Source organism: Camelina sativa, chromosome 18 (genome assembly GCF_030686135.1).
Source record: "Camelina sativa cultivar CO46 ecotype springtype chromosome 18, ASM3068613v1".
In the NCBI taxonomy this organism is placed as follows: Eukaryota; Viridiplantae; Streptophyta; class Magnoliopsida; order Brassicales; family Brassicaceae; genus Camelina; species Camelina sativa.
In genome coordinates, this window is record NC_141897.1 from 12,181,877 (window position 1) to 12,306,430 (window position 124,554).

Sequence of the window (124,554 nt, forward strand, 5' to 3'; positions counted from 1 at the left end):
TTTCTCATCAGCAAGTTGGATCAAAGAGTCAAAGAGAGAAAAGATCAAGGAAACTCTTAATGGGTCAATTCAAGAGCTTATGGCCAAATAGAGCATGGGAAAAACTATTGGGTATGATACCTATCAATTCCACCCCACTTTGAGCCTAATTCATGTCCAAGAAAGCCCAAAATAATCACTTTGTTTTGTGGTCAAAGAGAGATGACGAAAATGGAGTTCAACTCACCTTGGGAAGGACACCTTGGGAAGACAAACTTCAAAGGGTTGAATCTTCATTCAACTATCTATTTTGATTGTGTTTTAGTTTCAAGAATAATACTTGGCTTTGTGACCAAGTTTTCTATCTCTATATAAACTCATGTAATCTCATTTGAGAATAATCAACCAATTTTCCTTTTCATTTTAGAGTCTATCTCTTTGTTCTTTGTCTAGAACATTTCTTTGTTTCTTGGTGTGTAATATCCAAGCAACAACCTCCTTTTGCTGGATTAGTGTGTCATATCTAGCAGTGATTGGAGTTGGGAATTTCAGCAGCCTTCCGCAACTGCTGTGCGACCCTTCAATCCAGCAAATCTCCCTTGTTGCACCTTGCACATTGGCAAGTTTCTATCCTTTTTAGTCCGGCTGAGTGATCCTCGAATTTTGGGCATATCAAGTGGTATCAGAGCCACTCAACCGGTATTTGTCTTTTCATCTTCTCATCTATCCATCTTTTCATATTTTTCTTTTTTCTTCTATCTTTTCATCTTCTATATTTTTCTTTCTTTCATCTATTCATCTTATTTCAAAAAAAAAAAAAAGAGAGAAAACAAAGAACAGAAACAGGAAAAAAAAGATAAAAAAAACACAAAAAGAGGAAAAAAAAGAAAAAAAAGCAAAAAAAAAGAAAAAGAAAAAAAAATGTATAATGATCGTCGAGAACGTGAGATCATCGAAGACGGAGGGCTTGGGATTCCAAATCTACAATTTCAAGCACTTATGAGAGAGACGCAACAGTTGTTGAGGGTTAAGATGAATGTCCTCTACGAGAGGTTGGATGTAGTTGAAGCAGAGGCACAACAGAGACAACCACAAATGTTGCATCATAGAAGAGAAATAGATCAACCTAGAGTAGCAAGGTCTGACGATTATTACAATAGTCAATCATCAAGAGGGAGCCACATGAAACCAAGAAGTGCTAGAGAAGCAAGAGGAAGAGTGGATGTTAACATGGGTATTTTGAAGTTGAAGATTCCTACCTTTCGAGGCAAGAACGACCCAGATTCATATCTAGAGTGGGAGAAAAAGATTGAGTCAATTTTTAGTTGTCAAAACTATTGCGAGATGAAGAAGGTACGTGTTGCAGCCACTGGATTTTGTGATTATGCTATTACGTGGTGGGATCAGTTGGTGGTAAGCAGGAGGAGAAATGGAGAACACCCCATTGAAACTTGGGCAGAAATGAAGAATATTTTGAGGAAACGATTTGTTCCCCACCATCACCATCGTGGTTCAACTCATATTTTGAAGACTTCTAGACCAACTGATGGAGCGTCTACTGTCACACCAAGTTACCCACAAGAAAGGACGTCTTTTGTTTCTAAGGAAGAGGAAGTTGCTTTTGTTTTCTTACCATCACCAAAGGAGCATAAGGAGTTGCTAGTTCAGGATAATCTGTTAGAAAGAACAAAATCACCGAGTGAGCAAACAGAAACCAAAGAACCAGCATATAAAGAGATCAACAAAGATCATAGTGAGGAAGTTGCGAATGAAGGCATTATCATCAACAACCCTGGTAGTATGAATGATTCAGCTAATGCACCAACAAAGAGAGAAAAGTCAACGGTACACTTCTGGTCAAGTAAGATGAAGGGAGTTGTGGATTTTGAAGGAATAAAGAAAGGTCTCACAGAAAGGGCTGCACTTCTGCCTCATGGTCAAAAATATGGAGTCATATATTCCCTCAAAGAAAAACCACCAGAATCACTTCAACACTCTCCAACCTATGGCCTTACAGTTTCGAGGACGAAACTTTTTCAAGAGGAGGGGTATGATATGATCATGAGACCATCCAAGAAGATCCTTGAGCCTTGTTCAACACGAACAAATTTGAAGATCAATTCTTCCAGCCAAACAACCATTTGCAATACATTCCATTAGTCAAAGGAGGTTAATCTAGTTGTTCACTTGAAGAGTTTTAGGTCCAACTGGTTTAAGAGCTTCCAGAATTATGTATGGCAACCAGGTGTTGTTTCTACTAAGCCTAAGGTGAAGAAATCGTACAGCCCATGTTGTTTCTCATCAGCAAGTTGGATCAAAGAGTCAAAGAGAGAAAAGATCAAGGAAACTCTTAATGGGTCAATTCAAGAGCTTATGGTCAAAGAGAGCATTGGAAAAACTATTGGGTATGATACCTATCAATTCCACCCCACTTTGAGCCTAATTCATGTCCAAGAAAGCCCAGAATAATCACTTTGTTTTGTGGTCAAAGAGGGATGACGAAAATGGAGTTCAACTCACCTTGGGAAGGACACCTTGGGAAGACAAACTTCAAAGGGTTGAATCTTCATTCAACTATCTATTTTTATTGTGTTTTAGTTTCAAGAATAATACTTGGCTTTGTGACCAAGTTTTCTATCTCTATATAAACTCATGTAATCTCATTTGAGAATAATCAACCAATTTTCCTTTTCATTTTAGAGTCTATCTCTTTGTTCTTTGTCTAGAACATTTCTTTGTTTCTTGGTGTGTAATATCCAAGCAACAACCTCCTTTTGCTGGACTAGTGTGTCATATCTAGCAGTGATTGGAGTTGGGAATATCAGCAGCCTTCCGCAACTGCTGTGCGACCCCTCAATCCATCAAATCTCCCTTGTTGCACCTTGCACCTTGGCAAATTTCTATCCTTTTTAGTCCGGCTGAGTGATCCTCGAATTTTAGGCGTATCACCAAGTCAAAACCAGGATCATACATAAGTCTCACAAAGACTCAATAACTACGAATATCATCAAACATACAAAGGAATCAACCACACAACACATAAACACGAAAATCAGAGAATCTCAAGCTTAAATAAAACATGGTCATGCACTAACCTTTGCAACAAGAAGATTCTGACCAACAAACGACGAGAAGTAGCCCTGGGCATTCGGGTACCCGTTCGGGTTTGGGTCGGGTATTTCGGATTTTTGGGTATTTCGGTAAAAGGGTTCTAGACCTATTCGGGTATTTTTAGTATTCGGTCGGGTTTGGGTAAACACCCATCGGGTTTGGGTCGGGTTCGGGTACCCGATTTCAATCCGAAATTAAGTAAACCAAACTCAATTTCATTCAATAATCAGGAATTAGTGGTTTGATGAAAGTTGTACATATAATATATAAATACTAGAGGTTTTATAATTAATCAAAGATATTAAAGTGGCAAAATAGTTAGAATGCACCCTTTAAATGCTTTAGGTCATGGGTTCAAATCTCACTAATGACTATTTTTGCACTTAATTTATACATGTTTGGGTTAACTCGGGTACCCGTTCGGATATCGGATAATACCCGATCGGGTTCGGGTACCCGATTTCAATAAATCTTAGACCCATTCGGGTATTTTAAAATTTCGGATCGGGTTCGGGTCGGGTTTTCATGTTCGGGTATTTTGCCCAGGCCTAACGAGAAGACACTCCTAGCAAGATTCTATCACGATCCTAGCCTCAGATCTTCACTCCACAGGAAGAATCTCTCAAGAACATACACCAAAATCTCGAAAACTCTCAAGAACAACTATTATCCTTTTCTAAACTCTCTGGGAACGACAATAGAGGCTAAAACTCTCAAATTCATCAATTGTTCCATTTTTAAACTGGACCTTAAGGTTTTCCTAAGTAAACCGCATTAAACCGATGACTTAAACTGAAATCGGCCAAACCACATATGCTTGTGTCAATCGGCACACATCCTTTAACCATCCGATTTTGTTCGCGGATTTTACATCCTTTAACCATCGGCTAGCTCTCTGGTAGAGAAAGGCTTATTAAATGAGTTGTCTCTGGGAATTCTATTTCAGTATGGAATAACCCAGCTCAGTTCCCGAGAACAGCCTTAAATCATGGATCTTCTCAAAATCCTTCACTACCTCTCTGGTAAATAAAGGCTTAATAAATGAGTTGTCTCTGGAAATTCCATTTCAGTATGGAATAACCCCTGGATACCAGCTCAATTCCCGAGAACAGCCTTAAATCATGGATCTTCTCAAGATCCTTCGTTACAAGTTAATATTTTGGTAGATGAGCTGACAAATTCATGGAACGTTGCTCTGCTTAATTATACCTTTGATCCCGAAGATGTTGTTTTTATTTCTGCCTTACCTTTGGGAGATCCTTCCAAACCAGACGCTTTGGGGTAGCATTTTACTATGTCAGGTAAATACACGGTTAAGTCGCTTTGGGCTGGCATTGTAACATCCGCGAACCAAAATGTGCATCTTGGGGGTGTGTGTCAATCGACACTAGGGGTGTTGATCGACACCAGCAATTTCTAGTTCGACCAGATTATTTTAATTCGTGATTTTGGGTATGTTTGATTTAATTGGGTTGCCCAAACCACGGATATAAGCGAAGAAGCAACCCAAGTCGAGAGTTTTTGGTGTATTGGTGGCCGCTTAAAAAAGAAACAAAGAGAAAAGAGAGAAGAATGAGTTGAAAGGTTTTTGGCTTGTTCTTGGTGAGATCTGTTGCTGTGGAAGGGTGTGATGTGCTGGGAACGAAGGAGAAGCTTCTTAAGGTGTTAATTCCATCGTTTTTGAGCCAAATATTCCTGAAAAAGAGGTGAGTGCTTGACCATGGCAGATCTAAGCCTGAGATCTCTTTTGTTTGGCTTGATCTATGTTGTTTGTGGTGTTTTTCTTGTTTGGGTTGGTTTTGTTATGGTTTCTATAGGTTCCTGAAGCTTTTGGGAGAGTTTGGGACAGAATGGAAACGAATAGAATCGAAGATTTGATGATCGGCTTCAAGCAGAATGTGTTTGCGGAGTCGGTGTTGATCGATACCAGGTGGGTCTTTCCCAGATTCCTTCACTCCCTGGTTTTTTTCCGATGTCTTCTTTATATGCTAATATGAATCACTTCTTTTGGAGATTACCAACTGTATTTTATGGCTTATCTTTCCCTTGGATTATATGGTATATTTGGAAAGCCCAACGGAAAGATTTTTGAAAATACTAATATTAATGCTCTCGAGGTGCTCCGCATGGCGGAGGCTAAGGCGAAAGCTTGGCAATTAGCCCAGTTAGAAGCTTCATCGAATCCTCCTGGATCTGTGGAAGTTGATCTTCTGCAAAGGGTAAGCTTGTAAATTTACGCTGGAATCTCTCCCCTCTACACGCTGAAGTTAAAGCTTGCGTCTGGGCTATGCGGTGTATGATTGGCATCGACAATCATGATGTAGCTTTCCTTACTGACTGTTCGGATTTGGTGGAGATGGTGTCTTCACCTTCAGAGTGGCCAGCCTTTTCTGTCTACCTTGAGGATATTGTAATCGACAGAGAGGAGTTTTCAACCTTCTCACTTTCTCTTATTCCACGTAGTGCAAATGCAAAAAATGGATTTATCGGCACGACGTGTTCGTACCATACCGCATTATGTTTGTAAACAATGTTCCCTCAAATTGGGTCTTTTGAGCTAATCTATTAAAGTTGTTGACATATATAAAAAAAACAGTAACATAATAATTAAATTCATTAACAATCCTAGATTATTTTGTTTTAGTTGCATTACAAAAAACTTTTTCTTACTTTCTAAAATTATGTATCTAAGAATCCCACATTTATTAATATTTTAAATGACTTTTTACAAACACAACCTAATAACACTAAAGGGGTATTCAAACTAGTATATTTAGTGATTTGTAAAAAAATCTACAATGGGACGTATTCAGTCCAACATTTTAAGTGATTCATATAAAATTAAGAAATCATATTATTCAATCATAGATTTTAAAAAGTTTTTTGAAATTCAATGTTATTGAACTAGTGATTTGAAAATCTAGTTTAAGATCCAGTTTTTATTATATTAGGGATTCTGGAAAATTATAGAAGATTTTTTAAAATAAAAATACATAAATCAAAATCTCATGATTTTAGTGAGATTTGAAAGAATTTTATAATAAATCATATAAAAACTCAAATAATTTCACATACTAAGTTCATTACACCCCACCTCCCAAATCCTATGTTATTCAATCAAGGATTTTGTAATCATGTGTTACAAACCTAATGATTTTAAAACCTATCTTAAAATCTACTGTTACTGAAAGCAGTATGTGGATTTGTATTTTAATGATTTTGAAGAATTTGAAATAGTTTTCTTAATTAAAAATACAGAAATCCAAATCACTTAGTTTTAGGTGGAGTTTTCAAGGATGTTACAATAAATCATATCAATTTGCATATATCATCAAAATCATATAGAAACTTAAATCAAATTTTTTGTTTCCAACCAATGGGCCACAACAGGCAGACCCATTAGCCAAATCCCTATAGAGCGGGACTCGATCCCTGGTGTGATGATGTCTTCTACATTGGACATATCATTGGCCACTGCACTAAAGTCATTTCACAAACTTAACTCACTTAACGGTCCAATTATTTAATAAAAACATATATTAGTAGAAAATTAAAGAGTGTGTGGTAGATTAGAAACTAATATTTGGATCATCAACATATACAAAACATGGACAAAATGGCCTCTTTGGGTAATAAATACTGGTATTAGTGTAAAATTAAGGAGTGTGTGGTAGATTAGAAACTAAATTCGGTTTGATGGTATATATGAGCTTTTCTCAATAAATAATATATTATCTAAAGAAAATTACTCAAATAATTATTCTTACAAAAGGAAAAACAACTTATAAATAATATATTATCTAAAGAAAACTACTCAAATAATTATTACTCCATCTGTTTCATAATATAAGATGTGTTAAAGCAGTTATTTTGTTTCATAATAAATGATGTTTTCAACTTTCTATGTAATTTTTAGATTACTTGAATACTTTTTATTATGCAGTCTTATTTATGATTGGTTGAACTTTTTAAAAGTATATATTTCTTAATCTACGTATTTTTACTTAAAACATCCTATGTTTTAAAATGGATGGAGATTACGAAATATACTAATTTTTAGCTCACTAAATAATAAACGTAACTAGGTAAAAACTCATACTATGTGTAGAATAAATTAATCTAAATAAAATTATAATGAGTAAAGTTATAGTTATAAAACCAATATCCGTTTGTGTCAAACATAACATGTAACTAAAGTATTTTTATTCAAATATTTGTTTTTGAATGTGGTAGAAAAAATATTGATAAAATGTTTCTAAAGACTAGTAAATTTTGAAAATACAATTAATGCACAGAACAACGTGGATAGATGAAAACAATAGTCTAAGCCTAAAATAGTGTCATTTTAGCTTTAGATACAATTATGAAAGAATTACTCAGATATACTACAAAAGTTGGTTTATTACTGATATCTAAAAATTTACTAAAAATATCTCATATGTTTAGGGCTTTGGGTATAATTACAATTTACCTCTTGGGTTTTTTTTTCGGTTTTTGATTAAAAATAATTAAATAATACACATCATTAAATTAAAATACACATCATCTTCCATAATCCCCGTCACTAGATTGTTTTTTTTCCGGAATCGACAGTTTTTTTTCTTGTTTATTTCAAAAAAGAGGGATACTCAAAGGGTTACTATTCACAACCCAAGAAAAAAAACTCTCTTTCTCGTCGCCGAACCCCAGTTCCGCTGGTGATACTCTGTCTTTCTCTACTCTCTTGCCGTCCTCGCTTGATACCCTCTCTCGCTCTCTCTCTTTCTCTCTCTTTGTCATCGCTGTCTTGTTCGTTTCCGTCTAAGCTGCCCTCGTTTTAGAGTTTCGGTATGTGACGGCTGAGTTATAGTATTTACGGAAAAAAAGATCTCGTCAATTCATATGACTGCTGAGTTATAATGGTTTGTGGCTGATTTATCACAAGAACAATAGTGGAAGGAACGACGTTTCGTATTTCCGGAGAAGATGACATGGAATGCTGACATGGATGATGTGTCTGATGTGGCAAGTCATCCACCAAACAAACATGTAAATCAGCCTAATTAAATCAGCCATCAAAAAAATTATAACTCAGCCGCAACATGAATACTATTACAAAATTAAAAAAACAAAAAAATGGCTGCAAAATTCAGCCGCTTAATGTCATAACTCAGCCATATCGTTTAACAAGTCAGCCATAACTGAATGATATTCTAGTAATTAATCTTTTGCTAGTAAGCGAGCCGTAAAATGGTCGAGTTGTTCGATAAGTCAGCTTATGACGGCTAAATTATAGTGTTTAACCATAACTCTAATGATATCTCATAAGTCAGCCGTTGTTCATAACTCAGCCAGCTGGAAAATGTTATTTCAGCCGTGTCTTAGTGATAACTCAGCCAAAATTTTGACAACCCAATCATCGGGTGTAACTCAGCCAGATTTCTTTAAGTCAGTCGTAACGTTTAGCTGAGTTATGCTCTAAGTCAGTCGTCCGCTCTTACTCAAATGTTTTTTCCATAAATCAGCTGCAACATACTGTAACTCAGCCGTCATTACCTCTGTAACACGATATAACTGAATTATTTAATACACGTCAGCGATTTCTGACGTGACGTCTGATGTGGAAATTGTTTTTTTTGTAATTACGTTTTTTTCTTTAACATAAAACAACAACACGCTAGATATTTTGAAAATATCTAAAATATCCTATTAATAAAATTTTTTATCTATTCTGATAATATTATCTAATTTGGAATACATATAAATACATCTTTCTATAATTATCATAAAAATAAAAAAGGCTACCCATTTATGTTTGTTTAGACTTTAGACTAAAACGTTTAGTTATCAAACTTAAATGGACCAGCCTTTTTATACTCGTTTATTATACATGTTGTTAGATGAGTCCATATCAAAATCTTATTTTGTAGGTCAAAACAGTATATCTTTCCCAATTCGACGACTTTGACTTCGAAAACATACTTTTTTTCTTTCATCTCCACTTTCTTGTAAATTACAGAATTCGACTTCACGTAAATTACTTTTGGCGTGAACTTAGGTTAATAATCCCTCTCTAATGCATTCTACATAGCAAGAGAAGATTCAGTCTTCATCACCTTGTGAAGAACTTAACCCACCGTCATGCTTAGCAAATTCTTGTTTGTCTTTCTCGTGCTTTGTAGGATCTTTATTTTTTAGATAACTTTAGATTTGTGGGTATGTAATAGTTCTTATCATCTACCATTAAAACTGAATCTAATCCCACAATCTCTAGTTGACACAATATCTTATATTTTCTAGATATCAAAATCACTCTTTGCATCAAATTCCTCCAATTTAATACGACTTTCAACCTTATGCACGAGATCATATGATATTTGATCTCCTCAATAATGCTAACAAGGTGTTTTTTGTCCATCTTAAATATGACGTAAACTTGCTTTTGTTTTCTATAGACAATCAATCATAAATTACACCATACTCAAACGTGGATTAATATAGTGTTGCCAATCAAGGAACTGGTTCACAGATCGCAGGTCAGATCACGTATTACAGATGATGAGCGTAAGAGGAGATTTTAAGCTTACATCCACATAAGAAATCAAGCAGGAAACTATTCAAAACGTTATAAAAACTTGTCGAGTGAATCTGCTTTATTATTGGATTTTTACAACATTTTTGAAGCCCACCAACATTATCTACAACAAAAGAAATTTCAAAAAAAAAAAACGAACGTCAAAATTTGAGACTATTTTTGGCAGTAAATAAGAACCAAAATACTCACACCCCAGAATCTTTAGAACCTGTCACGTTTAATGTAAAGTTACACACGTATGGAATTCAGCCAAGCCTAATTGATAATATATTCCTAAAGAAATAGTCAAGTTCCAAATTTATTATTGTCAAAATATTCAAAAGTAATTTATTATTGTCAAAATGTTCAAAAGTAATTTCATGAGTATTTTTTTAATCTGGTTTTGTAAATTAATATTTCATGAAATAAGAAAATGAGAGGAAGAGATTTTATCGGCGCTATTCATGCGAATAGATTCTGATACCAAATTTGGATTGTGTCGTGTCCTTTTTTATCCGAGAGGATCAACATCTCTCCCTCTCACACTCATCTACAAAAAGTTAAAAACATCACGCCATTTTACGAATTCAAACGTCAATGTTCTGTCGTTTTTTCTTGAGTTTAGGAGATGCCTAATTTCTCAGTTAACGTTCCCCAACTCTCATCCCTTTACAGGACACCAAAAGTGAAACGAGTAGCCACGACGAGAATGAATCTATGTGCCGATCAAGTGTTCGACAAAATGCTTCTGTGGAGAGATATGACAACGAAGATGAAGTTTCCTTCTTTTCCTGCTGCGGAATTGTCTGATTTCAGGAGAAGTAACAAGAGGAGATCTAGTAGAAGGATGGTTAGTTGCAGAGCCGCCGGAGCTGACGGTGGACGCGTGGCTGTTGGTGACGACGTTTTCTCGGTTACTACTTCGTCCAAGTATGAAGTTGACTACCTGGGTCAGAGCACTAAGGGAGATTTGAACCTCAAACTTGACCCACTTCAGTCCTTTGGTATACAATCTTCCATCATCTTTTGCTAGTTTTCAAAAATTCAATTTGGGTTTTTAGTGAAAAGTTTGAATAAAGATTTGGTCTTTAGTTAAGGGAACTTGATTTTGGTTGGTGTTTGTTGATTGAGATGAATAAGAGTTAAAAAGGTCGAACCTTTGTTGTGTCTGTCACGTTGTACGAGTAGAAAGCTTACATTTTTCTGTTATGCAGTCTCATGATTAGAAAATGTAACTGTGATGTATCCATGTAGGAGATGGGCAAGCTACATTGGAAGGTCCAATTGAGGAGGTAGCGAGAACAGAGGCTCAAGCCGCTGAAAACCTGATTAGAGAGTTGGGTATCCAAGTTCGTTATCTAATCCTTATAATGTTGTGTTGTACTTTTTTTTACTGTATTTGGAGTTTGAGGAGCACTGTTGTTTTTAAAGACATAAATGTACCGAGTTCTTTGTGTCTGCTTTCTGGTGTCTCAAAATTTTAATGTTTGATATTGTAGGGTCCTTTCTCTGCGCAACACTCTCCTCGTGGTATATTTTGTAGTCGTACCTTGAATCTACGGTCCATTAGTGCAATTGGATATGATATGGATTATACTTTGATGCACTACAATGTCATGGTGAGTTCTTTTTTAATTGTTCATAAGTAGGAAAGATGTATTTAGAAAAGAAACTCGTAACTGACGCCAGTGTATGGTCTTGTTTAGGCTTGGGAAGGAAAAGCTTATGACTATTGCATGGAGAATCTAAAGAGCATGGGTTTCCCTGTTGATGGACTTGCTTTTGATCCGGAATTGGTGATGTGTTTATTCTTGTGATAGTTGAAAGGTTCTACATTGTAGTATTCTCTCTGTACTGAGACCAAAATATGTCTTCCCTTATTATAGGTTATCAGGGGTCTCATGATTGACAAAGAGAAAGGTAATTTGGTCAAGGCCGATAGATTTGGGTATGTGAAGAGAGCCATGCACGGTACAAAGATGTTATCAAATAAAGCTGTCAGGTATATTTGGCTTTTTAACACCGTTGGTAACGTGAAATATAAAAAAAGACAGTTTCAGAGTCCTTGTTCTTTATTTGAAGGAAGTCTCATTCTCTTATTGTCTTTGTTTGTATGAAAGTGAGATCTATGGAAGGGAGTTAGTTGACCTGCGGAACCAGAGTCGATGGGAGTTTCTCAATACATTTTTTTCTGTTTCAGAGGCTCTGGCTTATGCACAGGTACGTTCTTTTCTTACAAATAATGGTTGCTGAATAACTCCCACTTAATTGTGACATGATTTACTTTCTTGATTCATAGTGCATATTCATATTCGTTTCTCAATGCTTCTTCACCGCCAAGAATGTCGCTTGTAAAACTTTCCTCACGGGTTTCTGCTGAGTAATTATAATTCAAACTATTTCAGATGGTGGATAGATTGGATGATGGATGTATTTCGGCAGATCTTGGCACGCTTGACTATAAAGGACTTTACAAGGTTTTGTGTTTCATAGCACCTAAATTTCATTAAACTGAAAGGTTTGCGTATTCTTTATCTCTAATTAATGTTTTCAGGCTGTTGCAAAAGCTCTTTTCAGAGCACATGTTGAAGGACAACTCAAGGTTGATTAGTTTGTCCATCCTTGAATCATTTTCTTAAAAATCAGTTTTCTCAGGCCCATTGTGAATGACAGTTTCTTTGCAGAGTGAGATCATGTCCAAGCCAGAACTATTTGTAGAGCCAGACCCAGAATTACCTTTAGCTCTTTTAGATCAAAAGGAGGTAATGTTTCAGTTTTCACACAAGATATATAATCATGATGGTTTTAGTTGTTAATATCGTCCTGTTCGCTCATAGGCTGGTAAAAAGCTCTTGCTTATCACAAACTCGGATTATCACTACACAGACAAAATGATGAAGCACTCATTTAACAAATTCCTTCCCAATGACATGGACTGGCGAGATCTTTTTGACATGGTGAGCAAACACAAATTTGTTTTCGCATTTAGAATTGTAAAGCAGTTGTTTTTCCAGAGACTAGTTTGCATTAGAATTTCCTACTTTTACATTCATGTTTCTACGTAGGTTATAGTTTCTGCTAGGAAGCCAGAGTTCTTCCAGATGTCACACCCTCTGTACGAGGTTGTGACTGGAGAGGGTTTGATGCGTCCATGCTTCAAGGCTGAAACAGGTTATTTCTCATTGTTTCTACTGAATGTAAGTAGATAATTTTGCTGTGGAAAAATTCTTAACTTTTTTCTCTCACTTCTTATCTCCCCTAGGAGGTTTGTACTCGGGAGGAAGTGCTCAAATGATAGAGAGTTCACTAAACGTTCATGGAGATGAGATTTTGTATGTTGGTGACCACATCTACACTGATGTCAGTGTATCCAAAGTCCATCTCAGGTGGCGAACTGCACTGATTTGCCGTGAACTGGAAGAAGAGGTTTGGATAATTGCTATGAACTACAATCAATAGATGACAGAGGTTGGAGGGCTTTCGCCTTTCATTCGTTAAAGTATTAGAAAAGAAAATAAAAGATTTGGTCTTGTTTCTTTACAGTATAAGGCTCTAATTGGCAGTCGTGGTCACCGAGAAGAGCTAATAGAGCTTATAAATCAAAAAGAGGTTGTTGGAGATCTATTTAACCAGCTCCGGCTTGCTCTTCAAAGACGAAGCAAAGGCCGTCCTGCTCAGGTTTGTTTATATATATCCTTACAAGATTCAGATTTCATGGTTTATATCTTGTGTTAGATACAGTGGGTAGTATGTTCAGCTATAAGATTAGAGTTTCGTGATGGAAGGTTCTCATGAAGTTGTCCCTTTATCTTTTCATCCTAGACACTCGCTGCTACCAACTTGGATGATCAAGAACTGACAGAGACCATGCAGAAGCTTCTTATTGTAATGCAAAGACTTGATGACAAGATTGGTCTAATGCTGGAATCAGACGGCGAGCTCTTCAACAAAAGGTAGAAAAACAAATCGTAGTTAGGTGAGTCGGGGAAACGTAGAAAAGGATCTGTCTGACCTATATTTCTTGGGCTGTTTTCCAGGTGGGGCTTCCTCTCACGCGCGGGTTTGTGGGATAAAAGCCACTTGATGAGACAAATCGAAAAGTATTTATTCCTCTTCTTTGCATTTCTGAGCAACTTGTAAGCTCAAACCAAGCACGCATTTTACATTCACTTACACTTCCCTCAAAAATGATTTCAGGTATGCTGATATATACACATCAAGAGTCTCCAACTTCCTCAACTACACACCTTTCATGTATTTCCGCTCACAAGAGCAGGTAAGGGGTTAAATCAGATTTATCATTATAGGTACAAACGAAGGTAGATGCTAATTAAACTCACTTATTTTGTTTCTCTCCTCTGCAGTCACTGGCTCACGATTCTCCGCTTCAGGATGCGGGTATGGAAAACTAGCGATTGTGCCCAAACTTGAGGCAACTCAGTTGTGTGTTGTAATATTTTCGGATGAAAAACTGTGGATAGAAATGTAACAATAGGCAATTCTTAAGCTCAAAGTGATGTATAAAATTTGTATTTCTAATATCTGAATTAAAGTTGAAGCTGGCCTTGGTTGGTACGTTGCTGTTGTTTTTCTTAATGTCTTATCTTGTACGTGTTTTTCAGTCTGACATTAGAAGCAGTTTGTGCAAATGACTATTTTTATATAAACGTTATGACCATGATTATGATGACCGTTATTTCCACCACGAGGTATCAGTTGAGTGACAATGGCCGATTCATCGTCATCACCTCTTAGGAGCTTTCAGGGTTTTGTTACATTCCCTGGTTAAATTGAGCGAACGCCACACTAAGTTATGAACATAATAATTTGAAAAGAAGTATTAGTTCCGAACAGGAATGTGACAAACTTTTTGGTACAGCAATTTGTTCATAAGAAAACAACAATTCCCCTATATTTGTTCGTCCATCTTTGACAACACCACAACATATGTTTAAATAACAAACATATAATGATATAAAGAACAATAGCATATGTATGTCTGTTTAATTTTGCTATGCGCATTAATTTGCGGCTAAAGCAGCTGTCGCGGAGACCAAAGGAGATGGATTGTAAAGGTCCGAGAAAGGGCGCTTCTGAACCCCGAAGATAAGGGTTAGTGGTTAGAGAAAAAAGAGTGTTTTTGTTTTTTTAGTCTGGTTAGATAGATTTAATTTTAGCTGTTTTTGAGATATGCTTGCTTAAAATATTATTGTTATTGCTCTCTTTTTAGGTGGTGTCCTCTCAAATCGATGGGAATGGTCGCAAGAACTTAGATGACATGATTTTTGACTATCTAAAGTAACCTGCTTGCACGTGAGTTTGAGTTTGCTTCACCTTGCACTACTTCGAATCAAAACTCAGTTAGCTTGCATGTAACTTTGAGTCTGCTGCGCACATTGCACCACCTAAAGTCGGTCTGATAATTGTTACTTGTTCATTGCAGTGCAAGACAATAGGGGATACACATTGATGAAATTGCTCAGCAATTGAAGATCCCAAAGAACAAGCTAGAGTATTCTCTTTTCTCCTTTCTCCTTATAACCTCTATGTCTCTTTACTGTCAAAGTTGTTGAGTTCATGAGTTTGCTTTGTTTTCTTTCTGGTGTATGTATAGGGGCGTTATCCAATCACTGAAAGGAGATGGTCTAATATAGTACTCGACAATCGATGAGTATCACTTCAAACACGTCAAGCTCTGATCTTATCTAAAAGTCATCTAGAGTTTGGTTAATCCGTAGATATAGAGTCATTAGTATTGTCTGGTGATTTGAGAGATGTTTTCAATATCTAGGACCTAGGATCACGTCTAGTTCAATTCTGAAACTCTGGTATTGTTGGATTGTTTCTTTGTTTCCTTCAAACATCATCTTTAAACTTTCTTCCTTCTCTACCAAACTTTGCAAAGTAAGAAATGCAGATGCAAATCTAGTTACTCCAGGCCTAACAATGTCTTTTCTCTTAGTAAATTTTCTCATCATGGACAAGGTCTGGTGATGAGCGTATATAAAAATGGTAAATGCCTTCGCCATTTTAATTGTTTCTTCAAACACAGGAAGTTTAGAAATGCCTTCCACCATGAGATTAATTGTATGCGTTGCACAAGAGGTCCAAAATATGGTGGGTCTCACCTCTTTTAACAACTTTGCAGCAGCCATGTTGTTAGTGGCATTGTCTGTTACTACTTGAACTACATGATCTCCACCTAATTTTTCGATGCACTCATTGACATACGCAAATATATATTCACCTGTATGGGAATCATCAGAGCAATCTTTAGAGGAGAGAAACATGGCACCTTCTTTGCAGTTGATACACAAATTCATGATTGATCTTCTTTTTCTGTCTGACCAAGAATCTGTCATAATGGAACAGCCGTTCACTTTCCACTCATCTTCTTGTTCTTTCATCAAACCTTTCACTCGATCAACCTCTTCCTTTAACAAAGGCTCCCTCAACTGATATTGACTAGGTGGAGTAACACCTGGTCCAAATTGTCCATCAGCCTCAAGCATTCTCTTAAAATCATCATTTGCAATAGCATTAAAAGGAATGCCATGAGAATACACCCATCTAGCAACATATTGATGCACCACATGTAATCTATCCTTTGCAATAACATTCTTGATATGCTGTTGTTGTTGTGTCAATATTGGACCTTTAGGAGTTTCAGGATTGATGCTTGAAGTAAATCTATCTATAGGACCAAGCATGCGAGCACTTTTGTTTGCTCCCATCCCTTCTACCTCAATAACTTCTTCATCCCCCTCTTGGTTTTCATCAATATTTACCGTCTTTCTAGTTTCCAGATCTGCCATTCGAACTCTTTTCTTCTTATTTTTTGCTTCTAGAATTGCTAACTTGCACTTTTCCTGGTATTCTTTTTTAGATTTTGGGCAAGGTGCAACATTCCCTTGTATTCTAGCAACATGTTGCTTCAGTCTATGTATTCCTCCAGAAAACTCCTTTCCACATAATTTGCATTTCATTTTGTCCAAATTTTTGGGATTTACCAACATTCCAAACTCCCAGCCAACATCATTTGATTTTCTCTGCAAATTTGTAGTCTCAGGAACTGTAGTAGAATCTGATGTTGATGACGAAGCCATTATCTATTTTGGAAAGAAACAAAACAATTAAACAAAAGAGTCACAACAACAAACTTGACAATTAAATATTCATACAGAATTATTATTACTAAACTACTAAACTAGTAAACTTAAGTGTCACGGTTCACGATCAACAGGAAGCACGTTCACATCATATTCCATCACCATAAGCACACTAAAATTCGACAATTTGATGACTAAATAATTAATTTTTAAAATATAATTAGAATCACAACTTGAACTTACACGAGAATTGTTTTTGGAGCACTAAGTATTGGAGATTGAGAAGCAGTTAGGATCGCTTTACGAGAACTTCAAAATCAAAGAAGATGAACAGTAGCTTCTATATTTGTGCGGCTTTTTTTCTCCATCTAGGTTAGCTCAAAACAACGCAGCTTAAATATTTCACTAAAAACCTTAAAACGGTGTCGTTAAATAAAGGGACTCTAAGCGGACTAAACCGATTTACCCCGCCTAATCGCCGTTCCACCCGCCATACTAAACCACCCGCCTAATACAACCGTTTACAGTGAAATCGGGACGGGTATGTGCCGCCTAGCGTTTAAGCGCCGCCTAGGCGGCCGCCCAGGGCGATTTCTCGAACATTGCATGTTGCAAACAAAAACATTATCAATATCATTACATATAAAAAAAAACACAAATTAGTAAAAATCATTAAGACCACAAAATAATACATTGAAACCCTAATTAGATTCGTTCATCAACTAGTTTGCGACAGAGAGGGCATGAGCAATCTTGCTGATTATGTCGATCTCTCCACTTATTGAAACAATATTCATGATAACAATGCGAGTAGTGAGGCATCTGGCAGTAAACCTCGGTTCTAGACAGATCCAGATCATCCAAACAGATGGCACAAGTACTCTCCAAATTTGTTGCCGACGGAGCAGAGTAACAAGGCACAACGTTGTACACCTTCTGTGTCAGTTTGATAGTACCTGTCATGAATAAAGGTTGTGGTGCCAAGTTAGAACTTTGGCTTCTTTGTCGTAGGGCTTGGACTACAATCTCATCAGCTATGTATTCGGACAAGAGATTATCGTGGAGTTGGCTATGGAGGGTTCGATAGACGTCCTTAGGCTCGAAGGTTGGGAGATTCAGAATGAATTCTGAGTCTGGACCTGGTGGAGAATCCCGGTAAGATCCGACACTCTTGATGCTATGATGATCGTCGTTCTTCTCTATGTTAAACTCCTCGAAGTACCCTCTCTCTACAGTGATTTTCACCGTGCTTAATAACCCTAACGACGGATCTTGAGACGTAGCTGATACATTAACCTCGAGTCTGATTGATTCGGTATCCATTGTCGGAGTGAAATCAGAAAAAAAAAAAAAAAAGGAAACTTAGGACAGAGTGAAAAGATGAGTCGTAAAAGATTAGATGAGATTGTCCTTATTTATAGAAGCAAAACTCTGTTTATATAATTTATTCGGACTCCTAACGCGTTTATGTAATTTCCTTTTTTCTTTTTTTCCATTTTTCTTTTTTTTCTTTAAAATATTTTTGATTAACGTTCATTTATTATTTAAGGGAAATTAGCATATATAACCCAAAAGAAATCTTTAATTAATTGGCTAACTATTCTAACTATAACTCTCTCATATTCTGTATATTTTCTATAATAATAACAATTCTATCCCTAGTACATAATTAACAGTTGTTAACACATTTTACCTCTCACCCTCTATTCACGGGCACCCTCATTTCTATTATATATGTACACATAATTTTCTCCTTTCTCTTCTTTTTTCTTTCTTTATCATTTGACCAGTGCCGTGCCAAGATCCGTAAAAGCCTAAGGCAAAAATTTAAAATGAAACTTCATATATTTTATTTTTATGAGAGATTTTTTTTTAGTTATAAAAAGAAAAAAATATTATTAATTTAAAAAAAAACTTTAAAGAGTAAGATATTAGATATTATAGCTTATGTAAGGAAAAAAAGAAACAAAATTTATATGAATGTTGAATTTTGTTTCCAAAAGTTTCCTAAAGTACTACATAAAAAATGCCCAATCTAGTTTACAAATAAAAAATATGGCATGTTTTTGATTATTTTTTTTGTGTGGTCTAAGGCAAATGCCTTTTTTGCAAAACATAAGTCACGGCTCTGCATTTGACTTTCTTATTCTATTTCTATCTATCTGTTTATACTTTGCAATAAAATTTATTCATTTTTGGATTTCACACTCTCACTCTAAAAATAATTTTTTAATTTCTCTAATCTTTTATTTTTTAAAACGAATAATTTTAACTCACTATATAACTAAGTAATAAAACTATTTGTAATATACAGAACACACCAACATTCTATTCCATGTTTTTTTTAATATCATTCTCAATTTTTGAGTTATATTTATATTGCATAATTACAAAAATTTAAATTATAATTAGAAATATGTAAACAATTTATATGTTATTGTTTTTTAGCGTTTAATTTGGTTGTTGGGTTGACAATATTATACCCTAAAGTTTGATTCAATGTGTGGGTTCTGTTTGTTGTATCTTTTAGGGTATAGTGTTTTTATTAGGAAAATATTCAACTCGACAAATTACGTTTCATTTGTTGTATCTTTCTTACTAAATGACTTGTTTCATACTTTTCATTTCATTTTATACTATTCCATCTATGTGTTCCAAAACATACTTTTTATTTCATTTCTTATTTGGCTGTACGTTTAACTTGACCGTTTGGGTTCCTTATGTTGTATCCTTTAGGGTAGTATAGATTTTTTTTATTGTATTCTTATATAAGAAAAATTGTTTGATTTGTGTTTAATTTTAGTATTTAGATTTCTTATATAGTATATCCTAAGATATACTACAAATTATTACTACTACCAACATCTCCAACATAACAATCCTCGATTTTTAGTCATCACTACCATAATTTTAACCGCAAATTTTAATCATTATATTGCATTCCGTACTATTTTATTTTATTCTATACTATTTCATTTATATTTTATGTAGACATAATTTTTACTTTTAATAAGTTTATCTCAGTTTCCCAAAAGTCAAATTATGTTCTATGTAGAGAAAAGAGATACATTATTTTAGAAAATTTATAAAATCTGAATTAATTGCTGTAAACATAAAACAAAAATACAAATCAAAAGGGGTAAAGAGAAAAATATCATAAAAAAATTATATCATTGTCTCTCTCCTCAGTCCACACTCTGACGATCCCATGCTTTTTTCCTTATTTCTGAATATAAAAAATATAAATTGAAAAAAACTATTTTTTCTTACCCATCACTACTACACCAACGCGTGAATGACATTTAAGTGTATTATGGTAATTTCAGTATGACCTTTGGCTAGTCACCCAATTTCATCAATTAGTTGGCTATATTCTTTATTGTTTTTGCTATTTTGGCTAGTACACAAATTAGCCCTTTATTTAATGTTGTATTTCCTCTTTTGCTGGTTGCTAAAACCAAATCAGATTTCCTATTGTTTTCCGGCTTCGTATGTGGTTTATAACTTAATTATTCAACCAAACAAATGGAAAACAGAGTATCTTTCTTAACAGTGTAATTAATTTTTGCTATAATAATAGATGAAAATGAAAAGAAAACAAAAATTACAATGTTCTTAATTAGTTCATTTGGAACAAAGAGTCAAAGTCAAAACCTCTAAAAAAACCTCATAATCGAAATGCTTATGTAAGTTGTGATGATGGATTGTGAGCTCTTGGCTCTCTTTGTATAAACGTTTAAGAGTTAAGACCACCTTTTCTAATTAATTAGAAATAGGATTTGAATTTTATTTTCCCTTTTGGAAATTGTCTTTCTTGTTCCTAACGAAATTAAGAGGGAAATACAAAACATCGATCTCACTTTCTCTGGCATCTTCTATCTTTCGAATTATTCTCATGGCTCAGCATTGACCCAGCTGATGCTAAAACCCGGTTCATAACACCGGTTCCTTGACTCTCGAAATACACAGTGTTTTCATTATTAAGTTGTCAACTAATTAAAAGGTAACGAGATCATCAGTAATTTGACAATGAGAGAAAGACTACGACAAAGGTGAAATCTAAATCATAAGTGAAACCCTAATTAGACTTCCAACACACGATTAACTAAAATCATTACAACCACACAAACACAAAGAAAACCAAATAAATTATCAAAGTCGAATCAAAAAGCCTTTCTCAGTTTCAAGACTCATGTATGTAGGTGATAAGGGTTAAAGGAAAATTTTCAAAAGATTCAGAACTCATATAATAAGGTCTCAATTGTTACAACATCATCGAGCTACCACTCTTACTTAATTCTGTTATGATACTTAATTTCTTTAAACTTTTATTATTACTAGTGAAGCCTTAAACATTACATGAACAGAACAAATGGCTTAAAACGTCTGACACAAGGTTAGATAGAAATGTACCTACGTAAGAGAGATTATAAAAATCCATCAGAAGATTGTCAATCTGTTATTATTGTACTGCAGAGCTGAGTACGACCCAAAATATGATCTTTTGAAGTAATGGTCTCAACACTTGAGTTTAGCATTCTTTCCCAACGTTTTTGATTATTACATCCCGTTCCTCTACTAATTCATCATTCATCATTCATCAACTCCTAACCTACTAATCCTATATGGACCGAAGATTTATGCGGTAGTATTATATAAGAAATGAAAAAGTATATATGAGAGCAAAAAGTATAACTAAAAGGAAGGGAAGATGTGCATTTGGGTCAAGATGTGGTGGAAATTATCAGAGGGTTTATCAACAGGATGGGTATGAACACCTTGGTAAGTGGTAACCACCACTCCTTCGTCTCCTAATAACCTCTGTACTTGCTTCTTCACTCTACAGCCTTCTTGTGTGCACTTATAATAACTCCTATACATATATAAGTCTATATATTAGCTATGACCAAGATGCATAAAAGCCTATTATTAGGTACGTACAGTACCTGGGAAATATATTGTTCTTGACAGCTTTTTGGCCGTACTTCCTCCACCTGTATCCATCATCGAGAATATCAACCTGGCTTCTTGTCTGAAAGGAAAACCTGGATTCTCTCTCTTTCTTCATCTTACTCTTGGGTTTCTCTGCTTCATTAGTGTTGATGTTCTGGTGTGACGATGATGATGATGCTGTCGGCTGAGCTCCACACTGTGTGGAGTTGTCAACCTTGGTCACCGATGATGAACATGGAAAGAACATTTGATACCTATCCTCCATTTCTTACTTCCCTATGCGTTTATGGTGGGAACTTGAAAAAACTCCAAAAAGTACACACACATGCCCTGTGTGGGTATATATGTGTCTGTCAGTCTGTGTGAAAGGCAAGAGAGGTGAAGAAAGAGAGAGGGAGAGAGACGTAGACGGCAACGAAGATGCCAGAGAAAGTGAGATCGATGGAAAATGGCTACATTAGCGGATCCATCAGAGAAAAGAGTTTGGTGGGAATTACTTTTAAAAAGGTGTGGCGGCCTCATCATTCTGATTAGGACTTCTAATTCACTCTGTTATTATTTTTAAATGTATATGCAACTCCTTTGGACTTCCAAACTTTTGGTTCAATGGATCTAACTTTCAAACTATTATTGGTCAAAAATAAAATAGCTTCTAGATCTCAGAGAGTAACGTTCTTTTATTATTTGCTAAACAATTTAAATTGAGGCTTGCATGGGTTTAGCAAGGTGGGATGTTTTTTAATCTCTTATATCCAAATCACGTGTATCAGAAGTTCACCTACCAAAGTTGATTGGATACAAGTATCTAGTATTGAACGAAACAATGGGCTCGAATGATGTTGAGGTTATTGACTAATTTGGCTATTTGCTTCTTCTAGGCAATGATTTTGACAAAAAAGTATTAAAATAAAAATCATTGCCTAGACAAATTATTCATCCCTCCAAAGTCATACAAACTTTATCCCAAAGTCACTTTTCCAGGAAACACACACAATTAACATGGAATTACAATAGTAGATACTGATCAAACAAAGATGGTATTGTATTAGATACTGATCAAAATGAGATCACATATAGGATTTGAGACGGGGTCGCGTAAGAGACTGTGCTCCATCGACCAAAACAGTGGTGCCAGTGATGAAGCGTGAGCCGTCACTGATCAAGTAGATAACAGTGGAGTAGAGGTCCGTACTGGGGTTAAGCCACTGGCCTAGCGGTGCAGCATCCTTGACCATCTTGATCGCTCGATCTCTTCCAACAGAAGCTGGATATTCATCGTCCAGATGCAGCCCTCTAGAGATCATGTTGACCCGTATCTTGTGCTTCCCTAGACTAATGGCTGACGCCTGTAAAACCCCAATTCATCAACAACTAACATTAGAATTTTCAAAAAAAACATTGAAATATTAGTTGACGTAACTTAAGAAGGATGTAGTATATACCCGAACGAGTTGATGAATAGCAGCAGAGGTAGTAGTGTAGGCATCAGCTCCAGGGTAAAGACCTCTCTGTCCGCTAGCGATAGTGGCCATGAAAACAATAGAGCCTCCAGAACCATGGTCTTTCATCCTTGAGGCTACAGCCTTCAGTAGAAACCAAGACGCGGTGAGATTGATCTTTGTGGTTTTCTTGAACTCATCTTGAGACACTTGAAGAATGTCTTGTATCTTCCCTTGGTAGGTATAAGAGTTGACAAAAGCATCGAAATTCCCGGAGCAAGCCCATGCCTTTTGGACAGCGGCATCGAAAACTTGTTCAGAATCAGATTCCATGTCGAGTCCAATCAGCTCGACAGGGAATGATCCTCGAATGGAATCTTTAATCTTGTCTACAATGCTCCTTAGAGAAGCCACGTTTCCCAACATAACCAACCTAACCCATCACAAAGAATGAGTTATAAAACTAAACACACCAGTTCAACTAACTTAAGAAGAAAAAAAAAACAAAATTGGAGAAGTCTACTCACTTGCAACCGTGTTTGGCTAGATGGAAAGAGATGTTTCTGGAAACCTCGTCGCCGTTGGATGTCATCAACACTCTCTTCGCCGGAGTTTCCATTTTCAATACTCAGATGAAAAAGGCAGCAGCAGATGGGTAAGAAGATGGCAGATTCTCTCAATTCAATTCAATTTCAATTTTTTTTTACAACCAATTCTTCTGAAAATGCCTAATGATGAGGATACGAAATGCCTAATCACATGATCCACGTTTTCACTTACCGGAACTGTGTTACTTAAAACGACAAGACCAATGCCCACAGCCCAGCTCCGGATATGCCTAATCACACGATTCCACTCCACACGTTTTTTTCACTTATTAAAATGACAATAATGTTTCTCCATATATCAGTATCCTTATCATATACTAGAAACGAAATTTCAAAAAATCTGTTATTAATTTAGTTCCTCCCGATTTGTACTTATTTTTAGACGAAATTTTATTCCTCGCAAATATTGCAAGGGATTTGCAACATTGACCAAACTTGCAAGAAAATTTTTGTCAAGGAAGTCAGCTCCTCGCAAATTCTCTAAAAAAGTTGTTTCTTCCACAAAAAAATTTGAGAAGTATTATTTCGAGTAAGTCTTTACATAATAGTCTTCTGTCCGAAGAAATGATTCATCGAAATAATGAGTCATCATTGATACCAACACATCTTAGATCGCCAAATATTCATTCAGAATATGTAACATATCGAGAAATGATTGTGTGTACCGTGCTAGCAAGAAAAAATACAAAAGTTTATGTAGTGGTTTGTAAGGTGGATAAAAAAATATATCTAATTAAAGCGTATGAAAATAACGAACCAACCGTCAATTAAGGGTGGGCTCACTGACGGAGAGAAGACATGGGTCTATTAAAAGATGTGGTACTAGATTAAAATATAGTCTAGCCATTCAGAGTTAGCAAAAGCAATAAAGATGATGAAACAAAACTTCGAATGTATAATCCCATGACACGATTACCAAGCCCTTAGGTGAGATAACTTAAGTCCAAGTTCTACGTTCCAATTAATAAAGTTAAGTTCAAATTATCCAAGTTTCAAAGTGACTGAGACTTTCTTATTTATTAAGTATTCTCATGGTTATTCTAAACTTCAGTTCAATTGTTGAACATGGTAAAAATAAATTGTAGGAAAAAAAACAAAAGACATTTTTTTTTTTTTTGTTATCAGAGAAAACAAAGAAATCAAATGACAAAAACAAGAAAATTAGAAGAAACTAATTACAAAAGAACCAAATTATGATATATAAAGTACAAATCAGCTGAAAGAACCACTACAGTTGACAGAACCACAAAGACAAATCTTGTTGCCTGTGTAAATATTCTCATCTTCTCCAATACGCTTTACATAAGAAACTCCATAGTCATATGTTAACTCTGTCATTGAAGGAATATGCTTCATCGCAAAGAGCCCAATGTGAACGTATGTATCATATTCAATAGGCTGCCAAAAAAACATTAGGCTTACAGTTGTGATTCATGAATCAAGCAACATTTCTTTTTTCCTTGGCGCTTATCAAGACTTGCGTCGTAAGATTGAAAACCTCGGGGACACTTTCCCATACATCCTCACACACAAGCTCAGGTTTGTAGTTCCACTTAAACCTCATATAAAATCAAGCTGAGTCGAACAACAAATTATCGTTTTCTTGTACTTCATCTTTTGTCTTCCTCACACCAGTAAACTCGCAGATAAAAGTCCCGGCTCGGATTGGATCCCAAGAACGTAAACCCCAAGCACAATTTGTCGTCTTGAACACTTCCATGTGTAACTTCAAACCGTTTTGAACCAATCGGTTTTTACAGTCGTTGGGGCATGAACAAGATTCACTGCACTCATAAATCAATGGTTTACGACAAACCAAAATGGAGTTATGGTACGGTAAGTCGCCACTGTTTCCTTGCATGCACATGCAAATTTGATGAAAGCATGGCTGATCTTGACAATTCTGGCATCCAAGTTCTTGGGGATCGATGTTTAAATCAAGCATCATTCTTGAGTGATCCTGAGATGTGATGTATTCAAATTCTTCAGGAATTGTTTTGTCATCTTCATTACATCGTTAACCAGCAGCACTCGTAAATCCTTTTTTCCAAAAGAAAGATCTTGAAGTATAAAACTCTGCCTCGGGTCGTGCGTCCTTAATTCTTCAGCTAATTTCCAGTCTGCATAACCAGAATTAGGTTGGTTTGGTTTCCTCACCATTTTAAACTTGAACTCTTTACGCCCGCTTTTTCCTATCACATAATACGTCTCAGAAACTTGATAAAGTCCATCGTAAATGTATACCTTTCTAGTGTCATCATTGGGGTCGCCTCTACCTCATTGGCAAAATCTCCGTCTTACCGCATCAAACCGCTTCAAAACCAACTTAACTATCTCCTGGTTTCCAGTTTCCCTTTCTGCTTCGGTTATCCTTGAATCAAAGTTTTGGAGAGAGAGAACCTTTATGTTTTTGGCTTCTCCACCGGGGTCCTCAAGTTTGTGGAACCCTTTGGTCGACCACGTCCTTGTTTTTTTGGAGCAGTACTTGGACCAATACCATAGGTGTAGTTGTTGAATTCATCATATGGTCTAACGGTTCGTAGTGGTGTGACATCTAGAGGAGGAAGGCCGAAGGTTGATGGTGATGGGTTTTTCGGGATGTTGATGAGGTTATCCATTGCAAATCCTATCAGTATACAAAAGTAAGAAGTCATAGATTAGTCAAAATGCGAGAGGTTTACAAAAATATGGTTGTGGATAACATTTATACAAACAAAAAGACCTTCGTTCCTTTTCTTATAATGATAAACAAAAAAAAAAAGAATGAATGAAACATTTTTTTTGTGCAACACTAATAAGTGAAAGAGTCCACTCACTATTGGTCCTCCGTAAAACTGAGATTTAAGGGAACCCTAAAATAATAATCAACTATGTAGCACTCGATGATGCGCTTAAGTATTTTTTTTAATCACTCAAAGGCAACAAGGGTAAAATGTATTTGGAGACTCGATTCCGAGACTTGAAATTATTCTTATCAAGCAACAAAAAAATGAATGACTTGAGCTGTGTAAAAGGAGATGTTTAAAACTATTGTATGACGATATTCAAACCACATATTATAAGTCAATTGCATAACACTATGTTCAGATCTGAATTTTATAGTGATAGCATCCCCTGGATTAAGAAGAACTCTTTAATCAAATTGGATCCTTCACAAACAATGGGACAGAGAAAACATATATCGTGTAGAAATATCATACTCTTTAATCAAATATCATATAAATATAATTTCATTTTGACATCAACAAGAACAAAAAAAAATAGAAAATTATCTTACTCTGACCTTTCCTCTCAACAAATCAATTAAATAAAATAAAACATAAAATAATCATAGCTTGAATATAAAATTAAAGTAATATATATATATATATATATATATATATATATATAATCTTCAACAAAAATTGTATATAAAACAGTTAAATAGTGACACTGCAGATCAAATCAGCATAACATACCTTTACAATCTAAGAAATGAGATAGATAGTTTACAAAAAACAAGTAGCAGGGTAGAGATAAGAGGAGACAAACGGAAAGGAGAAATTTACGAATGAAAAATGGTTGAAGTAGTTCTTTGGATATGTGAAATTGTGGTGAATAGAGAGATAATCCTCTATTTATAATCATATAACGATATGGATTAATAACCGTGTAGACATAAAGATTTAGTCATTAAAAAGTCATAGATTTGTTTCTATTCAATGTATTCAAGACTATCAATTAATCTTTTGACTATTTTTTGAAAACCATAATTAACATAAATGTGAAATATTATTATTTTCTATTTTACATAATATTTTCTACATACGTATGGTTTATTCAACTATTTTGAAGAAAAAAAAAGTTGAATGAGTTGAATCATACGTGTTTACATGTTTGGTCATTTTAATTTGAATATGACTTCAGAAGAGATTTTCATTTAAATATGAAATATTATCTTATAAATACCTTTAAATTACCATTAAGACAAAAAAAAATATTTCAAACACACAATTTTAAAAATATATCACGTTATACTTAAACGTTATACTTTTTTAAAAATTCAAATCTGATAAAAATCATGAATTTATTAAAACAACCTTTCCCGATTTTTTTTAATAATAATAATAAAAATAATAAGTCTCATATCCACTAGCAACTTAATAACAAACATCGAATATTCAAACAATTCTATTAACCAATAAAAATCCAATGACATAATCCAATAACCAATGTCACATATCTCAGACCAAGGACTTAACCCAAAAAACCGTATAGCATGTCACTGTTGAGGCTCTGGTCGTCCTGTGCTTTGTCGAACCATCTCTGGCAAATTTGGACTTCTTTCTTCTCCTCGTTGAGCAAAGAAAGAAACTTCCAAGATCAGTAATTTGAAGATCTCTGCCTAACTCCAATGCTAAGACCTTGCTCCAGGACACAGCTTAATTTAGTCTCATGAATCTCATTTGTCACCCATATCTCAGTCTTGGACCAAGACTCTTGGTGAACAATGAAAGCTTCTCATGTCTCGACAGATGGGATCGCTTACATGGAGATCCACGCCAAACGAACGAACCTCGTAGTCTTACGCGGTTAACATGTGAGGGATAAACTCCTTCGCGGCTTTATCCAAATGCTTCCTCGCGAATCTCCGATCATCTTCGAACAATCGATTCCAGGCTGTTGCAAGTAGTTCGTAGCCGATTCAGAGATGTCGCAGGGTATCTCCTCTACCAAATCCTTTGGAAGCTCCGGCATCGGCGTCGTTGGATTCCGAGTATCGTCACTTAGGGTTTTTTGATTTCACCCTCCGCTCCGATCGTCGTACCGTCGTCATAATCTCTCTTTCCCTTTGGGTTTCGTTTCTAATTCAATCGTCGCCAGTAAAACAACTAAACCGGATATAACCGCTACTCTATGACTTGGGATTTTGATTTTAGTGGTTTGCCTCCAATTGAAGATGGTCAAGAGAAACGAACAATTGACACACGAACGAAGAAATTTCAATTACTATTTCGTACCTGAATAAACCAAACCTAACCAAGCCAAATTCCAAATTTTTTTTGTTTACTTATAGACTTACTCTGATGTCTAAGTATATTTGCAACACATTATACTCATGTTATGATGTGATTTGAAGATCTAAAGAGTTCGCCCTAGCCCCCTTTTTCTCTCTGGCACAACCACTGAGATTTGCTCTCTCGGCGGCACCGAACCCGATCGGCCTCCTCTTTCTTTGTAGTCTACTCGCTTTCAATTTCAGTCCTCCCAGAGATATACTGAGATTCCAGATCTCATCTCCCCTTTTGCATCAGTTTCAACCATCCCTTCCGCCTCCGCATCTGGCTACTCCCCTCGGTGAATCCTTTACATCGAGTTCTCACCGCTTTGGTATTGATCGAGAGATCCTCCAGTGTCCCCCTAGGCTCGGTCTCCATCTATCTCACCACCCCCTTAAGCCGTCAATTATCACATCTTACTGCTCCTTGGATCCAAATCCTCTCACCAAGTACTTTGCTTGGCTGTAGCTGGACGAAAGCTCTGTATTGACGCCGGCACCGGTGAACCACTTGACGAAGAAACCCCCCTCCTTGGTGGCCTCTGCTTCTCTCTTGGTGATCCTCTGTCCCAGGTATATTCTCAATCTTATATTCAAACCCTGGAAGATAGTTTACTTAGGTTAAACTATGGCACATCCCTGAACTGGTACCTAATCCGACCCCATTTCGTGAAAGATATATTCCGATCAATCCTGTTAGTTTTGATGGTTTCTGTTTGGTCAAGTCGAGTTCATCTCGTTAGCAGAATACCTGACCTCTCTAGGTTGATTGAAACCCATTTGTGTCGAGACCAGTGTTTACCCGGGATTGGTCGAAACTCTACTATGTCCCACCCTAAGCAAACCTTGGTTAGTTTATTGGTTTCATTAGTCCGAAGACAGCTTTTGAACTTTATACCACCACTGTTACTAGAATGGCTCAAGAGTCCTTTGAAAACCTTGCTAATCGGTTACCCTATGGATGATCCCGCTGTTGGAGTTTGTTTGGTGAAGCTTGGTACTATGATCCCAACTCTATGGAGTGGGGTTACCGATGTTTCACCAACTCTCTACCTATACCTCACCAAATTCCAAAGATCTTTAAACCGCAACTCAACTACTTTATGAAGTCCTTGCCTAATTTCTTGAAGACTAGTGGCATTATGACCCTCTCTCCAAGGAGGAGTGGTTACCACAACCTCTCCAAGTCCCGCTCTATCAACCTTGGACCATCAACTACATCTGTAGTAACCGGTTATCAGAGCATCAGCTCCCCTGCTCGACGCTTTGGCAACACAGCTTTGCTATTCTCATTTCCGCCAAGTCTTCGAAGTTTCAAGACAGTGGCTTCCTACTCCTTTGACTTGTTCATGGAGTCTGCATCGGTTTGTCTTGATCTCACAGGTTCCATGCTGCTTTCTAGCATATGGCTCATAGCTCTCAAGCTCTTCACATCGAATGCTCCCATCTATCCTTGTACTTGTATTGCTTTATGCTTTGTTTTAGCTTACCCTCTGTTGTGCTCTAAACAATCCTGGCCTTGTATGTTATTTTCTATCTAATGGAATGATAACACCTCTTTGATCAAAAAAAAAAAAAAAATGATGTGATTTGAAATGTGTGCTCAATGCAAATACAATAAACAAAAAAAATATGACTTGTTCAATAATTACAATATTATAATTACTACTTAAAATATTTCACAAAATTATAATGCAAATACAACAAACAAACAAAATAAAATTATAGTATACATCAAACAAATTAAAATTATATATATACAATTAGTTCGCCATATCCAAAATGAAACTCTAATAATATGGACTAAATCAATTTTACACTAATAACTATACTATACCAACAAAGTTATGATTATATACTAATAAACATCAAATATTAGTTTACCAATAGTTGTGATGACTTCTATTTTTTTTTTTTTTTTTTAAATTTTATTGCTACTATGTAGTAGACAATTTTTTGTTTGAACTAAACTTCAATTCCTCTATATTTTTTGATTGACATGACAAAAGGTATTTGGAGATGATTGCACTGTAATATATAGTTCTTCAAATAACTAAATTTATTTTAAGAGATGATAAAGCAAGCATTTATCAACAACTGGAGAACAAAATTTTATGCATATGTTCACTTGTAAATTTATCAAATTAATCCAAAACTAGTTTGATTAAAACACCAAAAACATCACTTCGTTATTACAATATTTAAAAACTTAAAAAAAAAAGTTATCTTTTTAGAATTCAAATCCAACATCCCATCTCATAGAAGTCTTGCATTGGTTCAATCACTTTGATGGAACCATCCAAGAATCCAACCGCTAACAGCTTTGGTTCTTCAGTGCGATCACCTATGGAATTAACCACACACAATGTTAATTAGCCCAAAATAATACAATGGTCACAAAGTCTTTTATGTTGAAGCTTGTTAAATGGTTTACCTATTGTGTGTATATGTTACAAAATTTGATTACCAAAAATAATTGACAATAAACTGACCATGTAATAAACAAAACAAACAATTCAATTTCAAGAGTATGTTAGAAGAGAAAAACAAAAAAAGGCCAAGAGAATCGACAAAAATACATTATAATGCTGTACAAGAAAAGTACATCATGAATTACTCTTACTCTTCAAGTAATTAACATAGAGTTGATAAGCTAGTATTAGGGTTTAATCTACTGATTAGTTTGTAGTGTTCAACATGTGTTTTTAGATTTTGCATACATGTTGTTTGATCAAATGTCTTACAAAGTTTGATTAAATGTTTATTTTGTTTGAGACAATATTTATTTTTAATATTACAATTATTAGGTAGAACGACAAACATCTTTTTAAAATTTGACAGGTATATTTTGTATGTACAGATAAACAAATCGAGTGGTAGCAACAAGAAACAAATAATATGTATAATACACTACGTAATTAAATTTAGTTTTTTAAGAGTTATATATAATTTGAGAATATAATTAAACAAATAGTCATATAAAAGAATTGAATGTTCAGTTCAAACCCAAAAATTGTCTACAACATATTAGCAGTTGTTATAAACCATTTTATGGATGGACTCCATAACCAGACCCATACACGGCCCGTTCATAGCCCGTGTCCGTCCAAGGCCATAAGGCCCATCGGCCACATCCTTTTATCTAGGTAGGTTTAGTATTCCTAATGTAATTGGGCTTTTCCCTTGACTATATATATTTAACCTCGAGTTTGATTGATGAATAAGAACAAGAGAATTACATCTTTCGATTCTCTAATTTACAACACGTTATCAGCATGATCGTTTCTAAAGATCCAGCTGAGTAAAACCCTAAAACCCTAACTGCCGCCGTTCATCTTTCTTCCCCCATCAAAACCCTAAACCGCCTCCGCCTCCTTCCCTTGTTCGTGGTTACTATCGACGATCAGTTCTTGCTCGAGATACATCCGAGTTCATAGTTTGTTCCTGTCCGGGGTGAGTTCTGTTCGGTTTCTGATCGAGACTTGTTCGGTTCCTGCTCGTTTTCGTGACCGAGTTCTGTTTGATTCCTGTCCGAGGTTCGTGATCGAGAGAGAGAGGTACAACCGAGGTCTTTTAGCTCCCGGTTCATAACCAGTCAGACCCCAATCGGTGAAAGGTAAATAAGATCTGGAACCCTCTTAGAACCATAATCGAACTTGATCTAATTAAATCTATTGGAACCTTAAAAATCTACAAGCAAACAAACCAACTAACAAAAGCTTAAGATCCCTAAACTACAAAACTTTAAAATAGGATTATGTGGTGTTTAGGGTTGCTTAGATTGATTGTGAATTGAACCTATTGATCACGATTAAAATTCGGTTGGTTGTTATTGCTTGATTGTTTCATATGTTGCATGCATCTTTAAGATTAAACTTGAATCTTGTATAGATAGAAATTTGAATTGCTTATAACACAAATTGTTCTTGTAAAATTTCGGCTGCATGAACCATAAACTCGAACACATAGACTTGTTCTAAGTTGTTAAAATTATTAGGATAACTTCCAAATAAAATTTAGTAATTATCCTTAAACTTAAAAATATTTCCTAAAAAAAAAAAATCCTAATTAGAAAAGGAAATTTCAACCTAAGAAAAGGAAAACTTAAGAAAAGAAAATTCTATCTAATAAAAAGGAAATTGTTGCATGCTAGTTTCTATCTAGTTTTGTTTGTTTTCCATGCATACCAAAACCGAAAATTATGAGTAAAGGCAAGGCATGGTTCGGTCTTAAATACCGCATGGCCTACTGCTTGTTTCAGTCTCAAATACCGCATGACCTATTGATTGATTGCATGGCTCAGTCTCAAACACCGCATGCTAATGTTCGGTTGTCTATTTTATGCAGATGGCAAGACTAAACAACTTAGACTATGCTGCATTGAATGCTTCTGGAGACAACTATCTGCAATGGGCATTAGACACTAAAATCATGCTAAAGTCAAAGGACTTGTTTGAATGCATTGAGGAAGATTTTAACTGTACTGACAAGCAAAAGTACAAGGCCATTATGCATATGCGCCATCACCTTGCTGAGAGTCTCAAGAATCAGCACCTTACAATAGAGAATCCTCTTGACCTTTGGACAGAGCTTAAACGCAGATACGGACACCAACAAACGGTGCTCCTACCAAAGGCTCAATTCGATTGGAAAAACCTAAGGATCCAGGACTACAAATCCGTGGATGAGTATAACTCAGAGCTTTTTAGTATTGTCTCACTCCTTAGGTTGTGTGGTACTGAGGTGACAGAGAAAGAGTTGCTAGAGAAGACATTGTCTACTTTTAGCACTTACAACATACTACTTCAACAACAGTACCGTGAAAAAGGTTTTAAAACCTATGGGGCCCTAATCTCATGTTTGCTACTAGCTGAGCAGAACAATGAGCTGTTGTTGATGAATAGTGCTATGAGACCTCCTGGTAAAGCCCGATTACCAGAAGCACACAAGGTAGATGTGGCAAAGCAAAATTCTAATGAGCCTAAAGAGTCCAAGGAGACCAACTATGTCCACAGAGAAAGACACTATGGTCGTGGCCATGGTGGTAGAGGACGTGGTGGTCGTGGAAAATTCCAGGCTAGCCGCTTTGACGGTAATGGCCGTGGAGGCCGCGGATGTGGTGGTAGGGGCCGTGGGTCCTTTAAACCACAATCCAAGGCTAAATCTGTTTGTCACCGATGTGGTATATCCAACCATTGGGCCAAGAATTGCAGAACACCTAAGCATCTTATTGATGCATATCAAGAAGTCTTGAAAAAGAACCCATAAGCCAACTATGTGCATCTCGATGGTGAAGATGACTTCGACCATGAGAACGATGATTCACTAGCATATGAGACTTACGATTGCCTTAAAGATGATGACTAAATTTCGGTTTTATTTTGGTTTAATTTTATGAATTTATGGTAATGTATTGGATAATTATTTTGCTTTAAATTCAATGATTTTATTTCAATATGTATTTGCTTGTTTTGTTAAAAATTAAAACAAAATTATTGTCATTATAGAAATGGTCGAGGATATGAGTGTACTAGTGGTGGACAGTGGATCCAGCCACACAATATTGAAAGACAAAAGATATTTCATAAACCTCATAATGAAAAGTGTCAATGTTAGTACAATTGCGGGTATAGAAGGCTACGGCCAAGCTCATATATTATTACCTAATGGCACACATATTGAACTAAGTGATGCCTTGTAATCACCCAGCTCTAAGAGAATCTTATTGAGCTTTAAAGACATTCGGTTGAATGGTTATCATATTGAAACAAAGGGTGAAGGTAGCAAAGAATTTCTATACATTACTGAAATTGTAAGTGGACATAAGAAGGTCCTAGAGACTATACCTGCACTAGCCACTGGTTTATACCATGCTAAGATTAACATGATAGAAGCTAACTTGGCAAAGCACAAAATGTTCAATGAACAGTTCACTCTATGGCATGACAGGCTTGGCCATCCGGGTACGAACATGATGCGTAAACTGATTAATAGTTCAAATGGGCACAACCTTAAAGAGAGAAAAGTTATCCCTAAAAATCTCACGTGTGTAGCATGTGCACAAGGGAAACTTATTATACGACCATCACCAGCCAAAGTCAATAAAGAGACTTTAAACTTTCTGGAAAGGATACAAAGTGATATATGTGGACCAATACACCCACCCTGTGGGACGTTTAGATATTTTATGGTTATGGTCGATCCATCAACCAGATGGTCACACGTTTGCTTGTTATCCACAAGGAACCTAGCATTTGCTAGGATGTTAGCTCAAATTATAAGACTATGAGCACATTTTCCAGATTCTCCACTTAAGACTATACGAATAGACAATGCTGGTGAATTTACATCCCAAGCGTTTAATGATTACTGTATGTCCATGGGGGTGAGTGTGGAACATCCTGTGGCACATGTCCATACACAAAACGGATTAGCTGAATCCTTCATTAAACGAATACAATTAATTGCTTGACCATTGCTAATGAGATCGAAGCTTCCTGTGTCGGCTTGGGGACACGCAGTTTTACATGCAGCAGAACTTATACGCATCAGGCCATATAGTGAACACAAATATTCACCATCCCAATTATTTAACGGATCATGAGCCAGACATATCCCATCTCAAAACATTTGGTTGTGCCGTTTATGTACCTATTGCTCCACCACAGAGAACTAAGATGGGACCTCAAAGGAGGATGGGAATATATGTTGGATATGAGTCTCCCACCATTATAAAGTATCTTGAGCCAACCACAGGAGATTTATTTAAGGCCAGATACGCGGACTGTCAATTTACAGAATCTGAATTCCCTATGTTGGGTGGAGATACTAGCAAGCTGGTTAAAGAATTAACATGAAATCAAACATCCTTGAATTGGCAAGATCCTCGGACTCTAGCCTGTGATGCAGAGGTCCAGAAAATTTATACATTTGCAAAAGCTAGCTATACAATTGCCAGTTTCCTTTGCTGACCCAAAGAGAGTAACAAAATCGTACATACCAGCTTATAATGCACTAGTACGTATTGATGTTCAGAAGGAACACAATAATCAAGTTGCTACAGAGTCTAAGCCACGTTTGAAACGAGGTAGACCATTAGGTTCCAAAGATAAGAACCCTCGGAAGTCTAAAGGTGCAAAACAGACCGAGGTTAAGGGAATTACAGAAAATACAGACATAGCCGCGGCAAAGCCTAAGGTACCAAATGAGGTTTGGGACGCTGAACCTCAAGATCCTGAAGGTATTGATAATAATGAGATCTCAATAAATTATATCATGTCTGGAATTCAATAGAACCGTAAAGATGTCGACATCGATGAAATATTTGCATACAAGGTAGCACTTGAGATAAATGAGGATCATGAATCCACGTCTATATTAGTGTGCACTCAAAGTAAAGATTGGATAAAGTGGAAAGAAGCCATTGATGTGGAGTTAAACTCTTTAAAGAAGAGAAGTGTGTTTGGTCTGATCTTAAGGACAACACCTGAAATAAAGCCAGTTGGACATAAGTGGGTCTTTGTAAGAAAGAGAAATGAGAAGAATGAAATCGTGAGATATAAAGCACGGCTTGTAGCACAAGGATTCTCTCAAAGACCAGGAATAGACTATGAGGAGACATACTCCCCTGTGATGGATGCAACAACATTTAGGTACTTAATAAGTCTGGCTATAAGAGAAAAACTGGATTTGCGGTTAATGGATGTTGTAACCGCATACTTATATGGTCCACTGGATAATGAAATATATATGAGATTACCAGAGGGTTTTGAGCTCAAAGATAAGAGTGGTTCTCGAGAACAGTACTGCATTAGGCTGAACAAATCCCTTTATGGACTGAAACAGAGTGGTCGAATGTGGTATAACCGGTTAAGTGAATATTTAGCTAAAGAAGGCTATAAGAATGACCTAATCAGTCCATGTATATTTATAAAGAAGTTTGCAAACAAAGGGTTTGTAATTATAGCAGTTTATGTGGATGATTTAAACATCCTTGGGACCTCTGGGGAAATCGCCTAAACAGTCAAATATCTAAAGAAATAATTTGAAATGAAAGGCCTAGGCAAGACAAAATTCTGTTTGGGATTACAGCTTGAGTACATTGGTAATGGAATCCTTGTGCATCAAAAGGCATACACAGAAAAGGTACTCAAGAGGTTTAAAATGGACCAAGCTCACCCATTGACCAGCCCAATGGTTGTTAGAAGCTTAGAATTGGATAAAGATCCATTTGGTCCAAAGAAGGCCGATGAAGAAGTTCTCGGACCTGAAGTGCCATACCTCAGTGCTATAGGAGCGTTAATGTTCTTGGCTAGCCACACTAGACCGGACATATGTTTTGCCGTGAACCTCCTAGCAAGATTTAGTTCTTGTCCGACCAAAAGGCACTGGAATGGAATTAAGCGTTTACTTCGTTACCTACAAGGGACAACAGATTTGGGTTTATATTATACTAACCATAACAAAGAAGATTAAGTTGGTTTTGCTGATGCAGGTTACTTATCGGATCCGCACAACTCTAGGTCTCAAACCGGGTACGTGTTTACACATGATGGTACGGCGATCTCGTGGCGTTCTATGAAGCAAAGTATTGTGGCCACTTCGTCTAACCATGCGGAAATCCTAGAAATTCATGAAGTCGGACGAGAAAGTGTATGGTTGAGGTCGATGACTCAACACATCAGGGCGAATTGCGGTATGGTCGAGGACAAGGAACCAACCTTAATCTATGAAGACAATACCGCCTGCATCGCACAGCTCAAGGAAGATTACATCAAGGGAGATGGGACGAAGCACATCTTACCGAAGTTCTTCTTCACACATGAACTACAAAAGGCCGGAGAAGTTCGAGTGGTGCAAGTGCAATCATGCGATAACTCAGCCGATCTCTTCACTAAGGCATTACCGACAATAACGTTCAAGAATCTCATGCACCAGATTGGAAAGCGGAGGCTTAAGGACTTAGAGTGATGCTTGGAACAGGGGGAGCAATGCGTGTTGTACTCTTTTTCCTTCACCATGGTTTTGTCCCATTGGGTTTTCCTGGTAAGGTTTTAATCAGGCAGTACCCCCTAGCGTATTGCATCGATCCCTTAGCATCAGCATGGTTATGTCATCGAAGGGGAATTTTATAAACCACTTTATGGATGGACTCCATAACCAGGCCCATACACGGCCCGTTCATGGCCCGTGTCCTTCCAAGGCCATAAGGCCCATCGGCCACATCCTTTTATCTAGATCGGTTTAGTATTCCTAATGTAATTGGGCTTTGCCCTTGACTATATAGATGTAACCTCGAGTTTGATTAATGAATAAGAACAAGAGAATTACATCTTTCGATTCTCTAGTTTACAACAGCAGTAAAATTCAAAAAATTAGAAAAACATAGGTCACCACAACTATTAATAAATTAATATTTGATGTACTATGTATTAGTATACTTTGTTTGTATAATATGGTTATTAATGTAAATTGTGTATAATGGTGTAGTATGGTTATTAGTTTAATACAAAATTCAATAAAAGCAAGGCTTCTCATCTATTGATAATCGTAACTTTGTTGGTGTAGTATGGTTATTAGCGTAAATTTGATTTTGTCTATATTATTAGAGTTTCATATTTTGGATATAGTAAAACAATTGTATGTATATAGTTTTAAAGCACTTATTATTTCATATTCTTTTCGGAATAATAAGCGCTTATTATATAGTTTTAAATTAGTTAATCTACCAAACAAAATATATTTTGCATTTTTTTTAACAAATTTAGTTTTGTGGTGTACCGCGGGTGAATATCTAGTATCTACTATGAATGGATCATGATGGAACGTAGAAAAAAATTTGTTTCTGCTTCAACAAACAATGGCCGACAAGAGGCACATTAACTACCTACTGTTTTGTACAGCAATTGCTCAATATTTATCAAACGAAGCCAGATATGAGAAATAAATAGTATCTAACTCAACATTAAGTATTTCACGTCTGGCTGTTACATGAATTCAGTTAACAATTCCAGTTACAACCCATTGTATATGCATATGCAAAAGCTAAAATAAGTTATGGAGGTGAAGAAAGGCACTTGCTGAAAGATGCAAAATTTTGCCAAGTTTTGCCATTTCTGACTTTAAATCAGCATGGAGCTTCCTCTGTGATTCTTACGCGGTATTTTTTTCCAATCATGACCCAATAACATATCCTCTGGGATTCCAGAGATATGAACGCCCACAGAATATAAGCCAAAAACATCATTGATTCATTTTCATCCAATGTACCATCAGTACCAGATGTAGATTTACATGTTGACTGGAGTGCTATTACTTTTGGTGACTCTAAAGCCCCTGTAGGAAATAGAATCAGCAAAGTTGTTGCAACAAGCAAAGATCAAAGTAGCTTACCAGTGTCAACGCATAGTCTCCAAGAGTGTCTCCACAAGCAAAGATATGTGGGATGTGGCTTATGTGTGAACTTTATAAATGTTTTTAAGTTATTATATGAACTTTACTTGACACATAGTCTCCAAGAGTGCCTTAACGTTATATGATTAAGTTGTTTCTAGGGAATTATTCAAATTGGAATTTTTGGTATAAATCGGGATACAAATATAGCAACCACTTTACGATTTTCACTAAAAGAAAGTGAGTCCATTGTCACGTAATATTCCGTCACAATAATTATTTTTTCGTCACAATAAAAATATTGTTACGAATCTGTGACGATTGGTGAATGGTTACAATACGCTGGTCACAAATTTGTTTTAGTCACTAAAACGTCACAAAAGTTGCGACTAAATCATACTATCTATTTCGTCACCAAATGTAACGATTTGTAAACGTATCTAAAATGTCACAATTTTTTACTAAAATTATCGTCCCAAATACGTTTTATTTCATGACCGAAATCACGTATCAAGTTAGTCACTATTTATGACGCAGTTGTAGTCTCAAAACGTCACACTTAGTGACATGTTAAATGTCACTTTTCCGTCACGGTTACTAACTAAGAACATGTATCAAAACTGTCATTCATTATGACAAAACTTTAGTCTCAAACCGTCTCTGATGATTACAAAAAATCGTTGCTAATTAGTCAAAAATATAAACTAAAACTTCGTCTCAAAACCATCATATGTTGTGACCAGTATAACCGTTTTAAATAAGTCACTAATTATAACAAAATCGTAGTTTCATAATGTTACAAATGACGACTAAACATCTTCACCTAACTGTCACAAAGTGTTACATTTTGTTACTATTATTACGTTATAATTTTAACTCATGAACACCAGCTATTTTTGCCAAAATCGTTGCAATTATGACCTAAACCATCATCCCCTGTTTTTTTTTAAATTATTGTTACAATGATACATAATTTATATATTAATAATTAAAATAATATTTTAAAATAAAGACACCAATATCCAACAACGTGCTAATCCAAATCAAATTTATGAAAAATAAAATAACATCATATAAAATAGAAATAAAAACCATAGTATTATGAATAAACTAAATAAAGCCAAACCAAACTTAATTAAGTAGCAACTAGAAATAAAGCCAAACCAAACTCGATTACATAGAAATTCCAGGGGAACTTGTGGAAACATAGTTGTCCTCTAGTGTTTGGACACGTTTCTCGAGGAGTAAGTTTCCATCACGACTCTTTTTCAATTCATTTTCAAGTTCTTCAAGTCGATGGGTTAATGTACCCACTTCTTCTTCGGTAGGTTGTGGGACAGATAGATCACCCAAAGACATAGAAATTCCATTGTGCAGTGACCCAATTCCAAATACACGACCTTGTTTTGATATTCCAGCAATCTATTAAAAAAACACACATTTGTAAACAATGATATGTATTTTCAAACACAAAAAAGAGTAGTAAATTTATAACTCAACAAAACATATGTAGCTATGCATAATTTAATCTAGAACTCTTACCTTAACATAAATTTCGTTTTTCTCCTCTTGGGTTAAACCCTCACCATTTGAAGACTCTCTCTGTGACAAGAGTTCTTCCACATGTTCATCAAAATTTTCTGCAATGAGTCGTGCTTTTTCATCAAAATTTTCTGCAATGAGTCGTGCTTTTTCATCAACATATGTTCCATCAGATTTCTGGTGTGTTTTTTTCATTACAGCAATGAAAGAAGAGTCTTCGTTGTTGGCAACCTATAAGGGAAAAATAGTCAATGTGAGAAATAATATAAATCTTCAATTACAAATAGAGAAGTTTTGGTGGAAAAAATAGGAATAATAATAAACATAAACATTACCAAAGCATCTTGCACTTTGACATAACTGCGTGAACCTGCTCTGTGTCGATGGACACCTAAACCATCACGAGTAGATAGTCGCGAAGTACGAGCTTTCTCACTTTTACCTTTGGCTTTTGGTGTCCTCCAATAATCTGACATTACACTCCAATGTTCAGAGAGAATCCAATCAGGTTTTTCTCCATTGGGTTTTGCTGCATTGGACATTGCAAAGCTAACCATTCCTTTAAGACGAGTAGCAGCAACCTGATCAAAGTTGGCTTTAACAAGATGCTCGATTGAGGCATCCCACTCGAAGTATGTCTAGAATATAAATTATGTCAAAACATTAATTAAATAAATGATGAAAGTATTATTCAAATGTTTAATAACAAAAGCAAACTTTAAATGTTGTAAACCACGAATCTTTGAAAAAACCAGGCACTTTTGACCAGCTATACCATGGTAAAAAACAGAGCACCAAAAGATGTAAAAAAACAGAGCACTACCAAAAAGTCAAATGGGAATCACTCTACAATACAGATCTAATAATTTAATGGAAGAAGATGGCCACTAACCTTGCAAGAGTGATAGGTGAGAGCGAGAGAGAAGAAGCGGCTACAAAGAAAAATATAGAATTTTTAATTAGGGTTAAAATTTAGAGGTCACCTATATTTCTTTAAATACTAGTGAAGGTTTAAGGTATGATATATTTAAGAGGGAAATGTCCAAAAATTATTGAAATATTTGGGAAATTTTTAAGTGCTTGGGAAATTTTTAAGCGCTTGAATTCTAAGGGCAGCAAATCCAAATGAGGGAAAGAGCGAGCGACACAAATGAGGGGAAATATATATATATATATATATATATTTGATAAAATAGTAATAATAATAAGGTTGCAATGTTCATGAAAATTATATAAAGCCAATGACATAACAAAATTGTGATAAAATTAAATCCACTCTTCATCACTTAGCTCTGGATTAGAGTTTTCGTCTTCACCATCTGATTCAAAAGTCCGTTCTTCTTCTTCTATATCATCAAGATCTTCTACTTCTAAACCTAGATATATTAATGTCTCAACTTCCAATGGATCAACATCAACAACCAAATTACTGTTTTCAGATTGAATTGCAGTCAAATCCAAATTTTGATTGAGCCTCACTTTTCCCCTAGGTTGTATAACGATCGCTGCTTTCCATTGTTGATTTTTTTTCTGAGTCACCCGTGGATATGGTACATAACACACTTGATCTGCTTGTGCAGCCAATATAAAAGGATCATATTTTCCATAAGCCCTTGCAGCATTAACATCAATAATCCCTGACCTATTTACTCTTACACCTTTGCCAATGGTTGAATCATACCAATCACACTTGAAAACCACAATTTTAAGATGATCTGGCCCAGGATACTGAAGCTCTATAATCTCTCTCAATACTCCATAGAAATCATGTTCGTCATTTGAACCCGAAGATGATGTACCTTTTACACAAACTCCATAGTTAGCATTTTTCTTGTCTTTCCCATAGTCATATGTGTGAAATATATATCCACAGTGACTTTGAGCATCGGACCATGGGCAAGTGATCGTAACCACTTTGGGTATAAACTATCACTCCAATTTTTTTCCACCTGATTTAATCAATAAAAGAAAACGTTTATATAAAGCAAGTGAGTTATTGACTTTTAAATTGTATGATTCCTTACATGTTCTTTTAACCAACGCGCGAAAACTTTTTCTCTAAGCAAGGTAAGATCATCTCCACTTATGTTAGGATTAGCAACAACCATGGTTTCATCGAACAACCTACATAAAAAATTAATAATTATGAAACATAACACTATTTAATGTTTAGCCAATACTGGAAACATGACATGTCTTATGCGTACCTTTCGAATGATTTTAATAATATTTCATCACTGTTCAGGAGAATATATGTATGTGCAATATGGTAGTCTTTATCTTGTAACCAAAATTCTTTTGGTTTACCACCGGCCCTCCCATGTTGAGAAAAAATTTCTGGAATTTCAGCAGATGGGTGTGTACCTCCATCATCGCCATCAAAATGTCGAGCTCCTAATCGACTTTTTGTCTTAATGTGCGACTCAAAATAATAACTACCAAAGGTAGAAATTTCTTCATTGATGTATTGTTCGATAATGGAACCTTCTACTTTTGCTTTATTTTTAACTTTTTTCTTTAAATGACCCATATGTCTTTCAAATGGATACATCTATCTAAATTGCACAGGTCCTCCTAACCGAGCTTCATAGGGTAAATGAATTGGTAAATGCTCCATGACATCAAAAAAGGAGGGCGGAAAAATTTTCTCCAAATTACAAAGAACTATACAAATGTTCTGTTGTAATATTGCGATGTTATCTTTGTTCAAATTTCTTGCACAAAGATCCCGAAAAAATAAGCTGATACCTAGAAACAGAAAAATGCTTATTATATAATCACATAATACAGCACACCGATCGTAATATATTCAGTAAAGTATTAATGGTATTATCTAAAAAGTTTATACCAAACGAGAGTAATACAAAAAATGCTTCACATGTTATACCATTTATCCTTTATCTAACTACCAAACAAAAAATTTTAAAAATACATAGCACCGAAAGATGTAAAAAAAAAAATTAAAACAAAGCATCGTTTAAAAAACAGAGCACCTTTAAAAAAACAGAGCACGGTTATTAGCTACATTATACCATTTATCTAACTACCAAAAATTAAAGAAAAAAACAAAGCACCGTAATATATAAAAAAACAGATCACTACCAAGAATTCTGTAGTTTTGTAAAACAAAACAGATACGTCACTAAACATCCAAAGAATCACATCAAAAGCTCTAAATCACTTACTAGAAAATGCTTCATGTACCGATTTATTCAAAAGCTCCGCAAACGCAACTGGAATTAGTCGTTGCATCAAAACATGGCAATCATGACTTTTTATTCCTGTTAATTTTCCTCCACTAAGATCAACACAGTTAGATAAACTTGATGCATATCCATCATAGAATTTAACATCCTTTTCGAGCCATTGTAAAAATGCAGTTTTCACGTTTCCTTGGAGTCTGAAAATTGGAGTTGGTTCCTTTCCATCGGGTGTTAAGTGTAGCTGCTTTCGATTACAATACTCTTCTAAATCAAGTCGCGATTTCACATTATCTTTTGTCCTTCCCTGCACATTCAGTAAAGTATTAATGGTATTATCTAAAAAGTTCTTTTCGATGTGCATCACATCTAGATTGTGGCGTAGTTTAAGATCTTTCCAATAAGGTAACTCCTATAAAATACTCTGCTTATGCCAGTTGTGATTTTCACCATATCCTTGTAATTTTCCGTAGTTCCCTCCACACACAACTGTTTTGGGAAAACATTCAACTTCTTTCAAGAGCTCTTCACTTGTAAGCAGTTCAGGCGGAGTATCAGTTACAATCCTACCTTTCTTGAAATTTATTTTGTTCCATCGAAAGCTGTGATCTATTGGTAGAAAACAGCGATGACAATCAAACCAACTCGTTTTCCTGCCATTCTTTAGCTGAAATGCATTTGTCTTATCCAAACAATAAGGACATGCCAACCGACCATGAGTAGTCCACCCAGATAGCATAGCATAAGCAGGAAAGTCACTTATTTTCCACATAAGTACAGCTCGTAAGAGAAAGTTCTGCTTCGTATAAATATCATATGCATTCACGCCGTTATACCACAAATCTTTTAGCTCCTCTATTAGCGGTTGAAGAAAAATATCGAGACTTCTCTTAGGATGATTTGGACCAGGAACCAAAACTGTTAAAAACATTATTCTTGTTTCATACATACCTCTGGTGGCAGATTATACGGAGTCAAGATCACATGCCATAATGAATAGTTATGTCCTGACATGCCAAATGGACTAAAACCGTCTGTGCATAACCCAAGGTACACATTTCTTGGCTCGGATGCAAAGTCAGGGAATACTTCTTGAAAAACTCCCTAATCAAACTAGCCTCCGTTACTCTGTTTGTTTGATCTCTCTATACCACAAATCGATCTCTCTACTGCACAAATCGAGTTATTTTCCTCTCCATTTATGAATTGTTCCTTGTTCATGTCAATTATTTATTATTTGATTACAGTACTCTTGTAGATTTGTTCCTTGTTTCAGTCACTTATGAAACATGGTGTTTGGCAATTTAGAATTATACAATAGTTTGCGCAAATTTGTTTTTTTTCATTGTAGCTACAAAGCTTCCGATGGTGCTTTGTTTTTTTTTTAACATCTTACGGTGCTCTGTTTTTATATTTTATAATTAATTAAACATGCTTCTCGTTTTCTTCTCGTGAGTCTCTTAATAATTTGACTAACTAATAATTAATTAATGTTAATGTTTCCATACAGATTTCACCTCTGTTTTTACTGAAGGGTAACAAGATGACATAGGTACTCTATCTCACTATTGTAGATTTTGAGTTTTTGATTTGTTAAAACCATCTTTTATTGTTTAGTACTTCTATGCAGATTCCAGATGATAGTCTTGAACCACTTTCTGGTAAATACTTGTTCACTTATCCTCTTGTAGACCTTGTTTTCTTATTTTAATATATTTGGTACTAATTTATGTTGATCAATTTTTTTTTTTTTTTTAGAACCTCCTGATATACGTATATGGTTTCCAGACTATGTGTATGAATCGCCAATGTTGGATTCAAGTGATCCTTGTTTTGATTCTTTAATTCCTGAAAGAAGTGAATGTATAGAGGAAACATAAATGAAGACAGACACCACAAGATTTGAAAGTGCATACGATGTTTGTCCTACAACAATATTGCTAAATACTTTTGAACCAATTTTTATCTCTATCCAGCTGACATATTATTTTTCTTGTAGATTACAGAACTAGATCACCTTATAGTTGACGAGAGTGACATAGAGGAAGATAATACGTCAAGTATTTTTCGAAAACCTGCGAGGAAGCAAGATTATAGAATAAGAAAAGATAATCAGAATAGCACTACAACAACAACCATTGAATCAGAAGTGATTTCTTTGAAAAGACGAGTCAATTACCTAGAAGACGAAGTAAAAAAATTGCATGATCTTATTAACTCTTTGATATCAAAGGTACATTATGTTGACTATGTATTTTGTTTATATTTAGAAAATCATTAAGTGGTGGACAATAGACATGAGATTAACATTCTTTTATTTATATTCATGCTGTTTCAGGAATTAAAAAGGTGAACATGAGATAGATGGACATGAAGCAAGCCTAAGATGAATGCTTTTTTTTTTTCAACCCTAAGATGAATGTTTAACTATAAGTTAAAATAGTTATCTACTTTAAAAGAGTATAATTTTTTTTACTTATTAATCTATATTTTCCTTAATACAATACAATGAACATTCTCCATATTAAAAGGTCACAAATGTGTGACAAATAATTTTGTCTCAAATAAATGTCACTATTTGTGACTACATGATTGTAGTAAAACCGTCACACTTGTTACAATTAATAATATCGACACTGTTTAGTCGCTAATAGAGACAATTTTTTATGACGATTTATTTCGTACTAATATTGTGACAAAATAATTACGAATTTATGACTGAAAAGTTTTGTCACAATAAAGTATCTAAACGGTCACAAATTTGTGACAAAAAAATTTAGTCTCAAACTAACGTCACAATGACAGTTTTTTCTTGTAGTGTTTTATCCTTGCTTAAATCACATTTCCATAATTTTTGTTTTGTTTTGGTTACAAATTTTTTTAATATAAGGCAAAAATGGAATCCCTACTATTAAGCATAATAGTTAACATTATACTAGGTTATACCCCGTGGTACACCACAGGTCTATTATTTTGTTGATATGATAATGTAATAGTTTAGTGGTGCTTGTAGTCGATGGTGAATTGCATATATATATATATATATATATATATATATATATATATATACTGTTAACGGTTGTAGATAGGTTTTGTATAAACTCTTGATTCGCAAGTTGAGAATATATATTTTATGATTTGGTTATGATTTAGGAATGAATGATATGACATATTCTTATTTTGATTCTCAATTGATATTATTGGATTAATAGTGTACATTTAAAGCTAATAAGAACTTAGCAAATATGTAATCGTTTATTAAACGCAAATTAGATATTTCCTAAGATGTATTCATCTTGAATTAGTTGCTATATTATAGGGATGTGATTACATAATTTGTGTTATCAATTCTTTTTGTCAAACTCAGCCCTAAAAATTTGGCATGTAAATTAGATATTTCCTAACAATAATAGGCATTAATTGACATTAACTGGGTATAAATAAGTACGCTATGGATTAAAAACCGGTCCAAAATATTCGGTAATCTTAAGGAGAATCCGGATAATTGAATCAGTTATAATTTTAGTTAAAAGTCTGACCCGAAGTTGGCAAAAAGCCAAAAAGTGATGGCACCCTATTGTACTTTAAAAATGTATTTCGACATCTATATGTGGATATATTTGTTTGGTTATAAATATCCTAAGAAAAATTTCAAAATATATATCTGTTTATAAAAATTCAAATCACATCATATGCTGGAAAAAAATCTATAATTTTATTAACTTTATGTATTAAATAGTAATAAAAATAATTAAATATAAGATCAAATAAAAGTGCAAGGAGAATTATATTTTAGTCTAACATATTGATATAAATTAGGTAGATAGTTTTTAGGAAATTAATATTATCAAATAAAGAAATGATTGTGTTTGGTTGTAAGGATCGTAGAGAATTTAGTTGAGACTTGTTTGGATACAAGGATAAGAGAGGATGACACAAAAATAAAATATATTATTATATTACAATACATAGTGAAATTAATTTAATTTTGAAAATTTGTAGGGGATAATATTTATCAATTTTTGAATAATATTTACTAATTTTAGAATTTATAGGAGCATAAAAATAAATAGAATAGCAGTTGAAATATATATATATATATATATAAATATATATATATCTTATTATATAAAGCATGGTTTCAAAAGTTACTAACTCACCAGATCGTTACACATGTCAATTTCAAAAGTTACTAAATCATCAGATCGTGACAAGTGTCAATTTTACACAATTTCTAATTTTAAAAGAAAAAATCTTACTAACTCACTAGATCGTGACAAGTGTCAATTTCAAAGTTATTAACTCTTCAGATTGTGACAAGTGTCAATGTTACACAAATTTCCAATTTTTTTAAAAAAATCTTTGTAAAAAATCAAGAAATAAAAAAATTACTAATCATAAAATAAATTATAAATATAACTTTACGATAAAGATAAATATAGTTTCTAAAGAAAATCCTTCTACAATAATTATATTTATTCAAAACAATCCTATGTTATATTGAATTTTTGGCCTAATCCTAAAAAAAAAAAACTATTAATATATGTAGTCTCTCAAATATTTGTCATATAAAGAGAGAGGAAGAGGTTATTCCAATGTATCAAACTCAAATAGAATTTTTAAACATGAGCACTAGAGATCGAAACTGAAACTGTGAAAAGAATGAAAAGTCACCTAACAAAAGAAATATAACTATTACGAATAATTATCAGATTGTTATGATGGAGAAGACGCCTAGAGGTGAACCTCATATGCGGCTGAAACTAGCTACAATAGATGCATGAGTCAACAAACTAAATTAATGAGTAAGTATAAAACTCATATGTGGATGAAACTAGCTACACTAGAGGTCTGAGTCAACAAACTAAATCAATGAGTAAGTATAAAACTCATATTCAGCTTCACATACATATTTTTTTATCATTGACTAATATTATTTTACAAAATATAGGATCCCAGCTTACAACTATGCAACTAAGAAAAATTCAAACTCATTAAATTTAACCACATATATCTGGAAGGGAATCTGACAAAAAAGGATAATTGAAGATATTTTTGATGTCAATCCATCTACTAGAGGATGTATTGATAACAATAAAGATAATCATGCTCTAAAACAAAAATGAAGATGTCTCCGGAATAAAGCGTCAAACAAGCCCGGTAACAATTCTATTCTATATTATGAAATTCAATATTCTTTAATATAATAATTATACAGTTAAATAAAATTGCATAAAATAACATTTTTTTGTCAAACAAAATAACATTATCTTATAAAAGTGTTATTGTTCTTTATTCAGAAAACAATAAAGGAGAAGACAATGACTTATTGACATGTAATTATCTTGAGGCTTTGGTGTGGAAATCTAAAAGTCTTAAACAAAGTGGAAAAAAGTTGAAATTTTTGATTTGTTGTCAACAAGGACGAGTTGTGCTACAACCATCTCGACAACCTCCAACTTACTTAGATGACTTATTGTCACGGTCAACATCGTTCGGAACAATATATGAACATATAATTCAACGCTTGCTTTTACATCAATGGGTGGAAAAATTGATTACGATATCAATTCAGGAAATGGTCCCTTCACTTTTCGTATGCATGGTCAGAATTATCACAAAATTGGATCTCTACTACCAGACGAAGGAGCTCTACCACGTTTTGCGTAGCTATACGTATATGATATCGCTCATAAACTACAAAATTGTCTTAATGCACTTGCCAAAAGAAAAAACAATGAGTTGAATGAAAGTATTCTCAGCGGATTAATTGATTGACATGCTTGACGAATACAACGAGTTAGCTTAAGTGTTCAGAATTGCTAGAGATAGATACAAATCCGGAACAATTGAAGAATACTTAATCAGATTAGTAAAAAATAAAAAACATGGTAGACAATTTGACCTTCCACAAGGAGACGAGATAGCTGGACTTATTGTGGATGACATGTATTCCAAATTGTGTGAGAGATAAAATAGTGCATCCAAAAATGGACAAACCACAATAAATCAACTCTTTACATCCATGGTACATGTATCTACAATGTCCTTTATTGTTTCCATATATGGTGAACAAGGTTATAAGGAAAAACCTTTCAATATAGAGAAGGATATACTATGAAGAGGCCATATGTTACAATGTGCGAGTATTATGCATACCAAATACATTCAAGATTGACATCTCCAAGAACAATAATTCGTTCAGCCCGTCTTTTCCATCAATATGTAGTTGATGCATACACTGCTATTGAGCAAGAACGTAGAAACTTTTATCTGTATAATCAGAAAAAACTTAGAGCAGATCTTTACAATAATGTATGTGATCCAGTTGAACAAGGGGATGCAGATTCAAAAAAAATAGGCCAAAAAATAATTTATTATATTTGTTCACAGGCGGACCGCTATACATGGTAGATAAGTATTGAGACGCAATGGCAATATGTAGACGGTATGGAAATCCAAACCTTTTCATTACTAGAACAGCAAATCCAAAATGGGAAGAAGTGAACGAAGATATAAAATGAGATTGCAAATGACAGACCTGATATTAAATGTCATGTATTTAAAATGAAATTGGAAGAACTCCTGAAAGACATACAAGATGGAGTCTTTTACGGCCATATTACAGCAGGTACAAATATAATTTATTACCAGATATTATCTTTTGTTATATTTGATAAGGATGCGTAAAATTTCACCGGAAAACTGCAGAAATCGTAAGAGCTACAAATTTTATAGAAAATTGTTTTATTGTATGAATTAATATATATAGACTTGAAATTCAATTAACTGTTATTATGTTGTTCATATAGATAAAAAGGTAATTTGGGCGAAAAAGAATTAGAAGATGTTCCCATTCAATTGTTGGAAATACTTATTTGAGGAATGAATTTGATTTTTTTTTTATAAGTCTATGCATAAAGTTAGGTTTTTATACAGTTATTTTAATTTGGTTTTAACTCATCCTTAGGATATGTTTTATTTTTATTATACCAAATAAAATAAGTGATACAAAAGTTTGGATTTCATGAATGTTAGGTTAATAGTTATTTAAAGAATATATCCTAAGGATATATTATTTAATTTAAATAAAATTAATAATATAACGTATATGTAATTTAAAACCAAGCATACATAAACAATGCACACATCACTAAAATATAAGAATGGATGACCTCTAATAAACACATATATATATATATATATATATATATATATATATATATATATATATTCTATAATTATATATAATATACTGATTTAAAATAAACAAAACCCTTGCAACGCACGAGTCCATCTCTAGTATATATAGCAGTGACAGATTTATGTAATTTTATGTGTACAATAAATTGCGTACGGAGCTCTCTGACAACGACACGTCAATTTTTTTTCCAGAATGATTCTCTTTTAATATGTAGGGGATCTACAATTGTGTGTTTGAAATTTGTAATTTACATACTAAGAAATAAAAATATTAAATGAATAGAGTATAAACCGGATAATTTGTACCGCTTTTAAAAACATGGCTTTTCCTTGACCATGCACATTAATCCACATATATCTTCGGCAGTACGAAAAGCTTCTTGCAAGTAGAATGATACACCAAGCATAAGAAATTATTATAAAGCCAATTACCACATATTATTATAAAGCCAAATTATTAAATTTTTACAGTGTCATGCAAACACAGGTGACAAAAAATAAGCAAAAAAGAAAGAAAAAAGAACAGATGCAAACGCAGATGACGACTGACGAATACTCCGACGCGAAAACAAGCAACCATGATAATCGTTAATAAGTGTAGTAACATCGGTTTACACTTAGACGACGGCGTTTTCAGGTGGCTTGATACAAACAATTAGGGATAAGCTCATGGGCACTTAATTATTAACTACGAGGTTGTCAACTGCTGAAGATATTCAAGTTCATCCAATCAACATCTTGCCATTTCAATATTTATCATCTTTCATAAATTTTATCATCTAAGTAGTTCAATCTTTTACAAAAAAAGATAAATCTACAATTGTGTGTTTGAAATTTGTAAGTTAGACTAGATTTTAACCCGCGGTACACCGCGCGACAATTTTTTTTAAAATAATATTTTTTAATTATATTTATTTTGTTTTGTTTAATTAATTTTGTTTGGATTGTTAATTATTATAAAAATAATAAGGGAATTAAATACATAAATATGTAATTTATAAGCTATTGTCTCATTGAGTCACAATATTATTACCAATGATTCAATTGTTTTACAAAATTTTAGTTAAATTACCTGATTTAATATTTCTCATATTCTAATATTAGTAGTATTGGCCAAATAATTAAATGAGGATTTAACCTGTGTTTCAAGACCGAATTAATTATATTTTATATTTATACTAACGTTAATTCAAACCATCATGTATATATAGATATTCAGTTTCTAAATAAAATATATACTGAATTAAATGTATGTCCTCTTGCTAAAGTTAAATATTTGTGAATATTGGTTTTTCTAATTATTTTATAATTGGATTTTCGGTTTAGGAAATTTATTACTGTTAATATAATTATGAAGGTTGTAACTTTTTTTTTTTTGACAAATCTGTTGTATATCATTTAAATTTGAGAGATTCTAGCATCCATAAAAATAGTTTTCGAGAAACTTTAATGGGTAGAGTTGTTTTTGGAAAAATCATAATGTGTAGATGTTGTTAAGATTTTTTGGCAATAAATGTAACAAATGTTGGTCAATTTAAGAAAGTTTAGTATGTTTCTCTGCAATGTTATTTATGGAATTGTTTTAGGGGTTAATGTTGTAAAAATAAAAATTAAATAAGTAAAATCAAAAGGGCATAAACCAAAATGTACTTGAAAAATAATAATATAGATACTAAGAAATAAAAGTAATAAATGAATACAATATAAATTGGATAATTTGTAATGTCTCAACCGCTTTTGAAATCCATAAACTGTTTCAAGATATCACTTTTTATTTGTTGTAACAAGTTTTCCATTTAGAAAAATATATTATGAATCATATAGAAGAAAGAATATAATAATATATTCGTCTTGAGTAATTAAATCTTATAATCGCTATCGAATTAGATTTTTAATAATATAAGATATAAATATTTAACCTTGTGTTTTTTTTTTCCTGATAATATATCAGATACTTGATTAGTACTTGCGGTACACCGCAGTGAAAATTATTTATAACTAAAACATTTAAATTATAAATTATAATAGTTTTAAATTTTATGATTTAAAGTTTAAACCATATAATACCGCAATATAATTTGTTTTTTACATAATATTTATTTAATCAATTTAATTAGATATGTCCATTATCTGATACCGATAATGTTAACAAAATAATGAAATGATGTTTTACCCGTGTAACACCAAATTAATGATATTTCTAAATTTATATAAATATCGACAAACCCGTCCCGCTATATAACTCTGTCCCGAGATATTTTAATTTGCACTATATCATCTGAATTTTTTTTATTTATTGTTTTGTATTATGAATATTAGCTTGAGTTGCTATGTTATTTATTAAGTTTGTAACCATTTACATTTTATAAGATTGACGCTTTTAATAAAGTTTAAATATTTATAATACTTAGAATTCATAAAACGGTTGAGTATTTCTCATCTTTGAGGTTTCGTAAAATTTGAAATATATTATTAATATTTTAAAGGTCATTTAACTTTATTAAAAGTTGAAATATTTATAATATTTAAACTTTATAAATTTGAAACTTCATGAACGTTTAAATATTATTAATATTTTTAACATTTTATAAAGTTTAACTTTCTAAAAAAATAAAGATTTATAATAATTCTACTTTTTATAAAATATAAATATTTATAATATTTAACTTTTTAAAAATTATTAATAAAGAACTGAAATAAACCAAATAAAAGTTTTTTTAAAAAGTTTGAATGCCTCGTAAAATCAAGCTTTTGTATTATGAATCATTTTGGTGTCTTTTATAGTATGACTCTGAACTATTGCCCACTTTTTTTAGGCGGGTGGGATATTGTATCCGTAAATTGAGTAATATATGTCTGTTTTAAAAAATTTGTATTACATTATGCTGGAAAAATCACAATTTTTACTAAGTAAATGTATTATAGAATAATTCAACATAATATAGATTAATCTTACACGTATCGTTAGACGCTTTTCCTTTCCCAAGTCGAAACAGGAGTCAGGAGTGAAACCACGGACATAATTAATTAGGTCTTATAAATATATAGATTGGTATCGCACTCTATTATTGAACCATTACTACAATTGTTTCGCTTTCTTATTTGTCCCAAGTAGAAGAAAACTCAGAGATCGAAACAAAACCTAGATTTAAAGAGTGTTAATAACCATGGATAGGATGATGAGAGAACCTCTGCGAGTAGACGAGTCTTCAATGAAGCATGTCTGTGTTCTTGGCAGAGGAAGCTTTGGCTGTGTCTCTCTCCAACGCGATTCTAACTTCCGACTCTATGCAATGAAGTCATCTTCTTCGTTCAATCAAGTGAAGGATTTCCATAAAGAGGTTAGGATCATGCTTCGTTTGCGCAATCATCCACGCATCGTCCAAGCCTTAAGCTCTTTTGTTCACTTATCCGCCCCACCAGAAGAAGAAGGATGTCACATCTATATGGAGTATGCCTCCAAAGGCACTCTCTTCAATATGATCTCCCGGTTTCGTGGGAAGCCGATGCCTGAGAATATGATCCGACGCGCCGCTTTGATGATCCTACAAGGACTCCACGCTCTTCACTCAAACGGCTACGTTCACTGCGACCTCAAGCCAGCCAACGTCCTCGTCTTCCCTTCCACCACTGTTGGAGAGCCATGGGATCTTAAGCTTGCTGATTTCGGTTTCTCTAAAGAGCCTTGTACGGATTCTAGGTCGTTGTTTCATGGTACGGAGCAGTACATGCCGCCAGAATCTCTTGGACCCGACGGAGAGATGGGTTCGTCGACCGTTGATATATGGTCTCTAGGGTGTATGGTTATTGAGATGTTTGGAGGTTGTGCATTGAATATGGGAGACCGTTACATGTGGAGGCTTCCAATACTTGTATCTCCGGTGGCAGACGACTTCTTGATGCGGTGCTTGGCTTTGCAGCCGTCACGTAGGGCTACCGCAGCAGAGCTATTGAATCATCCGTTTCTTGCGCAACAATACAGTACTGTTCCAATATTGACAGAGATGCCTCCGTATCCCTTCTTAAGGTTTCCTCCCTCCATAATGGACAACGTGATGGAAGAATATGCTAGACTTGGATTGGTGATGTGAAGACCTCAAGATTTGATTAACGGTGGACAGATGATGAGGCCGGAAGAGAAAGGAGATTCATGTGACGGCGGCTATTTAATTACGGTTCGATAGTTTAATTTAGGTTCGGTTGAGTTTGGGCTTTTAACTGGTTTGCCCCATAAGTGTTAGTTTTCCTACTTGTTGTGAGTTTTTCTTTTCGTTTGGTGTGTCGCTACTCCTAAAGTTTGGGCAATAATAGGTTGGAGTCATTGTTATACAGTAATATCGTTCATCGTTTGAATATAAAAGGTTATATAGTTTTTAGGTAAATTTTACATAGTTACATTACATGACCGGTCCATATTTATATTTCATTATTAATTTTAAAAAAAAACACAAAACTTTAGCCAAACAAATAAAAAAAAATAAAACAAAACACAATTTTGGCTGATTAATGCTTTTTTTCTCTTCTGAAAATTTGAAAAAATACAAAAATTTTAAAGGAAAATCCTCTAAAACACCATTAAAATCTGCTCAGTAAAAAAATTTATCATAACCACCGTTTTGAAAAGAGAATATTGTCTCTCCTGCCATGAACAGTAAACAACTTATTACCAATTGCCACTTTCATTTTGGGCTTCTTCCGCCTGCCATAAGCTCACTAAATGAAGACATTTTTACCCTCCCTCTCATATATCTGAAAAATTAAATGAATTAAGAAAAAAACAAAAAATCTCTTTCTTCTTCGTAAAACGCAACCCGTTCGACTTCTCTTTTCAGAGAACAGTTTCCCTTCTTTCTTCTTCGTCTAATCTTGTTGCTGAAACTCAACATCAGTGTAATGATCAATTACTTCCTACAGTCAATTCGCCGGTCGAATCCTCCCCTTCTTCCGCCTCTTACCGCCAAAGTCGGCGATACAGAGAAACCTACTTCCGAACCCGACCCTTGGTATTAGAGATAACTTTTGGCTTGTTTTTTTTTATTTTTTTTGGAAAATCCATCTCGATCCATAAGGATATTGACGTCTCCTTACTCCCTCCTAGTTTATTCGCGACTAATCGCTATCCTGCTAGAGGTCGCATCAATTCATACTCAACGCCCGAGTATCTGCTGGACATTGTTGAAGTTTTTCAGGGAACTCCGGAGTTTCAATGGCTGAAAGCATCTCCCTTTGGACATCTGTTTCAACTACCGGTCCGCAAAAGCTCACTGTCTGGTAAACTTGTCCACCAGATTCTCTATCGTTCCCTTGTAACCCGCAAGCTACACGAAATGTGGTTTGTATTTGGCAGCCAACCTATTCGGTTTTCCCTCTGTGAGTTTGGTCTCCTAACAGGCCTGAAATGTACACCTTACCCTTCTGAGTTGGAGACGAGGAAGTTGCAAACACCAGACGAAGGTTGTCAGCCTTATTGGTATACTCTTGTTGGTCCAAAAGACTTTTACTCAATCCGTGACATTGTTTACATGCTTAAGCGGGATAAGTTGTTGCATAAAAAAGATAGAATGGACGGCCAACATAGGATACGGCTTGCACTCATTGTTATAGTAGAAGGTATACTGGTTTGCGACTCCTCAAAGATTAGAGCATCAAAGGAAGTAGCAGAGATGCTGAAGGACTTGCAGAGTTTTGTCAACTACCCATGGGGAAGGAAATCCTTTGAACGAACGATATAGATAGTTATGGTTGGCAAATTCAACCGCACTCCTGAAGTTTTACGCAAAAAGATGATGCGGTCCCATACTGCCACACATGGCTTCACCCTTGGTTTCCAGTTGTTGATACTAAATGCTATCCCCATGTTGGAGAGTTATCTTCGTGAAGCTGATGATGGGCTAAATTTTACGGACCACTCAGTTCAGCATCATACAAAGCTGAGGTCATTCCAAAATTCTAACATCCTCAAAACAGAAATGGCAGAAAATGTAAGTTCTTCTGTATGTTATCCAAACTGCGAGCTTTGTTAAATCTTGTCTTTATGTCATCTCATTTTTACTTTGTCTTAAACAGCTTGACGTCGAATGGATTATCCACTCTAACGACCCAATAGACATAATGGCAATTTCTTGGAATGACGAGGTTGAAGATCATCGAGTTGATTACATTTGCCAAAAACTCAATGACGGCCACGAGTTTAAGCTTCATGTCTGGCACGGAGGACTTGCGACTCTTCCACTTATGGGTATAGTACACGATGGACCTAACCAACCGGTGGAACTAGATTCCAAACCGGCAACTAAGTCTACCCTACCGAATACCACAAACAAAACAAAGGCAAACGTAAACCGAGTGCGTCTGTGGGAGAAGAAAATGTTCCTTTGGATTCTTACACTGCACAAGAACTTCTCCTTGAGGTTGACCGGAAAAACAATGAACACTTTGCCAAAATTCAGGAGATGTGGCCTGCCGAAAAAAGTCTTTTAAAGGTCGAGATTTATGATGATATACTCAACACTTTGAGGAGAAAATGTGTTTTCTATAGCTCACCACCTACCAAGGAGCCAAACTCGGTCGAAAACTTCAACAAGTCAAGATGGGATAATTATGGGGTGGACATCGAAAACATTGTAACTATCAAAAACAAGATTGAAGACTCAAAGGTTAGCAACTAGGGATCTACTAAATATATGTCTTTACCTGTTTTTACTCTCCATGTCTAACATGCTCTGCCATCGTAAATTAGGAGGGGAATGATGGACTAAATGAGGACGCTCATAGGACATATATTGTTGATCTGGGCAAGTCCTCTACGGATGAGGTTTGACATAATCACAAATGCATTATCTTTCTTATTTAACATATTAACACCCTACATCTAGTACAATTATTTATTCAGCAGGAGAAGGATGCATCAGCTGATGAGGAGGACAACGCAACGTAATCACTGCTTCCGGATCAACATGAAGACTCTCACTGGACACCTGATGATGAGCCTGAAAAGCCGGTATTGTCGAAGCAACCCAATGATACACATGAGCCACCACACATCGACATAGAGGATCAAGTAAACATCCGTAGGACAAATCATGCTGTTTAACACAACTTGTCCACTGTCATGCACTTATGTCCACCGATATTTTCAGGAGCATGATACAGTTGACTCAACGGGTGACCAAGAAACAAGCATGTCTGGTCGTGACCATTCTGACGATGAGAAAGAGATTGTGTGTGACCAGGAGAACATTACTGGAAGTGATACAAATGCAGATGGAGATGCAGATGGAGATGCAGATGGAGATGGAGATGGACATGGACATGGAGGTTCAGATGGAAATGGAGATGGACAGGCTTTAGAAGTATGTCCATCTGAAACAAATGCAACAGTTGTTGAGGTATTTTTTATGTGCAACCAATGGTTTTTGAAAATTATTCACATTCGTATGTCCTTCCTAATGGCATTCGTATCTTACAGGTACCCGCTAAAGCTACTAGGAAACGTCGTAACCCTATTGCCGGCCAATATCTAACTCCACTTCCGACGAAAAGAAGTAGGACAGTTCCTAGGCGTTATGGCCAGTGTTCTACTCCCCCGAGGGGACAACAAGCTTCAGAATCAAGCTTAGAAGACAATGAATTCCTTCCTCTAAAAGCCATCAAACCGTCAGTTCAGCGGAAGTTTCTGGCCCAGCTCAAAGCTTACGCCAAAAAGTATAGACCAAGTCACACTCATTTTCGTCTACATTTCCCCTATGTCTATATTAAACAAAACGATGGACATGATCATAAATTGATGGACATGATCATATTTTGCAGAGAGTACATCATCGATGGTATCAATGTCAAGCACAGTTTCTTCACTGAGTTATACACGCCAAAACACTGGGTTGATACCCCTGTAAGTTACTTCCGACCTTTCAAACCTGGTTCAGCCTAATCTGGAGGCGTTATGGGGATAAGTTTTGCGATTCAAGGATAGCTGTCCTTGACACCTGGTTCTCCAACATGTTAACCACTGAATTGGTGCGTTTCCATAATTGCAAACATAAGGATACCTTCTTCTGGAACAGCATTATTAAAAACTACGTTAAAGGGGTTGTCCATAACCGATCTACAAGACTGGCATGGTACACCGATGTTGATACAGTTTACGTTCCTATGAACTAGGGGAAACGCCACTGGGTCGCACTAGCTATTAACCTGAAAAAGGCCCACATCTTTGTCCTTGATCCGTTAATTATCAACAATGGTCCCAAGAAGCTCCCGCGCCTTATGAAGCCTTTCATGGATTTGCTCCCGATCATTGTCAAAACTTTTGTCAACCCAGAATCGACGGACGTCCCTCTGCCAAAGGTTTTTAGTATGGCGAGGTTGGAGAATGTTTACCAGATTGAAAGGACCGGCGACTGTGGCCCACTTACCGTCAAGTATATCGAGCTCCATGCCCAAGTAGTAATGTCGGATTCCCTTACAGAAGAACTGGTGGACCAAATTCGGATGTCCTATGCGGTAGATGTCTACCAGGAGTTTGTTGTCTCCTTATGAACCCCCATTTCTCTCTTCTGTTTCCTTTCCTTATGATAATATCGGTTACCTATTGTACTTTTAGTCTTTCCCTATCCTTTTCTTACTTATTTTAATGAGAACCCAGATTTTTATGTAAACAAGTGGGTGGAGCCCCAATGCAGGCGTGTTTCTTTATGTCTAAGTGGAAGTGATGCATACTTTACCCCTTCTCTATGATTTCTACAGTTGAGCCAAATCACTCACGTCTCTGTTGCGTGTTCATAGTCTAACATCTGACAGTTCCTTTGTATAAGGGTTTAAAGTGAAACTAAGAATATGTTGGCCAAGTTACCCTTATTAATTGTCATTAAAAGGGATTCATCTACCTTCTATACCGACATAGCCCATAAGTCCTCTATCACTTCTTTCCCCTCTTCTCTACTCAAAATTTTCAGAGAAAAAATGGGTCAGTATAGTTATTCTCAACCTTCATCTTCATCCGCCTCATCTAATCAATGTCAGTTTCAACCCTCGGCTTCTCCTTCATCTGCTTTGTCTATTAGGTCTCGACGTTATGGAGATCATACCTATGGCATACCTCAGAAGTGCATTTGTGGTAGTCATCTTAAAACGTCTACTAAAACCGAGGAACCAGGCTTTGGACGTATTGTCTATGAATGCAAGAGATGTGGTGTATGGATTTTTACTTGTTCAAATTTCATAGGCAACGATCTCTCTCTCTATATGTTGTCCATTACCACTTCCTAATCTATAAATTTTTTTTTTGCAAGACTGGTGGACATCACTACAACAAGTGGTGGGACAAAGCCATTATGGAGGAGATACACGACATTAAGTCGAGGTTTTCGGAGACAGATGACCGTATGCTGCGGTTCATTACTTACACAGACGAGGGTGAGAGATGTGATCCTCGCACTGTCATTTCTCGTGTCAAGACGAATTCGGAGCAGATCGACAACCTCCATGAAATGATCGCAGAGTTAAATGCTGGGTACACGGACTTCAGGGCTTTTGTTCAGCGATTCCCACCTCCTAGCACACACCCAAAACGCAACCGCGCAACATATGCTTATGTTTTGTGCACTCTAATTTCCTCCATTGTCCTACTCTTTCCATTTGGGTTTTGCATTAGGAAATTTGGAAACTGAGTCTCATCAGGCGAAAATGTCCATCCATGATGGACTGTTGGTCAAAGTTTAATGTTGTCTACTTCTCAAACAATGTCTACCCCTCTATCTTACTCGACAAATTGTATTCCGTTGCCGTTTTAGTCCACCTTTTTATCTATCATGTTTTTATGTCTATTTTTTTATGTCTACTTTCTATTGTCAACAAGTATGGTGGTAGACAACTTTATTATATACTTTATATTGTCAACAAGTATGGTGGTAGACAACTTTATTGTCAACAATAGACACTTTAATAAAGATAGAAAATAAACAAACAAATTGCGCATGTTCCTAAAAACAAATTCAAGATACATTACAATTAGGATATACATAATACGACCGACAGACATTTCTAATGATAGACATCATAGTAGACATTACAACTTGCAATCATCAAACCTTTAAACCTGTCTACCAAGGTTACTGATAGACATGATAATTACGATAGACATAGTAAACCGTTGTTTGTCTATCTCTAATTTATATTGTCAGAAAGTATTGTGGTAGACAATTTTATTGAGAAAGATAGACAATAATCAAACCAAGTGCCAATGTTCCTAAATGAAACATAGTCAATAGTCATTACAATTTCGATAGACATAATACGACCGACAGACATTGCTAATGATAGACATTACAAAAGACATTAGAACTCGGAATCATCAAACCGCTACACCTGTCTACCCATAGCCTCTTTCAGCCTACATACATGGAAGCCACATGAAAAATAGTTATGTAGCCTTTGTTGATAATCAACCATGTCTCAGTTTCAAAAAGAGAGTACCAATCCCAAACACATGCATGAGATGCCTCCTACAAAATACATTGCTACTTTGGAACCTTTCGTTCAAATCAACATTGAGCATGTTTTCCTGTTGTGTCCCACTCCAAAACATCTTCCACACTTGCTTGGTGTCTTCCTCTTTTTCCTCTAATTACATCAAAAGAAACATATTAGTACACTTCAAAGGTTAGCATGGAAATCATACTTTATGTTGTTCTCCTTGCGACGGTATTCTTTTCTTCTTCGGCCTCCCACTACCGCGTTTTGTTCGAGGTTGATTAACAGCCTCTTCAGTTACAGCCTCTGCAATATCGCTATCCCTTTCTTTTGGAACTAGCATAATGATTTGTGAATATTTTTTCCTCCATGGCTCAACAAAGTAGAACTCCCCAATTCGGGTGTAAATATCAATTTGCAGCACTCCTCTAGCAGCTAAAGCGTGACAGCAAGGCACCTTCAATACATCAAAGACCCGACAAGTGCAGGTTTTATTCTGCAAGTCCACCGTGAAAACAATACCTCGTCCATCGTTAACTTGGTAAATCCACTCGCTTGCTGATAGCACACGGTAGTCCACCGCGTGTTGTAGGTGATCTATAAGTATTTCTTCGATTTCCGGGGTGCATCGTGTTTTCGCTTTATTTGCCACTTTCCTCCTACAATAAAACCACCTCATCAACATTGCTCGTAAGAACTCTACCATGGACACGATCGGGTAATCAACAACAGTTTGCATTGCTGCATTCAGCGACTCAGATATGTTGCTACTCATTATATTGTAACGATCTCCGGAGAAGTGAGAAAGTGTCCAGTGTGGTAGTCCTATTTCTATAAGATACGAAGCACATGCAGGTTTACATTTCTCTATTTCTCTCCACCAATAACGGAAATCGCCAACTGTGTATGCCCTTACAGCTTTAGAAACCACTGCAGCCAAACCTTCGCAATGAAAGTTGTGCTTCACATTTCTAAATAAATGAACAGAACAGGCCCCATGCTGCGCCAAAGGATACACTCTACGCAGACCTGGATATATTGATGCATGCCTGTCTGAGACAAATACTAACTCTTGTTCATCTGGCACAAATTTCTTCAGATTTTCAAAGAACCACACCCATCCTCCTTCATTTTCCCCATCAACTACTCCAAATGCCAAGGGGAAATTTTGCATATTCCCATCTTGTCCACTCGCTGCAACCAAACAACATTTATACTTCCCTTCATTGTTGTGCCATCAATTACAATCACTTTCCTGAAATATTTATAACCAGCTATGCAAGCCCCAAAAGCAAAAAACAGGTACTTGAACAATGCGTTCCCTTTTTTGTCCACCATATTGTGCATTGCAGTCAACGTCCCTGGGTTCATTGACTTCAGAAGGTGCAAGTATGTAGACACAAACCTATAATTGTCTTCTTCATTTCCTCTGGCCTGCTCCATGGCAAGCTCTCTCGCATTCCAAGCCTTCGTATAAGAAATTGTCACGTGCATCTCAGACAAAACTATATTAGGGAGTTCGCATGCTCTTGGTCCTTTCTTGCCATTTGCGAATTTGGCCTTCAGCAGATCTGCCAAAATTTTTGCGGTCGCTTTCTCACCATATCTCGACCGTGCTCCGACATCGCAACTGTGCTTCAATGTCAGTGTCTTAATTTCCAAGTTTGTCGAATTGGCATGGGTTGTTGCATACACTCTCCATCCACAGTTCTTGTCTATGCAATTGGCTATAACTCTGCCTGTATCTGACTTACTTATCCGGAAACAAAACAGCCTTGTCATTGCATAAAGGGACAACATCTTATGCATCTCCTTTCGGTTTGCAAATATTCGGCCAACATAAAGTCCGTCGGTTGCCATTTTTAGATCCATATTCCTTTCTTCCTCGGGGGCCCCTCGCATATTGTCATGCACTGGAGGAGCATCATTCATTAGATGAGGATCGTCTTCACTTATTACTGCTCTGTTACTCCGGAAATAGTCCCGCTCCACGATCCCTTGGTCATTCACGCCCAACCCATCGTGCATCAGATGTCCTCATAAGGCACTGGTGGTGCATCAGATCTCACTGATGGGTTGTGTAGCACTATTTCCATCTCTGTAGTAGCACTTACATCATCCTGTGCGACGCCCTCATTTACATCAGATATCATCGATGGGTTGTGTGGCACTATTCCCATCGCCATCGCTTTAGTAGAACTCACATAATCCCGGGCGACGCCCTCATTCGGCAACTCACCATCTAACTCTATTCCTAGCCCAAAACCAATATGATCCATTGCCCTCATGCACCCTACTTTTGCAAGGATCCCATTCTGGTGGGTATTCTTTGTTAATCCGTTCTGTCCACTCGTCAAAATCATAGTCTGGAGAGTCTTCAAAACATGCCAAATCTTTGAAGCTCCCTGATGGACCACTTCCTTCAGGTATCGTGAATGAGGAGTTGGCGACTGCCCCTACTTTCCTCTTCCCATGTTTGTCAGCTACTATTGATTCCTTGCACACCATCTCCGCACGATGGCTTTCTTCAAAATTTCTCAGACATTCTAGCAACAATTCATCGGGGACTTCTCCGCTCGATGGACCTGCATTGTTAGCAACAGATGGGGCATTCAATCCATTTCTTTTACTATTATGTCCACAGTAAGTAGACTAGAAATGCTCTCCACCAGATGCCAGATCGTCTTCTCCATCTGGGTCGACCAACATCTCAGGAGTGTTTTTTTCTCCACCGGTAGACACACTGTTATGTCCTTTCTCGACGTCTGGTCCATCTGGGTCGACCAACATCCCACTCGTGTTTTTTTCTTCACCGGTAGACACTGTGTTATGTCCTTTCTCGACGTCTGGTCCATCTGGGTCGACCGACATCCCATTCATGTTTTTTTCATTCTCGGTGGACATAAAATGATGTCCTTTCACGATGGACGATAGTGTACTCTTCTTCAGTGAAACATACAAATACAGTCCACCACACTCTTCATTCTTCAGTTTAAACTGTTGAGACTCAACATCACTGTCTACTGAAACTGGGGGCATCTTACCTTGTGTAAAGACAATTGTGTCTCCTGGGTGCCAAAAGCTTAACTCCGTACTACTTTCCTCTTCTTTGACACCCAAAACCTCTCCAATCTTGGCCTTCAAAACCGCGAACGAAGTATCTTTGTCGATAGATAAAAATCTTTCCATTTGCCCATGACGGACAGAAAACTTCCACACCCCAATATCTGAACATGTCCATTCACACAGCAGGAGACACACTCTCCCGAACATCTGCATCATTAATGAAAATCATTGTTTAACGACAATGAATGCAGAAAAATTTGCAGATGCCCAGATTTAATACAAAACTATCCTTCTATCATAACCGACCATATTAAATAAAGAGATCCCTTAAATGAACATAAAGACATACTTCCCAAATTCCCACAACCAACTCCACTTTCTTCACCTAACCTTATCTTCTTCAAATTTGTTTAGGTTAGAGAAATTTTGTCCTAAACAAATCGCAGCATTAACTCCAATAAACACATTTTACCACACTTTTGTGTCGTAAATCTCTGTCCATCTAGCCATAAATGCATGTTCCATCATAATTAATTTCTTTTTTTTTTGAATTCTCCCGCCTGTTTTTCGTCCCTCAAACGAGAGGATATTTTCGTCATTTCAAAGCGAACAAGCCCCACTAAAATGGTGTTTTTGGGGACAAAAAAAAAACTGGCATTTGACACAAATACTCAAACCAAAATGGCATTCTTCATCAAATTCCCAAAAACCCTAATCCTAATTAATTAAATCTTTGATGTACAAAAACGCACCCGTTTTGTGTTTTGACCTTTTTATTTTCGTCTTTCTTCTTCGCTTCTGGATTTGTTCCTCGAAGCAAAAAAAAAAAAAAAAAAACTCAAATTTGCCTGAAACGAGAACTCAGTGCTGTGGTCTATCTCTTTCACCTTGGCCTTATCAAAAGGTACCCTTTTCTACAACCCAGCTTAGTTTTTAGTGTTCTTAGTAATAAATAATATTCAATTTTGGATCTTAGGGTTCCGTAATTTTCAGATTCCTTCTCGATACATCTTCTAGCCTTGCGTTAGCTGATGATTATAAATCCCAATTTGACAATTTCATATTCACTCAATTGTTTTAATTTCGTTTCTTCTGCTCAAATCAGATTCCTTTTTGCTGTAAATTTTAAGATTTTTGGTTATGGCGACGAAGAAAGTGATAGCTATATGTCAGTCAGGGGGAGAGTTTGTGACTAATAAAGATGGATCATTAGCTTATTCCGGTGGTGATGCTTATGCCATAGACATCGATCAAGACACTTCCATGAGTGATTTCAAATCCGAATTAGCTGAAAATTTCGGGTTTAGTTGGGAGACTATGACACTTAAGTACTTCCTCCCTGGAAACAAGAAAACCTTAATTACCATCTCTAAGGATAAAGATTTCAAACGCATGGTTAGCTTTTCCTCAGATGCAGCAAATGTCGAGATATTCGTTTTACCCGAAGAAGCTGATGCCAGGAATGACACCAACATGCCAGCTAGTCGGTGTGTGTTTCTTGTTTTCCATGTCTTGTTTCTCTAACATTGTTTTAAGTTTGGTAATGACTGATGTGTGAACACCATCTTGTTTTTGACAGATCAAGTAGAACGACTGCATCGGAAGCAGTGGTACCTGTAGCTTCCGCAGGAGATATTGTCGTTGGGGATGATGATATGATAACAGATGATTTTCAGATTGAAATAGGAATGATGCCTGAAGAAAGCAGTCCTTTGCCTGGAAATTTTGTTTTGACTGACGAGAAACAGCATATAAAAGCCGCGCAGCAGTGGGAAAACGCAATCACTGGTGTTGATCAAAGGTTCAACAGCTTTACTGAGTTCCGAGATGTGTTGCACAAGTACTCGATTGCTCATGGGTTCACTTACAAGTACAAGAAGAACGATAGTCATCGTGTTTCAGTCAAATGCAAAGCTCAAGGTTGTCCATGGCGTATCACTGCGTCGAGGCTTTCGACTACTCAGCTGATTTGCATCAAGAAAATGAATTCAAGACACACGTGTGAGAGAGCGGTTGTGAAAGCTGGGTACCGTGCAACAAGAGGTTGGATTGGAAGTATTATCAAGGAGAAGTTGAAAGCCTTTCCGGATTACAAACCAAAGGATATTGCAGAGGATATAAAAAGAGAGTATGGGATTCAACTGAATTACTCACAGGCATGGAGAGCTAAAGAGATTGCTAGAGAGCAGCTTCAGGGTTCTTATAAAGAGGCATATAGTCAACTTCCTTCTTTCTGCGAGAAGATCACGGAGACAAATCCTGGAAGTATCGCCACTTTCATGACAAAAGAAGATTCGAGCTTCCATCGTCTTTTCATATCGTTCTACGCATCAATATCTGGGTTTAGACAAGGTTGTCGCCCTCTCCTTTTCCTTGACAGCGCTGTCTTGAACTCTAAGTACCAAGGGGTTATGCTTGTTGCTACAGCTCCTGACGCCGAAGATGGAATATTTCCAGTGGCTTTTGCAGTTGTGGATTCTGAGACAGAAGAAAACTGGGTTTGGTTTTTGGAGAATCTCAAGTTGGCATTGGCCGAGCCCCGGACAATCACATTTGTCGCAGATTTCCAAAACGGTCAGAAGAATGCATTGCCGCTGGTATTTGAAAAAGGACAGCATCATGCCTACTGTCTGCGTCACCTCGCCGAGAAGTTAAATACGGACTTGCAGGCTCAGTTTTCTCATGAAGCAAGAAGGTTTATGCTCAATGATTTCTATGCTGCAGCTTATGCGACACAACCCGAGGCATATTACCGTTCTTTAGAGAATATAAAAAATATTTCACCTGATGCTTACACTTGGGTTATAGAAAGTGAACCATTCCATTGGGCAAATGCTTTGTTTGAAGGAGAGAGATATAACCACATGAACTCCACTTTTGGGCTAGATTTCTACAGCTGGGTTTCCGAAGCACATGAGTTGCCCATAACGCAAATGATAGACCAACTTAGAGCAAAGTTGATGCAATCGATATATACCCATCAGGTACAGTCTAGGGAATGGGTTACAACCCTAACACCAACCAACGAGGAGAAGCTACAAAAAGAAATAGAACTTGCAAGGTCACTTCAGGTTTCAGCGCCTCACAATAGCTTATTCGAGGTTCATGGTGAATCCCTCAACTTGGTTGATATCAATCAGTGTGATTGCGACTGTAAGGTATGGAGAATTACTGGTTTACCATGTAGCCACGCAGTTGCAGTGATTGAATGTATCGGGAAAAGCCCTTATGATTACTGCTCCAGATACTTTACCTCAGACAGTTACCGTTCAACGTATGCTGAGTCCATTAACCCTGTCCCTAACACCACAATGACGATGATGATGGTGGAGGAACCGCCCGTTGAGGGGGTTGTTTCAGTTACTCCACCGCCCACAAGACGAACACCACCAGGGAGGCCAAAGAGTAAGCAGGTGGAACCACTAGACATGATCAAGCGTCAGCTCCAGTGTAGCAACTGCAAGGGTTTAGGACACAACAAGAAGACCTGCAAAGCTGTATCTTAAGTGTAGAGATAAGAGTTTTTGTAGAGAGTGAAGACAGGGTTAGGACAAATTGTAGTAATAGTTATATTATATAACTTATATAGCTGATTTTGCCCAACTTTTTGGATTTAATTCTTGTTTGTTGAATTTTTGGAGTGTGATCTTTTAGGGATAAAGATCTCCGTCAGGTTGAGACCAAAGCGAATTCCTAAATGGCATCAAAATTGATGGGAGATTTCACAGCAATTGTGCAATACATTTTCTTGTATTTGATTCGATGGTCTTCCCAATCTTATAAAAAAAATTTGTATGCATATTTTAAGTCACATCTGAATTGGAAATCTGTATAAATCCACCACACTTGTTACAAAATTCCATAGTTGCCAACAACACTTAAGTTTATTTGTATAATTCCAAAAATGATCAATGGTCATATGATATACTTAATGCACCCGTGATTGGGGGCCTTTGCGCCTATAAATCTATAATGAATGCTAGAGACAGTAAGATATAAGTGTCACAGTAAACTCTCTACCAAGAAATTGATTCCAACCAGTCGGAGGTAAACTCGTAGGCCACAAAGGTAACAGCACCAGCAGGAGCAGCTTTCACAGTCGATGGCACAATGCCTTTGTACAGACCATGCCAGCCCTCTGATATCATTATCTGTCTAAGACCGTCTAACATGTTTCTGTATGCACGTCGCTCCACTCGGGCACCATATCTTGGATGTCTCTGTAGACCTTCAATCTGCAACAAAAAGAGTCTTTCAAAATCTTTTTGACATTTCTATCATCTCATGTTTGAAGGCAACTCCATTATCATTGCCATGGAGATCTACTGGGAAGTGCTAGAAGCTTTTATAATCTACTAAATATACACACAAATTTGAATTTTCTTTCTAAAGCTACAGTGACAGATCAAGTGGGATTTAACCAGCAAACAATAAGTAAACTCTCCAAGCAAATACCATAGTGCAGCAAATATGATATCCTAGTCTGAGATAAAGTCCATAAGGATAGACCAAAAACATGGAACCACGTGTACATGATAAGTCCTTGGGCTAGTTCAGTGTAGAAGCATTGTAATTACCCTAGCTGTTTGGGAGAATGAACTGAGGTTTTCACGATTTGTCTAGAGTTTAGTGGAGATTCTCTCGTTTATCAAGTCTCTATGATGTGAAAATAAAGAGTGTACTAGATTTGGATCCTATCAGATTATCTTTCCATAGAGTCCATTAGGTAAGATTAACTGACCTGGAAACGTTTTTTGACCACATCAAGAGGATGGCAGACAAGCTTGGCGCTAGTGCCAGCCCCAAGCCCACAAACAAACAGCTGGAAGCTGGAAAGGTTGGTGTCCATGTTGATCGGGTTTTTGGAGGACAAAATATATCGATTCCAGTCCTGTTAAAAAAATCAAATGACCTGATTGTCACCAGAAACAAAAAAAAAAAAAAAAGAGAGTTTTTATAAAAACATCACACATAAGAGATATATTGCTCTGCTCTTACCATCATCCAACGCTTAAACATATCATATGTGCCAAATTGCAGGCCAGCGTATGGCACAATCTCAACAAGAGTTGGTGTTAATCCATTATACAATCCTCTTATGCCTCGAGACTGAATAATATCGAAAAACGCAGACCTCATTGTTGGATATACCTGTAGACAGTCATCAATCAGTCATCTATATGTCACTTAAGCATGAATAAAGAAGAAAATCAAGAATCACCCAAGGGCAAGAGATTTAAGTTATTCTACAGGGTTTATCATGAGTCAAGTAATAAACCTTAGGCTCCCCTTGTGATGCCAATATTGTTCTTAGAAGATCAAAGGGATAAGATCCTAGTGTAGCAGCACATCCTGCTAGTGCTCCACTGACGAAGGATAGATAAGGGCTCAGATGTATATGATCCTCTGCATTGCAAACGAGTACAACCAGCTAATAAGTAAGATAACACATTGACATCTAAATGATAGGAGTCACTAACAAGAGCTTTTATAAGAAACACCCATTCAACATACACAATCTGCAGAATTAACCTAAGTGAATTCTATTTTCCAAACCACTAAGATAGCCTTTGGGGGGACTACCAAGTACCCTATCAAAAGAGATATGGATGTTACTCAGTAGACTGATTACCTGTTTTAGTAGAACCAGATGCAAAAGATTTCAACTTATGTAGTACTGTAAACTGAATTGAAGTATAAGGCATGACCATGAGCAAAGCTGGCACATTACCCCGCCAAAACCCCTAAGAAAACAAAGAATCAAACATCAGAACAGAGAACAAGACCTCAAAAAAAAAACTAATGCCACAGACCTTAAACTACAAATAGACTATAAAGCCTAAACAAACATAAGATGTGGGTTTCAGGAAATGGAAATGTTGAAGAGACTGACCCGAAACCCTTCTTCTCTAAAAATGTCTTTAGTTGCCTGTACCATTCCAGTATACTTTGATGCACCAGACAAGTTCCCCCGGACCATACCCCATGAAGTCGTCGGTTCTAGTTGAACCTGCCATCACATAGAGAAGCTTCACTCCACAGATTAAGCTAATAACTTCAAAACCGGTGAAGGAAAAATAGGAAAAAAAAAAAGGGAAACCTGGAATCTAATCTTAATGACATCAAGCGGAGAAGTAAAGGTACGAGAAACACCACCAGAGATAGCTCCGGCAGAAGCATCAATAAGGGCACGTTTAATCTGTCCAGGATCGTCCACCGTCGCCGTCGTAGGACTCATTTTTTTTCTAGGGTTTTTCTCGTCTCTATAAGCTTAAAAAATCATCAAATCAAAAAAGTTTCCAAAAACCCTCTCCTCTCATCAATTATAATAAACTTCAAACAAGAAAATAAGGAATGAGATTTGAAATCACGATAACAATTAAAGACAAAACCGAATTTGAGAATTTTTCAGAAATTTCTCTTACCAGATTAAGCGAGATACTAAAAGGCTCGACATTTATGATTTTTTCCGGGGAAAAAAAGCAAGAAAATTTGAGATGACCTTAAAACGTTTGCCGCGGATTAGAGAGAGCTGAGAACTGGGTGGTGATTCAAATTGATTTTGACTTGAAGCAAAAAAAAAAAAAAAAAAAAAAAAAGATTAAAAAAGCTGAGAGAGAGAGCTATCTCCGTCAACGTTCGTGTTCTCCGATATTTGTATTTGTACGCATACACAAAATTAAACTAAGGCGTCTTCTTTACCAAAAAGATTTGCCCTTTTTAGGACTCTTGTCGGTTCGGTTTAACGAAATATCAGTTCACTCACAACAAATGAATGTGAAATCCCCACCACTTTGGTCAACACGATTTTGTCATAAATGTGTTAAGATAACAAATTGTAGCATGTTTAGTGAAAAAGGCGATAGAAGTAGTAAACAAACTATCCCGAGTAGAAGAATGTTGCAGTGATTGTGTTTTTTATTGGTCATTTGACAATTCCTCATCCTATCTTATTATATAAGGTTGGGTTTTAAAAATTAACCATTAACAAAACTTTGATATTTGTAAGTTTATATCAACCCGAGATTTTGAGATTACAACAAAAAAACAAAATATTCTGTCTTAAACAATATTAATAATATAAAAAGATAATTATCAAACAATTACAAAAATTAAAAAAAAAAAATTATAAAGAGACTATACATATATATATATGTATATATTTCATAAATTCAAAATTATAATATTATTTACTTATTTTTAATTTTAAATTATTAATTTTATAAAGAAAAAATAAAAATAGGATTAAAGAAAAGAATAATTGACAAAAATAACACAATTTTAAATTTTTCCACATATTTTTAAATGTTCCAAAACTAGAACATGAAAAATAACACTAAAATTATTAATTAAATATTATAGAAAAATCTCCATCTTTATCTCTGAAATAATGAGATTTTTGAGATTTTATTTTCATCGGTGTTGGAGAAACTTCTAAGATTTTATTTTCACCGGCGTCGTCTTCTCCAACTAGCGAGCTCATGTCTCGATTCCTCCAGAACCAGGTCCCAATCACAGATTTCTCGCCAATCGTTTTTCATCTCTGATCTGTCGTCGTTGTCGTTGTGTTCTCGCCGCTCTGTTCGCAGCCGTGTTCTCATCACCGATATATCTTCCCCGATCTCACTTTGAGTTCCGATGACGTGTTTGGATAGATTTTTTCCAATGAATCATAGGACCGAGATGTTATCGATTTCAGATTTTTGAGGCGTTGGTGACGGAAAGACCTTGAACACCATCACATTCATTTCGGTGAGTGATCAAATGGAACTCCAACAGCAATGATGGAACACTTCTGCTTGTGCATTGTGGTGTGTATTTGACTTAGAGATTCAATCTTACGAGTCATATCTCTCTATACGTCTTCGATAGAGCGGTTATCAAAGCCCTTCAAGTGAGCGATTGATTTTGCTAGAATGAACCTTTTATGAAGAACTCAATTCAATGATTATGTTTCGAATTGTTTAGTTTGTTTGTTCTCTAATGATGGTTGATTTTTGAAACTGTGATTGTATTTGGAGATTTAGGTATAAGTGTGTATCATTGTAAAAATGCATTAACGTTCTTAGGTAGTTGGTTTGATCTTGTTGTGTTATTTTGTGTGTGTATATTGGTTCAGTTTATAACTTTTTCTTGATGGATAAATTGAATTTCTATAACTTTTTCAGGATAGCTCCAACGCTCTGTTTCGTCTTTGGAAAGTCTGTAGGCTTGAAGACAATAATGTAATCCTTTTAGCTTATTGTTATATACTATTTCTTATGTTCAAACCATTGAATTTGTTTGAAGTGCTCTAGACAATGATCTTTACTCTATTTATCCTTCTTGTTTAAGTTCTCTGTTTTTTTGGAATCCCTTATCCTGTTCTTATAGCTTGAAAAATCATCACCCAACATCCAACAGTCCTTGAAAATTCAGGAAGGATCGCACAAAATTCATGAAAGATTCTTTTAAGTTCAGGATGACTTTCATAAATTCATGAAAACTTTCATGTAACTTATTCACTGATTTCAATTTTAATCACAAGAAATAGGGTTGAAGGTTTCTCTAAGCTACATGATGTATCTACAGATGACACAAGATGCAAGTATGCTTTGGATATATGCAGATGACATATTGTGTTCTTTTATCCAATTTTACTCTATGTTGTTTAGAAATATATAATGCTTGAGAAACATTTTTAGTTTTTTTGGTACATGTATGATATATAACATTCTCATATATATATGTTAGTACTTTGTCTTAACTGTGACTGAACTTCATAAAAGACTATAGGAAATTCGGGAAGGATTGTATGATATTCGGGAAGTATTATATGAAATTCAAGAAGGATTACCTTGAACTTCAGGATGACTTTTATAAAAAAGTCTAGATTTCCAAACATCAGAATGTGCATAAAAATGAAATCATTATCCTTCACTAATGGAGTAATCTACTAATATTTGACACATTGATCCAAAATACACAATTATATATATATATATAGAAACACATAAATTTAAATTTATGAAGGATTCAATAATATTTAGGAATGATTTATTGAAATTCAGGATGGTATTTATAAAAATAATAGTTAAAAAAGATTACATATTTAAAGTGTTCTTGCTTAAATTCAGGATCGTTTAAAAATGTTGGGTTCTCGACCATGGAACATCTTGTTCATCATCAACTCTACGTTTCTTCTTTGGAACAACATACTCAACTTCCTTACACCGTTTCTTTCTTCTTTGCTGAAATCAATATGTAAACAAAAAATCCACTTTAGAATGAAACACATCAAAGATATCACACACTTCTCCAACACAACACAAGACATAAGATAATTCTACTTTGTAAAGAAACATTTTAAAGACATCACATGCATAACACTAAAATACTTCATAAAATCTGTTCAGGAAGGTCTTCCTAATATATATGGATCATGTCCTAAATTTTCGAAAATGCTTCCTGAATTTTAGACAAAGCTTAATTCCAATCATTATTTCTGTGAGAAACTCTATGATGATTAACATATGAATGAAATTTCAAATTAATAAGCAAACAGACCTCTAACAGTAACACTAGCAGTTACCATTCTCATAAAACCCATTCCAAATCTGTCTAGCTTAAATGGATGGGACAGTTCTAAGACTGAAACTTCTTCAAAAAATACTCAGACCAGTGCAAGAAGAACACATGTCACTGGTCCCTTGGACTCTGAGCATTCATGTAACAGTAGCAAAGCTTGGGACAAAAGTTATGTATCTATAAGACCATGTGAAGGACCTTATGCTAGAAGAGTATGACAATCATCAAATGATGACGTTTCAATAATGTACCAACAAAACCATCCATTCTCTAATCTCCTAAACAACATCGATAGTATATAAAGCCTCTATCTAATTCTCTACACAAACTCTCACCTACAAACAAACATATTAGAAACCCATATTCAGATTCCTATGATAAGTTTAAGCATTTCATATAAGAATCAAAATAAGCATAAACATAAGACTGGATAAATACAAACCTTATCTCAATTCTCAGGAACTTCAACTTCACCATCTTGAATATCTTGTTGAATATCCTTTGGATCTTTACCATCCACAGTAGACCCAATAGAAACACAAGGCCCCAAGATCTCTCTCACTAAACCACTCAATTCCTTATGAGTGGCCTTATGATCCTAACAATCTTAATCACATCACCAAACATTATGCTTAACCTTCTCCACCTTCTTCCTATCTCTCTCCAGCTCTTTTAACGCTGTCATGACCGGCGCCGCTGCCGACAAAACCATTGTGAACCTCGCATGACGAATCTGTACTCAATAGCGTTGCCGTTGACGGTTCAGCACCATTAGCCTCTCTCTAATTCGACCTCAAAGCACAATTTCGAGAGATATACTGAATTGACATTCTTAAAAAGTAGATATAACCAAAAATGCAGGGGACAAAGAGGAGCTTGTGAGAATTAGCAATGAGATTTGGGTAATCTCCATTGAAAACACAAAAATTGGGGTCATCTCCATTTTAGATCTTTCCTGAGAGGAAAGAGACGATGTGAACAAAAAAATTATCTCAATTTTTCCCTTTTAGATTTTCCTTAATTATTATGTTAATTCATAAATGCTAGTTTTGGAAAATTTGACAGTGTGTGCTAGATTTGGAAGAAAAACTTAGATTAGTGCTATTGAAGGGTATTTCTCTAAAGAAAATTTACAGTTAATTATTAATTCTAAATTTTGTAAAATACTCACTTCTATATAAACATATATTGTCTCATATTTTTCATCTAACAAGATAATTTTTTCAAAAATATTGCTTTCAACTTTGTTCTATTGGTAAAACGTTTTTAATGGAAAGCTAAATTTTTAACAAAAACATATGTGTCTTCCTTTTCTAATACTGTATTTTAAAATTTAATATAATATTTTTAGATTCTTTTATTTAATTTATCTTTTCACCTTTGAATTATTTGGGATTCATATATTATCGTGCTTATAATTTTATATTATTTCTTTATTTATGTCAAAAAAAAAAATTTCTAATTTTTCAACCTTGATTGGGTAGTCATAGACTCTTTTTTGTGCAAACATAATTTTTACCATTTATTCAATCCTAAAAGGGAGGAGTAGAAGCTCATCGACCTAATAGTTAGATAAAATAGGCTAATCAAACACAAGCTTACAACAAACATAGATAGATAGATTGGAAAAACATAAATTGTTGCTGATAGATCCATAGGAGTTCGGAGACCGTGACACCATGGTTTGCGTATAGTTTTAAAAGAATTGATTTGGTAACCTATATCACCAAAGTGCACTTATCTCTTCGATCAAGGGTTCTCAGAGAACTCCAGAGTTAAGTGTGCTTGAGCTGGAGTAATTTCAAGATAGGTGACCTTTCGAGAAGTGATTATCGGAACTGTGCTAGTGAGGACAAAAAACGGGAAAAGATCATATAGTGATTTGTAGGGTCGGTAAACAAGTATTTTAAGCCTTCTGGATGTAACAAACCGGCCACCAAATATGGGTTGGCCAGGAGTAGACGAGAGGCCCACTAAGGAAGGTGACCCATGAACTGGGAGTGGACATGGGGCTCACTAAGAAAGTTTGCAGTCAGAGCGTTCCAGAGACAAAGGCTACATCATGGTGTGTCAAAGATACTTCCATAAATACAATAGAAAAATTAACATTAGTTACTATCAAAATATTTTGTGACGTTAGAAAAAGGGTCTTTAGTTTCATTGGTTGTCGGAACAAGCCTTTTGAGATAGCTAAAAGACGTGAACATGTTGTCTCCACACATGAGGAAGGCAGAGCCGAGATTTTTTTTTATGGTGGAAGAGGTTGGACTCACGGTTATCTTCCCAAGGGAGGAAGGTATAGGAGGTTGGACACAAGGTTATTCCCCAAGGAAGGAAGGTAGGGCCAAAGTTCTCTCCATGGTAGAGGAGGTTGAACGCAAGATTCTCTCCATATGGGATGTGGTCGGAATCGAGGTTTTCTCCATGGTTGGTTATACACTATTGTGATGATACATTGATTAGTATACTATGTAATATATGTCTTTTTTGAGCCAATAATTTTAATAATTAAAAAAACTATGCAAAAAGTGAAAGTACGAAGACATAAAATAGTTGGCTTAATGTGTTCATACAGACATTTTCTAGGTGGTGGTAAAAAATATATTTATAACATACAATATATTTAGGTGTAAAAAATATGTTTTTAATGGTAATGGTAATATACATAAAAGATTTGTAAATGGATATAAATCAGTATATTATAGCAAAAATAAAACTTATAAATAACGTACAACAAATTTTAATATAATTTTATTAAATTTTATTTTATTTTACAAAAGTTTAAACCCGCACATCGGGCGGGTTCTTATCTAGTATATACGTAAAGTTAACTTTTCTCTCTTCTCCTTCTTCCACATCATCATCCACCTAAGCAATTTTATATATATATTTTTTTGCATTAAAAATTATTATTTTAAATATTCATTCATTGCATATTTATTACTTATAATTAGTAATTGTAAAAAATAAATAGAAAACGAAATAAGTAAATTAATTAAATTTTCAAATAGTAAAAACAAGACTATGAATTTGTTTTAGTAATAATGGGTTAATGATTTTTAGAATGGAAGTAAGATTTTAATGCATGGTGGAGTAAAAAAATAATTTATGTAATTGTATTTATAAAATTCTAAATATAAAATTAAAATTGAAGTAAAACATAAGTTTCTAAGAAACATATGCTACAAAAATTTATTATTAAATTTCAATTAAAGATTAATTACTCAACTCGACTTAAATGTTTTGATCAAAAATAAAGACATTGTCAGGATCACACTTTTTTAAGAAAACTATGAAAAAGACTCTTGAAAAAATAATCAATGGTCACAAAATATAGAAAAAATAATATGTAAGCTGTTACAAAAAAATGACATGTGATTTGTGTAGCGTATCTTACAAGGCATATTATCAACTAAAACTACAATTTTATAACATGACAAAAATGTAAACTATAAAACAAGCTTGAGATTTCATTAATTTTATCAAATGCTTTTAACCTTAAACAACATATTTAAAGTACATTATGTTCTTTTAGAAGACGAAACTGAAGTTGAATCACAAAATTAACACCTGAAAATAACATATGAGGTTTTAAAAAAATATGTAACTTGGATTAGTGAACATATATTTATTGTCGGGTTTAACTGTTTCAGCATCTAAGCATTCTTGACGTTGTTGAAAATTCTATTATAGCAGGTGATGCACTTGAACAACCCCGTGGTAGTGACATAGCATTAAAAAAATTCATGAAACTTTGTATATTTGTATTTGATGTGGGATATCAATATGATTAAATGATCTCGATAATTAGGTTAACGATCGACATTAGACGTTAGAGCTTTTCAAAATATGTTTTCATGGGATATGAATATGTAATGAACTCTTCTAGTTATAAAATGTTAGAAGATTGAGGACTCTTCCAGTGAAGTTCTTAAGTTATTTTATGTTACCATTTGATATATTGTTGATTTGCCAAGAAAACATTATTACGATAATAGACAATATATGTTATATATAGACTATTAAAATAATTATGGCGTTTATATAGATTTATCTTTTAAACTTCAAATGAATATATATATATATAATATAATTTTATTGATAAAATTTAAACAAAAATCCCGCACAAATACAGTAAAACCTCTATAAATTAAGTAAGTCGGAACCACAAAATTTTATTTATTTATAGAGGTTTTAATTTATCGATAAATTAAAAAAATATTAATTTATGAAGAAACTTTTTTTTATATAGTTTTAAATATTTTCTATTAAAAATAAGATATCTTTGTTATAATCCACAATCTAGGATGCTCCATAATTTCTAGATGTAAATTGAGAAAACAACACAAAATGTTTTTGATACAATGACAAAAATTATATATGAGCTCTAACAAGAATGAAAATTCAAGAATAGGCAAACAATAATAGAGTAATATTTCACTAAATTTTCTTAGATATATATATATATATATATATATATTTAGTTTATATCATTATTAATTTATACATAGGATCTCAAAAGAAGTATTATTTTATTATTTTATCAAATTGTGTCATTTGTTATTCCGGCCTATCTTGGGACCGGAAAAATTTATTAATTTATAACGAGTATTAATTTATAGAGATTTTACAGTATATATAACAGAGAAATATTATCTTCAATAATATATATGTTGTATTGTAAAATAAATTTAGTGTTTATATAGATTTATACTCAAAAATTTGATTGATGATATTTAAAATCAAAAATTTGAATTGTTAGAAAATATTTTAAATTAAAATGTCGCTTATGGCGTGGGTATAAAGACGATTGAGAAAAACATATTCTCAATGGGATTCACATCGAGAACCCAAAACACACTAAAAAACAAATTGGCAGCAATTACATATTCTTAATGGGATTGATCTAAAATTTTTAGTATATGGAAATTTTCACAGGTCGAGCTAGCGTATATGGAAATTGGCAACAAAAGTCACTGTCAAAGCATGCAGAATAAGATTCGTAGGAGGGATACAATCAGTGAGCTTCCAGATGAACTGCTGTTGAAGATATTGTCTTTGCTTCCTAGTAAACTTGCCATAGCCACAGGTGTCCTATCAAAACGGTGGGGATCTCTATGGAAGGAGACGAAGTCATGGAGGTATGATGCTGAAACCTCCCTTGGAGCTATTCGCAGATTTACGATTTTTCTGCACACAAGATCAAGGATAGGGAGCCTGCACCTCAGGCTTAACCGAAATTACCTGAAACCAGACGTCAAGGCTGTGGTTGACATCGCAGTTAAGCTCTCTTTGAGAGAGCTGAGAATCGAGATGGTTTACAATACCTTCGAGTTGCCTAAAAGCTTATATGTATCTTCAAAACTTGAAACCCTTATACTAGAGAAACTAGATCTCATGGGTGTTCCACTTAATGTTCGTTTGACCTGCCTCAAACGTCTCCACCTTTTATCGGTTGACTTCTCAAGTGACCAATCTGTCAAAGCTCTTCTAAGCATATGCCCAAAACTTGAAGATTTGGTAGTGAGACGAAGCTCCTATACTAGTATATAAAAATTAAGGGACTTTTCTAATGAATGGCACATCATCATCTCTTAATTAAATTTTTTTTTGTTTGTTTTTTTTTTGTTTTACAATTAAAGTTGTATATCACACTACAAGAAAACAAGGTCATAACTGACGGCACTTCTGACGGGCAACTATCTGTCGGTAATTACCGACGGTATACTGACCGATTTCTAACACCATAAAAGTTTGTCAGTTTTCCGTCGGAAATTTACCGACAAACATTATCCGTCAGTAATCTGTCAACATTTCCGACGGATTACTGACCAGATACTACCGTTAGTATTTTTCGTCAAAATTTCGTCGGTAAATATATCCGTTGTTGTTGTCGTGTGTATATTATTCAATTACCGACAGATTTCCAACAGGTATTAATTTACAGCCGTCGGAAATCCGTCCGTAAACTTATTATAGCCGTTTAAATAAATATCCATTGGATATTCGTCGGTAAATATATCCGTTAATGTAGCCGTTATATAGCCGTTGAAAATTTCAAAAATTACTGACGAATTACTGAAAGAGTACGGACGGATACAAAATTTACTTTCTCTATAAAAACGAACCACTCTTTCTCATACTCTTAACTCATTTTTTTAGAAAAAAAAATGTCTTCTTCTTCTTATTTTCGATCTTGGATGGACGGACCGATGCTCGATCCAGAATCAAATTTATTGAATGATGAGTATGCTCGTGGTGTAGGCGAGTTTATGGAGTTGGCATGTCAACAACGGATCGTTCTTCAAACCCGTAAGTTGAAATGTCCATGTTCGATTTGCCGGAATTCTCACAATATTAGGATTGATTTAGTATGGGATCATCTTTATTCGAATGGTTTTATGCCGGGTTACAAAATTTGGTTTCTCCATGGTGAAAGACCAGAGTATATTAGTTCTAGCGAACCATATATTGTTGATAGCGTAGAGGAACCTAGAACAGAAGTAGATTATGGTGTGGGTACTGTTGAGATGGTGAATGATGCATATAGGGAAAATATGCAATCGATGGGTCAAAATGTTGATAGGTTAGAGGAACCTAATGCAAAGGCATGCAAGTTTTTTTCTATGTTGGACGCAGCTAAGCAGCCGTTATATGAAGGTTGTAGGGAAGGTCATTCGGCTTTATCATCTGCAAGCAGATTGATGACCATAAAGACGGACTACAATTTGGCTGTGGAATGTGTGGATGCGATAACAGATTTTGTGAAAGACATTTTGCCTGAAGATAATCATTTTCCAGGTACATATTACGAGATTCAGAAATTGGTCGCCGGTCTTGGTTTGCCGTATCAAATGATAGATGTATGCGAAGATAATTGCATGATCTATTGGAGAGAAGACGAAGATAGGACAAGGTGTCGATTTTGTCAAAAACCAAGATATCAGGAAACAAGCGGTAGGGTTCCAGTTCCATATAAGCGGATGTGGTATTTACCGATCACAGAAAGGCTGAAGCGATTATATCAATCTGAGCGTACGGCTGGTCCAATGAGATGGCACGCAGAACATAAATCAAACGGAGAGATTACACATCCTTCAGATGCAGAAGCATGGAGGCATTTCCAATCAGTGTATCCAGATTTTGCGTATGAGCCAAGAAACGTGTACCTAGGATTATCTATAGATGGTTTCAACCCATTTGGAAATCATAGAAGGCAATATTCGCTGTGGCCAGTAATCATAACACCTTATAACTTACCACCATCTTTGTGCATGCGTCGAGAGTTTCTTTTCCTTTCGATTTTGGTTCCCGGTCCAGATCATCCGAAGAGATCTCTTGATGTGTTTCTGCAACCGTTGATATATGAGCTGTAAATGTTATGGGATCATGGTGTTACAGCATATGACGTTTCAACCAAGCAGAATTTCCAGATGCGTGCAGCACTTATGTGGACGATTAGTGACTTTCCAGCTTATGGGATGCTATCTGGATGGTCAACTCATGGAAGGTTAGCGTGTCCGTACTATCAAGATAACACAGATGCGTTCCAGTTGAGGCACGGACGTAAAACGAGTTGGTTTGATTGTCATAGAAGATTTCTACCAGCTCGTCACCTTTATCGGCGTTCGAGGACATTGTTTAGGAAGAATAAGCAAGTGGTTAATGCACCACCTCCTGTGGTAGTAATGGACATGTTGTTGTTTACGGTGCTGGCATCAATCACAATTGGTATAAACATAGCATTTTTGGGTGTTGCCTTATTGGAAAGATATTTTGTTGAAACATAATCTAGATGTCATGCACGTCGAGAAGAACGTCTTCGACAACCTCATGAACACTGTTCTAAATGTCCCGAGAAAGACAAAAGATAATTTGAAGTCTATATTAGATTTGCCAGATATTTGTGATCGCGATCCGCTTCATGTACTAGAAAATGGGAGATGTCCAGTCCCGGCATTTCGGTTAGACACGCGCAAGAAGGAAGCGTTCTTCCACTAGATTACCCACGATATTAAATTTCTTGACGGATACGCATCTAATTTACGTAATTGTGTTTATATGGCTGAAGGAAAGTTTACTGGAATGAAGAGCCATGATTGTTATGTTGTGATGCAGCGACTTCTTCCATTTGCATTTGAGCATCTTTTACCAAGTAATGTCCACCAAGCAATTGCAGGTACATTTCTAAATATCGCCATTTTTTAAAGAATTATATACATATTTATTTATATATACAGCAAAGAATTAATTCATAGAGGTTTTACAGTATTAATCCGATCTTCTTTTTACTTACAGGGGTAGGTGCATTTTTTCGGGATTTATGCTCTAGAACACTTACAGTTGACGGTATTCGTAACTTGGAAGAAAACATACCAATGATCCTATGCAATCTCGAGAAGATATTTCCCCCATCTTTTTTTGATGTTATGGAGCATCTCCCAATACACCTTCCGCGAGAAGCTAAACTTGGTGGTCCTGTTCAGTACCGGTGGATGTATCCTTTTGAGCGGTATATGTTTCATCTGAAGAAGAAGGTCAAAATTTTAAGCAAAGTTGAAGGCTCTATTGTGGCACAAAGTATAAACGAAGAAGCCTCAAATTTTGCCGAATTTTACTTTCCTGCCCAAGTTCGTACAAAAAGACGACGTCCTATTCGTCATGATGATGGAGGCGAAGTGGCTAGTTATTCGGTATACGTACCTAACTTGTTTATACAAGTAGGAAGACTCAGCGGGACAAGCAAGAATCGCCAACTGTCGCAGCAAGATTATACGCACTTACATATGTATATTCTCACAAATTGTGAGGATATTATGGAATATGAGAGGTACATTTTAAAATTAATATGAATTAAAACTTAAATTTATAATTTCATATCTTCTAAAATTCGGTTTTTTTTTTGGTTTTGTAATAGGATTTACATGGCGTTAATACGCTCTTACTACCCGACATATACCGAGGAGCAGCTTGATGAGCATAAGCAAATGGATTTTGCGCCTTGGTTGAAATATTATGTAAGTGTTTTACTAGCTTGGTTTAATAAAAATTTAATATTAAATATCATTAATTTTTTTAAACATATTTTTTAAGGTTAACGATGAAGGGAAAAAGGACAAACATTTCCAACATGGTTAGTAGAATTAGTAAACGGTCCCAAATATATTGCAACGTCTTGTCCGGGGTATTGCACGAGGGGATATGCATTTCAGATTGGGTTTGATGAATTGAATTTTGTTATTGATTGATTTTTGTTAATTTAGTTATGCTTGAAGATTATTTCTAAATTTTGTTGTTTTTTTTGTTGAAGGAACTATGGTTCTTATGTTGCAAACACTTCTATGAACCAGGCTAATGGAGAAGCTAGTGCTTCACATTCACCTAGTAGCGCCGTCCCAGATTCTCAAGGTTCAGAAAATGTTCCAGTGGAGATGAGCATTGAAGAATTCGTTTCTCAACCTGGCCGATCACTTATCCCCCGCTTAGATCCGTATGGTGCTCCAGGGATAACATGGTTTTGTGATTCTCATAATGGCATCACAAAATCCATTTGCATATGATGTATGGAATCCTCAAAACACCATATGCAAAGTTTTCAGTTATGCCTACAAAAGAACAAGACATTTGGTTTCGGCAATTTGCGGTAAAGTTTTCAACTTTAACAACTTAATTTTATAACATTGTTTTATATATTTTTTGTTAATGCATTTTCTTTATATTTTTAGCAAGATTTCAATTGGTAACCAGATGTCACCAGCCAAGTTCGAACAGCTTTCAAGAAGTATGCCGCACTACGATATTCTAAACAATTGCATGAGTGGAAGCAATTGTGGAAGAGAGGAAAGGTGCCAAAAAATGTGAACGAGGATCTCTTTAAAGGTTTCATTCAATATTGGGGGGAACCAGCTACAGAAGCAACATCCTCCCAACATTCTCAGAATAGAAGAAGCGAACGTGGGGGGGTTGGGTATGGCTACCCATAACAATGGTCCAATAAGTGCCCATACCCGACAAAAGCAACTTGTAAGTTTTAAGATTTTCTATAATTATTTTCTTTATCATTAATTAGACAATCTTTACATAATTTAAATGTTTCTTTTAGACTGCTAGGGATGGTGTGGTACCAGACTATGTTACTTTGATGGAGGATATGCACACCAACAAAAAGACCGGCCAATTACAAGATGGTAGAGCTAAGCTGCTTGTTGAGAGTTCGAGGAAGCGGGAGGAGGAGATGCTACAATCTCTTGATGGATCGGAGTCTACGGTTGAATTTAGAAGAGAGAAATTAAACGAAATTTTTTTCGAGGTAACATTTATTTTTAAAATTTTTGTTTTACTTTTGTTTTGTTTTAAAATATTTATATAATTTTAAAATGCATGTGTAGGAAACTATTAAAACCAAGGGACATGTTTTTGGACTAGGCAATCTCTCCGAAAGAAGTTCGGTTTCTCGTTCATCGGGGTTCTCATTTGCTCCCACCCAAGAGTTCCAACAAGCTATGCAAGAGAAGGATGCTCGGATTGCAACTTTGGAAAAGGAAATGGAAGAACAAAAAGCGGAAATGGAAGAACAAAAAGCAGAGAACAAAAGAAGGGACGAGGAGTACAAGAAGAGGGACATGGAGCTAGCAGCCTTCATGAGTGAGATGCGGACAAGACATTCCACTTCTTAGGTTTTTTTGAATCTTTGCGTTCTTTTTGGAACAATTATTTGTTTTCGGTTATTAGAATATTTTTCACTTAAAACATATTTTCTCTCAAACTTATAACTTTCTGAATTTAAATATATAAGCATTTCAGTTTTAATGAATATTTTCATAATAAAATCTGTATAATAATGCTATTTATAAATATATATATATATATATATATATATATATTTCCGTCGGAAATCTGTCTGAAATCTGTGAGAAATGACGGAGTTTCTCGAAAACAAACTGTCGGAATTATGTCGGAAACGACGGACTTTCTCGAAAACAAACCGTCGGTAATCTGTCGGAAACGACGGACTTTCTCGAAATTCCGTCGTTGAATCGTCAGTTTTTCCGTCGGTTCGACGGATATTTTCCGATATTGTTCTGTCGGTAATTTCGTCAGAAATATATTTCTGACGGATGTCTGACAGCAAATTACCGACGGGATTACCGACAGAAATGTCTCCGACGGCTGTCCGACAGGCTGTTACTGACGGATTTACCGACAGTTTACTATTACTATTACTGTTGGTAATCTGTCGGTAAATGCTTGTCGGAATTCCGTCGGTAATTACTGACGGATTTCTGACAGATTTATTTTTCCGACAATCTAGAACCGACGGACGCCATCTGTTAGTAATTTGTCGGTAATAGGTGTTTCCGACGGCTTACTGACAGTTATGCTCGTCAGTTTTAAGCTGTTTTCTTGTAGTGTCAATTACTCTTGTTTATAGAAAATGAAATTTAACTTTTAGTTAAGAAAATGAAAATAAGAAACTATTAATTCAAATAAGTCAATGACAATCGTTCATGTAGTTTTTCTCTCTCCAAATGTTCATTTTCAGATCTAGTTTTTTTTTTTTTTGGTCTGGATCTTCATTGTGGTCTCCATTACAAACTGTAACAGGAGTGAGGTAAGCTCTCTTCTCTCACATCAGAGCGATATGGTTTTTTCTGGCAGGCATTGCGGTTGTGGCCCCTTCCCAGTGGATGAAAGGCTTCGTTGTGGTTCATTTTGGTTTGAAGACGCCGCTGGAGATGCAGAGAAGTCTTTCACGGCTTAACCGCCTTGTTAGAGGCTGCAGCGGCAGTGGAAAACACTTGCGGATTGGTGGATTTTCTAGTGATTGTTAGGTGGTTAACGGTAGATCCTTTTGATGATCTTAGATGGCTAACAGGAGTTTCTGGCGATTGAGAGGTTGTTGAGCTTCTTCCTCTCTCTATCCACCGTTTTTTGTTTCCACCGGATCAGATCTAAAGTTTGCTTTACTTCAGAAAAGCTTTTTGGTTCACAGATTCGGAGAGCAAGGGCTTGGATCTGAGTTGTCGTTTTGCTAGGAAGGGTATTCGACATTCATTGGATGGCAGAGTGTCGGAGACATCAAATGTAATATTGCACTATCATGGATAAATGTAATATTGCACTCGTCAAATGTAATATTGTACTATAATGGAGAAATTCATCCTCTATGTTTGGTGGTGCTTCGATTGTGAGAGATGCTTGTGGTTATGTGGGTTATCATGCAAGAGAAGCGTTTTCGCGAATGGATTCGGCCTGTGGGGTGGGTTTAAGATGTGTGTTATATATGGTCAGTGGAAGCTTTACGGAATTTACATGTATAGCGGGTGGTTGTGGCCATTGATAGCGCACATGTAATGGAGGCGATCACTAATCCCAAGAGTGGCCTCACTTTTGTTTTACGCTAAAGGAGATTCATCAAATATGTGTTGGGTTTGTAACTTGGGAGTGTCAACAAGTTGGGCGGTCTGCTAATCGAGTGGCTTCAGCTATTGCCAAGAGTGTGACACGGGATGAAATATTTCAGTCGTGCTTGGCATTAGGAGGTCTCTCATGGCTCCATGAGCAGATTGTTGCAGAAGAATAAAAAGTTCTATTGGAAGGTCTACTGCAATTAGTAGTGTTTGGAGAGCGATCTGGCTTCATTATCAAGCACTTGCAGTGTACTCTTCTTTTAATTGGTTTTGTTTCCTCTCTCCTTGGTTTTTTTATTACTCCAACTTTTTCCTTGTATTATTAGAAGACAAAAAAAAAAAAAAAAAAGATTTTAGGAGATTTTTTAGAAGATTTGATGTGTTTTAGAGTTTTTATATTTAATACGATAATGGCCAATTTTTCTAGTTGGCAATTATTTTGCATTAGAGAATGCGCTTAGCAGAGCCATTATATATATATATATATATTTTCATTAATCTCTAAAATAGGACAAGGCACATTCTTTGTTTGAATTCGTCTTAACACGTAAAACTTGATTGAACTCAATGGCGGAGTCACCGATGTCTTCCTCCGCTTCCGCCGTCACGGGTGGCCAACCGCAGAAGCATAAGCCGTCGAAAGAGCCGACCTCAAATCCGTCACTTCCAGATGATTTGATAGTGAGCATCTTAGCCCGCATCTCGAGATCGTACTACCCAAATCTTTCCTTAAGTCTCCAAAAGCTTCCGATCGATCCTTGCTTCACCGGAGCTATACCAAACCAGAACCCTCTTAGGCTGCACCGAGACTTTTCTCTACGTGTGTTTAAGCTTCCATGATGAAGCAAACCCTCGCTTGTTCACTCTCTACGGGAACAAACCTAATAAAACCCTAACCAAGTACACCACTAAGAATATGAAGGAGTATCTTTGGGCTCCAACGCCAATTCTCAACTCTCCGCCTGTGGAATGGTTAGCTATCATATCTGTTGGTCACAATCTTTACGCCATTACCGCAGACATCCATGATTCTCCATGCTCTAACTCTAACGTTTGGTACCTTGACTGTCGAACTCACACTTGGCTTAATTCTCCAAGAATGCGAATGGCTCACACAAATAGTGACTTTGATGGGAATATGTATCTAGCAGGAAGCTCTGAAAGTCCAGATTCTTTGAACTGTGTTGAGGTGTACGACACTACCACTCAAACATGGAATCCCGTCCCGTCCAAGAAACGAATATGCAAACTCAAAAATATGGAAGGAATTATTTACATGAACCTTGATGTAGAGTGTCCTAAGAAAGCTGTGGCTTTTAATCCAAAGGCTAGCACATTGGAAGCAGTAGGATTTGATACGGATTTGAGTTCTATTTGTGTGATAGAGAACATAGCCTATTGTTATGACCATAGTGGAAAGTTTAGATGGATTAAACTTAACACAAAGGGAGCAGTTTGGAGACCATTAGGGGGTTTAGAAGGGCTACCTAAGTTTCCTAATTTCACTACTGTTAAATTAGTGGATTATGGTGGTAAGCTGGTTGTTTCATGGGACAAGAATGTGCTTGCGAGTAAGTATGAGGAAAAGATGATTTGGTGTGCAGTGATTTCACTTGAAAAAGGCAACAATGAAGAGATTTGGGGGAAGGTCGAGTGGTTCGATGCAGTGCTTACAGTACCTAAGTCTTACGAAATCTTGTGTACTACTACTGCTACTCTTTGATAAATGTCGACTTTTGTATATGAAGACTTTCTTCTCAATCGAACACAGTCGTCGGAATCGTTATAATAGGAAATCTTGGTTTTGATTCTGATTTGATATGGTTAACAAAAAACCGATAGTTTTTATATTAAAAATTAATAATTAGTTAGATAACCAGGATAAAATTAGAGTTTTGATTTTGTTGAAAATTCATGGATATGAAAATAATAACACTAATTGTTTTAGGTTGTAAATGACACGTTTATATTATTTGGTGTATTATTATTCCAATCCAAAACAATTGGTATTAAACATCCAAATAAAAATAACATCGGTTTTTTGGCATTTTTTCCTTTTACAATATATCTGATGAAATTTATTAAAATATTTTATTTTCTACATCTTTTGGAGAATTTTTCCAGTTTTTTTTGTAATATCTTATTTGAAATAACATGGGTCACTTTTCTAATCTGTTTTCTATTTTTTACTAAACCAAGGTATTTACTAAGAGCAGAAACTCTCAAGGTCTCTCAAAATTAATATTGTAATACATATAATTTTATTTTTATATATTTTTAAAAAACTCAAAACCAATTACAAATTGTCACGTGGAAAGTTAGTATCTCAAGAGTTGTCAAATGAGAACCAATTCTCATCTTTCACTCTTGCTTTTTATTATTTTTATTTTTTATATTTTTTCAAACAGTAATGAGAACCTCCAAATGGTCTAAGATTTTCAATCAATCCTATATAATATTTGTTTCGAGTGACTTATTACATTTATGAAAGAAAATCTTTTGAAAACCGTAGAACTAAAAAAAATTGGTCCCCTCTCAAAATTATAAAATATTATCTGATAACTCATTTGCTCTGCATCCTATATTTTTCTCCCCTGTTTTTCAAAATATCGATAGGACATGACGATGATGTTTGTGAAATGCTCTCAATAATCTCTAGACGAGTCATTCGGTGTTTTACTCGAAAAAGGTAAACAAATCTCATATCTAATCTTTCAGTTTATCAAGATTTTTGTTTTGTTTTTTTGTTGGGTTGTGGATAAAGTTAAGCAAGTATTAGTTTAGCTAAAATTTCAGGATACCCAGATCTGGAATCTCTCGATCCATGAAACAACAATCTAGATCTAGATCCACAATTTCTCAAGATTTTTGTTTTTGTTTTTTTTTTGGATTCTGAATGAATAGGGATGAACACAAATTAGTTTAGCTAAATCATGAGGAAAAAAGCTTTAAGGGTTTGTAGAACTCATTACTAGAGTATTAAAGAAAGGGTTAAGTTAAGAATTAGAGTAAATGGCACTTGTTCAGAGTTTATATTAGAGCTAATTAATTTGATGTGGGATAAGTCTTTGGAACCTTAACCTTGCTTTGTGGCCGTGTCTATCCCAACCCTCAAGAGACTTATTTTTCGTCGTTATGAACAATCTGGTGATGATAACAAATCTCTTTCATTGTCATTTGATACTCCACATCTGGTCGACGTAGAATATTTTGATACTATGGCGGTTAGGTATCAACAAGTGAGTTTTGATTCGCTTGTTGAAGCTCGTATCGGACTTCGAGTGACACATGATGTGCGGGCCATTCTCCAAGGCTATAAAAATGTGTGTTATTTGTCATCCAAGGAAACGAGTAATGTAACAAATTTTCTCACTGGAGTACACAATGTCAAGATCCTCTACTTGTCTGTTGACATTCTTCAGGTCAGTTCCATCAATCGAATTTAGATATCAAAACACAGTATGGATATTGATTAGTCCATAACAATGGTTAAAGGCTTGACTCTTGATTTGGTTTTGTTTTTCTTAGGTGTTTTGTTGTTGCCCTGATACAGTACCAGTATTTAACAACCTCATTCATTTAACTATTGAGACTAAACGAGAAAGACAGTGGAAACCATTGCCAGCTATACTCAAGAACTGTCCAAATCTAGTGTACCATACTTACACAATCCTTTAATTAAATTAACTGTGTCACGTTTTTCGACACACACATAGATTTTGAAAATCTTCGCTTTATATTTTAGGGACTGCATCACATACATACATTTAGATGTAGGAAGGAGGACTGGTGCTTATACAAATATCGTAGTGAGTATGAGGGAGTGGTCGCTCGTACTTGCCTATCATCAAGTCCGGTCAAGGTTCTAGAGATACTGAACTTTGATGAAACTTATGAAGTAGATGTTGGAATTGTTCATGGCTTAACGGAGAAGATAAAGCAAGTCAAGCACTTCATAAATAAAATGCCGAATCTCGAGCAAGTGATATTGCGCTTTCTTTCATCAAATGATGAAGATGCAATGATGAAAGTATTCAAGATACTTGAGAAGTTTCCTAGAGTAGCTTCATCCAACTGCAAAATCAAAGTAATCTCGGATAACCTCAGCTTATCATCTAATACGTCCGACTAAATGTGTCGGGGTCCTTGTCTTTTGAAGATAATTTTCTCAGGCTATGATATGTATATATTTTGCGTCTCCTTAGCATGTATTTATCATGCATTTAGCTAGGATAACTGACTGTTTTGCATCATTTTCTAGTCTTTTCTGTACACTTTGCATGTCTAGTTAGTTTTTGCATCATCCTTGCATACATTGTGCATTTCGGAGTATTTCAGGTATCTAGGAGACGTCGGGAACACTCAATCGAGCCACTATCAAGTACCCAGTCGGGAACACTCAATCGAGCCACTCTCAAGTACTCAGTCAGGAACACTCAATCGAGCCACTCTCAAGTCACCAGCACTCAATCGAGCCAATTTCACTCACATCGCTCGAGCCTTTCCTACTGACACCAATCGAGCCACTGGACGCACACAGACAAAATCGTGCATGTTAGGAAGAAGCTCCGTCTGACACGCTTCAGGAGACTCCCGAACCGACGCTCTATCTTGTCGCTTTAAGTTTTAGGGATTTACATGTTTTTACTATAAATAAGTTTTGCTAAGTCTTGGCAGAGACATCTTATCTTTTATCTCGTTTTCTTTTCCTTAAGGTTAACCTAGCCACCAAATACGTTCTAAAACTTTGTATTCCGATATCTTTGAGATTATTGAGTTTTTGCATTGGATTCCATCTACAAAGTTGTTCATCTTATTTTTATCCACCTAATAATGTTTGTTTCAATGTTTTCTGAGTTTGCATCCTTGATAATGATTTTAGTGTGGTTGTTCTTGAGGATGAGATAGATTAGGTGGAGGAACTTAGGATGTAGAGTGTTTAAGATTTGATTTTATGATTCCCTTCTGGACTACAGTTAGAAATACTAGTTTCTCTCTGATCATTTGGAACTAGGTTTTAGACATTTCCGTACCCAAAAGGTGTTCGATAAAATGTCTGACTAACTAGTGCTAGAGACTTACGTTCCTACCCTTAGAGATTAGTTGTCTAGGATGTTTGTTGATGTGAATGAACTCGTTTGTCATGCCTGCTCGACCATGTTTCTCTAGCGAGAGCTAGGTATGGAAGTGGTTGAGTCTGAGTAGCTTTTGCCAAGAGATTGGATTAGCTAAGTCGTGATGTTCATTGTCTAGGGATAGTTTGCTTGTGGCATGTTAAACACTCTGTAGACTAGGAGACTTCACCGACATCAATTACTCCCATCCTTAGGACCTCTTTCTTTCTGATTTTTATTACATTCCTGAGACTGTTTCGTTTCTTGCCTTTTAGTTCATGCTTAGATTCGTTTCTGATTTTTATCCATTTTCGCTTCTTGTCACACATTTTCGTTTCTAATCGTAGAACACATTTCCGTTTTGCATTTAGGACTGTTATACAAACACTATCTTTGAATTGGCTTGACTTGTGATTCTTTGATTGCATCTTAATTGTTAGTAAAGTTCTCCAACTGGATTGACACCTTAAGTATTACAACTGCATAAGGTTGATTGAACCTGCTAGGATACACAAAAATCCTAGTATCATTTTGGCGCTGTTGCCATTTGGGATTTACTTTGCTACATTTAAGATTTCAAGTTTTGCAAGATTAAGTTATGTTATATTTGTCACTCTGAGTACTGACTTGTTTTGGTTGTCTACTTGTTTGTTTTGCATCACAGGAACCTGTTCATTGCAACCTTGCATGCACACGAGATCAAGAGGACATCAAAATCTCCTTCTGCCTATTGACGACATCAATCAGTTACAAAGACCAAGACAATCTCGTCATCTCACTAATCATCCCGCACCAGTCACTATGGAACAACCGAGTGGACCAAATCCGAGACCGCAAAACATTGGTGTTGGGGATGCACCGAACACTCATACTCAACGTGCTGGAATCGTCCCTCCCGTTGTGCAGAACAATAACTTGGAGATGAAAAGTGGTCTGATCTCCATGATCCAAGGAAACAAGTTTCATGGTTTGCCTATGGAAAATCCACTAGACCACTTGGATGAATTTGACCGTCTGTGCAGTCTCACCAAGATCAACGGCGTGAGTGAGGATGGTTTCAAGTTGCGACTCTTCCCATTCTCCCTGGGAGACAAAGCTCACCAATGGGAGAAAAACCTCCCCAAGGGATCCATCAACACTTAGGATGACTGCAAGAAGGCATTCTTGGAAAAGTTCTTCTCCAATGTAAGAACTGCACGTCTCAGGAATGACATCTCTGGTTTTACTCAGAAGAGCTCTGAATCATTCTGTGAAGCTTGGGAGCGTTTCAAGGGTTACCAGAGCCAGTGTCCTCACCATGGGTTCATCAACGAGTCACTGCTGAGCACTCTATACCGTGGTGTACTTCCAAAAATCCGCATGCTGCTTGACACTGCCTCTAACGAAAATTTCCTGAACAAAGAAGTGGATGAGGGATGGCAACTCGTTGAGAATCTCGCCCAGTCTGACGACAACTACAATGAAGATTATGACCGCACAGTTCGAGGTGACGCCAGTTCTGAGGAGAAGTACAAGAAAGACCTCAAGAACATCAATGAGAAGCTAGACCGTATCTTGCTAAGTCAGCAGAGGAGCGTCCACTACGTATCTGAGGATGAGCCTTTCCAAGTTCCAGATGGGGAGGGTGAGCAGTCTGAAGAGATAAACTATGTCCAGAATCATGGTGGATACAACAAAGGTTACAACCAATACAGATACAACAAAGGTTACAACCAATACAAGGAAAACCCAAATTTGTCTTACAAAACTAAGAACATTGCTAATCCGCAAGATTAGGTGTACCCTCCACAACAACAGCAACAAGGTCAACAAAAACCTTTTGTGCCGTACAATCAGGGATTCGCGCCTAAGAAACAGTTCCAGCATGGTTATCAGGCTCCGTCAGGACCCCCACCAGGATTTCCATTTCCACAACTTCCACCTACACAAGCTCCTGACCAAGAAATGAAACAAATGATGCAACAAATTCTTCAGGGTCAAGCTAGCGGTTCTATGAATACTGCTAAGAAGTTTGCTGACCTCAGTCAGACGATGAAATGTTCATACAATAATCTGAACGTCAAATTTGAAGCTCTGAATTCGAAGATCAGCTATATGGAAGGTCAATCCGCTTCTACTTCTGCACCAAAGCCTAGCCAATTCCCAGAGAAAGCTGTTCAAAACCCTAAGGAGTTCGCCAATGCCATTACGATGAGAAGTGGGAAAACATTGCCTCCCAGACAAGGAGTACCTGACGTCACTGAGGACTGTGAGGAATTAGATGGGGAGGATTTTGTTCAAGATGAAACTCAGATCAAGGATCCAGTCGAAGCAGTCAAGGATCCGGTTGAACCAGTGAAGCAGTCTGAACCTGAAACTGTTAAGGAACATGCTGTTAATGATGACAAACCTGTGAGATTCATCCCTCCACCGTACAAACCTCCTCTACCATTCCCAGTGAGGTTCAAGAAGCAGCTTACTGAGATGTACAAAGCCTTGTTCGAAAAACAAGTCAAGGAAATTGAGTTGAGAATGCCATTGCTGGATGCATTCGCACTTGTTCCTCACTACCAGAAATTCCTCAAGGACTTAGGGCTCTCCAACCCACCTCTATATTTGCCTTTTAACTCTATTTTAGAGCAAAATCTACTTCAACTCATCTCTATTTCTACCTCTATAATAGATATCTCTATTTTTTCCTCTATATATAGAGGAACTCTATTTTTTCTTCTATAATAGAGTTGAACTTTTTAATTTATAAAATGGTCCTTGAACTTTTAACACTTTTATATTTATGATCAAAATAAACACAATATATATTTAAATAGTTTAGTAATAATTTAAATATTCACGACCTGCCCACGTTATAGTCCAAAGTATCTTGCGATTGGATCAGTCACTTGGATCCTTGGAAGCTAACAAAACCCATAAATAAAATATATATTTAAATAGTTTAATAATAATTTAATTTGTATATTAATAGGATAAATGATTATAAAGTTAAATTTGACTAATTTTAATATTTTGGTTTAAAAATTTTAAAGGTTTTCGTATAGAAAAATTTTAAAGGTTTTTGTATAGAAAAACATTTTTAAAATTTGAGTCTATTATTTGCAAAAGAAAATTTATATAAAATCTTATTAAATATAAATAACTTAAATATTTTAGTTTTTATTCATATTATAATACTAGGGAGGAACCCGCGCTTAAAGTGCGGTATTAAGATTTTAATAAGAACTGTTTTTTAACCTTATGATAAGTAACTTTAATGAATTTATATGTAATCATTGACATATTTAAATATAGTAGTTTATATTTTTAAAAAGTGTTAAATGTTTTATTGAATTGTCAAGAATTTTGTGTAATACTTTCAATGTGAAATATTAACCGAGTCTTTATAATAAACTATTAAACTGTAGAAAATAGATATTGAAATTCAATAACTAATTTCCAAATTTTTAAAAGGGTGAGGAATTGCCAATGGTTTAAAATTATATATTATAATGTATCATCTTAGTTACAAACCAAAGATAAGAGTAATACAAAGTTGGATTTCAATTAGCGGTTAATACAAACATACTAAATTTTATAGACATTATAAAAGATAAAATTTGTCGACCAACGCCCCATTCTTTATATTTGAGTGCCTGATTTTTCACTTTGCTGCTTGATCACATGGTTTATGTAATAACGTCCAGCAAATTCAGTCCTGAAAATATATTAAATGTTTTAAGAAAAATTACTTAAACATAATACCAAACTTGATTTCATATAAGTCAATACATCTTACATAGCCTGGTGATGCTCCAGTCCTTCGAATTCTAGTTTTATAAAGATCTTCGAAGAGTCCAAAGTGTTTTCAAGACATGGTGCACCTATGAACATTTATAATTTTAGATGAATTCATTGAATATCTCAATACAAGAAAAACTGTCCAAAGCCACAATTTAACTACAAAAAAATTGTAGCAATCATATGTTAGCCACAAATCAGACACAAAACATTATCGTGACTAGTTTGAAGCTATATCGTAGCAAATTTGTGTCTATATAACTACGAATCAAATTTATGGCTAAGTTGTAGCTAATAGCTACAAAAAACCACAAAATTGTAGAGGCTATCTAATTTGTTTTATTTTAGAAAGATAGCCACAAATTTTTCACATATGTATCCCTAGCTATACAGAACTTTAAACTACAAACACAAATCATAAAACCTTTTAACTCTAAGAAACATATATAATTATTATAATATATGCAAATCTATGATCTAACACTTATAAAAATTCTACATGTTTGAATTAAATACTTTTCAAACTTTGAATCATAACCCCACATTAATTTATATACCACAAATTTTAAAACCCTGTTTAACTTTAAAACTCTTAAAAGTAGAAATTAAATCATAAATTGTTAAACCAAAATATAAATCAATATATATACACAAAACCAATATTAAAGCCATTTTCATATTTACTTTACATAAATCTATAAATCTTTTTTAAATACTATTTACTTATAAGTTTAAATCTGTAAACCAACAAATCAGTTATAATATACATACATATAATGTATATATTCAAAGCTAAAACCCCAATTTAATATCACTAAAACTTAAATTTTAAAAGTAAACCAAAAACTGTAAAACCAATAAATAAATAAACAAAATAAACTAAAGCTTCTCATTGGCTAATACATAGAGACAAGGATTCAGCTTTGGCTTATTCTCCACCATTGATAGATTTAATCCAACGGATGAAATCTCCTCCTTCTTTTTTTTCTTTCTTTTGGTTAAAACTCGTTAGTGCTTTTCTTCTTTTCTCTTCGTATCTGTCTCCTCCTTCTTCTACAATCTATATGAGAAAATCAAACCCATCCTTCTTATGGGAAAATCAAACAGTTTGCTTCCCATTTCCTCACATCTCCAATCGTTGGAGGATGCAGAAGGTGACGCCAGATGCTCTTATGAACCTCCCCGAGTTTCTTCTCTGGCCTGAGGCGAAGGTGGTTAGGTTTTCACAATATTTGGGTTTACGGCTCCAGTGATCTCTGTGATGGATACCTAGCGATAGATCTCGCAGCTAAGGGTGGTGACGGCAAAACCAGCTCCCCGATTTCATTGCTTAAGCTTTTGGGATTAGATCTAGTGTCCTAGATCTTCTTTTGGCCGGATTATAGACTATCCCCGGTGGTTGGGTTAAATCTTTTGTGGCTGAGGTTGGAGGTACTTCGTGTTCGTCTTCTCTTTCTCGGAGTTCTAGTGGCAGCAGTTCATGTGATGGGTTTTGGTCCAGCGGTGGGTTGTTGGCGGTGGTCCTGCGGCTATGGTTTAGCGATGGATTTTGTTTTTGTATTTCATGTTTTAGTTTTTTTTAAACAAATTAATAAGATAGCCACGACTTTATTTGTGATTAATCGTATCCATAATAACCAGAAAAAGCGATAAAATTTTAAATAGCTACAAAACTATAACTACGAAATGTTGTATTGCAATTTGTGGCTAATTGCCCCAAAATATTTTGTGGCTAGTTCGTAGCAACGCTTCCGCGGATAGACACAATTACCAGTTTTATGGCTTTTTTTGGATATTAGCATAATAGCCACATAGTTATGGGTGTAGTTACAAAAAAATTTGTGTCTATAAGCAATTTTTTTTGTGGTGATATGAAAAATTTATGTAACATATCTTCATATTCTCCGAACCTCATAAATCGCATTACACAGAACACATGTTTGGATTTGTAAATGAGATGGCACCCGCTCGATTGCCATATGGTCATGAATTGGAATGTGTATTTGTTTTTGAGACGACACTTCACAGTTTCACACCTACATGTTTATCAAATCAATTTAAATTTCAACCAAGACAACATTAAAACATAACGTCATAAAGGTAGAGTTAATATCTTTTACCTGCCATTCATAGAGAACAACTTCATCATTATCAATGATACTCACAAGTTTCCTTCTATCTTCCACATCCATTATACACACACAAACATCTAATAAGGGAAAAAGAAATAATTTAGGTTTACAGAGTGTTTCTATACTATTTTTGGTAAAGTGTTAATCGTTTTTTTACGAAGCACCATTACACAAAATTACATAAATCCTAAAAAGAATCTAGTTTGACGGATTGTTACAAAATAAAATAAAATCTATTTAAGAAATTCTTTCCGAAAGAGATGTGATGATCTATTCTTCCACGTTTTATATCATCCAAATCCTCAAACCGAAAGTAGTTTTTAGGACTCAATGATTCGAGCAGCCTCATCTTGGTTTCATCCATAAATTTAATATGATAGGGATGATGGGTATTCCTTTCCTCCATGGTTGGATTGATCACTTTGAAATTTCTAATACTGTACCACTCACCATCGTCAATATATTTCGGGATATTAGTGAGTGTATCAGGTAAATAAGGAGCTTTAATTGTGTCTCCCTTCACAGTTTTTCAACAATTGTGTAAGAGATGTTATATACAATAACTAATAGAACATCAGATTTCAATAAAATCAATTTAACTAACGACCCTAACCTTTTCATCCACAAGAAGCAGAACTCGTTTGGTAACGAACTCTCTGACTTTCCAAGAATGTAAGACCTTGGCGTTTACACACCAATTAGTTCTTTCGGGCAGCAGATCAGCAATATAATCGAACCTCATAGTTTTCTCAAATTAGGTTTATTCTTGATTCTTCTCTGTTATAAAAAACAAAAGGGGGTTTTTGATTTGTAGGAATACAAAGAGTCACGACTAAACTATGTTTGTTTATTAAAAATGCTAATATTATATAAATAAATACAGTTTAATATAAGGGTTGTCACACTTGAAGATCTTAACTTCTTGAAGATATTTTCATGTTTTCATTTTTAAAAACTTAAGACTTAGATATTGATATGATAAAGGTAATATTATTAAGGGGGAAAAACTGAATATCGGATGGCAATAGTATGAAATGAAACATTATAGTAGATATTAGATGTTTAAAAGGAAATCATATATTTTGAAAGACTTCTTTGAAAACCACATTAAGGGTTTTGTTCTGACATTTTCCTTCTTCATCTGTAATCAAAATCTTCAAGTCTTTTCTGCTTGTTACTCTAGAAAATGCAATGTATAGTTGTCCATGCGTAAAAACGGGCTTGGGTAGATACAATCCAACTTGTTCCAACGTCTGACCTTGGCTTTTGTTTATAGTGATCGCAAATGCAAGAGCAACGGGAAACTGACGACGTCTCATACGAAAGGGAAACTTTGCATCTGGTAGCGAGACAAACATCCTAGGAATAAGAACTCTATCATTGACGTTTTTTTTACCAGTTACAATCCTTGCTTTGATAACATGATTAGCCATTTGTGTAACAATCAACCTCCTTCCATTGCATAAACCTCTCTCAGGATCAATATTCCTAAGCAACATGATAGGTGCTCTCTTTTTCAATGTCAGAACATGGTTAGGTAATCCAGAAACTTGAATACTATTTAAGAATTCCTGAGTGTATGTCATATCATCGTAATCACTTGTATCGGAAGTCTCGACACTATCTGAACTCAAATATTGTCTCTCTTCCCCTAATTATAAAAAAAATAAAATGAGAATCCGTTTACACTAGAATTTAAAATAAAAATGAAAAAAAAAATACTATTGATATACCTGGAATTTGAGAGAGCATATATTGATTTATCTTATTGACATCATCATTCCTTGGACCCAGAATATCTCTTTCGCAAAAGAATTTTGCATCGGTCCTTGTTGCAAACGATGTACCGTATATCTCTTTAACAATAGCTTGTATAGGATTATCACATTCTGTAATCAATAAATCCTTGGGTATGTCTATTTCTACCTCACCATTGTAAGGCTTGTTGATTTTGCCGTCTCCAATATCGAGAAGCCATTTTGAAAACGTAGTGAGATCATTTGCATCGATACTGTTTTGAGCCTTACGGAGTCTCATATTTTGTGTAAGCTGAAGTACTTTACAACTATTCCAAAGCAAGGATGAGTTTATGGAGGCTAAAACTGTACCAACTCTACCAGCTTCTGGCACAACCGGTAGAATCTGTCTAAAATCAACCCCCAAAACAAAAACCTTACCTCCAAAAACCCGATCACACTTCATAATATCTCGCAAACTCCTATCCAACGTTTCGAAACAATATTTGTTCATCATTGGAGCCTCATCCCATATAATGAGTCTTGCTTCTCTAATTAACTCGGCAAGGTGAGAATTGACATCTATCGAACACGTTGTATATTCGTCCACATGGATGGGTATACTAAATCTAGAATGTGCTGTCCGACCACCTTCCATAAGCAAAGCAACTATACCACTTGACGCAACATTAAGAACAATATCACCCCTAGAACGAATATCAGCACCAAGAATACTCCATAAGAAATGTTTTTCCAGTACCACCAAATCCATGAACAAAAAACATACCTCCCTTGTTTCGATTCACAACATTAATAATTTCTAAATATACGCTTTTTTGCTCATCGGTTGCCATACGTAATAACCTGTCGTAATTCTTTACTTGTTCATCACGTTTGAAGTTTCTCTCATCTATGAGAAGCCTCTTCTCATTATTATCCATCACAGATCCATCTGGTTTAGGCATATTCACAATAGTTGACAAAGAGCTTCCATTAGACTGCATAATCATTTCAATCTCAGCTAGACATAGGTTTGTTATTTGTTCTTGACTTAACATTAGACCTGTATTATAAAGTAGGTTGATTTTAGTTGACATATTTTTTTTTTATGAATTATAAACGTGAACATTGTTACATTAGTATATCTTTATATAATTTTATACATTTATAAAAATAACTATATATGTACCTTGGTTGTTCGTACGGTTCCTTTGCAAATATAAAATATCTTCACACAATATATCCTTCGTAGCGACCCAGAGATCGAGAGGCACAGAAACACTTTTTGAAAGCAATAGAATGGCAAAAAACTTCCTTAGAAACAGTCCAAAACACCATGTACTTTCTTCCTTTATAGCTAAAATATATTCTTTGTCGTCATCCAATAATCCCAAGGCAAAACAGGCATCTTTAAATTCTTCGTACAGTTTACCTTTAACCGTCTTCAAAAATTCAAAACTTGTGGCTCCTGGGACAATATTAAGTATAACTCTTAAGTAATAGGCCTGCCCTATAGAGGGTGGTACATAAGTAACTCTAGCTACTGCAAAACTCTTTCTTTTCTTAGATCTTGGTTGCCAGATTCTTTTACTCTTAACCCACACAAACATGTTAGGAAATTCAGCATGAGTGAGACTTCTACCTTCTGGGTATTTTTTATTGCATTCCATCCAAGCCAACAATTTGGATCCTCTGGCAGAACGCTTCATAACATCTGCAATAGGATCATCTTCGTTGTAAACAACCAATTCCTGTCCAGGAAGATGAAACGAAAATCGTAATAGCCAATATTCACCAAGCTGCTTCACATGCGGAGACATATCTAATAAAAATAACAAATATTTTACGTAACTTCAAATTTGTCTTACATTTTTTTAAAAATTATAAATATACATACCTGCAGCTATAATATTTCTAGATCTCATTATGCTCGTCCTCCTCTCCTACAGTAGCTCTAATGTAATCCGGCCCTTTGGTGATGTACTTGAAAATATATTTCACTGAGCGTGACTGATTACACCACTCAATTAATATGAGCACGATAACGTATGGACAAATCCCGGTTGTACGGAATAACAAAGCTGTTATTACAATCAAAACCTCTTTTCTGCACAAATCTTCCGTCTTGTCTCCGTTTGTATATTGGATAACCAGCATCGTCGACGACAGTTTTTTCCATGAATGGTTTTGGAAAAAACTTAGTGCACTTACCATTATTCATGCAAACATTTTCTCTGTGATGAATACCACAAGGTCCATGAATCATAACATCAGAAACAACTTCATATAAATACTTATCCAGTTCTTTATCAGGAATCTCAGCACTTATGAATCGATTAATGTCTTCTGGTGTACGCATTTTATAGTCTGGATGCAGGAATAAGATCATGTGTGCATGAGGCAGACCTCTCTTCTGGAATTCTATTGTATACATAGCTGCACACACATACATACAAAGGCATTGTTAATAAATTAGGGTTTTAACACGTCAACGGATAGAAAATTCAATCTATATTAATAATATGAAACATACCAGAATTTACAACACCAAAAGTTTTTTCTTTAGTCACTTGTTCCATTAGTCTATTTAACTTCATCTTAAAGACTCAACAGCATATATCTGGTCTATCGTCTTGCTTAAGACGATGCCTTTTTAAATAACGGACAACTTCGGGCCACTTGGGGTTACAAGTTATCGTTATGAAAATATCAGGAAAACCATAGTATTTGCAAGTAGCCATCACATCTTAATAATGCTGCATCATATAACGTTTCCCACTTGTAAACGATGAAGGGATATAGATTCTTTTATCGTGTTCTGCAAGATCTTTGTTTCCTTGGTTAACAGCTTCAACTATTTTATCTTCTTTCCGTCCGGAGTTTGTTTTGGTTCAGCCAAATAAAATTCAATCTGTTAGATTCTATGGTTGTGAACGCGTCTACCAAAAATTGCTGATATAATTTTCCCGACATTACAATCGCTGAAGACTCTTGATATCTTTCGAATATTCGGAAAGCATAAAATTCGCTCATGGAAACTGTTTTCCTTTTTCATCCAGCCGTATCTATAAAACCAATGTCAATGCCTAACCTGTAACCATCCTCTCCGTACGGAAACAATAATGGATATTGCAGAGGCAAGTAAGCTGGATGGAGTTCACTTATTCTTTGCAAACCTCCGGAACGACTTTCTATCACGATGTCACGCTTAAATACACCAGAGTTGAAATCACCAGATATCAAACCAACAACCTCATTGCATGTAGGCAAATTATGAGTCTTTGCATCAGCATTTCTTTCTGCAGGAATCCTTAATCTTAAATCTGCAACATTATTGGTTAAATCAAATCTTTCTCGTGCCGATCTAAACGCCTATACATGTGGATTATGATTATCAAGCATCCTTTTTATAAGTACTACAATTGTCTGCATTATTTTCTCTGTAGCTCTAGATGGTCTTTCAAAGAAAAAACAATACACATGTTAGCAACATATCAATATATTTTTTATTTATATATTATTAAACATTATATAAAACTGACCCGAACGCAGCTATCCTGTTAGGAACTTCATTATCTACTCATGTATATAAAGCTGTAAAAACGTCGGTTTTTCTCCGGATTTAGGTAGAATATCGCCGATACGGTGATATTTTTCTCCACACATCTGAAACACGTACAACACTCTACCATTGTTAATAGAATGGTTTATTTTTCCACCTAACGACGTGAAGGAAAACATCATATTGTATGCTCTTATATTATCACGGAAGTTTTTACTCCTATCATCGTCATTATATAACAATGCCGATAATGTGTTTGGTGGAGTATTCAGCTTGGGGAGCTTGACTTTCCCTTTTCCACAACACATCGAATAAATCGGTTTCGCCTTCTTACGTCTCTTGTTTAAGCGTTCTCCATACCACATATATGCCCCACAATCTTCACATATATATGAAGGATCTCCATCGTCATAATAACTTAATAACATTACAAAGTTAAAAAAATTTATTTGTTTATACGTTTAAGTTTATCGCAAAAAGGAAAATTTGATTTTTTAAAATAACCATTATTTTTGTAACCCAGATGTTACGGCTTGATATTCATGTGTTACATTGTGTGTGGTACCATACTCAGTATCAGATTCACCCATCGAGCTATCAGAATCGCTATCGTCATTTGACTCAAAATTAGAAACAATAAAACATGCAAAATCTTCATGCATCAGAGGCAAAAGCAAACCATCTACATAGGTAAACACCAATAACTCTATATTAATAAATATTTAGTACGTGTTTTATAATATGTAGGAATAGACCAAACCTTCATTGCGGTTCTTTTTTTTTTTTGATTTAAGAGTTTTTGTTCTTTTCATCCTTGCAAGTTTTGAATTATCTGCTGAAATAATATTGAACGTTATACAATATGTTATAGAAAAATATTCTTTAAAATATTTCAAAAGCTGAATATTAATTACGTGTTGTATTGACGACATGAATTGGATGCTTCTTTCTCCATATTGGTAGTTTTTCAGGTCTCATCGTCTTGCGTTAAAATAAAATATAGGAGCTTAGGGTGATGACAATCTTCATTTATATAATATTCAGTAGGTTTAATCTTTACATTTATAAAAATATTCGCTTCAATATTTACATAAGCGGATATTATTATCACAGTATTTCGGTTTTAATTGACGTTTAAATATGCTGATTTATCTTAACATATGTTATTTTTTCGTAATTAAATTTTAAAGATTGTTTCTACTAAAACATTTGTTAATTTTAAATAGGAAATTATTATCAATAATACTATTTTGAGTTAATTTTGTCTAAACTACTCAGAATAATAGTAAATAATTAGATTTATATTTTTATGAACAGTTTATATGTTTTTTTGGCACATCATAAATTTTTAAATACTTAATAGTTTGAAATTATATTTTTAAAAATTTAAGAATTAATAACAAAATTCGAATATTAAGACCAAAGTTTTTCCATAACTCATAGCTCACATGATTAAAAATAATAAATAATTATTAAAACATAAATTATTGTTTTATTGTAATGCATAACATAAAAAATAATAATATGTTTGATTTTCAGTCTTGATCTTCTTTCTAGTAGTCATGCTATGACGTCGTACGATGTCTTCATTGACTCCAGGCAACTCTCTCTTTGTCGAAAGTGATATTGTTTCATCTGACTTAAGTTGAAGAACTTGTTCATCTGGCTCTATTTCTTGGTTATCATTATGAACCTTTCCGTAAGTTTCCTAGCAAGTTTGTTAAAGGTAATTTTAGCACACAATGAAAGCATGATAATTATTGTAAACATTTTTATGATTACATTTATAATCTTTACGTTACCTTGACAAAATGATTTACCATATCATCCTTCTCCCAAAACTTTTCAGCAACATAAGAAGCCCTGTCACTCTTCAAATTATCATTTTTGATAGAAAGCTTAAAGAGCATAGTCTTCCCAATTAGAGCAGAAAGAGACACAGGCATGATGTTAAGATCGTCCTGATCATTTTTAAGATTTTATTAAAAACATACTCACAAAAAAAGAGAGAGAGGTAATTCTTATAGTTAAATTAATTCAGCATTTATATTAGACGTACCTCGACTAGTTGTGTTACCAACTCGTCAGCCTTTTTACCTACAAAAAGCTGAGCTAGACCATAATAAAATAGCAGCTTAATTTTTGGAGACGTTCCATAGGAAACATACAGTATGAGTTTATACCTAAAGCATATAGAAGCCATTTAATGATCAGCATTTTCACATGAATACAATTTTAATCATATTAAGTAAGTTAAAAAATTAAGTAATACATACTTATAATCGACTTCCTTGATATTGTCGTCGCAAACACCACAACTATATAGACGTTGTTTACCCTTGTCCGATTCTAATGAATATGGTTGAACCTTCTTTCTACAAACTATGCATGCAATGTAGTACCACTCAGGCACGTTTTCCACCGAACAGATCGTCCCAATAGTCACACATGTTCGTACCTACATATACAAACATCATTATTATTTTTTTGTTAATTATAATTATTTTTTGGTATTGTGTTTAGATAAACAATACCTCGAGTGAATACAGGATATCGTCGATAGTCTTATTTTCATTTATCATGAAAAACTCTTCATATAAAGTTACCTTTGGTTGTACATGATTTGCTTCATCATCAGTTTGAACCAGTTCAACGACGCCAGTGTTTGGCAACCTTTTAAAAAAAATAAAAAAAATAAGAATGTGTACACATTAAAGACATGTTAAGCATTTTGTTTGTAATTAGAAAAATTATATACATCTTTCAGAATCTTTCAACTTCTGGAATTGATGGATTTAAGTGAATATCTCTGGTGTTGAATGCGTTTGATATACTGTAATTACCTGCAAACAAAATATAAGAGTTTTAAAGAAGAGGTTCATTCAATTAACACAAACAGAGAACACACATATGTATCATTTTAAAAATTATCTTTCCACTCTTTCAAACATGCAAATCTAAGAACACAGATAACAACCGAGTCTTCGTGTTCTTTTATAGAAGCTTCAAAAGTTATTGCTAGATCACCCCATATCGTACAACTCAATCGATCACAACTGTAGTCAAAAAGTTTTAATTATTTTACGCTTTCTGAGATTAGTTTGATTTTTTTTTTAAAACAAACCTTATATTCTGAAAGTCAAAACTTATCTTCATGTTGTCCTCTCCCTTAGTTATAACGTTATCTAGAGAACCAACACCAACAATTTGGCCCATCACATCTATCAAAACATAACAATACTGGTTATAGTACATAATTCATAATCCAAATTCATAATTCATAATTCATAACAATACTGGTTATAGTACACTCATATACATATTTGCACAACTTACCAAACAATACTTGTTTGTCTAGTGCCCCAGCCAAGATTGTTGAAAATTCTTGAAAGTATTTTTCAGGTACTTGGACCGGGAAATCATCACATGGTTTTACTATGGTTGTTCTATAGAACACCATCTTAAATCCCAAAGCACTTGTTCTGTAATCACCGTCATATTCCACAAAACTGAAAGTATCGATTATTTTCGATTCACCAACATTAAGCTGGTTATGAAATTTCTTCACCAATGCATCCTCAATAGACGCATGAATCCTCGTACCCTTAAATTAATACCAGATGTCATGTTAGAACCAGTTTCAATAGTATAGTGTTATTAAAATACTTTCTACAAAAGAAGCTTAAATTTACTGAAACCAACCTCTCCATCGACTAAAACCATCTGCAGCGATTTGAATGCTTTCCAAAGTCTTATCACACGAACCCTGATCTTATAATGATCTAGAGCAGGATTGATCTCACTAATGTTAACATAGGGAGAGATTATGATCTGTTTGGAGGCCATAATGAATCTCTCAAAAAAACTAAAACTCTAATTGTCGATAATGATTCGATGTGTATTAGTATATATAGAGTATATAATTTGGGAATTCAACATTTTTAATTAATTATGATAATATTAAATATTATATCAATTTCCTTTTTAGAAGCATTATGATAACTAATAATTTTTAAATATATCCAATTGACTTTTCTCTCAAAAAGATAATTGTCATTTTTAATCAATATTTCTTTAAGTATATCATGATAATAATGCAAACTTGCATTTTTAAAATTAATATACTTATTTTCCATCTCAGACAAGGGAAGTTAATAATTCGTCTCTATTGGTTTTTAGAAATTTAAATCTAAGTGATATTAAATATCTTCCAGACTACCTTTTAGGCATTATAGAATAATATAAAAATATAATATAATTATATTCGTTCAAGAACTTTAATTTCCACTGATTATTAAAATTAATTAGGAAAAGTTCTATGTCTATTAAATAGAAATTATCTTAAATCCTTAATTATTTGTAACTAAGTTTAAACATGACATTTTATATATATAAAAATAATTCTTTCAAATTTCAGACCAAAACGAACATCATAAGTTTTAAATTATAGAATAATTGTATATGTCAAATGTAAAGACGAATAAACTTTTAAATTATAAAAATAAGGATTCCATTACAATTAAAAAGCCCATAAACTTCAATAAATTAAAAATCAGGATTCCATATCATCAAAGGCATCTCTCATCTGCGTGACCTGCGGACATGGAGGATTCATCATCACCTTCGTACAATTGTACACCATGGTCACCATGATTGAATCTATACGAAGAAATTTGTAATATATATATTTAACGATATGAAATTAATATAATTATTAAATATATATATACAGAATTATACTTTACCTTGTTTTCTCTCAATTTTTGCAAAGCGTATTACACATATGATATCATCAACACAATGTATCTAATCATTAAAGAAATCGTTCGCATAAGACTTTGGTAATCAGCATGACAATCGATCACCCCTACATTAATTTTTTAGAATTTAGTCAAAGTATCACTATAAAATTTTTAGTTTAATCAAATAAAACTAAATAACGTACTAAATGTTTTCCAGATCAACGAACAACTCATTCCATTCTTTTTCGGGTGGGCCTTCCTCAAAGCGATTTCCAATCCGCAATACTCTTCCAATATAACAATATTATCATCGAGAATACTTAAATGGTATTGTTAAATTTATTTTTCATTTCAATTATTATGGTTTTCCGTTTCTGTTTTTTTTACATTTTATTGATTTCCAGTAATCATAGTTTACTCTTTATACCTTTCCTTTTTTTTTCTAAGAGATATTATTAATAATCTTTTTAAACTTAATCTTCTTAAATTTATAACTATACAATCATAAAGTAATTTTTTGGGTCAAAGTTTATATTTCATATATTTCCAATTTTAGTTAATAACGGAATACAACATATTACCTTTCCCGTAATGCGTACCAGTTTTAGTGTTCTAGATATAAATTAATACTATTGTTAAACATTAAACTATATTAATTCAATAATAACTAAATCGTAAGTTTTAAAATAGTTGAAATTTATGACATAACGAAACATGAATACACAAGTCCAAAGTTACAACAACTAAATATTGAAAATTTTCAAAACAGATAAGATCATGGGAAATTATTGAAAACATCAGGACATCCTCATCTCTGGTTGTTTGACCTGCAACCTTCCTCTAAACAGTCTTCATCAGATGAATCATCGTCAGGCCATCGACTGTTATAAACAAAAGAAGTTAGATTTTAGATATCATTAATTGTTAGAAAAAAAACATTACATTTTTAGTATAGTAATTACATTTTAGCAAGATCGGCCGTTTTGATTCCTGCAATTTCATCTTCAAGTATAACCTTCAAACAATTTAATTGAGACATCAGACATTCGATACCTATTTAAGTATAAGTTTGGTTAGAAATAAAATGATAATTGAATGCAATAAATTTTAAGTGTTACAATTATGAAGATACTTTACAATGCCTTCAAAAACAGATATCCTCCAAAACAAAAGCGTACACATTATTGGTTGACTACAATAGGTAGGAGAGGAAAGAATTTTTCCCCTTTTTTTAAGAAAATCAACACAAGTTTCGCCAACTGCAACACACTCGATCTCTTTGCCACTATAACATTTTTTTGTAATAGTAATAGTTAATCAGATACTTAAAATTTACTAATAATATATTTTAAGTAATATTGATAGTTTTACAAATTATCTTACATGACGTCAAGAATAGTAAATGTCACAACTTTATTATTGGACGTATAGCCATTTTGACGATCGAGGAAATCAATTGTCCGACTCTCATTTACATGCATCACCATTCCACAAATATCTAATATAAAATGAATCCCAAAGAAATAGAATAATATTTCGTCTTATTATAGATATAAATTAATTATAATAGAACGAATACTTGTATATTAGAACTTACCAACACAACAGTTCTTCTCATCATGTGTAAATTTCTGCATCATTGACGAATCAATAAGACAGTAGAAATTGTCTGTACTTCTCGGAGGTATTGGAATCATTTCTGTTTGGTCTATGAACATGATCACAAATGGATTGTTTGAATTTATGAAAGATCGTCGGCCAGCTTTCACTCTGAATCTTGAAAGCATGTACCAGTCTCATTCCTTAATTCTGTCATGAAACTTTTCTACATATAAAGCAGCATCTATTTTGGCATCAATCGTTCCTCCCTGTATTAGGAATATAATTTTGATTGTTAAGTATAGTATTTAAACTTGTCATTTTACAAATGACAATAAAAAGAGATAGATGTATGAATTGTAATACTTATCGTCTGATGTAGGTAAAAATAAAGTACAATTTAATATATATTCGTATACTTATATTTATTTTTATTTTTTAATGATTAGATGTATGAATTTAACTTACATATGCATGTAGTCTGAATATTCTTCACCCTTTGGATCCTCTATTATATCCGAACACCCATCGCCGTTGGTTAGGAGAACATTATCATCTTACAAAACCGTTTTTTTGTTAAAAATATAATCAGTCAAAAATTTCATAATCATAATTTACAACTTAGAGTTTTAACAGATGATATATTCAACCATTTCAGTACCTCCAAATCTGACTCCTTTCCACATTTTGAACAGACAAATCCTCTTCCCGTTTCCAAGCTTGTAACGTTTAAACATATGATTGGCATAACATCCGGTTGCGAAGCAGTCAAGTACATATCCTCTTGGAACAAAGTTAACTTAAATCAAATCTAAGTAAGTGTAAAAGATTACCCAACATAATGTGTCAAGTACATATAAATCTGTCAAACGATATTTCGTTCCATTTATTAGATTTCTCCAAAAAGTGCATGCAATAATATTAGAACTTACTCAATTGACATGATTCTGAATCTGATGTATCGTTCCATCAGACTCCAACAATCAGCGCTGTCTTCTTGTCTGAAACTCTTGATTTTCCCAATATTAGTGATGCATCCAATCAAATTAACTGCATAAAATATTTTGATTTGTATTATAAGTAGTAAAATTAAAGTTTATTTAAACAATCCATTAAAAACTAATACTTACCGTAAGGCCAACGTCCATGAATCTGCTCTTTATCCTCTTGCAAGACTTATTATAGTCTTGTCTGTGAAAATAAAACGATAACCGAGATTGGTTTTGTGGATCTGCTCTTTATCCTCCTTGACTTTGAACCTCTCAACAACATAACTTTGGTTTTATGACATATCAAGATACGGAAGACCATAGAGTGACGCCGGAACTGTGGCATGTCCAAATGAACCCTAGTTCACAGTATATGTATAATTAATATTTAGAAGAATATTAAGCCAATCCATATATACTTGATGACAATCCATATATACTTAAAAATAAAGAAAAAGCAACAATAACAATACCTCTTCGTCAACCAAAATTAGTTCTAACGAAACTTCATTCAAATTATTTTTCACTTGCCGTGAATGGAACACCTTAACACAAATCTTCCATTGCATAGTTGAGGGATTCACCTTGTTAAAGAACACAAATCTCGCCATATTTTTATAATAGAAACAAAGAGAATTTATGAAGAGATTAGTTTAGAAAAAGTAAAGGATGTAGAAGTTGTAAAGGTCCCATTCATAGATACGACTCCAATCGTCGTTACCAGTGACATCTATTTTAAAAAAACATTTAAAATACAGAAATTTAAATTCATCGAATCAAGAATAAAATTTATTATATTAGTAAATGTGATATTTTTTTATTATTATTCATGAAAGTTTTGAGAAAATATTAGTTATGTGAATTCGAAATTATAAAATTTTAAACTAAACCATAAAACCATAAATATAAAAGCATCAACTAATCTTCCAACTTTTGAAAGTGATCTCGCATATCCGAAACTTCAAGACATGGATACTTGAATAGAATCTGTGTACAGTTGCATGCGGTAGTTATCATTGTATGACCTAAAAAACATAATATAAGATAAGCATATATTTTATCAAAGATTGCCGTAATTGTTTAGATTAAACTCTTACCTTTGACATTAACAATGCACCAAATCTGACGATGCATATAATAATGTTGTCTTCAATTTCCTGGAAACCATCATAAAAATGTGCAAAATAACCTTGTTGCAAATAACCACTTGAAGACGAAGAAGAAGTTAGTTTTTCTAATAAAATAAGTAAACAAAAATTTTATTAGTATTGTATACAAAACTCACTCTTTGTTTTCAATCTCAAATAAAAGTTGATGTTGGACATCGTTGTCTGAGACGTATGCGGAGCTTTCAACATGCACAAGACGGCCAATCAAATCTAAAAATCAGAACGAATATATTCTGATCAGTAACACATATTTTATATATTTACTTTTTATATGACAACTCAAATAATTGATTTACTACTTACCAAGACACATATTCGGAATTACAAAGCCTGAAACGACATCTATGAAAGATACGAAAGAAAAATAATATTTTTCATTCAAAGAAGATATCATTTGTGTTGAAGTCATGATGTTTGATATAATTTTAAATTTATGTGCTGTAAGTCTAAAATCCCCAACAGCTGGTGTTATATCATAATTAGAAATAATGATCCAATTTGCTTCAGCAAATACCGGTTCGAAGCGTTGGACCAAACTCCGGTCGAAAGTTCCATGTATCTTTGAACCCTATAAAAAGAATATCAAATTAAATAAGATTCGAGTATGGTTATGATTACAAGTATATGCATATATATTACCTTATCATCCGCTAATACAAACTCAACCACCTCGTTTAATGGAGCACTGCAAACAAATCTTCTAACAATCTTAACATTGATTCTTCTTTGAATGAGAGAAGGTTCTAAATCAGCAAGATGAACACAAGAATACGAATTAGTGTTCATATTTTCAAATTTCTTATACTTCTTTTTTTTTCTTTAGAATAGGAAGCATCTGTTGAATACGTATATATATACTAAATCGACATACAATATCTTGGTTAGAATATTCATTTAACCTTATTTCTGGAAAATTATCATTATCACAAGAGATAACTTACGAAATTGGTTAGTATCCATCTTTATTTTATGGTTTTATAGAAATTATCATGAATATATATATTTTTTTAAATTAACATATATTATTAAAAGTATAAATCAATCTTTTTCAGAATTCTAATATTATCGTATGAGATCAAGAGTGAATATCCTATACAAATTAAATTTACAAATATTATATAAATTTTCTTGGAATGTAAATATAATGATTATAGTAATTTTATTCGAGGATAATGTTATTCTGAAATTACAAAGATTGTTAACCACTAAATGGGATACAAAGTTTATCCCAATCAATATTAGGCACAACACAATCTTTTACATCTTTCTCAATAACTACTCTAACTTCTTCAAGCCTCTTACTCTCCTCAATCAAATCGATGTGTCCACCTAAGATATCATCAATTAGTGAGAGTTGAGCATCAATTGTTTCAAGCTGACACGTGAGTTCGTTTGATTCTTCTTTCTTCTTCATATGCTCTTTCACTATATCAAGAATGGCGGTGAAACGTTTCGCCGTCTCCTTTTGAGAGACATCTCTAGATTTTTGAAACGCCTTTGTAACTTTGACAATTGCTTCGTCTTCCCATTCATAATCGGACATGAGTTCTTTGCGTTTCTAGAACATTCACCATCCATGGCAAAAATCGAAACTATTAAATTTGAAATCAGAATTCTCGTAAGCAAAAAATTGAATTAACGACAGTAAAAAAAAAACTTAGAGAACTTACTTGAAAGATGCGGATGATAATCACTTGGTAAATAAACTTAGAGGACGACTATTGTTAAGAAGAGGCGACGAAAGATAAAAAAACTCAACATGTAGTGGAGACAAATAGTGCTTAAATATATGTACGGAGAGTCGCGAAGCCTTTCATATTAGTGTCTCATGAGGTAAAGCCCATTTAAGTTGAACAACAGTTTCAAAGCTACTGGTAATTTAAGACTATAAATTTAAGTATTAATTTATTGCGTAAAATATAATAGTTTCATGCATAAGTAAAATTATTATGCATATCCAAAATAACAATAATAGTAAAGGTAAATAACTGAAATAATTGTAAATGTAACTGACAACATCTAGATGTAGGCGTATAGAAAACGCATGCTCATGGTCCCCATCATTTTTTTGTACGTGCTCTCTTCCTAGAGTTCCTACAGCACATATCGTACATTAAGAGACTATATTTGAAAAATTATGTAATAAAGTAACAAAATAGGGTAACTTACGAACGTCCAAATGTTTCAACTTCTGGAATGTCAGGGTTAAGCCTAATTTGCATGCATATAGTGTTAGATACAGTCCTCCTATCTACAATACATTTGGAATAGAATTAAGATTAGTAAAGTCTTATTAAAAAAATCAAAAAATATTAAAATTCTAACGAATGAATATATCGTCTGTACCTTGGAATACATCAAATACACCCCATCGAATAACACAAATGAGATTTTCACCTATGGAATCTTTGTAAGCCTCATAGAACTTCCCATCCGCTATTCCGGTTAACTCACACGTCAAAAACGTATTACTAAAACAATAATCAAGAACGTTTATATGTTTAAATGTTTAAATGTTCCTCCTGGTGCTATAATTTAATATGTTTAAATCCAAATACCCAGAGTCAAGAAGGTCGAAATAAATTCTAAGGTACATGGAGTACTCTTGTGTTTCGTTCTCTTTCGGTAAATAAACCTGCTCCTCACGATCTTCTACTTCAGTTTCAGCATCTTCACATGATTCAGTTTCATATTCGTCGTCTTCAGTATCATTAATGTCTTCCTCATATTCGACTTCACTATCATCGGTCTCTTCATCCATTATTTCATAAAAGCCTTCATCTTCGTAATCTTCTTCTTCTTGAAAACAATCATCATCAGATTCAGTATTGCCTCCATCATCGTCCTCATATTCAGATCCATCAGAATCGCTATCATCCGAACCAGTATCATTGGAATAGTCCACTTTCTTGTCCAATGGATCTCAGCAACACATCTTTAACAATCGACGAATACTATCACTTTGTGATCTAAGCGCATACTTGTTGTCGTTATTCGGAACCATCGAGTTTTGTTTATGATTCCAAGTATCTAATATTCCAACATTGGTTACTTCTCCAATGACATCTTCAAATGTAAGACGTAATTTCATATAATCATCACAATAATAGCCACTTTTAATTAGACTATAATCGATGAAATCAAAGTATTCTTCACCTCCAACAATCAAACCCTTAATAATCTAGGTCTTATACAAAATAATAATCTTGTATTGATGGGTTGTAGCTCTGCATGACCCATATTGGTATACAACTTCCAACATTAAATTTGGACACAAATTTGTCATATACATCACCACGAAAGCTACACTGGATCTTATTACCCTATTAAATTAAAAAAAATTATCATATTATTAGCTTATTAGTTTCAACCGTGGTCTCATACGATAGTATCATGTTCATAAAATCATGTAATTATTTATGAATTTAAACCTTCAACAAACATGATTATCAGTCAAACCTATCTCTAGGGTTGAACCAAGTCGGACGATATTTTCTTCCCATAAAGTCAAAATTCTAACATGGATCTTCCATTCATATTTTGAAGGATCCAAACGTGAAACACGATCAACCATATTATTCATGACCACAATATAACCTACATTATACAATTTCAGTAATTAAAATCAAATATAAAACATACGAAATAAGGGGAAATATTCTAAGAACCTTGGAATATTTCCGAGTTTTGGATATCGATTATAAGCTCTGACCTGCGTCTATATATACAAACTTAGAGATGGCTTAATTTTTTTAATACGTAAATTTAAATTATTGAATTAATTTTCATATTTATAATAGTAGTTATGTCTAGATATTTTCCGTAAATATTTCTTCTACATGTTCATTTACTTATTTAAACAATAATTATTTATACTATTATTTTCCGATCATACAAAATATACTAAATATCATCTATGGTATACTTTTAAAGATGACCCCAATATTTTTATTTCCATCTTTATCACTTTAAAAATATAATAAATATGCTCATACAGTTAAACATCCATTCAAACATTTATATATCAGTTATTTATTTTAGTTTTATGTCCCAAACAATGATTTTTTCCATTTTCAATATTCTCAAATTTGTAAATTTTATAAATCGGTAACTATTCATTTTGCGTATATGGCTTTTACAAATAAAGAATATACATCAGAATATTGTTACATTTTACGTTTTAAATTTAAGGAATTTTATAAATCTACGATATATACTATTTGTTCTAAAGGCATAACTTTATTAATAGGTAGTTTTTTGAGATATTTCACAAATCCAAACTCTATATTCTCATAGAAGTTGTATTGTCTAAAAGATAAAAAAATAATTTATTTATAATTAGATTATTGTTACATCCTATAGAATGCAAATTAAATTAAAGAAACAAATATTATTAGAATATTATAGGGTGATGAAAATTGTCTTCTCCTTGATTTTCTCTTCCATATCATCTTTTTATCACACCAAACGGATGATTTTGGAATTTCAGCATAGGTGATTTCTTTCGCTTGATCAGCTTGTGTATTATTAGTAATCTAATCCGAGAACATATTTCTTGTAATCGTCGAAGTAATCGTATCATCATTCTCTAGATCATCCTTATTAACAATTCTAGTTTTCCTGCAATATAGTATTCCAAGAACAATTTTTTTTTAAAATTAATTTAAGTCTTGAAAGAAGACGATCGACATAAAAATCTGGTTCTTGTAATAATACCTGATATTGAGTAGAAACAAATTTGTAGATTGATCCATCTGGTCAAATAGTTATTAATATTATACATATTTATTTAGAATCATAAAGCACGATATTATACATATTTTCAAAGGCAACCAAGAACAAACAAAGTTTTATGATTTATGAATCTTGCTTCCATATAAATCTCTGCATGATCAGTAAACAAATAGGATCAGTACGAAATGTGGTATTATATGATCAGGATACAATTATAAATAGATTTGAGATCATTAAATAATTATATATATCAAAATTCAACCTAGAAAATTAAAATATATTATACTTTTATAAAAACACGAACCAACAACTATCAAAGCTTTATGATTTGTGGATCTTGTTCTCCAAGAAACCACTATACGATCAGGAAAAATAAAAAGGATCAGTCGAATACAATTATAAATTTGAGAACATTAAAAAATTATATATCAAACTCAACCTAAAATCACAAAATAATATACAGTTATTAAAGGACTAACCAACAACTACCAAAGCTTCATGATTAGTACATCTTGCTCTCCAAGAAACCACTATACGTACAGGAAGAATAAAAAGGATCAGTCGAATACAATTATAAGATTGAGAGCATTAAAGAATTATATATCAAAACTAAATCTAAAAAAGGGCAATATATTTTACCTTTATTAAAGAATGAACTAACAACTACGAAAGCTTCATGATTTGTGGATCTTGCTCTCCAAGATACCACTATACGAATAGGAAATTTAAAAAGGATTAGTCGATGAAACATTAAAAACAGCAAGATCGAAATATAAATATAAATTTGAGAACACGACAAAGAATCACAAAAATTCAAGAAAAGAGAGACTTTATTTTTTGTTTATTTTGGGTTATGGTCTAAGCAAATGATATCATTGTATTTATAGATGTAGAAGACCTAACTTTTTAGGGTTTCTGTATTATTAGGGTTTTCAGTAAAGAGGTGTATTGTCATCAGGCCTTTTTCCATACAGAAACCCATTTATTATTTTAACGTCGATCTTTAGACTATCTAAGCACATTAATTTGTTAAAATTCGATTAGGTCATGCCATATTTTCTTCATCTAAACTCCAATTAAACGTATAAGAGAATCATATAGAAATTTGAAGGATTGATCTCACAAATCTTGCAAATAACTTTTTGTGTAAATAGTTTTTTTCTGTCGATTTTTTTGATTTATTTTTAATGCGAAAAATAGGACAATTTATGTCCAGGGGCAAAGTATTTCATCGTGAGGGGCACTTTTCATTAATGGAAAAACGGTATAAATTTTCTGAGATTGAATATGGGACGTTTTGACTTCTGCTTTAATATAATAGATTATTTTTAATACAACAAAGACTAATTATTTAATATTCTGGTAAATTACTTCCGGATCCACCAATATCCCTAAAAATTTGTCCAATCAAACCAAACGACGTAGATGGAGGAGGAGCTTGCTGGTTTTGTTGTTGATCGTTCCGCTTTTGTAAAATTTGCGCTTGTTGAGCCTGAAGATATCCACGAACATTTGGATGTACGGAATTCAAGTCACAAAATAAATTTTTGTTTTCTTCCTTTAGCTCTTTGTTTTCTTCCTTTAGCTCTTTCAAAGCATAATTTTTACTTTGCATCTCCAAATGTTGTTGTCTTTGTTCACTTGTCTTCTTTAATTGCTCCAAATATTGTTTATTTCCTTCTTCTAAAGTGTTGATAATCGATGTTGTTTGATCACCAATTTTTCTTTTCATTTTGGATTTTTATACCCCAAGAGGTCGTGGAGAGGAAGATCCACCAACAATCTCATCATCATCATCATTCAAATTTAGTGAAGAAAAAGATAAATGTGGAGATGCTTGTGTAGGAGAACCAATGGTAGGATTATCTGATTCTAACAATGTATAGTCAAAACCAGATGGGATAGATAATCGATTAGGACAAGCAACACCATCTTGAAACTTTTCAAAGTTATTAACAATATCCCAAACATGTCCAAATTTCCAACCTCCTTTAAAATTTTGATCTTCACTTAACATTAATTTTGCTTGATTAAACTGCACACCATTAAAATAAAATAAAATTATTTTTTTTGGATTCAACAATAAATAAAAAAATTTAAATATTACTCCAAAACCAAAAATATTGAAAACATTTATAGTAAACATTTTATAAAAGTTTCACAAATACTAAAATAAATGGGTTAGTTTGCAACTTTTATAAGTAAAAGGTATTAATAGTAAAATAAAAAAGGAATCTCTATGGAATATTCTTTTTAGAGGAAAAAATAGAGGTATCCATTGGAGCAAAAATCACCTCTATTATAGAGTTCCTCTATTTTACGGGTAAAAATAGGAAAAACCATTGGAGATGGTCTTAGTGATGGAGAGATCAAAAGAAGTTCAAGGCATGGTGGTACTAAGTCTTGAGTGCAGTGCAATCATCCAGAAGAAGATTGTACCCAAGAAGCTCAAAGATCCTGGATCATTCACTCTACCTTGCTCCCTAGGACCTATGTCTTTTGATAGGTGTCTATGTGATCTTGGCGCTTCAGTTAATCTGATGCCACTCTTTGTTGCTACGAGGTTGGGTTTTACAAGGTTCAAGGGTTGCGACATCTCTCTCATCCTTGCAGATAGATCAATGAGACTTCCAAATGGTATTTTAGAAGACTTACTTGTCAGGATCAGAGACGTGGAAGTACCAACCGACTTTGTGGTTCTGGAGATGGATGAAGAACCAAAAGATCCACTGATCTTAGGAAGACCGTTCCTGGCGACTGCTGGATCCATCATTGATGTCAGAAATGGCAAGATTGATCTTAATCTAGGCGACGACTTCATCATGAAGTTTGACATCAAGGATACTTTGAAGAAGCCAACGATAGGAGGACAAGTCTTCTATATTGAAGAGATGGATAAATTGGCTGATGAGTTGTTGGAGGAATTAGCTGAGGAGGATCATCATAAGACTGCTATGATCAAGGGTGGAGAAGAAGGGTTCCTGCATGAGGAGACCACTTGTTACAAGAATCTGCTAGATTCCCACAGAGAAACGGATGGACCAGAGGAATTCGAGCAGCTATCCGACGCAGAGGAGGTATGTGCAGTTGAGAGAGAGAGTTCAGAATGTGATATCTCCCACTCGACCGACGTCATGACCTGACTCGAGACACCGACATCCCACTTAATCGAGTCGCACCCCTCCCACTCGACCGTGATCATTCCAGACTCCCATGCTGACGACTGGTCGGAACTGAACGCTCCAAAGGTAGAACTCAAAACTCTCCCTTCCGGACACAGGTATGTTTTCTGGGAACCAATTCTACTTATCCTGTCATACTGAATGCTAGGTTGAGTAATGATGAATTGGAGTTGCTAGTAACTAAGCTTAAGAAGTATAGAAAGGCTATAGGTTATTCCTTAGATGGTATCAAGGGAATCTCACCTAGTCTTTGCACACATAGGATCAATCTTGAAAATGAGTCTTATGCTAGCATTGAACCCCAAAAGAGATTGAATCCTAAACTAAAGGAAGTAGTAAAGAAAGAAATCTTAAAACTGCTTGATGTTGGAGTTATCTATCCTATCTCTGATAGTACTTGGGTATCTCCATTGCACTGTGTACCTAAAAAGGGGGGGGGATTATTGTGATCAAAAACGAAAAAAATGAGTTAATCCCAACTAGAACCATCACAGGACATAGGATGTGTATAGATTATAGGAAGTTAAATGTTGTATCTAGGAAGGGTCATTTTCCTTTGCCTTTCATTGAATAAATGTTGGAAAGATTAGCTAGTCATCCCTACTACTGTTTCCTTGATGGGTATAGTGGGTTCTTCCAAATCCTTATCCACCCAAATGATCAGGAAAAGACAAACTTCACTTGTCCTTATGGCACTTTCGCCTACAGACGCATGCCATTTGGTTTGTGCAATGCTCCTGCCACCTTTCAAAGGTGCATGATGTCGATTTTTTCGGATTTGATTGAGGAGTCAGTGGAAGTGTTTATGGACGATTTCTCTGTATACGGTTCCACTTTCTCCTCCTGTTTGTTGAATCTGTGCAGGGTATTGACACGATGTGAGGAGATGAACCTGGTTCTGAAGTGGAAGAAGTGCCACTTCATGGTTGAACAAGGGATCGTTCTGGGTCACAAGATCTCTGAGAAAGAAATTGAGGTTGACAACGCTAATATTGAGGTCATGGTTCAGCTTCAACCGCCTAAGACAATGAAGGACATCAGAATTTTTCTGGGACATGTTGGGTTTTACAGAAGATTCATCAAGGACTTCTCAAAAATTGAAAGACCACAAACAATGTTGCTGTGCAAGGAGGTTGAGTTCGAATTCGATGCAGCATGTCTGGAAGCCTTCAGCAAGATCAAGGAGGCGTTGGTTTCAGCACCCATAGTACAAGCTCCAAATTGGGATCACCCTTTTGAGATCATGTGTGATGCTTCAGACTTCGCAGTTGGAGCAGTTTTGGGACAGCGAATTGACAAGAAGCTTCATGTCATCTACTACACCAGTCGCACCTTAGATGAGACTCAACAAAGATATGCAACCACAGAGAAGGAGCTTCTAGCAGTTGTGTTTGCATTCGAAAAATTCAGGAGTTACCTTGTGGGTTCGAAAGTCATAGTGTATACCGACCACGCTGCTCTGAGACACATCTACTCGAAGAAGGATACCAAACCAAGACTGTTGAGATGGATTCTGCTTCTTCAGGAGTTTGACATGGAGATTGTTGACAAGAAAGGCATAGAAAATGGAGTCGCGGACCATCTGTTAAGAATGAAAATTGAAGATGTTGTTCCCTTAGATGATTCAATGCCTGAGGAACAACTTCTGGTCGCCCAAGTTTGTGAGCAGATGCATGACACATAGCTTGACAACCTCAAAATCAGATGCATGGCGATCCCTTTTGAGACTGCACCATGGTATGCAGATGTCGTGAATTACAAGGTCTGTGGAGAAGTTCCTGATGACATGGATCCCTACAGGAAGAAGAAGCTTTTCAGAGAGGTCAATCACTACTTCTGGGACGAAACCTATCTGTACAAGAGAGGTTCTGATGGTTTGTTCAGAAGATGCATAACAGAAGGAGAAGTGCAGGGAGTGCTAGAACACTGTCATGGTTCCACCTATGGAGGTCACTTCGCCACATTCAAGACAACTCAGAAGGTTCTTCAAGCAGGTCTCTGGTGGCCAAACTTGTTCAAGGTCGCTCACAGTTTCATCACCAAGTGTGATGCCTGTCAGAGGATGGGCAACATCACAAGGAGGAACGAGATGCCCCAGAATCTGATCCTCGAAGTAGAGATATTTGATGTTTGGGGAATAGATTTCATGGGTCCTCTCAACCCCCCATCGAATGGTAATGTCTATATTCTGGTGGCAGTAGACTATGTTTCTAAGTGGGTCGAAGCCATTGCCAGTCCTACCAATGATCACAAGGTTGTTCTGAAACTATTTAAAAGCATAATTTTTCCAAGGTATGGGATACCCAGAGCAGTGATCAGTGATGGTGGAACTCACTTCGTCAACAAGGTGTTTGAGAGTATGCTGCGAAAGTATGGGGTCAAAGACCAGCGGACAGGTTGAAGTCTCGAATAAGCAGATCAAGGGTATCTTGTCAAGGATTATTGGACTTTCGAAGAAAGATTGGTCTGTCAAGTTGGATGAGACACTCTGGACGTACAGAACAGAGTTCAAGACGCCAATAGGTAGAACACCATTTCAGTTGGTATATGGTAAAACATGTCACCTCCCTGTGGAGGTTGAGGGCGCTTTGGCCTATCAAGTTGCTGAACTTGGATATTGACACAGCTCAGGCTAAGAGGACTCTTGGTCTACATGAATTGGAAGAAATCAGACTTGATGCCTATGAGAGCTCAAAGATCTATAAAGAAAGAACAAAAAATTTTCATGATAAGAAAATTGTTATCAAGGACTCATGGCTGGAGATCAGGTTCTGCTATTCAATTCCATACTTAAGTTATTTTCTAGGAAAGCTTAATTCTAGGTGGTCTGGGCCTTTTGAAGTCAAGGAAGTTCTGCCATTCAGAGCAATCACTCTTCTGAACAAGGATGATAGTGAATTCACTGTAAATGGTCAGAGAGTCAAGAAATATCTAGCTGATCAAGTCCGACTAGAGGTGTTTTCTGTACTCCTCTATGAACCCCAAAAAGCATAAACAGGTGCAAAGTCAAGCTAGGGACTTTAAACAAGCTCACTTGGGAGGAAGTCCCAAAGGTATCACTGTAAATATTTTTCAGGATCCTTGTGTTTTTAATTTTTGTTTTTGGTTTTCTAAGTCTTCAGGAATCTACGGAAGGGAGTGTAGGCAACAGAAAAAAAGGATACAGAGAAATAAAAAGAAAAAAAAGAGTCAGACAAAGTGTGTTGGTCATTTGGGAATAGTAGAGTGAAAAGGAGAGTGAGGAGAAGGTCTTTCAAAAAAAAATTAAATAAATAAAAAATAAAAAAAAACTTCGTCACTCTCACGAATTGACTACCACTCGCTCTCCCTCTTTGTTGGTTTTCCAACCCACGTGAACCTCTATCATCTCCCATCACCTCACTCTTCCCTCTCTTGTTCCCTCACACCAAACACCTAAACTTTCTGTCCCATCATCCACTACCACTCCTCTTCTCGCAACTCTCCTCCTCCTTAAATTAAACTCTCACCTCTCTTCTTCACTCACCCCTACCCTTCACTTACCATTATCATCTCGTTTTTAATTTCTATCATCTCTCTTGCACGAAAGCCCTGTCCACAGCCGCCATCGTAACCCCGATCAAGCCACCATCTTTCGAGCCGCCCAACCTGCATCCGCTGCCACTGACATTTCCTCTTCGTTCGAGCCAAGTTTTGAACTCGACCGTTAGAGCCACCATCTTTCGAGCCGCCCAACCTGCATTCGCTGCCACTGACATTTCCTCTTCGTTCGAGCTAAGCTTTGAACTCGACCGTTTGAGCCACCGCCGTGCTGCTGCTGCCCTCTGGTCTCTCGTTCGAGCTAATTCCACTCAATTCGCCGCCTGTTCTGATTCCACCGAACCTTCGCTCGCAGCACTCGATACACGCTCGCAACGTTCCGCACTCCCTCGTCCACTACTTTGCAATCGAGCCAACTCCAGACCAGTAAATCGAGCCGCACTCTTAACTAGCTCAATCGAGCCGCTCGACTACCATTCTGAACCCGCATCTCGATCCGTCACCATCTCAACTCCGCTATCGAGCCGTCAGTCAAAAGCTCGTAGGACCCATTTCTGTTCAACTCCTCTTGAGCCACAATTGAGCTGTGCGCCGTTGAAGTCCTGCTCGAGCCGCCGTCCTCACACCTTCCGCTTGTGATAACACTCTTGACCTGATCTTCAACTTGATCCGAACTCAAGCAACCGAGCCACAACCTGATTCCCTCAATCGAGCCGGTTTCACCTCCCCAATCGAGCGGGTTTCACCTTCACTTGAGCCGACAACATCAAGTCTCACTCGAGCCAACGAATCGAACCACATATGTGTCCCATTCGAGCTACCACCAAGGTACACTCGAGCCGCGCTATTCTCGCCTGTCCAACCACCGCAATCAAGCCAACTCCGCTGCACACGCTCATTTGGATTACCCTCTCTTTGCACTTTACAGTTATAAACTTCATAATTGCTTTTGTCACTTGTGCACTAACATATTAACGCTTATCTTTGATTTCATCATGTCTCAGCGGAGCAGAAAGAGTACTGAGCTAATAGAGGAAATGCGAGATGCATATGGTTGTAAGGCTGGAGAGCGCTCATCGCCTTAGTCCATGGCGAAGCGCTTCGTAGAAATGAAAAACATGGTCGGCGAAGTTGTTGGAGGTTCAAGCCAAGCGACGGGGTCAAGCAGACCAGCCAATCCCCTCACCAAGAGCAAGAGTCGCGGGAAGAAACCAGCACAAGCTTCTAACTCAAGAGAAGAAGGCAGTGGTTACGAACAGGAGGAACCTGAGTTGCGTTCTGGACAAGCACCCAGGAAGTCTGTAAGACGGAAATCAACCGAGAGGAAACTAACTCCCAAGGAGTATTACGAGCTGTTTCAGCAGTTGGAGTTCAGTGGAACAAGATACCCTCATGTTGATACCATGGAGCAACTCGGGATTGTGGAGGATGTTCAGTACCTATTTAGGCGATGCTATCTGGAGCGACTCATGAACACCCCCAAGAATGGATACAAGGAGGAGACAATCCAGTTCCTCTCTACCTTGGAGATGCACTTTTACGCGGATGAGCCATACATGATGTCTGATGGAGGTCTGGGGTACATTACATTCTGCGTTCATGGTCAGTTCTACACCATCACTCTCAGAACCATCAAAGAGATTTTTGAATTTCCCGGCGAAACGG

General features: G+C 35.1%; 15 protein-coding genes, 1 non-coding gene and 5 pseudogenes across 20 annotated transcripts; 9 read left to right on the top strand and 12 right to left on the bottom strand.

Annotated features, from left to right (window-relative positions):
- Positions 1 to 10,050: 10,050 nt before the first annotated feature.
- Positions 10,051 to 14,218, top strand: LOC104760878 (uncharacterized). The gene is made up of 17 exons (XM_010483870.3): positions 10,051 to 10,647; positions 10,898 to 10,992; positions 11,143 to 11,262; positions 11,350 to 11,439; positions 11,530 to 11,645; positions 11,764 to 11,863; positions 12,049 to 12,120; positions 12,198 to 12,245; positions 12,328 to 12,405; positions 12,481 to 12,600; positions 12,709 to 12,814; positions 12,906 to 13,069; positions 13,187 to 13,321; positions 13,466 to 13,596; positions 13,681 to 13,743; positions 13,841 to 13,919; positions 14,008 to 14,218. The coding sequence occupies exons 1-17, from the start codon at positions 10,272 to 10,274 to the stop codon at positions 14,053 to 14,055; spliced, it is 1,941 nt and encodes a 646-aa protein (XP_010482172.1). The 5' UTR covers positions 10,051 to 10,271; the 3' UTR covers positions 14,056 to 14,218.
- Positions 14,219 to 15,375: 1,157 nt separating this feature from the next.
- On the bottom strand, positions 15,376 to 16,749 carry LOC104763252 (hAT transposon superfamily protein). Its single transcript, XM_010486651.2, has one exon. It carries the CDS (start codon positions 16,747 to 16,749, stop codon positions 15,424 to 15,426), a length of 1,326 nt encoding a protein of 441 aa, XP_010484953.2. The 3' UTR covers positions 15,376 to 15,423.
- Positions 16,750 to 17,361: 612 nt separating this feature from the next.
- Positions 17,362 to 18,126, bottom strand: LOC104760879 (uncharacterized). The gene has a single exon (XM_010483871.2). It carries the CDS (start codon positions 18,073 to 18,075, stop codon positions 17,458 to 17,460), a length of 618 nt encoding a protein of 205 aa, XP_010482173.2. The 5' UTR covers positions 18,076 to 18,126; the 3' UTR covers positions 17,362 to 17,457.
- Positions 18,127 to 21,254: 3,128 nt separating this feature from the next.
- On the bottom strand, positions 21,255 to 22,167 carry LOC104760880 (putative WRKY transcription factor 45). Its single transcript, XM_010483873.3, has 2 exons — positions 21,699 to 22,167; positions 21,255 to 21,625 (listed from the first exon to the last, which is right to left on the bottom strand). The coding sequence occupies exons 1-2, from the start codon at positions 21,968 to 21,970 to the stop codon at positions 21,448 to 21,450; spliced, it is 450 nt and encodes a 149-aa protein (XP_010482175.1). The 5' UTR covers positions 21,971 to 22,167; the 3' UTR covers positions 21,255 to 21,447.
- Positions 22,168 to 22,590: 423 nt separating this feature from the next.
- LOC104760881 (uncharacterized) lies at positions 22,591 to 24,415 on the bottom strand. The gene is made up of 3 exons (XM_010483874.3): positions 23,672 to 24,415; positions 23,148 to 23,577; positions 22,591 to 23,051 (listed from the first exon to the last, which is right to left on the bottom strand). Exons 1-3 carry the CDS (start codon positions 23,761 to 23,763, stop codon positions 22,773 to 22,775), a joined length of 801 nt encoding a protein of 266 aa, XP_010482176.1. The 5' UTR covers positions 23,764 to 24,415; the 3' UTR covers positions 22,591 to 22,772.
- A 507-nt stretch (positions 24,416 to 24,922) lies between these two features.
- Positions 24,923 to 27,317, bottom strand: LOC104763253 (histone-lysine N-methyltransferase, H3 lysine-9 specific SUVH7 pseudogene; annotated as a pseudogene). The gene is made up of 3 exons (XR_015588271.1): positions 27,211 to 27,317; positions 26,054 to 26,378; positions 24,923 to 26,023 (listed from the first exon to the last, which is right to left on the bottom strand). The product of XR_015588271.1 is annotated as a histone-lysine N-methyltransferase, H3 lysine-9 specific SUVH7 pseudogene (transcript).
- Positions 27,318 to 37,457: 10,140 nt separating this feature from the next.
- LOC147922806 (uncharacterized) lies at positions 37,458 to 37,760 on the top strand. The gene has a single exon (XM_087497793.1). The coding sequence runs from the start codon at positions 37,458 to 37,460 to the stop codon at positions 37,758 to 37,760; it is 303 nt and encodes a 100-aa protein (XP_087353919.1).
- Positions 37,761 to 43,901: 6,141 nt separating this feature from the next.
- On the bottom strand, positions 43,902 to 44,938 carry LOC147922807 (uncharacterized; annotated as a pseudogene).
- Positions 44,939 to 54,274: 9,336 nt separating this feature from the next.
- Positions 54,275 to 55,229, top strand: LOC104763255 (mitogen-activated protein kinase kinase kinase 20-like). The gene has a single exon (XM_010486654.2). It carries the CDS (start codon positions 54,295 to 54,297, stop codon positions 55,216 to 55,218), a length of 924 nt encoding a protein of 307 aa, XP_010484956.2. The 5' UTR covers positions 54,275 to 54,294; the 3' UTR covers positions 55,219 to 55,229.
- Positions 55,230 to 61,799: 6,570 nt separating this feature from the next.
- On the bottom strand, positions 61,800 to 63,478 carry LOC104763256 (uncharacterized). The gene has a single exon (XM_087497794.1). It carries the CDS (start codon positions 62,769 to 62,771, stop codon positions 61,800 to 61,802), a length of 972 nt encoding a protein of 323 aa, XP_087353920.1. The 5' UTR covers positions 62,772 to 63,478.
- Positions 63,479 to 65,316: 1,838 nt separating this feature from the next.
- On the top strand, positions 65,317 to 68,266 carry LOC104760882 (uncharacterized). Of its 3 annotated transcripts, none has more exons than XM_087499163.1 (3): positions 65,317 to 65,567; positions 65,769 to 66,150; positions 66,243 to 68,266. In XM_087499163.1, exons 2-3 carry the CDS (start codon positions 65,804 to 65,806, stop codon positions 68,167 to 68,169), a joined length of 2,274 nt encoding a protein of 757 aa, XP_087355289.1. In that variant the 5' UTR covers positions 65,317 to 65,567; positions 65,769 to 65,803; the 3' UTR covers positions 68,170 to 68,266. The 3 variants fall into 3 exon arrangements, with proteins under 3 accessions (XP_087355289.1, XP_087355290.1, XP_087355291.1); XM_087499164.1 differs by having other exon boundaries at positions 65,324 to 65,567; positions 65,841 to 66,150; XM_087499165.1 differs by having other exon boundaries at positions 65,468 to 65,567; positions 65,794 to 66,150.
- Positions 68,267 to 68,464: 198 nt separating this feature from the next.
- LOC104760883 (mitochondrial thiamine diphosphate carrier 2) lies at positions 68,465 to 71,359 on the bottom strand. 2 transcript variants are annotated; one of them, XM_087499166.1, is made up of 8 exons: positions 71,089 to 71,359; positions 70,764 to 70,933; positions 70,557 to 70,673; positions 70,296 to 70,407; positions 69,942 to 70,069; positions 69,662 to 69,814; positions 69,405 to 69,554; positions 68,465 to 68,898 (listed from the first exon to the last, which is right to left on the bottom strand). In XM_087499166.1, the coding sequence occupies exons 2-8, from the start codon at positions 70,899 to 70,901 to the stop codon at positions 68,680 to 68,682; spliced, it is 1,017 nt and encodes a 338-aa protein (XP_087355292.1). In that variant the 5' UTR covers positions 70,902 to 70,933; positions 71,089 to 71,359; the 3' UTR covers positions 68,465 to 68,679. The 2 variants fall into 2 exon arrangements, with proteins under 2 accessions (XP_087355292.1, XP_087355293.1); XM_087499167.1 differs by having other exon boundaries at positions 70,764 to 70,926; positions 71,089 to 71,354.
- A 7,651-nt stretch (positions 71,360 to 79,010) lies between these two features.
- On the top strand, positions 79,011 to 79,783 carry LOC104763257 (putative FBD-associated F-box protein At1g50980 pseudogene; annotated as a pseudogene).
- A 617-nt stretch (positions 79,784 to 80,400) lies between these two features.
- LOC104763259 (uncharacterized) lies at positions 80,401 to 81,606 on the top strand. The gene has a single exon (XM_010486657.2). It carries the CDS (start codon positions 80,401 to 80,403, stop codon positions 81,604 to 81,606), a length of 1,206 nt encoding a protein of 401 aa, XP_010484959.2.
- On the top strand, positions 81,596 to 83,665 carry LOC147922808 (uncharacterized). The gene is made up of 5 exons (XM_087497796.1): positions 81,596 to 82,409; positions 82,529 to 83,060; positions 83,148 to 83,267; positions 83,337 to 83,447; positions 83,581 to 83,665. The coding sequence occupies exons 1-5, from the start codon at positions 82,292 to 82,294 to the stop codon at positions 83,663 to 83,665; spliced, it is 966 nt and encodes a 321-aa protein (XP_087353922.1). The 5' UTR covers positions 81,596 to 82,291.
- Positions 83,666 to 87,207: 3,542 nt separating this feature from the next.
- LOC104763260 (F-box/kelch-repeat protein At5g48990 pseudogene) lies at positions 87,208 to 88,363 on the top strand (annotated as a pseudogene).
- Positions 88,364 to 89,009: 646 nt separating this feature from the next.
- On the top strand, positions 89,010 to 91,443 carry LOC104760884 (putative F-box/LRR-repeat protein At5g41630). The gene is made up of 4 exons (XM_010483880.3): positions 89,010 to 89,329; positions 89,845 to 90,062; positions 90,169 to 90,293; positions 90,386 to 91,443. Exons 2-4 carry the CDS (start codon positions 89,859 to 89,861, stop codon positions 90,507 to 90,509), a joined length of 453 nt encoding a protein of 150 aa, XP_010482182.1. The 5' UTR covers positions 89,010 to 89,329; positions 89,845 to 89,858; the 3' UTR covers positions 90,510 to 91,443.
- A 1,508-nt stretch (positions 91,444 to 92,951) lies between these two features.
- LOC147922809 (small nucleolar RNA R71) lies at positions 92,952 to 93,058 on the bottom strand. Its single transcript, XR_015589846.1, has one exon. It is a non-coding gene; the product is annotated as a small nucleolar RNA R71 (small nucleolar RNA).
- Positions 93,059 to 97,555: 4,497 nt separating this feature from the next.
- Positions 97,556 to 101,972, bottom strand: LOC104763261 (uncharacterized). Its single transcript, XM_087497797.1, has 8 exons — positions 101,927 to 101,972; positions 101,494 to 101,829; positions 100,826 to 101,215; positions 100,258 to 100,456; positions 99,391 to 100,100; positions 98,916 to 99,308; positions 97,646 to 97,734; positions 97,556 to 97,561 (listed from the first exon to the last, which is right to left on the bottom strand). Exons 1-8 carry the CDS (start codon positions 101,970 to 101,972, stop codon positions 97,556 to 97,558), a joined length of 2,169 nt encoding a protein of 722 aa, XP_087353923.1.
- A 472-nt stretch (positions 101,973 to 102,444) lies between these two features.
- On the bottom strand, positions 102,445 to 106,828 carry LOC104763262 (uncharacterized). Its single transcript, XM_087497798.1, has 9 exons — positions 106,658 to 106,828; positions 106,292 to 106,559; positions 106,080 to 106,176; positions 105,490 to 105,628; positions 105,232 to 105,413; positions 105,015 to 105,138; positions 104,776 to 104,916; positions 104,535 to 104,663; positions 102,445 to 102,765 (listed from the first exon to the last, which is right to left on the bottom strand). The coding sequence occupies exons 1-9, from the start codon at positions 106,799 to 106,801 to the stop codon at positions 102,445 to 102,447; spliced, it is 1,545 nt and encodes a 514-aa protein (XP_087353924.1). The 5' UTR covers positions 106,802 to 106,828.
- Positions 106,829 to 117,539: 10,711 nt separating this feature from the next.
- On the bottom strand, positions 117,540 to 118,217 carry LOC147922810 (uncharacterized; annotated as a pseudogene).
- Between the last annotated feature and the right edge of the window lie 6,337 nt (positions 118,218 to 124,554).

Bases quoted from the DNA above. Each gene is read 5' to 3' on its own strand.
- LOC104760881 (XM_010483874.3), bottom strand. From the start codon at position 23,763: ATGGAAACTCCGGCGAAGAGAGTGTTGATGACATCCAACGGCGACGAG. The intron at 23,578-23,671 runs GTGAGTAGACTT...GTGATGGGTTAG, and splicing joins CTAGCCAAACACGGTTGCAA to GTTGGTTATGTTGGGAAACG. The intron at 23,052-23,147 runs GTATATACTACA...GGGGTTTTACAG, and splicing joins CTATTCATCAACTCGTTCGG to GCGTCAGCCATTAGTCTAGG.
- LOC104760883 (XM_087499166.1), bottom strand. From the start codon at position 70,901: ATGAGTCCTACGACGGCGACGGTGGACGATCCTGGACAGATTAAACGT. The intron at 69,815-69,941 runs GTTTATTACTTG...GACTGTCTACAG, and splicing joins CATCACAAGGGGAGCCTAAG to GTATATCCAACAATGAGGTC. The intron at 68,899-69,404 runs GTCAGTTAATCT...TTTTTGTTGCAG, and splicing joins TGGTCAAAAAACGTTTCCAG to ATTGAAGGTCTACAGAGACA.
- LOC104760884 (XM_010483880.3), top strand. From the start codon at position 89,859: ATGGCGGTTAGGTATCAACAAGTGAGTTTTGATTCGCTTGTTGAAGCT. The intron at 90,063-90,168 runs GTCAGTTCCATC...TGTTTTTCTTAG, and splicing joins TGTCTGTTGACATTCTTCAG to GTGTTTTGTTGTTGCCCTGA. The intron at 90,294-90,385 runs GTACCATACTTA...TTTATATTTTAG, and splicing joins AAGAACTGTCCAAATCTAGT to GGACTGCATCACATACATAC.
- LOC104763256 (XM_087497794.1), bottom strand. From the start codon at position 62,771: ATGCAAAATTTCCCCTTGGCATTTGGAGTAGTTGATGGGGAAAATGAA.
- LOC104760879 (XM_010483871.2), bottom strand. From the start codon at position 18,075: ATGGATACCGAATCAATCAGACTCGAGGTTAATGTATCAGCTACGTCT.
- LOC104763261 (XM_087497797.1), bottom strand. From the start codon at position 101,972: ATGGAACAAGTGACTAAAGAAAAAACTTTTGGTGTTGTAAATTCTG. The intron at 100,457-100,825 runs GTAAACTGTACG...TTTATAATACAG, and splicing joins ATTTTTGAAGACGGTTAAAG to GTCTAATGTTAAGTCAAGAA. The intron at 97,735-98,915 runs GTCAGACGTTGG...TTCCCTTATTAG, and splicing joins CACTATAAACAAAAGCCAAG to ATGTTTGTGTGTGTATAATG.
- LOC104763259 (XM_010486657.2), top strand. From the start codon at position 80,401: ATGTCTTCTTCTTCTTATTTTCGATCTTGGATGGACGGACCGATGCTC.
- LOC147922808 (XM_087497796.1), top strand. From the start codon at position 82,292: ATGGCTGAAGGAAAGTTTACTGGAATGAAGAGCCATGATTGTTATGTT. The intron at 83,061-83,147 runs GTACATTTTAAA...GTTTTGTAATAG, and splicing joins GATATTATGGAATATGAGAG to GATTTACATGGCGTTAATAC. The intron at 83,268-83,336 runs GTTTAATAAAAA...TTAACGATGAAG, and splicing joins GTAAGTGTTTTACTAGCTTG to GGAAAAAGGACAAACATTTC.
- LOC104763255 (XM_010486654.2), top strand. From the start codon at position 54,295: ATGGATAGGATGATGAGAGAACCTCTGCGAGTAGACGAGTCTTCAATG.
- LOC104763252 (XM_010486651.2), bottom strand. From the start codon at position 16,749: ATGGCTTCGTCATCAACATCAGATTCTACTACAGTTCCTGAGACTACA.
- LOC104760878 (XM_010483870.3), top strand. From the start codon at position 10,272: ATGCCTAATTTCTCAGTTAACGTTCCCCAACTCTCATCCCTTTACAGG. The intron at 10,648-10,897 runs GTATACAATCTT...GTATCCATGTAG, and splicing joins TGACCCACTTCAGTCCTTTG to GAGATGGGCAAGCTACATTG. The intron at 13,070-13,186 runs GTTTGGATAATT...GTTTCTTTACAG, and splicing joins GCCGTGAACTGGAAGAAGAG to TATAAGGCTCTAATTGGCAG.
- LOC147922806 (XM_087497793.1), top strand. From the start codon at position 37,458: ATGACTCAACACATCAGGGCGAATTGCGGTATGGTCGAGGACAAGGAA.
- LOC104760880 (XM_010483873.3), bottom strand. From the start codon at position 21,970: ATGGAGGATAGGTATCAAATGTTCTTTCCATGTTCATCATCGGTGACC. The intron at 21,626-21,698 runs GTACTGTACGTA...ATATATGTATAG, and splicing joins AAGAACAATATATTTCCCAG to GAGTTATTATAAGTGCACAC.
- LOC104760882 (XM_087499163.1), top strand. From the start codon at position 65,804: ATGGCGACGAAGAAAGTGATAGCTATATGTCAGTCAGGGGGAGAGTTT. The intron at 66,151-66,242 runs GTGTGTGTTTCT...TGTTTTTGACAG, and splicing joins ACCAACATGCCAGCTAGTCG to ATCAAGTAGAACGACTGCAT.
- LOC104763262 (XM_087497798.1), bottom strand. From the start codon at position 106,801: ATGGCCTCCAAACAGATCATAATCTCTCCCTATGTTAACATTAGTGAG. The intron at 105,414-105,489 runs GTATTGTTTATC...TTGTATATGTAG, and splicing joins ATATCCTGTATTCACTCGAG to GTACGAACATGTGTGACTAT. The intron at 102,766-104,534 runs GTACGACGTCAT...CCACATGTATAG, and splicing joins CTGGAGTCAATGAAGACATC to GCGTTTAGATCGGCACGAGA.